At 38.6% G+C, this 144,179-nt stretch overlaps 1 protein-coding gene across 1 annotated transcript; it reads right to left on the bottom strand.

Moving 5' to 3' along the window:
- Window positions 1–50,557: 50,557 nt before the first annotated feature.
- On the bottom strand, window positions 50,558–131,109 carry LOC149158094 (uncharacterized). The gene is made up of 4 exons (XM_089436116.1): window positions 130,483–131,109; window positions 129,737–130,364; window positions 51,555–51,682; window positions 50,558–51,377 (listed from the first exon to the last, which is right to left on the bottom strand). The coding sequence occupies exons 1-4, from the start codon at window positions 130,654–130,656 to the stop codon at window positions 50,886–50,888; spliced, it is 1,422 nt and encodes a 473-aa protein (XP_089292242.1). The 5' UTR covers window positions 130,657–131,109; the 3' UTR covers window positions 50,558–50,885.
- Window positions 131,110–144,179: the final 13,070 nt, after the last annotated feature.

Here is a 144,179-nt window from a genome sequence, read left to right as displayed (position 1 = left end):
ACTTGCTTTTTCACCTTTTAAGAGTCGAGAAAAAGCTAAAGATGACTCTAGTCTCCTTCGATGTATTAACGAGCCTGAAGTGACAAATGCTCGGATGGACTTTTTCAGTTATAGAGTTTGAAAAAGGCCAAAAGAAACTACTCTGGAGTTCTAGGCAGAGGGTGTGCCAAACCTTTCGCGAAACCACAGAATACGTTTTACGGTACGAGTGGTCGATCTTTGTGAATGCTGTGTTCACTGCATTGCGATCAGTAGGGCGGCCGACACGGCTTCCTATGGATAAAGGCTTTGTTCCTATAGGGGTCTCCCAATATACGCGACGGTACGCGGGAGCACAAGCCCGTATTAGTGCTATCGTCCCTCAGGAGGAATCACCCACCTTCGTAGAGATCGACAGTCACTATGTTTAACGACGCCGGAACACGTCTCTACCTAGACCTCTACTGTGTTTCCTTATGTTTCAAAGCGTTGTTATGTAAATTCAGTTCGTTTTAGGTTGATCTTGCTTAGCAGTTTGCCTTTATGGATCACCACGTGATGTATGATACAACTCCTAAATGCAGTCTAAGAATTATAAGCAAGCTTTTTCAATTCTTTCAACTTATGAAAATCTTAACTACTGAGGGAAAAGAAAGACATCATCTTTTCAAACAGATCATAGAGCACACACTGATGCACTTTCCTAAATCGACATGCAAACTGTCAAAATGCACATGCACAATGCAAGTATTTATTTTCTTCTTCCTTAATGTTGATGTATTACAAAAAGAAAGTTGTTGTATAATTTTGAATTCAATTTCAAGTGAAAGCAAACAAGTTTTTGTCCAATAATCAAAAGAACACCTTAAGATTCACTCGTTTCGACACAAGAAATACTGAAATTCGAACCATATAACGAAAGCAAATGCTCAAGCAGCTATGAACAGCAATAAACTAGCTCTTAGAATCACAACGACACTTTATCACAGGTCTAGATCCAAGAGGCCACAGCAAGACTAGTTCACTTTCGCTACGGGAAACTATGAATGAAAGTAAGAAATACAATAAGAACAATCACAGTTTCTTCACACAACTGAGGCGGAATGATGGCAAAGAAAGATAGTTTCAGATGGGTATACAGGTTGACAACAGGCTGCAAAAACAATACTGAAAACTGGGCAACAGAAAGCAGGGAACCCCAGTTGCACAATGCAAAACTGGTTCAGCGCAGGTAAGACACTGTCAGTTTGACATTCAGCGCAGGTAGCCCTTTCGGGACCTGCGTTGCAGCGCAGGTAGCCTTCACTGCAGCTGCACTGAAGAGAAAACTCTCGTCTCTCTTTGGTTCTGGGTCACAGATTGCTCAAAAATCAACTGTTTTTGGCCAAATCAGAGGCTATCAATCAAGTATACTCTAGAGGATGATTAAAGGAAGATGAACACTATCACAAAGAGCTAATAAGAGTCCTTTTGGATCAGCTCTTCAAATCATAAACATGCCCAGCACTGAGCTAGAGTAGCTGCCCTCTACTTTGCCTTCGAAGGATTCGAATGCAGTTTGATTCGGTACTCCCTTTGTTTAGGAAATGAATAGCAAGAAACACAAGCTACCAACAAGACACGATCTCCAGCGGAGTCGCCAGTCTGTTGTGGGGAAAAGTATCCAACGCGGAATGACCCTATCCCACTCTAAGGGTGATAGTTCCTTAGCAACAGTCAAAGCAAAGCTATCTAAGATTACTTCTTTATGACATGCAAAAGAGGAAAGGAAGAGATCCACTTACCGATGTCTTGCGCAAATGGTCGATCCAATCTTCTCTCTTTGCTGCTTGCTCCCAGCTCCTTGTCTTCTCACGGGCCCAGCTACACAAGATCCTGTAAACAAGACGAGAAAGGGAAACTACAAGAAGCATGCCTTCATAATTGATTCAAGGATTAGCATAAATCAAATACGCAAGTAAGACAATACATCATTGAAACACGTGCGAATAGAAGAACCTCAAATGCTTTATTAATGGAAGAAAGTAAGGTTCAGGCGGTGATACAACCATAAGAGGCCCAATCCAGCATCACCTTCCCGACGGAAAGAAATCTCCTTTTCACCTCCCTCAAGCAATCACCCAATACTCTCAACTGTAAACCAACAGCAATTCTTTGCACAAAATTCCGGCTTATAGATCCCATGGGATGAGATCCTTATATAGAGTTTTGGAGTGAAGATAAGTCAGCTTGATGTGTGACTGTTGTCCTCTTCAACCCCAGTTGTTCTTTAGTTCTTGAGTCCACTCAGAGATTCTACCTTCCACTTGGAGTTTTAGAACCTCTTTACTCATCATTAGGCGAATCTTCTGATCCAAGTGTCAATTTGGAAGCTTCCTGGGCACTGACACATTGAGGAAAGATTCCTCCACATGTCAAAACTCGCTCAGCGCAGGTAGCCTTTGATGGAGTTGACATTCAGCGCAGGTACACCATGGAGCAGTTGACATTCAGCGCAGAGGCTCAGTGGAGCAGCTGCTTTGATCCAAAATTGACCTGTTTTTGAGTGTTTTTCAGTGGAGAACTGATCTGAAGTGCTGTGGTTTGCTGACCTTGTTCCTCTAGGGGTAGGAACAACAATGTTTAGGGACTTTGGATCCCTCAGATTATTGACATTTCATGCTCTATGCTGTAAGGCACAAAAATGTCTATAACAACATACTCTACCTAGGATACCCAGAGCATATCTATCAAATCATTTCCCTCAAGGAAATTTCTGTCCATTAGACCATTCTTATCCAAGTCCATGTGACTTAGGATCTCCATCCTAATTCATCACATTACATGACTCAAGAATTTATGTATAAGATTCTTATCTAATCCATCATTCTCCTTATCCATGTCCATGTACTTGACCTAGGATATCAGTTCTAATTTGTCACAATACCTAGCACGAGGAGAACCAAGCTAATTTAAATCATCATTCTCCCTATTCATGATGCATGTACTAGACTTATAGTTAGTAGTCCTGACCTAGTACATGACACAAGGAGAACCAATGTCTAACCTTACTCCCTCTCAACCTAAGAGGATAAATCCATGCTCGCTCCCTCTCAACTAGGGAGAATTTATCAACAAGCCTCAACTTGTGTCAAAAGAACTCATACTTATCTTGCATAATCTACTTGTAATTGTATCTCTCCTCTTACTACTTAAGACTACTCATCTTGCAACTTCAAGGGCTCCAACTTTACCTCCTAACAGATCATTATCTTGTACTTGAGGTCTTCCCTTACATCATCTTCAAATGTGATCACTACTACTTCTTGCATTACTTTCTGCCTTGAAGATAGTCCATCACACAATTTCTTAAATAGACTGATTATCATAATGTTAGCCAATCCACAACTTATTTGGCCTTTCCAATCAGTTTCTATTAGTTAATACACCTCCATAGTCTCAAATATTTTTTTCCTCTAGTTGTTATCCAACAACTTCAAGATTTCCAATTCACAAGGTCTTCAACTAGTTGCCACAAATCGTTGATATATTGCTCCAAATCACTGAACTAGGGTTTCTAGTTCTTCCCTCACACAATCCAACAATCTGACTGATCTAAAGGATTCGCCCATTTACATTCAATACTTTGATTGATCTAGGCTCCTTATAATATTGTTGTTCGTTACCTATGAGAAAAATTCCAATTTTTCTCCATCATTCTGTCGTTATACCTTCACTATACAAGTTTGTCTGCTCATTCTTTGAATATCTTTCTTTCCTAGAAGATGTCCTCTAGAATACTTCAGATATGAGCCTGTAATTTCCGCCCTGTATGCACTAAGCCACAAATTTCTCATACTAGTAGACCCTTATTCCTACGTCCTTGATGTAGATGAATGTAGCCTAGTCCTAGAGGTTATATTAGGTACTCTGCCTACAAAACAGGGCTTTCCTTCTACCTCCACTTACACAGAAAATATTGATCTTCTTGATAAAGAGAATTTACCTATTTTATGCCTAAGAACATGCCTACTAGATCACAGCATGTTCTTTCATTGCTCATTCCTAGAATGTGCCTCCTTACATGCCTACATAGTTACAAGAAATAACATACTAGCCAAGTTTATTTTCTCACCTTTGTAAGGTCTCCCAAATTTGTGATTATTATCTTGCTTCTAGGATGTGTGTTGCCATTCTAACACCCTTAAAAGGTTCTTCAAATTTAGTACTAAACTAAGACAAACCATTCATTAACAAAGCATAAATTCAGAGAAGGTAAACATACCTTCTTTATACATATTACTTTTTCCCTCCTTGTCCTTTTATCGATTCTTTCACCTGAGATATATAGCCCTCAAACTAAGGCTTCTACAATACTTTTCACAACCCCACAAATCAGGTGCCAAACTAAATTTATTGACTGTGGCTATCCTTTTATTTGTATGCTCCCTCCTTTTCTTTACTCCAACACACTTTCCAACCTCCTACTTCTCCTTTTGGTCATTAAGATGACACCTACAACAGCTTGGTCTTGTGGTTGGGTGATCAAAAGATGTTTGGCCTACAAAATCATAGAATTAGCCTTCAAAAATAGCATAGAAACTATCCCCCTGTTCATTGGATGCTTCTGCTCCCTTGTGGCTCAAAACAGAAGAGGAAAACATCTTAAATGTTGCATAAGATTTCCCATATTTCTTCTCCAACTCATTGACCTGCAATCTATCAGACTCAGCCTTCAATTTGTTATAGAAATCATTTTGATCATAAGTACATTCCCCTTTACCATAGAACTTTTGATATTACGATTTTTGGAGAGCTCAGATAGATCTCCATAGAAGATGAAGAACAGAATTAGTGGAATTAGATCTTTGTACAGGTGTAGCATCTTAACTCATATCTCTCAACTTAATTTGCTTCACTGAACCTTGGAGAATATTAGATCAAAAACTAGCATTCCAAGAACTCACGTCATTGTTTGCCTATTATACTTCAGAAATGATGATATCGGATTACTGTTGTTATGGATTCTAAAGCTGGAATTTTTACTTCATAGATATTGATCTCTAAAAAGTGTCATAGATATATGCCACAGTGCTTCGCATGCTTTCCAAATATTTCTATAAGTCTAAATTTCTCATAGGTAGATATGTTCTTTATAGATATATCTTGATGCCTTCAGTCTAGTAGTCCAATTAAGAATATTTCTCATTTTATCATATGGAAAGAAGAGAAAGGTATGCCACAGATCTTAGGATGTAAATCAAAACTTTGTGTTTATGTCCAGAAAGATCGGATCTAAAAACTTGCATCAAAATACTTTTAGAACTCGGATCATTGTATGTAGCATAGTTGTCTTTTTATTGCTTGGATGGCTTTAGACTTGAATTGAATAAATGTTTTAGAACTTTGTATCTTTTCATATTTGGAGTCGATGACTTGAAAATTTTTGTATTAGTTGAGATTACATTCAAGCTAGGTATCTCGCAATATAGTTCAAGGAAGAGTATCTCGCATCAGTGTGTTTTCATCTCTTTTTCATTATGTTGGAACTGTTATCACTCAAGTTTTCCCAAAAGTTGTAAGAAATGGAAAGGAGGCCGAGGTAACCACAGACCAATATTTTAGATACAGAATCTAGCCAATCTGTATCCAAAGAGGGCTCTCTCTTTATGATTTAGCTTTGTTTTTAAAGGTATTAAGCTAGTTATGAAGTTTAGGAGTTTTGTTTGAGTTTGGGTGGTGAGATTCAATAGAATAGAGAGGTAAGACAGAGTAGTTCAGTCCATTGGGCTAATGGATTCAAAGAAGATGGCTTTCTGGATTTGGTTTCTTAACAGAGGATGGTTTCACAAAGCAAGATAATCAAACAGGTAACAAATAAAGACTTGAAACAGATGGAATGGGCTCAAATTGGGTGAAGGGCAGTTAAGGATCCTTCAACCTATTTAAAGAGGGAAATTGGATGATTACTGATAAGGAGCAGTGAAGTATTCTTTAACAAATAATCAACATGAAAGAATTAGGGAAACAAGAGCAATTAAGATTTCACTGCTTATCCTAATTCTGAAGAAAACACAGAGAACAATAATGACTGAAAACAGAGTGCAATCAAGCATATTCTGAAATTAATCCTTTCTTTATCATTCAGATTGTGAAACATAGATGATATAATGAACTAAGAAAACTTTAAAACACAAGATATAGATGACTTATTGATCCAGTGGTTGATTCAAGAAATCTATGACAAGTCCTCTGCTTCAATTCTTCATCCAGTAGGCCATGCAATAGTTGATTCCAATAGCTCTTTGTTCCAAAAAATCAATATTACAGCAAAGTCTAGGAATCCACCCACAATGCTCCAATTTAGGGGGTATTTATGCAACAATTGTACAACAAATATCTCAGTGAGATAATATCTAGGATGACTAATAATAGTCTACAAAAAAAAAATAGAAACAGCTAGTCTCAAAAATAGGCAAAAGATAAACCGATGTTTGTGCTGGCCCTGTTTTTGTTGAATGTGCTGGAGGCAGGCCCTGTGAGTCGGCTTGCAACTGTCTTCTCTAGTAACTATGTGCTGGATGTTTAGTCTTTTACTGATACTCTTTAACCCTTGATCTGATACACTTTGACCATGTTTACCTCTATTCATCTTTGTTTACCTTCCTGTGGTTAATTTCCCAAAATTCTCCTTTTACCAAGGGTAACCACGCAGCTTTGGATAAATACCTATTGTAGGTTGTTCTACGCCTTCCAATTCCTTTCCTTTAGACCTTTTTGTGGCTGGTATGCTAATTCCCTGCGGAGATTGCTGAGAAGTCATGGCAATTGATGCACCAATAACTGATTGTTTGAGATAGCTTGAAAGGTGCCTGTGTTTACAGAGGAAAACTGTATAATGCAAGTTGAATGGCTGGCTCGGAGTTCATTGTTGTAGCTTTTCTGGTCAGGTGGCGTCAAGAAACTAGAACAGTGGTCGTTATTTCTACATGGGAGTTCGGGGCGCAAGGCATTATAGTGGAAAATACCTCCTTGTTCATTTTATTTAGCAAAACACAGGTGGGCAGGAATTTTTTGGATTTCATTGGGCGGATGACGTCAACATAGGGCAGATGACGTGGGTGGATGCGTCAGCAGAGGGCGGTAAGCGGTTTTGCTCGCACCGCTTTTGGGGTCAAGTGGTATTAGGCGGAGGGCGAGCGAGCACGTTGGATGGGCGACGCGTGGCAGAGGTACGGCGGAAAACCGTCGGGTGATCGCAAGTTAACGCATGGTCAAAAGGTGGTCGTGATATCACCGTCGATCGTTGGATGTGAAGGCGGAGATCGGATGGCTGACGGGTGTCGGAGATGGCAGGGAGTAAACTGTCGCGGGCCCGGCACAATAAACAATGTTTTAATCGTTTCGGGCGCGATTTGATTGGTTGGGGAAATGGTTATTAATTAACTTGGGTGGTTAATTAATCCCTTTGTCTCGGCGGGGAAGGATTTTAACAGATTTCAAATGAACTCATTAGTCCCTTTTTTAGAGTATGACTATGGTCGTATTCGACCGGGGCGGGGATATGTAATGATGTGGGGGTTTTTTAATATAGTTCCATAGTACGGGAAGGGTAATATTTATCAGGATTTTTATAATAATAAATGTCAAATTAATATGAATTATGAAAATGAAAACACCATGTTTAAAACAGTTGACTTTTGTGTCAAACTTAGGCTTTGAAGTGGAAAATGGGTTTATATGATGTATTTGCCATTTTCCTAAGTAAAATAGGGTTTTTACTTAGGAAAACTTTATGAAATGGAATGAGTGGTTTATGAGTGATATTAAGAACAGATCTTAATATTTTAGGGGGAATTAATGAATGATTAGGGAAAAATATGAAGGGGAGTTAGTTAGTCAACCTTGCCTCGCCTGAGCTACATCAAGTATAATGTCTGCCTTGCACTTGTGATAGAGATAAGGATTAACACATTTAGAGACATGATCTATCACAAGTATCATTCTGCAACACCATCTACCTACCCTGCCTACTTTGGCCTATCATTTTTTCTTCTTTATTTGGGTGCACTTAGACTAGAAAACCTTTATCAGCTTTCCTTTTCTTTTCATGGTAAGCCTACCTAAGTCTGCACTTATTACATCCAAGGGCTCAGATTTAACTGTTGAGCTCCTTTTTATTTACTCTACCTATCTACTTATCTGCCAAGATTAAATAGTTTGGTCAGATTTTATTCTCTATCTCTAAAACGGGAAATTCAAATATGAACTAGCCAAGATTAAGTTGTTTGGCCATTCATCAATTGTGGCATAAATTAACAAGCTACACACAATGCTTATTACAGAAAATGAAAAAAGTAGTGGCATTTTGGACTTGCACACTTCCCTGGTCTATTTTTGTTTGGGGTTCATTTCTTTCACTTTTTTTACCATTTTATTTATTTTCACCCTTTGATTTTTCTTTTAGGGTATATCCTCTTTAAATTTTTTACATTTTTTTATTTTTTTTATTTTTTGATAATATGGAAAACCTTTGCAACAAGGAAAGGAATGAACATATTACAAAGCTCAACAAGTCAATCATGAAATATGACACCTATTGGTATAGGAGTATAACAGGAACAAAGTTCATCTGAACACAAAACTTCTTATTTGGATCATAAGGGAAGTAATTCAAACTACTACAAAACTTTAGAAGGAGAGTGTGGAATCCAAAAGGTAATCTTCAAAAATATTGCATTATTTCTTCATAATGAATTTCCTTATAAGCATGCAAACAAGAGTGATCTTCACAATTCCTTTTAACGTCCTTAGCTTGGAAACCATGTTGAAAAATCACTTTAGATGAAAATTAGTAATCACTACTTGTGATATTAGTTGGAATTTTATTATATTGTTTCACTTCTTCATCAAGCAATTATCAAAACATGAAGATCGTGAACCACAAAGAACACAAGATATCAGCTTCACACAAGGGAAAAAACCCACAACTTAGGGAAAACCCGAACAATCTCCTTCTTCTAGAATCATATCAAAATGAGATATCAAGACCAAGGCTAAGACACTTTCCTCCTTAAAATCCCCAAGTCATCCCTCCTTTAAATTCACAGTCAAAATCAAGCTTCTTAAAACTCTAGCCTTGTCCCCATTGTAGACTTATTCAGATCTTTAATTCTATAACAAAATTACATGTTGCCTCAAATATTCGGTCTTATCATAAAGCTTCAAAGAACTTCGCACATCTTGATTTCACGATCGTTTAATTATTTTCCGTTGATGAGTAGAATAGATTCAAGTCTATTGTTTTAGCATATTACAATTAGTAGTTGAATCTGCAAGGAATTTCTACATGGTATCAGAGCTAAAATCACTATAAAAGAGGAGAAAATGAGTTTGTCTTTTGCAGGTGAAATCAAATTTACAGTATCATACTTCAGAGCCAGTGGGATTTCGTTCTATGGATTAAGACTCGAATATGCCCTTGAGGGTAGTTCGAAATATATTTCTTAGAAGGACAGGATGGAGGTAGTGTTGGAAGACAACAGGCTTAAGGAATTCATAGACAAAGATATTCCTAAGCCTCCAGCAGTTGATGCTCAAGATCTGGCAGAGTGGAGAAAATGTGTGGCAAAGGCGAGAGGGATTATCCTAGAAGGAGTTCGATATCATATTATCTCGAACCTCCATGGTAAGGACACGCCATATGCGATGTGGAAGGCCTTGACATACCTATTTCAAAACAGAAGTGATCACATGAAGTTGGCACTAAAGGATAAGCTCAGAAAAATCAAGAAGGAGAAGGGCGACACAATACTGAAGTACTTGACCAAGTTCACCCAATGTCAAAATGAGCTTGAAAGTGTCGATGTTACAGTTTCTAAAGATGATCTGGTGAGCCTAGCACTTCTAGGCCTTCCCAAGAGCTAGCACAACTATCAGGACTCCGTAAATGGGAGGGAGAAGCTACTAGAGGGGACGCGTTTGTGGTCCGACTTGGTGCTAAAAAAGATTTGATGGAACACTAGAGATGGATCCTCATCCAAGCATGATGATGAGGACAATTTTTCCTTAGATGGAAAGGCAAAGAAAGGGAAGGGGAAGTCATCCCATTCCAAATCATATTCCAGTCAGAGTGGTAAGAAAAATGAAATGTTGAAGATTAAATGTTTTCACTATCACGAGCTGGGACATTATGCCATGAAGTGTCTCCATAAGAAGGCCAACAAGAAGCCCTCAAGAAGAGGAGCAGGTGAAGCTCTTGGTTCACAATTCAAGCTAGATTTGACCCTCATTCTTGCATGGTGACATCAGTGATGGGTAGTGTGTGGTAGCTGGATACTGGAGCCTCATTCCATATGACCAGAAATAAAGAGTTTGTCAGTGACTTGTAGGAGAAGGACCTACAGATGCACATCGAAAAGGGAGATGACGAGAGGTATAGCGCAACCAGCATCGGTATTGTTACCTTTCAGAGAAAGTCTGGTTCTCCTCTCACATTAAAAGATGTCATGTATGTTTCGACTTTGAAGAAGAATTTGGTTTCAATGTTCAATGTGGAGGACCGTGGCTATGATGTGATATTTAGCAAGGGAAAAATTTCCTTTGTCACATAGCCTCAAGACAAGAGAAGCGAATCAGGGTTCGCGTGAAGAACCTCTAAAAATTGAATGTAGAACACTGTGTTGCTTTGAGCACAAAAGCAAAGAAGGTGCAGAGCCAAGACATCGGCGAGTTGTGGCATACAAGATTGTTTCATTTGCATCACGGAGCTTTGAAGATCATGCAGCAAATTTCTACAGGACTTCCCAAGAGTACACTAGAGTAGAGAGGCACATGAAAAGGGTGTACATTGGAGAAGTACACCAAAGCTTCCTTTCATGATAAAGAAAGTCGAGCGAAAGAGATCCTTGAAAGAGTTCACTCATATGTGTGTAGACCGTTCTCGACAACCTCCATGGCCAAACACATGTATCATGTAATATTTGTAGATGATTTTTCTCACAAGTGTTGGATTTTCTTCATGCAAAAGAAAGATCATACATTCGCTAAATTTTTGAATTTAAAGCACTTTTTGAGAAATATATTGGAAGTAAAGTTAAATCTCTCGAGAGCGATAATAGTGGAGAATATGTGTCGAATGAATTCAAGAACTTTTGTGCATCAGAAGGAATTCGAAGGGAGTTAATAGCACCTCATAACCCACAGCAAAATGTGGTGGATGAAAGGAAGAAGAGAAGTATTGAGGGAGTTGCATGGGAGATGTTACATAATCAGGGCATACCATTACACTTGTGGGTTGAAGCATGCAACACAACTGTTTATTTGCAGAACAGAAGTCCTCATCAAATTCTTAGGATGAGTACACCAGAAGAAGATTTTTCAGGTAAGAAACCAGATGTGTCACACTTCAGGATCTTTGGTTCATCAGTCTATTGTCATGTTACCAAGGATGCACGGAAAAAGTTAGAGCCAACAGCTCAGTTGGGTATATTTGTGGGGTACACTGATACACCTCACAATTATTGAGTGTACCTTTCATCTCACAGGATGACAGTGGTTCGTAGAGATGTGAAGTTTCATGAAGAGAAGGCCATGATATGTTCCCTTGAAAGGGAGGTTCAGTTGCATGGAGAAGAGGAGATTCTAGCTCATAAGGAAGAACCTTTGGATGATGTGGAGCAGCCATACGCAAAGGAGCAGAGAGTGGAAGCACCCACTCATGCAGAGACTTCTAGAGATGGAAGGAAGCACACCAGAGGGACTGACAGATTGATGCATCATGCTACAGAGAATGTGGGAGAACCCACGTCACAGTGCAAGCAGAGGAGGTCACCAGATAGGTACACTATCTACATGACTCTAATGAGCGAGAGTGTAGAGGTTGAGCATCCTCATTCGAGGAAGAAGTGCAGCAACCAGTATGGGTTGATGCCATGGTTGAGGAGTATGACTCCATTATCAGAAACAGTGTTTGGGAAGTGGTCCCAAGACTAGCAAGCAAGTCATTGGTGAGTTTCATATGGCTTTACAAGGTAAAACAAGTAGCAGATGGGAGTGTGGAGAAACAAAAGGCTAGATTTCTGGCCAGAGGGTTCTCTCAAGTGGAGGGAATTGATTACGAGGAGACATTTTCTCCAATAGCAAGGTACTCTTCAACTATATCTATTCTATCACTTTCACTGCATACGAGATGGAAGATACATCAAATAGATGTGATTGAGGAAGAGGTGTATATTGAGCAGTTAGAAGGATTTGAGAACTTCAACAAAGAGTCGCATGTGTGAAAACTCAAGCGAGGATTGTATGCACTAAAACAAGCACCCAATGCTTGGTACACTAGGATTGACACTTATTTCACCAGGTTGGGCTTCACCAAAAGTGAAGAAGATGCGAACATTTACCATATTGTGGTTGAATATAAATTTTTGATTATAGTATTATATGTCGATGATTTGATTCTAACAAGTGATGAGAAGCTGATAAAATCTTGCAAAGAAGATCTTGCAAGATAATTTGAGATGAAGGACCTAGGGCTTATGCATTATTTCCTTGGTACGGAAGTATGGCAAGAAGATGGGGAACTTTTCATCTCTTAGGGAAAGTATGCCAACAAGATATTGAAGAAGTTCCATATGGAGAGCAACAAACCCATGGAGACTCCTCTAGCAGGTAATTGGAGGAAGGAAGATGCTACTTTAGGTGAAGTAGTGGAGGCTACTATTTACAGGCAGCTTGTGGGTTCACTTATGTATTTGGTAAACACACGACTAGACATATTTTTTGTAGTTAACCATCTTAGTCAAGCAATAGTTAAGCCAACCAAACTATATTGGAAGGCAGCTAAACATGTGTTGAGATACCTCAAAGGCACCACTCAGTTTGGTCTTTGGTACAGACGGATAGAGGGAGTGAAGCTTCAAGGCTTCACAGATGCAGATTGGGCAGGGAGTCCATCCAACAAGAAGAGAACATCAGGGGGAATCATCAATATTAGGTCAGCAGTATTTTCTTGGTACAACTAGAAGCAAATATCAGTTGCACTTAGTTCAGCAGAAGCAGAGTACATGGTTGCTAGTCAAGTAGCTTGTGAGGTTATCTGGATGAGGAAGATCCTTGTTGGGTTATTTGGTCAGCAGATGGATCCTACAGTGATTTACTGTGACAATAAGAGTTGTATCAAACTCTCTGAGAATCCAATTTTTCATGATCGTTCCAAGCAAATCAACATTTGGTATCACCATCTACGAGATTGTGTGCAAAGGATAATCATGTTATTGGAGTACATTCCTACATAAGAATAAGATGGAGATATTTTGACAAAGGCATTGTCAAGATGCAAATTCGAGTTTCACAAAGATAGGATCAGGGTAGCAAATAATCCCTTTCTTGTTGAGAGGGAGTGTTGAAAATGCAACAAAAAAGTCCTAATTTAATTTTGTCCTTGAATTAAATTGGGAATAAAATTGCAATTCCACATCTCATGACAACTGTATTAGTTAACTAAGGTAATTTGACTAATATGGCTTAGTTAATTCGATTTGAGGGTCTAACTAGAGTCATGTAGAGTGTCTCCTATATTAGGGGCATTGATTGGGTTTATTTTGAGTTGTAATTAATTAATTCAGTCTAACTGAGTTAAAGTCAGTTAAACTAATTCCAACTGTTGGAGGAACTAGTGGGAGATCTAGTAGTGTGGTGTTACCTGTAGTCCAGTGGGGTGTTGCCTGAATTGTTGTGTGGTGCTTCCTGAAGTGCAGTGTGGCTACCTGAAGTACAGTGTGGTGTTTCCTGAAGCGCAGTGTGGTGCTGCCTGCAGTGATCAACCAGTAAACTAAAGATTCACTCATAATTAACTCATGCATGTCAGATCAGAGAAAGACCCAGTTGATATTGGATTTCAAGGACAGTGTACTATCAGTTGTATAATCATATGAATTGTACAAATGGTGCATGCAGTCAAAGGAAGTCCTATGAGGATTGCACACTTCATACTTGAGGAATTTCCCAATTAAATAGGGGCTAATTCCTTTAGGAACAACGCAAGGAAATAGGGACTTGGGAAAGCATAAAATTTGTTAAGTATTGGCCAAGGCTTGTCTAGGAAGTAGTGAGACAGATAGAGATAGTGCAGAGGTTGCTCGGGCTTGAGCAAAGCATTGTAATCTTCTCATATTTTCTTACTAATGCAATATACAGATAGTAGGGGTTTTTAATTGTGGCTTTCCCTAAGAAATCATTGTGTTATGTGTTGATTGAATTCTTTCTCTTGTATGCTTCGTGATTTCACGATCGTTTAATTGTTTCTGCTGATGAGTAGAGTAGATTCAAGTCTATTGTTTTAGCATATTACAATTAGTAGTTTGAATCTACAAAGAATTTCTACATGGGTTTTGAGGATTTCGTTTTGTGAGGTGACCAAGTTTCAAAACTCACCCTAGTTGGGAGTAGACACCAAACAAATCTAGCCATGTTAAGGGGTTGATGTGACCCATGCCAAGTACAATCGCTAGATAATTTTGGTGACTTAGATACCCCTAAATTACAATTTCTTAAACCATAAACTAGTCCCACAAATTGCATATACTTAAATAAACTTAAAAAAAAAAAATTTAAATAAATAAATAAATAAATATAATATATATATATATATATATATATATAATATAATTATTAAAAACTTTAATTTTAAAACAACCTAAAATAATCTTAATTTGAAAAATATTAATAAAAATAAAATGAAAATAAAAATAAAAATTAATAACCTCGAACATATTAGATTTTTTTAAATATATGATAATAAAAGGATGACCATTCCTAACGATTAAGATATTAGATTATAAGATTTATCACAAGGAAAATCTAACTCCAGTGTAAAATATTGTGTAAATTCTTGTTATTACAACATTATTGGCGTAAAGAATATTATATAGCAATTTTATTTAAAGTTTAAGAAATTAATTTATATATTTTTTAATTATTAAAATTAAAATTATAAATATATATATGGAAATTATCAAAAACAAATATATTTTTTAATCATTAAAATTTAAATTTAAATTATACATATATATATAAGGAAATTATCAAAAACAACTGTTTAAAATTAATTCAAACCAATATGAATGAGAATGAATAACAAAAACTACCAAATACTTATATTGAATTTTTAAAAAATAAATCAAATTTTTAGAAAACATTTACACCACTTTATTCTTCTCATTAAATAAATTAACACATCATAAAGCATTCATCTTATAAATACACTTTTATTTACATAACAATAGTTAACACATCATAAGGCATTCATCTTATAAATACATTTTTCTTTACAATCTTTCAAACTGAAATCATAACACCCTGGCAATAACAACAATATTTTACATGTATTGACACTGAATTATGCATTCTTGGACAGCCTTGAAACTCCACTAACTTTACAAAACAGCGTGATTTTTTATCTATGGTTTTCAAGTCATGTAAGCATTTTATACTAATTGGGTAGGCAAAATAAATTATCTAACATCTCCCTTTTTGGATACTATGACTGCTTTGGATTAGTTTGGAGAAATGAAAAATCCAACAGTGGCATAGATTCAATTTCTAAGGACATAACATAATAAAAACTTATTAAGATAAGGTGTAATTTCAATAAAATAATTAAAATTAATTTTAACGAAGATGAAAATATATTTATTTAGAAATTATTTTAAACATGGTTTATTATCAAAAAAATTGCTTCTAAAATATCTAAATTCTATTATTTATTATGAAAGATGATCATTTTCATTTTAGTCAAAAATCATGATCCACACTTACTTGTTAATGTAACAAGATGTACGTGGTGGGAAGCAAAAAAATTAATAGCACAACTAAGTAATATTGAAATAATAAATTTTTATCTCAGTTTTTATTTATTGGGTTTTATATGATTCAAATTTGATTTTATAATTCTTAATGTTAATATATAGTTAATGATTTATGGATATTATTTAGGGTGAGCTTGTTATAATAGATTTAACTATTTTATATAGAGAGATTGTGAGTACATTATGGGATAGATTCATTAGTGAAGGTATTTGCACAATATTAATGGTTATGTTTTTTAGACTTTGGCATATAGTTATATGTCTTTATTTTTTAGGGATAAATGGATATATTATAAGTAGATATGTATCTCATATTTATAGATGCACAATAGTGTTTAAAGTATGGGAGGTTGAAGACTTCAGGGGTGTGATCAAGGTGGGTTTGTAATGTCATTTTTTGTGTGATCTAATCATAGTTTTAGATGTTATTTGAAGAGATATCTTTGAGGTTAAGTTCTTATACAAATTTGAGTTGTTATTTTTAGGAATTTTTTGAGAGTGGCCCAATTGCATATTTGATTTCACATTTTATGATCCAATTTGAGGATTTGCCTATGGTATGAATTTCATGGGATTGTGGGGTAAAATATTTTAGCAGTATCACTTTTAGTAGGAAGTTAAACATTTGGGGACCAGTATGACTCTTAGGATTCAAAATCGACCGGTTTGAATCGTAAACCGGTCAAATCGATTGGTTCATTAGGTTGTGCCTTCAAATCAGTTGAAAATCGGGTCATCTAGGGCTAGGAGGTGTTTTTTGGGTCTGGATGGCCATAAACCAGTTGGTTTATTGATAGGCCATCTGCGAACCCCATAGAAGGTTGTTTCACGATTTTTCAAGTGGTTTTAAGGGAAACTAGGGGTCATTTCCCTTCAAAAATAGCCCTCGAAGCCTTTAAAAATATGTCTCCCCTCTCATTTTCCTCAAACACCTCATTTGGAGTTTTTGTGAGCTTAGAGAGTGTTGAGATTTTGTTGGAGTAGTGGAACAGCAGAGAGTTTGGGTTGAGTGGTAGCCACCATGTCTCCAAAAGCCAAGGATGTTGCATAGGTTTATTGTGATATAATTAATGGCAAAATGATCTATAAATATTGCCAAAAATCTTTTGAAGGAGGGGATATTTACAGGTTCAAATAACAATTAGTTGGGATAGGAGTTCATGTAAAGCCATGTAGAGCACCAAATGAAGTAATACGGCATATTAGGACAGAATACCTTCATAATTTTGAGACTAAAGTCACTTAACTAGCTGAGAAGTTTGTGACTCAAGCAGTTCAAAAGTTTGTGAGTCGAGACTCAACCAACTGAGTTTGATCATGATGAGAATTGATCATGTTGATCATTGATATGTAGACTTCTAGTAGGCCTGTGGCCTCATAGCTTGTAGCATTGTTTTTGAACTCTATAGGCTATTTAGAGTCTCATTGATTATGTATTTTGTTGTTGATATGTATTGCATTTGGTGCCATTTTGATATATTCACCTTTACATGGTATATAGATGAGAAAACTTTGCATATTTTGACTCTATTGGTCTGGAATCATGGTTTTAATCTTAAAAATAGTTGTTTTCCATTAAAATTAATTATTTCATGTATTTTTTAAATACCGGTTAATTGAGATCCGGTCAGTCTCAGTTTGACCGGTTCCGGTTTGAAACTTAGTTTGATGGATGGACTGGTCTAGTCACTAGTTCTAGTTTTGAATACTATGGTATGGCTAGCAAAATTAGTGTCTTATTTCAAGTCATTTAGAAAACTTTGAAGTTTTAGGAACTAATTGCATTTTGGCATGGTCTGTATTTAGCTCAATGAGCCCACATAAATAAATTGGTTATTTTTAGTCAAGTCTTAAGTAATGGAAGGCTTTCACCTTAGGTCGACCTTTAACCTTACATTGGACTAACCTTTATGTTACATGCCTTGCTATTTTTTCCCTTGAAAGAGTTTCCCTTGCTATTTTTGTCCTTAAGGATGTTTTCCTTGCTTAGAGATAAGTGTTATGTAAAAAATTAATAATTTTGTAATTATAGATCAATTGGGCAAAAGGGAACGGTCAGAAGATCATTCCCTTTCCCAAGAGGCACCCGAGGTGGTATATAATCTAGGGGCCCTTCTATGTAACAATCATCATTCAAGTATTAATAAAAAATAAATATGTAATTTTGTCAAATTCTGAGCTATTTCACTCCATCTAGTATCGGATCCAACGGTCCTCGACCTACAACCACATTCTATCCATTGTTTCGTTTTGTTTCGCTACTGACCTGTGTGCTCTAGTTCGTCATATTCCCTCACCATCATCTACGCCATAGCCACCAAGATCTCTCCGTCACTCGACCTACCTTTCCTCCATCGTCCCTTTTTCTCGACCCTTCCTGCATATTCCCCACATATTCCATGTTGTCCTCGTCAGTGTTTCCCTGTCGTCCTATCCCCGTAGTTCATCGATTTGGTCTGTTCATTCCCGATAACGTGCAGCTCATTTCGTCGATATTTACCAACTCTCGAACCGGCACACGCCCTGAGCAACTATTTAAATTCCTTGTCGCAATCGCCATAACCTCTGAGCCACCATTTCATTTACATTTTTTATCATAACTTACCTTTAATGTGTGTGTGTGTGCGCTATATAACTCACTTATAGTTGTTATATAAAATACATATAAATTAATTATATATTTTAGAGTTATAAAATATATTGTATAATTTGCAATTATATAGTTTTATAATTATTTAATTAATAATAAAAAAGTTTTTATTTAAAAAAAAAAATAGGATCAATTAAGGAAGAAGGTTAAGCTGGATAAATATACACCACCACATACTCTATCAATGTTTTCATCAATGACGATGCTTGATTTTTATAAAAAATTGGTAGATCTTAAGAATAAGGTTATCGAATATTCTAATGCAATCAAGGAGCTCCACGACACAACGAAGAGAATAGAGAATCAGCTCAAGCAAAATCATAACGAATTTAAAAAGGATCATGCAATCCTTTCAAATAAGGTGGATCGAAATCATAATGCATCATTAATAGCTCATAATCAAGAAATGGAGATGTTGAACTGTGTTTTTGAAAAGTTGAAAATTACCCCTGATCAACTACCCCAAAATAATGAAGCTACTCAACATCTAGATGCTTTGGAGACATCAAACTCATCACACTCACATCAGACCCCTAAGTCTCCAAAAGCATATTCCATGCCCAATCAACAAAATAGTAACATGAATTTTCAAAATATGCAACACTGGAATCAATACTCAAATATGCATATCTTGAATCAGTACCCTTTCTTCACCCCAGCAGTTGCTACATATCAACGAAGAGAAAAACTTGAGCTCTCCAAATTTGACGGTAATGAGAAATATAGTGTTGCATTGTTTAATAAAGAATAAGAATATTTCAAGATTTACAGTATTGACAATGATGATGGAAAGATCAAGCATGCATCCATGCAAATGGAAGGTGAAGCATATAATTAGTATATGTGGTGGAAGGAAAAAAACACATGCTATCGGTTGGAAGAAATTCAAAAATGCATTCATTAGGAGGTTCCAAGGTGTCACAGAAAAAGAGTTATTATCATCACTTACTAGGTAGCAACAAAAAGGAGATGTGGACAATACACTAGAGAATGGGAAACTCTAGCTACACGAGTACCTGGGCTATCAGAGACTTAAACCATACATCACGGGACTTAAACCACATCTCCAAGATGAGCTTAAGCTTCATGGCATTAATTCTATAGAATAATTCAGACATAAAGCAAAATCTATATAAAAGAAGCTCGAAAGGATACAGTGGCCAAAAGTTGAAAGAGTATATTCGAGATGAATATTTCCCCAAATTGCTAACGCAGATAATAAAAAAGATGTTCCACCACAACTACGTGAAGGAGGAAAAACTAATTGGAAATGCAAAGAATAAAAGAAGGTAAGTGCAAACATTGTGGCGAAAAATGGGATTCTAAACACAAGTGTGTAAGGGGAAAAGAGACCAAGAACCTGTATACATGTGAAGCCACCAATGATTTAGTTAGTGAAGGATCAGACGTAGAAAATTTTGAAGATTCTCAGTAATTTTCTCCAAAGCTAGATAATGAGAACATTTTGCAAGTGTCATTATCAGCCATGACAGGTATATCTCAACCCCGAACATTAAAGTTAAAAGAACATATCAAAAATAGCAATGTAATGGTTCTAAAAGATACCGAAAGCACACACAACTTTTTGGACTCAAATATGGCGAAAAGGCTCAACATTTTCACATATCCCATGCCTGACATGAAAGTGATGGTAGTTGACAGAAAGAAAATTGAAAAAATAGGGAAATGTCATAAATTAAAATTACAGATTCAAGACTACAGTCTAGAATCTTCGTTCTACATTGTACCATTAGGAGGAGTGGATGTGATCCTAGGTATCCAATGGATACAAACCCGAGGCACTTACTCTGTCAACCATCAAAAGCAGTTTATAAAGTTTAGCTGGGAGGGGCAGAAATACAAATTATTTGGGTTTCAACCCACTCAGAATAAAATTATATCATCATACCAGATGATGAAGTTGATTCGGAAGGGAGCACCAGCATATGTAGTGCAGTGTCATCATATGAAGATGTTGACTTCAAGATTGCTTAGCAAAGAACCATATAAATTTCAAGAACTACCACCTGAATTTCAAAAACTGATTCAAAAACACAAAAATGGGTTCCAAGATCTTCCTATGAAGATACCACCTGAAAGAGAAATTGAGCAAATAATTGAACTCAAATCAGGGTCAAACCCTATCAATATCAAGTTGTATAGATATCCACATCATAAAAAAACTGAAATCGAAATATTACTCCAGGATCATCTGAAGTGTGGAATCGTCTCAAAGAGTGGAAGCCCTTATGTTTCTCTAGTGGTTCTAGTTCGCAATAAGGATGGATTTGTTAGACTGTGTGTAGATTATCGAGGAATAAACAAGGTAAATATTAAAAGCAGGTTTATGATCCCCTTTATAGATGAAATTCTAGATGAACTTCACGGAGCCCAATATTTTTCAAAATTGGACTTGAGATCGAGATACTACCAAATCAGAATAAGGCTAGAAAACATATCAAAGACTATTTTTCGAATCCATGAAGGTCATTATGAATTTAATGTAATGCCCTTCACACTAAATAATGCTCAAGAAACCTTCCAAGCCACCATGAATGAGGTATTCCGTCTGTATCTAAGGAAGTTTGTGTTAGTGTTCTTTGATGATATTCTAATCTAGAGTAAAACCTTTTACTCTAGAACGAGCATCTACAACATCTGGATAAAGTTCTCACTATATTAGAAGAACATCAGTTCTAGACAAAGATCTCCAAGTGCACCTTTGGAAAACAAGAGGTAGAGTACCTCGAACACATAATATCCAGGGAAGGAGTAAGAGTAGATCCTAAAAATATCAAGCCTATAAAATAATGGCCCAAACCAATTAAAATTTCCAAATTAAGAGGATTCTTAAGGCTAAGTGGGTACTATTGAAGGTTTATTAAAAACTATGCCCATGTAATTGTGCTGCTAACAAACCTTCTAAAGAAGAACTCATTTTGATGGGATGAAGAAGCAGAAAAGTGTTTTGAAGACTTAAAGGAAATTATGTCTAATGCACCTATATAGGAAACTCCAAACTTTTCAGATCTATTTGTGTAGGTTTTAACCTTGTACAGAAATTACCTGCAAACAAATTCTAAAAACCAGAAAATAAACAATGATGAGAATATAAAACAAATACACAGAGATTTTCCCCTGGATCCCAAAACCGGGACTACTAGATTCATTTTTCATTATGTTCCTTTCAATGTTACATATATATATATATATATATATATATATATATACAGGTCGAAGCATTCATAACCCCAATCCATTAACCCTGGATTAGAACATAATCATAGTTCCCTTGACCGTATCTACAAAATACCATGGGAAAAAAATCATCATGCCCAAAACCATGATAAAAACCCATGCACAAAACCATAAGTAGGTCCACCCACCTAATATAGGGTCCAAAAAACAATTCTTGTGGCGCTGCCCTGAACCCCATATAGGGGGACTACCTCCCCCCTAAAACCCCCTAACAGGGGGGGTTGCGACCCCCCTATGACCCCCCTCTATGCAACTAGTCATGGAAAGAATATAACACACACCCAAAATTCTCCCCCTTGTTTTTTTTTTCCACGCAGGGGGTCATAGGAGAGCTTAGTCATTGGTCCAGCCTTGCAATTCCCATTGTTTCTCTACACCAAGAAAACTTCTCAATGCTCACATACTTTGTCAATGCATCTGCATCATTCTTCAAAGTGTCCACCTTTACCAGCAACACCTTTTTTTCCTCAACCATATCCCTCACAAAGTGATATTGAACTTCAATGTGCTTTGTCTTTGAATGATAAGCAGAGTTCTTTGCCAAGAAAATTGCAGTTTGGTTGTCACTGTCTATCCTTATAGCTTGTTGTACTAATCCCATACTTGAACGCAATCTTTGCAACCAAACTGCTTACTTTCTTGCATTAGTAGCTAACCTGTATTCTTCCTTTGTAGTTGAAAGTGCCACTACAGACAGTCTCTTTCTTATCCAACTAAGTGCACCTCTAAATAGATTAAACACATACCCACTTGTAGATCTTCTATGATCCAGATGTCCAGCCCAGTGTGCATCAACAAATCCATGGATGTCCAAAACTCTGTCCAATCTTGGTCTTCCTTGGTAGCACAAACCATAATCACTAGTGTCATGAAAATACCTAAAAACTCACTTCATTGTTGTCCAATGCTCCTTCCTTGGTTTTGACATAAACCTGCTCAATACTCCCACTACATGTGCAATGTCTAGTCTAGTACAAACCATTTCATACATTAAGCTACCGACTTCACTTGCTTATGGAACACGGGAAATGTCCTCTTCCTCTTCTTACGTCTTCAGACATTGTTCAACAGATAAGTTTACACCTATAGGAATTGGAACCTTCATTGGTTTACTATCATGCATATTAAACCTCTGCAGTATTGTCTAGACATACTTCCTTTGGGTTACATGACTAGAGCTTCCTCTTTTCCCCATCTCATTTAATTTCCATGCCCAAAATATAGTTTGCAGCACCAAGATCCCTCATGTTGAATTTAGAGGAAAATTGGGTCTTCAAACTTGGATAATTTCTTTGTCAATTCCAATCATAAACATATCATCCACATACAAGACTAGATAAATAACAAGGTCACCAATTAATTTAAAATACACACGGTGATTCGATTTTCTTCTCGTGAAGCCAAGTCCCCATATAAATGTATCAAATTTATGATACCACATCCTTGGTGACTATTTTAACCCCTTGGTGACTATTTTAACCCATACAAAGACTTGTTTAACCTACATACCAGTTCTTTCTTTCCCTTCACCGCAAAGCCTTCAGGGTGCTTCATGTAGATCTCTTCTTCCAGATCCCCATGAAGAAATGTTGACTTTACATTCATCTGTTCTACCTCAAAATCAAAAGCAACATCAACAAGTTAAAGTAATCTAATAGGATCTACCTTGGCAATAGGAGAAAAATATCACCAAAATCAATTCTCGACACCTAGGAATAACCTTTTTCTACCAATCGAGCTTTGTATTTCTCCACCTTGCATTCAGCATTCATCTTCTTCTTAAACACCCATTTTCTTCCAATGGGTTTCCTTCCAGCCGACAACTCCACTAGATCCAAAGCCTCATTTTTGTCCAAAGAGGCCATTTCATCAAGCATGGCCTCTTTCCAGAGTTTTCCATCCTCTGAATCCACTACCTCCCTGGCAGTTTTGGGATCATCATCAGTAATAGATAAAGCAAAATTTGAACAAAAAGTAGATTTACTATACCTTCTTGGTTACCTTCTTTCTTAAATTGATCTTCTCACAGCTGGAGTTTCTGGTTTATCATCTTCAGATTCCTGTTATGTTGTAGAGTCTAGTTCTTCCTCCTTTAGCTCAAACTCTATCTTCTCAGGTTCCTTTGGTAGGAATTCATGTTTAATAATATATTTCACCTCTCTAAACACCACATCTTGGTTGTACACAACCTTCCTTTTTTCTGGGTTCCAAATCTTATAACCTTTTAAACCATCCTTATACTCAATAAAGATGCACCTTTCATATTTATTATCCAACTTGGTTCTTTTCTCCTTTGGAACATGTACATATACATCACAGCCAAATACCCTCATATGTGAAAGAGAGGGTTTCTTACTAGTCCATACCTCATGTGGAGTCTTATCCTTCAACGCTGATGAAGGTGATCTATTAACCAGGTAACATGCAGTCTCCACCACCTCTACCCAAAATTCTTGTCCTAACCCAACACCACTAAGCATGCTTCTTGTCTTTTCCATCAACGTCATGTTCATTCTTTCTACGACTCCATTTTGCAGAGGTGTGTATGGAGTAGTATTATGTCGTTATATACCACACTTCTTATAGAACTCTTCAAATTTCTGCTTGCAAAAATCTCCACCATTATCTGTCCTCAACACCTTTACCTGGTTTTCCACCAAATATTTAAATTATTTAAACCTGTAAAAAACTTCAAATTTCTTCATGAGTAAATATATCCATGTATTCCTTGAGAATTCATCTATAAATGATGCATAGTACACATACTTGCCCAATGATAGAACTGATGCAATTCCAAGCACATCGTTGTGCATAAGCTCCAATATCCCTTTCGCCCTCTTAGCATCAGAGGGGAAACTCACCCGATTATGCTTCCCATATACACAATGTTCACATAAATCAAAATCCAAAGAGAAACTATACCTACCTTCTACCATACCATTACCATGAAGTATTCAGAGGCCCTTATCTCCAATATGTCCAACACTGTTTTTACACTTGCATCATCCATCTTGCTCAAGAAATCAAATTTTTGGCCAATGTGGGAATATGCAGAACACCCATAAGTGTTATAATCATTCCACCTTCCAACTTTAGCTTGACTTTTCCATGTCCGATGATTCTATAATTCTCATCATCCCCTAAGAAGACATCATAGCCATCATATTTCTCATACTCATAGAACCACTCCCTATGGGGAGTGAATTGAAATGATGCACCTGAGTCAATCAACCATGCCTCATGATCTACATGTGTACTTGAAGAAGAAGCCAAGTACATATCCCCACCTACATCTGTGGTGGTTTTCGCCTCTGCAGAAGGAGCTTCATTAGATCCATTTCCTTTCTCAGGAGCTTTATATATACAGTCCTTTTTGAAGTGCCCTACCTTTCCGCATTTCCAACATACCTTTATAGCTTTTCCTGGAGATTTAGATCTCCCTCTAGATTTAGATCTTACGCTCGAGGATTAATTTTTATTTATGTTCTGGAACCGTCCTCATACAGGCAAGGCATCTCCATTCTGGCTCTCCATATTTTTCCGTCTCATCTCCTCCGACAACAAGGATGAGAATATTTCATCAAAATTCAAGGTAGTTGTATTGATACCTATTGCAACAATCAAACTATCCCATGAATCTAGTAGAGAACACAGCAAACTGATGCACTCATCTTCATCTGAAATTTTAATATCAACAGATAACAATTAGCTTACCACAGTATTAAAGGAGTTCAGATGCTCTGTCACTAAGTCTCAATCCTTCATCCTCAAGGTATACATATTTTTCCACAGGAACAATTTGTTCACCAGAGACTTAGATTATTACAAAGTCCCTAACTTGACCCACAAATCCTTCACCATAGCTTCCCATGATAAAGTCAACAATACTGAATCTAAGATACACAATCGTATTGTGCTCTTTGCCTTCCAATCCAACTTCTCTGAGTCTTTTGTCAGCATTGTCGTTGGTTTAGTACCCGGATCTACCATGATCCACTAATCTTTATCTACCAGCAGATCCTCCATCTTGAGCTTCCACAACTCAAAAATTTTACCATTAAATTTCTCTATCTCTATATTTCCATTGCTCGCCATCTTCTTTCACCACAAGAATCGATCCTACATATCTTCCACTGAATAGAGTCTACCACAAGCCCGAGAAAAACCCCTCAGCAACAAAGGCGTCCCCTTGAAGTCAAATCATATATGATACCAAATGTAGGTTTTAACCCTGTACATAAATTACCTGCAGATGAATTCTAAAAAATAGAAAATAAACAATGACGAAAATATAAAACAAATACACAGATATTTTCCCCTGGATCCCAAAATCGGGACTACCAGATTCATTTTTCATTATGTTCCTTTCAATGTTACAATACATATGTATACATGCTGAAGCATTCATAAATCTCAATCCATTAACCCTAGATTAGAATATAATCGTAGTTCCCTTGACCGGATCTACAAAATATCATGGGCAGAAAACCATCGTGCCCAAAACCATGAGAAAAACCCATGCACAAAACCATAGTTAGGCATGCCCACCTAATATAGGGTCCAAAAAAAAATTCTTGGGGTGTTTCCCTAGACCTCGTACAGGGGGGCTACTGCCCCCCTTATGATTGCCCTGCATGTGACTAGTCGTGGAAATAATATAATACACACCCAACAATTTGTGATTGAATGTGATGCTTCAGGATTTGGCATGGGAGCAATATTAATGTAGGATGGTCACCCAATCGCGTTTGAAAGCAAGAAGCTCAACAAGTGAGAACATCTCAAGTCTACATACAACAAGGAAATGCTTGCCATTATGCACGCATTAGTTAAGTGGAGACAATATCTATTGGGAAGTAAATTATTAATACGAACAGACCATAATAATCTTCAACACCTCCTCCAGCAGAAAACACTCTCTACAGAACAACAAAAATGGATTGAAAAAATGGTTGCCTTCAACATGGATATATTACATAAGAAAGGGAAAGACAATGTAGTAGTTGATGTTCTGTCCAGGAAAGACAAAGGATCATCACTACTTGCAATTTCAGTTGTTGTCTCAGAATGGATTACTGAAATTCGAAGTGAGTATGCAAAAGATCCAGAAACAAGTGTTATAATCAATAACCCTCCTCAGAATTCAAAATTTGAATGGAAAAACGATATTTTGTGGTACAAGGGGAGAATTTACCTAAGTTCAAATTCTAAATTTAAAGCCAAAGTTCTCAAAGAATCCCACAATTCACTCTTATTCAGACATGTAGGCTTCTTTAAAACCTACTATAATGCACGCCAATCATTTTTTTGGAAGGGAATGAATAATGATATTTAGGAATATGTAGCATAATGTGATAAATGCCAGAGAAATAAATATGAGAACATTATGACCCCCACTGATCCATCCTTTAAATATTCCAAATCAGAAGTGGGAGGAAATATCAATGGACTTTATCAAAGAATTACCTGTGTATGATGGCAAGGAAAAAATTCTTGTAGTAGTCGAAAAATGCACCAAGCATGCACACTTCATTGGAATGAGGAAATCAAACTTAGAAAAACAAATTGTTGAGATATTTTGCAAGAATGTCTACAAATTACATGGGTTTACCAAGGCCATTATTAGCGATAGAGACGCCAAATTCAAGGGTAATTTTTGTAAGGAATTTTTCAAACATATAGGAACCTACCTCAGCATGAGTTCAGCATACCGTCCTCAAATAGATGGTCAAACAGAAGTTGTCAATAAATGTTTAAAATCCTACCTATGTTGTTATGCAACAGAAAAACAAAATAAGTGGGCTCAATGGTTACATCTCATCTAATGGTGGTACAATTATACTTACCACACTACAGCGAAAATGAATCCATCTCAAGCTTTGTGCGGTTACGAAACCTGTTAAATGGAAGGACTTTTCCATTATCGAGACAAAACTTCTAGCAGTTAAATATTGGTTAGAAGAAACCTAAAAGGTCATCCAAGCACTAAAGGAAAATCTAAATATTGTAAGAAATTGTATGAAGCAGCACGCTGACCGAAACAGAATAGAGAGAGAATTTGAAGTTGTAGAATGGGTATTTGTTAAACTTTAGCCTTACAAGCAGTTATCCTTAAAACAAAAAGGAAAAAAAAAATTGACACCAAAATTCTATGGACCATACCAGATTAACAAAAAGATCATCCAAGTAGCATACATCTTAAGCCTTCCTGATAAAAGTCATGTTCACAACGCTTTCCATGTATCTTTCCTTAAAAAGGAACTTGGCAAACACCAATCAGCACAGACAACACTTTTGAATTTAGATGACGAAGGGAGGATCATTTTAGAACCAGAAGGTATCATCTCCACCAGGGAAAAGAAGTTGTGATCATGAGTAATCAAAGAATACATTATTAATTCGAAAGACCTACCAGAAGGAGAACCTTCATGGGAGACAGAAGTGTTTCATCAACAACACCTTCATTACATATGCTTTGAGGACAAAGCATCTTTGCAAGAGGAAGCCAATGTTATGTAAAAAATAATAGTTTTGTAATTATATATTAATTAGGCAAAATGGCATGATCATAAGATCGTGCCCTTTCACCAAGAGGCACCCAAGGCAGTATATAAGTCAGGGGCCCTTCTATGTAACAATCATCATTCAAGTATTAATAAAAAATATATATGTGTTTCTGTCAAATTCTGAGCTATTTTCCTCCAATAAGTTTGTTAATATTATCTTTTCCTAGAAATTAGCTTATATGTTTTGTTATTTATATGTGATATGATAAGCCTAACCATTTTTTTGTTTTCAAAACCCTAAGCCATCATTTTAAATTATACTTATTAACTTATTTGGGAATGCATTTTGTCCTTAAAATCCATGTGCCTTAGTGAGAAATATTCCTTGCTATTTTTGAATTCTTATTTCCTGTAATTAAAGGCTTATCTATTAGTCTATTTTGAGGGAGTTATATGAAACATTGATTAGAGTTATTTTTGGAAATGACTCCCCTTAGACAATTTTTGTCAACCTTTTTATGATCTGAGGATTTTTGCACACCACATTTTAAACCATGCACCTTATCCTTAACTTTAGTGTGTAGTCTCAAAGAGATTCAACATAATCTATGGTGAAAATACTTTTGAGTTCTTACTGCAAGCAATAATTACTCGAAATCAAGTTCACTATCCTTGGAGAGGATTATTTTTATACTTTTTCTCCCTCTTTTTTTTTATTCTAGATCTATATTGTATCAAGCAACAAGAAGAGGGGTTTGATTTTCAAATGTGATATTTTGTGCTTCTTCTCTTGTGCTTCCCCCATTCTCATTTTATTCTTCCCAAAAAGACTAAGATTGATTGCTAGCATGGAGTATATGTGGTGATGAATAGTTATGTTGGATCATGGTTGTTACTATCCCATTTACTAGAGTTAAATTGTTCCTTGAGATTATTGTTGTCCAAAATCATCAAAACTTTGTTCATTCTGTAACTTTTGGTAGTAAAGACATTTTTTCTTGGTGACTACTATAGGTTCTTGTGTGTGAAACTTTTATTTTCTTAGGATTTCCTATGTTATTAATCTTGACCTTGATAGGGTTTGAGTGATAGGTTTCATATTATCCTCCTCCAATTCACTTTCTATCTTTTCATTTTCGTTTGACTCTGTTAAAGACACCCATTTATTGATTGAAGTTTCACTTTTGATTTCGCATTTAAAACAAACCTTTGTATCATAACATTGAAACTTTGCATATTAGGCATATAATTCATTTTCATTTTGTGTTAGATCTATTATAGCAAGATTAACTTACTAAAATTTTAATTTTGTCACAAAAATGGAGATAAATTTGATGTTTTTCTTCTTTTTTTGCCTTGAAATCTTTAAAAACAATATTAAAAAATGCATTTAACAAACAACATTTAGTTCACTAGGGCAATGATAAATTATTGTTGCAATTAATGTTGTGTGCATTTAAATCAACCAATTTCCATCATATTTGCAATGGGTTGTGTGCCCAACATTAGATAGTTTTTATGTATACGCGATGTTTTCAACCTCTAACGAGAATTTACAGATTGCTATAAATTATGTTATGTTGCATTTTGGGTGCAGTTGTATCATATTCCTCCTCTAAATCACTAGTAAATGTTGAAACATTTTCCATGTGAATTTTCAAGTCATTTAATCACTCATTGTTGTGTCATTTATCTAAATAGATTTATTTGGGATAGCAATTTGGAAATTGATTTTAGTGTTATTGAATATGTGTTGGATCATGGTTTGACTCTTAAAGTCATTTAGGGATGCCCCCATGTGGTTAGAAAGTTCTAACCCAAAGTGTATGGCAAGAATATGTGGTGATAGTGTACTCGTTTTGGTTACCTTAGAACTAAATGGTTTCAAGAGAATTTTTGGCATCGCTGTTGAGAAGTGAACCAAGATTCTCGATACTACCACATTAGTAAGTATTGTGCTTTATTACAAATTTTGTAATCACATAGCGACTACATTGGCTTCAATATCTAACATGTTTGATATCTATTATTATATATAGACCATACATATTATGAAATTGTTCATGACCATCTTTGATTCATGAAATTGTGGGTTGGTTCATTTTGTTGAAAAATCAAAAATATTATATTAGGGTTTGATTCTCCTTTCTTGATAATTACTTGTGAGTGTGTTGGCTTCATTTACTTCTTTATTATCTTATCTGTCATCAAGCAATTATACGTACATGAAGATCACAAAACAAGAGACACAAGATATAGGCACATGCCAGGGAAAAACCCCCATCGAGGGGAAAACCCAGTCAAAGTAATTCTTCCTTTAAATATTATTCTCTGAGACTCTTCACCCTAGACCAAGATCATACTTTCCCTCCTCGCCATGTTAGCCTGCAAGATCTTCGACCCTTTCCAGCAACTTCGACTATGCAGCAGATCCCAGCAACATGCAGCTTCCGACAACAGCAAAACCCTAAGAGACTTCAATCTCCTAAACCAGACCATGAAATAGAGAGAGAGAGAGGCACAAAAAAAATTGATTTTCCTCTTCTCTAGATACTCCCCCAAACTCGTACGTATTTCCTCCTTCTGGCATAAGACTTCACATTCCCAGCACTTCCGAGAAGATATTGAATTGTTTGAGAGAGTGAATGCTTCAAATGGCTTCGACTTCCTTCTATATATAGCCTTCTTATGGGTCTAATGGGGGTCTTTAGGCCGACTTGATCTTCCTTAGGCCGACATGATGTCAAGGACACATAATTCATATTTTGCTTGATACAAAAACTTTTTACATGATTTGAAAGCCCAAGAAGGGTCTCTTCGAATGTACAATGACTCTAAAACTCAATATTAATCCTAGGAGTCCACAATGGGGGCTTTGACTAATATAATGATGACCCAAGCATGAAACCCATGCTTTAATAATTCATTGTTACAATAATAAAAATTATTTTCTTTATTCTTTTGACAAGTACATTACATAATGACTCAAGTACATTATTGAAGACCAAACATAGTTACTTTTTCCAACACTCCCTCTTAACTAGGGAGGTATTCATAATGTACAAACACAATGGAAGATCTCAAAATATATGAAAACATGAAGAACATTTACGCACACAATGCCATGGACTAGATTCCTGACTAGGGAAATCTATCGAGGTGGGACTAAGGTGGAATCAAGCTTTCAGCCCCTCTAGGTACCATCAGGCTTACTTGCTAACCACCAACCCAAACATATAGGTGTGTATTTGTAGGTTTTAACCCCGTACAGAAATTACCTACATACGAATTCTAGAAACAAAAAATAAACAATAGTGAGAGCATAAAACATAAAACACATATACAGAGATTTTCCCCTGGATCCCAAAATTGGGGCTACCGGGTTGATTTTTCATTATGTTCCTTTGAATGTTACAATACATATATATACATGCCAAAGAATCCATAAATACCAATCCATTAACCCTGGAATAGAACATAGCCATAGTTCCCTTGACCGGATCTACAAAATAACATGGACAATAAACCATCGTGCCCAAAACCATGTGTAAAATCCATGCACAAAACCATAGGTAGGTCTACCTACCTAATATAGAGTCTAAAAAAAATTTCCCCAGGCTCTGCCGCAAATACCATTCCCGATAACTCTTGGCGCAACGTACATGGGGGGCTACCATCCCCCCCCCCTGTGCGTGGGGTAGTCGTGGAAAGAATATAACACAACCCAACAATATTCAAAACTAAGCTCAATAAACAACACCACCTTTTTCATTTCTGGGATTCCTGACATCAACACATATTGTCGGTCTAATGTCTCCCCAAGAAATGCTTCACTCGCAAAGCCTCAACAAATATCTTCCTTTCCTTTATCATCAATACAATCACTAATATCTACCAAACCCAATAGGTTTCTTAGATATTCAAACTTCTTATTAGGAATAGCCTTTGTCAAAATGGCTGCTACATGTTCGTTTTTCATAACATATTCTAGCTTCACGATCCCACCCTGCACCAAGTTCCTAATAAAGTGGAACTTATTATTGATATGTTTCGTCCTCGAATGAAACACGGGATCCCTAGATATGTTGATACAACTTTGATTATCACAGTTAATCACAGTAGGACCCAGAGACGTTTCGAACAAGTCTGTCAAAAGCTTCCTTAACCAAACAACCTATTTTCCTACTTCACATGCAGTCACATATTTTGCATCAGCACTACTCAATGCAACAAGATCTTGCTTCCTACTTATCCATGAGATCATAGCAGCTCCTAGACTAAATCATCCTCTCGTAGTGCTCCTTCCATCGGTCTCACTACCACCCAATCAGAGTTTATGAAACCAATTAGCTTGACTTCCTTACTATCATACTTTAGGCAATGATGTATAGTGCCATGAAGATACCTCAATACATGTTTGGCAACTATGTAGTGATCATGATGAGGCTCCAACTTAAACTGACTAAGAATGTTCACTCCAAAACATATATCTGGCATAGTATTTACCAGATACATCAGGGAACCCACCATGTGACAATATGAGGTAGGATCAATGAGACTTGAGTTGGAGCTCCTAAACGAGATTGGTGATCATAGGAGTAACCATTGGCTTGGATTCCATCATCCCAAATTTTCGCAATAACTTGATGATGTACTTTCCTTGCCACAAATATATTTCCCTAGATCTCTGCCATACTTCTAGACCTAGGTAGTAATGCATTAGTCCCATATATTTCATCTCAAATTAAGTTGCCAACATCTTCTTGCATTCTTGAATTCTTCGTTCTACATCGGTGCTGAATAGATCGTCCACATATAGTAGAATAATGATTGGCTCATTATTCACGACCTTGATATATAGATTCGGATCAGCAGTACTCTTCACGAACCCAATCCTCAGAAGATATGCATCCATTCTTGAATACCATTCCCTTGCTGCTTGCTTCTAGCCATATAGATCCTTCTTGAGTGTGCAAACATGAGAGTCCCTACTATTTACTTCAAATCCTTCAGATTGTTCGATGTACACTTCCTCATCAATGGTCCCATTCAGAAATGTGGTCCTAATATCCATTTGATGGATATTCCACCCCATTGTAGCAGCCAGTAAAACCAACGATCTAATGGTAGTGTACCTTGCAGTAGGTGAAAATGTTTCCTCATAGTCAATGCCTTCCTTTTGAGAGAAACCCCTTGCAACGAACCTTGCTTTGTACTTTTCTATACTTCTAACAATAACATGTTTGATCTTATAGATCCACTTCGATGCGACAACCGATTTGTCACTAGGTCTAGGAAAAATTTTCCAAACCCCATTCTTCATGATGGATTGATATTTTTCCTACATATCTTTCTTCCAAACCTCTTCATTCTCAGCTTCCTGGAATGTAGACGGCTCAGCTTCAATCAACTTTATCATATCTGCAGCATAACTAGAATACCTTTTTTGTTTCTTACTTTCCCTAGAGGACCCTTTCATAGCGTCGTGTCCTTCATCATATTCTAATGTAGCTCTCAAACAATATGGCATTTTCCTTGTGGTTGGGATAACTATCGATTGAATAGGCTCACTTGGTCCTTCTTCTTCATCATTTGCAGTAGAGTTCTCATGAACTTTATCTTCTTCAAATACGGGAACTTCTTCATCATTAGAATCAATAGGAATATCATTTGATTTCTTGTAAGCTTGATTCTCATCAAATATGACATCCCTACTTACTTCAATATATCTTCTCTCCTTTATGTAGATTCTATAAGCTTTTGAGGAAAGACTATAACCAACAAATATTTCCTTGATGCTTGTCGAGTCCAACTCTTTCGCTTGTCCTTTGGAACATGGTCATATGCTAGTCTTCAAAATATGCGGAAATGATCCACACTCATCTTCTTTCCTGCTAATACTTCGGGTGTAGTATTATCAAAACTCTTATGAGGACTTCTATTTGAACGTACATGGCAGTCGTCATTGCTTCACCCCATAATAACATCGGTAGATCTTGATCAAGGAGCATAATTCTAATACCTTCTTCAATTGACCCATTATTTCTTTCGTCCAATCCATTTTGTTCGGGATAGTAGAGAACAATGAGCTCCCTCTTAATACCTACATCCTTACAATATGTAATTAACTCTTTAGAGGTGTATTCCCCACCATTGGCAGACCTTAGAGTCTTTATCTTCTTTTCAGTTAGGGTTTCCACCTCAACCCTAAACTCCTTAAACTTATCAAATATTTCATCTTTAGTTTTGAGTAGGTAGAGCCATGTCTTCCTTGAATGGTCATCAATGAATGTTACATAGTAGAGATGACCTCCAAGTGTCTTGTCATACATGGGCTCGCATACATTGGAATGGATGAGATCTTATATTTCTTTAGATCTAGGTTCATTATGATGAAATGGCTTTCTAGTATGCTTCCCCAAAGAACATCCTTGCATACACCTTCATGGTCTAGTTTCATATCAGGAATGCCATTAACCAATTGACTAAGAGTAGGGATGACCCTATAATGAAGATGGCCATACCTTCAATGCCATAGTTCAATGGGACTTATTTCCATATGAACAAGAGCTTGAGGAGATGGAGTGATAACCCGGTAAAGTCTTCCTTCACAAACTCCAATAACCCTAACTTTGTCAATACTAGATTTCTTTCTCCAAACCAATACTTTTCCATCAACAAAAGAAATTATTTCCCCTTTATATTCTAAACAAGAAATAGAAAGTAAATTATTTTTCAAACCTAGAACATAGAGAATGTAGTTGAGATGCAGCGTCGACCCATTGTCCAGCTTTAATGATGTAGATCCCATGCCTCTAACAGTATAGTTTTTGTTGTCACCGAATTCTATTGCATGGGAGGATGACTCCTTTGATAGTGTGTGAAGTTTCCTACTTTCATCTGTCATATGTCTCGATGCTCCATTACAATAATCCATGCATTATCATCAGTAAGAGATCTTGTAAGGGAAATCAAGAATCCATGACTCTTGACTTTGTTGAATAGGTAGTAGATGATCTTCTTAATCCATCTTCCAGCAGATTTGAAACCCAATCTTATGTATTTCACCATAAAGGGAGAATCCATGCCAAAAAAGTGATCTTTGACTTCTCTTGACCTTACCTTTGATACCATGTTGGAAAATCAAAGATATTATATTAGGGTTTGATTTTCCTTTCTTGATAATTACTTGTGAGTGTGTTGGCTTCTTTTACTTATTTATTATCTTATCTTTCATCAAGAAATTATACATACATGAATATTAAAAAACAAGAGACACAAGATATAGGCACATGCCAAGGAAAAACCCCCTCGAGGGGAAAACCCATTCAAAGTAATTCTTCCTTTCAATAGTATACTTTGAAACTCTTCACCCTAGACCAAGACCATACTTTCCCTCCACACCATGTCAGCCTCCAAGATCTCGAACATTTCTAGCAACTTCGACTATGCAATAGATCCCAGCAACATGCAGCTTCTAGCAGCAACAAAACCCTAGGAGACTTCGATCTCCTAAACTAGACCACGAAACAGAGAGAGAGAGGAACCAAAAGTTCGATTTTCCTCTTCTCTAGAGACTCCCCCAAACTCGCACTTCTTTCCTCCTTCCGGCAGCAGACTTTGCATCCCCAAAACTTCACAGAAGATATCGAATTGCTTGAGAGAGTGAATGCTTCAAATGACTTCGACTTCCTTCTATATAGGCTTCTTGTGGGTCGAATGGGGGTCTTTAGGCCGAATTGGTCTTCCTTAGGCTGACATGATGTGGAGGACACATAATTCAAATTTTGATTGATACGAAACCTTTTTACATGATCTGAAAGCCCAAGAAGGGTCTCTTCAAATGTACAATGACTCTATAAACTCAATATTAATCCTAGGAGTCCACAATGGGGAGTTTGACTAATATAATGATGACCCAAGCATGAAATTCATGCTTTAATAAGCATTAATACAATAATAAAAAATATTTTCTTTATTATTTTGACAAGTACATTATTGAAGACTGAACATAGTTACTTTTTCCAACACACTTGTGGTTTATTTCCAATTACTATTAAATATTGGGAAGAGTTGCAAGTAGAAGTTGTACACAGGGTCAATGGCCTTGATGAAAAAGATGATGTTTCTAATATTATTTTCAACTTTTGGTTATTCATGGGAAGATGATTTGGATGGTGAGGTTGTTCCACTACTCCTTTTGTTGAAAGAGAATTGATTGAAGTCCCCAAGGATGAAGTGGTTGATGATATTCCTATTATGAATAAAGGTGACTCTCTTCTCTGTGATGATTTATTTGATGAGGATCGCACTAGTTCCTGAGATAACAATATCCATCAATAGTTGTACTAAAGATTAAAAAGAAGTACCTCTACATCATGGCATCAAGCTTCCAATTTAAGCGAAAGGTGAATATTCCAATGGTGAGGAGGTGATATCAATGGTTGTTATTTTGAAGCCACCGGAAAAATTGTCTAACTTGGTAGTGGTTTATCAACCCAAGTTTATTTCAATAACTATTTTTTAGTTTAATCATTACCGAGATTTAGAAGGATTTGTCGACCACGTTGAATAGTACATAGAAGAGGAACCATGTGATGTAGTCTCTGAAGTTGAGGGCTTAGATTGGAAAGAGGACTTGTTACCTTTTTCTATGTTGTTAAGCGGAACCATATGTAGAGATTTTTGAAAAATAGTCTAATGATTGTGATAAGGATGAAGAGGATTATTAGAAACTTTACACACTTTCTACCTTTGCCCATTGGAAGCACATCTGATATCATATTTATGACACTATGCATGAGAAGGATGACCCAAGTTAGCATCTTGATTTGTTGACTCATCATAGTGTAGATGGAAGATTTCAAGAGAAAGTGTGACAAATTAATCATTAGGATTGTCATCGGCATGAGACTTTTTAATCATCTATATAAATGAATTGGTTCAAGAAGAACACCCCACGGATATATTATTGTTGCTACAATAACACCTTTAAATTCAAAGAGTTTGTGATTTTCCTTGCAACATGGTAATGCTCTTGTAGCCGAGTTTTGTTCTTCAATGTGATCTTCAATTTAGTCATGGCTTGGAAATTAAACTATATCGTGATCTGGTTAAAATGAGGATATTAGAGGTATGTGAAAAGGTAATGCACAAAATTTGTAGCTTTTATATTTTATTTTATTCACTTGTGAGCAATCATGTTTTGGACTTTTGTGAGTAGAGGAACTTGTTTGTTTCACAATCAAGTATGTGAATACTTATTTTTTTCTCGACAGACTTCATGTTTGGATTCATTGGATAACTATGTTGATTAAGTGCATATGATCCATCACTTACATGGTTGTACTAGTGGTTTGAATGATTATTGCATATTTGATGTATTCCCATGAGGGGCACAAATCTATTTATTTTTAAAAATGGAAAAGAAAATAAAAGAAAAAGAGGAAGGTTCCTTCATAAGGAATAGTTCAACTCAATTGTTCAATTTTTGATATATCTTATGGAGGTTGAGTTTTGTTTTCTGCTTCTCCTTTCCCTAAGGACAAAGTGCATTTTTTTATGAAATTTAGGTTCATTTCATAGTATCTGCTTTGCTATTGGTTAAGCTGATTTTGGGGGTGTTTGTAGGTCAATGGTTTTCCAGTTGGAATGATGGTTTTTTAAATTTATTAAGTCATGTCTTTGCTTATTGTCGTTAAAAAAAAACAAGTCATTATAAAAAAATCTAGTCTTTTGTTCTAACATATTTTCACTCGGTTATTTCATATCAAAAAAGCATAGTTTATGATCCAAACTTTCATCCTTAATCCCTTGTCTTGTTGATAATGCACTAACTTGAGTCTAAAAAATTCAAGGCATGTTGAGAGTATGTACTTTGAAGTACCATTACATTAGTTACTTGTTTGTATCATCCATATTTTTGCTTCATGTTGGTTGGATATATTTTTCATCACTTTCTTTCTAGCAAATCTTCTTCCATCTGCTACAACACATCTTTCTCAGGGGGTTTATCTAGATGCTAAGTACCTTGGTGACCAAGAGTGTTATTAGTAATTTATCTCACATTTAGAAAGTATTTTATCATTGGGTTTTCACTAGATGGTTCCTATTGATGTACAAAATCAGGGCATTCATGCACAGTTATAGGATTATACTCGTACCTTGGGGCCAACATGCATTATTGTTGCTTTGCCTCATCTCTAGAAAAGATTGACCTTAGTGGTCCTTAACTAGATTAGATGGTCCTCATCTAGATCAACTTATTATCCCATTGGAAGAATTTGTACATGGTAGAGTCGCAAGTTGCAGTGTTTTGGGGAGTGATTTTTTAAAATAAGGGTACCAAATAGGTATTCTTAGTGAATTTATCCTTTTAGCCTAAGAAGACACAATGACTCTTTTGGCTAGTGACATTATGTGCTTTAAGAAATTCATGGAGCAAAATACTTTTTATGCATGTGTTATTAAGGTGACTATGAGAAAAGTACTAAGTACATTTTATAATATTAAAGCAACTTTTATGTTTTAAAAGTGACTTTATGAGAGAAAAAGTGCCCATGGTACAAAATATTAAAAAATACTAGGAGGGTCATTAATTGAGGGGGACCACATGAGGGAGGGGGTAAAGAGATGGAATGATTTCCACCCTTGATCTAAGGCGCTAAGATTTAATCTCAGCCATTAGATCTAAATGTTAGGGTTCTCCTCACTTTAGGAAGATTTTTACTCTCATTTTATTCTCATGAGACTTGAGGAGAGGAGATCAAGGAGAGAAAGGAGGAAGATATGATTACAGAGGAGGACATCATACACCAAAAGGCGGACATCGTATAGCCCTAGCACAGAACCCGATATTTCTGGCACGAATCTCGAGAAATTTCAAGCTAGCAAATTGGACCAAGTTTCTTGGTATTTCTGGCCGAGTTTCAAGCCAGGAGTCTACATTGGATTGTGGAGAAGTTTGGAGGGAGTCTTAGGAAGTTTCCAGGGATGATTATTTGTTGTTTTAACTTTTAAATTCTACCATAGTTCAAACCTGGGCCAAGAATCAAGGAAAAGACCAGACAACATAAAATTCAGGCCTCTTCTAACACGTGTTTTGAGGCACCTGTAGTGATTTTCTTAAGGAAGATTAGAGGTAGGAATCTCTACTATATTTCTACTCTATCCAACACTTATTTAAAACGACTTTCATTTTTTCATGTGCACATAATTCAAACAAATATTTTTCAGGGTTTATGACTGTGTGGAGGCTCAAATCTCTGTGTAACTTGACAGTGCCTTCTTAAAGATAAAAGGGAGATAAGTTTGAATTTTCTCTATTGTGTATAAATTTCCTTAAGAGAAATCAAAATACTCCTTAAAGACTAGTTTCCCCTTGTGGGTTTTTCCAAGGTTATCAAACCAAAAATATTGTGTAAATTTCTAAATGTGCTCGCTTGCATTTATTTCTTATATCAACTATGAAAAGAAAAGAGTAGAGTATCCATTGTTGTTTCATGTTAAATGCATGCTAACATACATATCAGTTCATATGTTATGATGGGGTTTGGGCATTAAACCTATGCAAAAACTTGAAACTAGGAAGGGTTACAGCATAAACAATTTTTCTACATGGTATCAAAACTTGAGGGAGTTCATACCTGAGATTTTGCATCAACTGAGAGGAGGACCAACAAGAAAAAATATGCCATATCAGTGAACAAAAATCATTAAACTTCAGCCAGAAACCCAAATATTTGTTGGTTTATAGGGAGGATATTCCCTAGTAAAAGATTTGCTCCTATTTGTTGGTTGTGAGGGTCATGGCGACTGGTTTGAGGGTAGAGGACAGATTGAGTGGGGTTGATAATTTTGGCCCTTGGAAGGAGAGGATGATGCTTTTACTTGAGGAAGTTGAAGTGTGGGATATAGTGGAGAATCATGTGCAACCTCCTACTAATCCAACTCAGTTGGTGGACTTCAACAAGAGGAATGTGAAGGCAAGGAGAATCATCCTTGATGCCATCAAAGACCACCTATTCCCTCATGTGACAGGAATGAAGTTTTCCTACGAGATGTGGGATTCACTTGTCACATTACACCAGAGTTCCAATGAGAATAGGAAGATGGTGTTGAGGCAGAAGCTAAGAAACACCAAGATGACCAAGACTGACAATGTGACCTCATACCTCACCAAAATATCACATGTGAAGGATGAGTTGGCTATCGTGGGAGAGTTTATCCCTGAGGACCAGTTGGGCATGATTGCACTATATGGTTTCACACAGAAATGGGATGGATTCATACATGGCATTGTCGCCCCAGAGCACTTTCCAGAGTGGGGATGTGGGATAATTTCATTGAGGAGGAGTGTCAAGGTTTCCAGTTAGAGTAGTGGGGGAGATGAGGAAGATAAAGTATCCCTTGAAGCAAAGGGCATGAAGAAGGCCAAGAAGGGGTCTTCTAGTGGAGAAAATAAGAAGAAGGGGAAGTAGAAGGCGAAGGAGAAGGACATGAGAAAAGTGAAATGCTTTGCTTGTGGGAAGATGGGTCACTATGTTGTTCAGTGTTCCAACAAGAAGGGAAAGAAGAAGGGGGTTGCAACTTCAACCAAGGTGGACTAGTTCACTTCTAGATTTAACACATATTTTTCCTTATCAAAAGAGGTGGATGAGTTTACCTTAGTGATGAGTTTATCCACTCATGTCACATGTTCCTGCATGTGGTTTGTAGACAATGGAGTATCCTGCATATGACTGGAGTGAGAGATCACTTCAAGAGCCTCTCATAGGATGATACTGACTTGGAGGTTGTGCTTGGAGATAACTCCAAGGTCAGAGTAGTAGGAGTGGGGACAGTATCATTTCAAAGGGATTCATTACCTCCTCTGAACGTGACATATGTTCTTTATGTTCCAAGGTTGAAGAACTTGATATCAGTCTCCAGTTTGGAGTGCAAGAGGTATGAGGTGGTGTTCTGAGGAGGATAGATATTGATATATCCTAGAGGATCTAATATTGAGTCTGCTAGAGTGATTGGAGTCTGCAACAGGAGGCTATACAGGTTTATGTTTCATCCTATTAGAGCTTTGGTGGCGCAGACCAACAACAACGAGTTGTGCGAGATTTGGCACAGGAGGATGGCCCACTTGTACCATGGAGCTTTCAAGATGCTAAGGAGATAGTTACTTGTTTACCTAAGTTCATCACAGAGCACCATGATGTGTGCAGGGGATGTGCTTTGGGAAAGTACACCAAGACATCTTTCTAGAGCAATGACAACAGAGTTGCAAGTATCCTAGACTTGGTATACTCTGATGTTTGTGTTATTATGTCTCATGTATCACTGAGTGGATGAGTACTATGTGACCTTCATTGATGACCACTCCAAGAAGACATGGATTATCTTTTTGAAGACCAAGGATGGCGTCTTTAAGAGGTTCCGAGAGTTTAAGGCTCTTGTGGAGAACCAGACAGGGAAGAAGATCAAGGTGTTGAGATCAGCTAATGGGGGTGAGTATACCTTGGACAAGGAGATGAAGGAGTTTTGTAGGAGTGCGAGCATCAAGAGGGAGTATATAGTGCCTTATAACCCCCAGCAAAATGGGCTAGCATAGAGGAAGAATAGGGCCATAGTGGGTGTCGTGAGAGCCATGTTGCATGATCAGAGATTACCTTTCTTCTTGTGGACCGAGGCGTGTAACACTGCAATGTATTTGCAGGATAGGATCCCACACAGAGTCTTGGGGAGTAAGACTCCCAAGGAGGCTTTTTCTGGGAAGAAGCCTGAGATTGGGCACATCAAGATTTTTGGGTATCTTACATATTCACACGTCCCTTAGGAGAAGAATATGAATTTGTAACCCACTACAAAGAAGGGTATCCTTGTGGGTTACAATGAGACCAACATGGCATGTCGTGTATATATTCCTGCACTGAGGAAAGTTGTTTAGAGGTGGGATGTGAGATTTGAGGACGAGAGGGACTTGAGGGGGTCTCGGGGGGTTGATCAGGTAGAGCAGCCGGGAGCCACACCACAGGTATCAGGATCTTTAGTTGGTACACGAGGATCACCTTCTTCAAGGGTGACAAGTTCACACAGTTTGATATCACCGAGTGCAGGATCACCAGGTGCGGGATCTCAAAGTCTAGGATCACCACTGATCATAAGAGGGCCTTCCTCGTCAAGATGAGAGGCTCGAGTTAAGTATTTTTCCATTTTAGCAGAGGAGGATACTATAAGGAAGAGGGAGCCAAGATGGCTTCGTGACACCCTGAAGGAACCTCAGGAGGCAATTGGTAAACCCAAATGGTCGGTGAGGGAGAGCAGACCACTAGAGAGGTTGGGTGGCTTTGTGGCAGATGTTGTGGAGACAGAGCCAACTAGTTATGAGGAGGTCGCCAGTCAGTAAATCTATAAGGATTCCATGGTGGAGTATGCCTCTATAATGAAGAATGATATATAGGAGGTAGTGTTGAGACCTGAGGGGAAGTCGGTGGTGACTTCCAAGTGGCTCTACGAGATTAAACATGTTGTAGATGGCAGCAGGGAGAAGTTCAAAGCTCGTTTTGTGGTGTAGGGGTTCTCATAGGTAGAGGGAGTTGACTATGATGAGACCTTTGCACCAGTTGCTCATTATACTTCCATTGGAGTAGTGATATCTATAGCAGTTGAGATGGATTGGAGGATTCACCAGATGGATGTGAAGACCGCATTTCTTAATGGTGTTATACAGGAGGAGGTGTACATTGAGCAGCCATAGGGTTTTGAGGTGCATGGGAGGGAGTCTCATGTGTGTAAGCGTAAGAAATCCTTATCTGGATTGAGTTAGGCGTCGAGGGCATGGTACGAGAGGATAGATGCCTACATGCATCAGATGGGCTTCCAAAAGAGTGATGCAGATCTAAACCTATATTTCATTATGGTTGGTGGTGATCCACTCATTTTGGTTTTGTATGTGGATGACTTGTCTATTACAGGAGAAAAAAAACTCATCTAGCATTGCAAGATAGATCTTGCTTCAAAGTTTGACATGACCGACATGGGACTAATGCATTACTTTTTGGGGTTGGAGGTTTGGCAGGAGGATGGGCATATCTTCATTGGCTAGAGCGAGTATGCAAATGATATTCTGAGGATATTTTGTAAGGAGGTTTGTCGGTCTATGGCTACTCTTGTGATAACCAACTGGAAGAAGTTGCATGCTTCAGATTTCGAGTTGATGAACCCCACCTTGTATCGTCAACTAATCAGTTCTTTGATGTATTTTGTCAACACTAGATCGGATATTTGTTTCACAGTCAACACATTGATTCAATTTATGATGGAACCCAGGAGAGTGTACTAGGTGGCTATGAAACATGCGTTGAGGTACCTACAAGGCACATTGGACTATGTTCTAGACTATGTTAGGGGTGATGGAGTTAGGTTGATTGGTTGCACAGACTCAGTGATTGGGTTGGAAATGCTAGTGACAGGAAGAGTACTTCTAAGTGTTGTTTCTCGTTGGGCTCAGTAGTTGTGTCATGGTTCAGTTAGAAACAGAGGTCAATGGCATTAAGCAGCGTAGAGGTAGAGTATATGGCAGCTAGTCAAGTTGGTTGCAAGGCACTTTGGCTTCGTAAGATGCTACATGGGTTATTTGGTCAGAGACTGAGACCAACTACAATACACTGTGATAATTAGAGTTGTATCAAAATCTCTAAGAAACCAGTATTTCATGATCAACCAAAGTATTTTGAGATCAGATACCACTTCATCAGAGACTATGTTCAGAGGGGAACTGTGAAGCTTGAGTATATATCCATTGATGAACATTCTCACCAAGTCATTGCGAAGAGGAAAGTGTGTATATTTCAAAGATAGGATGGGAGAGGTGAGAAACACCTTCCTCGGTAAGAGGGAGTGTTGAGAATAATGGTACCAAGGAGGTGTTTCCTAGTGCATTTATCCTATTGGCCTAGGAAGACACATTAATGACTCTTTTGTTTAGTGATATTATGTGTTTTATTAATGTCATGGAGCAAAGTACTTTTTATGATATGTACTATGTAGTTTAATTTATTAAAGTCACGTGTTATAAAAGTGACTTTATGAGAAAAGTACTAAGTACACTTTATAATATTAAAGTGACTTTTATTTTTTTAAATAACTTTATGAAAGAAAAAGTGCACATGGTACAAAACATTAAAAAGTACTAGGAGGCTCATTAATTGAGGAGAACCATATGAGGGAGGGGGGTCAAGAGAGGGAATGATCTCCACCCTTGATCTAATGAGCTAAGATTTAATCTTAGCCATTAGATCTAAGGGTTAGGGTTCTCCTCACTTTAGGAAGACAAAAAGGGAAAAGGAAGATTTTTACTCGTATTTTATTCTCATGAGACTTGAGGAGAGGAGAGGAGAGCAAAGAGAGCAAGGATGAAGTTATAATTGCAGAGGAGCACACCATACACCAAAAGGAGGACAATGTACAACCCTATCGTAGAACCCAAAATTTATGGCATGAATCCCGATAATTTTGAGCTAGCAGTTTGGGTCGAGTTTCAAGCCACGAGTCTGCGTTGAATTGTAAAGCAGTCGGGAGGGAGTCTCAGCAAGTTTCCAGTGGTGATTAATAGTAGTTCGAACTATTAAAGTCTTCCATAGTTCAGAGCTTGGCCAAGAATCAAGAAAGAGACCAGACAGCGTAAATTTTCGGCCTCTTCCAACACGCGTTTTGAGGCACTTGTAGTGAGTTTCTTGAGGAAGGTTAGAGGAAGGAACCTTTATTATATTTATGCTCTATCCATCACTTATTTCAAACCACTGTCATTGCTTCATGTGCACATAATTCAAGCAAATATCAGTCATAGTTTATGATTGTGTGGAGGGTTAGATTTCTATGTAACTTGGTAGTGCCTTCTTCAAGCTATAAGGAGATAAGTTTGATTTTTCTCTGTTGTGTATAAATTTCCTTAAGAGAAATCAAAATACTTGAAGATTGGTTTTGCCCTTTGGGTTTTTCCAAGGTCATTAAACCAAAATATTGTGTATATTTCTAAGTATGTTGCATTTATTTTCTTATATCAGTTGTGAAAACAGAAGAGTAGAGCAATCCTTGTTTCATGTTAAATGCATGCTAACATACATATCAGTTCATGTGTTATGATGGGGTTTGGGGATTAAAATTATGCAAAAACTTGAAACTGGGAAGGGCTATAGCATAAAAGAAAATTCTACAATGATTATCTACCCTTCTACAAATATTTGAAGCTAATGTGTGCAACGTCTCCTTACAAAGATTTATCTTACAACTCTACTTCGTTTAATGTTGTGGGACTCTTAACATCTCACAAGGGGAGACTATCCCCTAGATGGATCTAGTATTAACATCAAACTTGGCCTTATAAATCTAGGTGTTAATCTACAGTTCATGGTTCGTGGATATCATCCGAGATGAACTCATTGTTACAAATTTCACCATTTCAATATCGGGAATTCCTAAGTACATTGTGGAGTGGATTAGTTATTCAATCCACAAACATAGTATTAACAATTCGTTGTGTGTCTTTCAAACTTGGCATATAAATGTGTGTTTTTATGTTCAAGGATAGATGGTTGGACAAAGTTCAAACAATTTTTTATTATACAAGTACATGCAAAGGCCAAATTAGAGGTACATGTGGATACGTGACACAATTACAACAAGTGTCTCATACTTGCAAATGTGTCTTAAGTGTTTAAAATATGGAAGGTTGAAGAACCCTAAGGGGTGTGATGAAGGTGGGTTTGTAGTGTCATCTTTTGCATGATCCAGTCACAGTTTTGGACATCCTATTGGGAGAGTTATGTTTTAACCAAATGTAAGAAGCTATTTTTAGTAATTTCTATTTTGAACAAGAAACTTTGTTTTTGTATTTTAAGACCAACTTGGAGGATTGCCTATGGTGTGAAATTAATGAGATTTTGAGGGAAGGTTATTTTTAACATTTCTATTTTGAACATTTGAGGGCCCAATACGGGTAAGAGCATCAGTGTCCGATTTTAGAGTAATGTGAGCGTATTAATTTTCAAGGACCAGTTGCATTTTTGGATTGTGTATATTTACCTCGATTGACCCAAATGGAGATATTAGTTATTTTTAAACAAGTGTTAAACGCTACTAGGCATGCATGTGGCCTTTCTGGGTGTGCCCTCCTTAGTGATCCCTTATTTGACCTTTGATTGACCTTGGACCTTGTGCGAAAGTAACTTAGAAGCCTAAGTCCTTTAGAGGCTTCACCTTCCTCGGAGAAAAGATTTTTTATTTTAAATATCTTATATTTTTCCCTAAAAAATAGCTTATCCACCTTGAGATTTTGGAAATCATAAGCCATCATTCTAAATTATCCTTGTTGACTTACTTTGGAGTGCATCTTATTCTTTAAAGTCATGCACCTTACAGAGGAATATTCTCATTTTTTAAGTTTTATCTCCTATCATTAAAGACACAGTGTACTCACCTATTATTTATAGAGAGCAATTGATTTAAGTTATTTTTCGTGTCGACTCTCCTTAGACAATTCACCTTAGCTTTGAATGATTGGAGAATTTTTCCACACCAAATATTTCCACCCATGCATCTTGTCCTTCACTTTAGTATGTGGTCTCAAAGCTCAACATAGTTTATGTGGAGTCTTTAAAGATATTACTACAAACAACTATTATTAATAAGCTTATTATACTCAGTGGAGAGGCTTGTTCTTATCCTTTCTTTCACTGATTATTTTCTCATTCTAGTTCTATATAAGAGTTCAATTGGGTCCAATTTTATTGTATGACAGCTTGAGTTTTTCTCTCGTGTTTTCCCACTTCTTCTTTTCTACTTTTCCCCATAGAGATCAAGATTAATTGCAAGTGTGGAGAATTTGTGATAGTGATTGATTATATTGGATTATCATTGTCATTGTCCCATTTTATCATCATCATTGTCCCATTTGGCAGTGCTGATTTCTACCATGAAAATATTGTTGTCTATACTCATCATAACTTTGTTTATTTAACAACTTTTCATAATAAAGACAATTTTTCTTGACAGCTACTACAAGTTCTTTATATGTGAAACTACAATTTTCTTAAAACTTTCATGTGATGTTGATCTTGACAAGGTTTTAAGCAATGGGTCTTAAATTATATTCATCTTAATTCACTTTTTATATTTTCCTTTTCTTTTGACTCCATAAAAAAACATTATTTTATTCAAGTTTAACTATTGATTTTGCATTTACAACAAATGTTAATGTCTTGAACACTCTACATTTTAGGCATACAAGTCATTTTTTTCTGTTTTAAGTCAGTCATATAAAAATTAGCCTGCATTTTATGTGTTTTTCATTTAAATCAACATTTATCTATTATATAGTTGCATTGAGTTATGTGCTCAACATTTAATTAGTTTTTTGGATAGGTATCCATGACATTTTCAGTTTTTAAAGAGTTCGCAGTTGCTGTAAATTCCACCTACACGATTCAATTCCTGCACGTAACATGTTTAGCTCATAATGAGTTTCTCTCATAATGACTTTGAGCATTGTTGTCTAAATAGTTCCTTAATGACTGAAACATGTATATCCACATTTGGAATATAAAAATTATTTATCGTGGAAATAATATATAACATGTAATGCATCCTTCGTATCCTGTTTCCAAGGTCAATGTGTCCTATGATGAACAAAGTTATTGTTGTGTCCTCCCTGTCACGTGTCTTCATGTCATGTGGCTTGGGATTTAGGGTTTACTAATTGTTAGCATTCCCCCTTATGGTTAACAAGCACTAACCTGAAGTGCAAAACACAAGAAGCACGTAATAGCATTGTACTATTTTCAATTACCTTGAAACCATGATATCAAGCGATAACAAGATTCATCCTAAAAGCTATGTGAATGCGCTACATATTAAGATGGCTCATCTATGATATCGCTATGACCAGCAAAGCATATTGAACAATATTCTAGTCGTTGAAAACTGGAGTTTTGGATAAATTCTTGTGCTTTTTGGGTGTTAGAATATGCATTATTAGTTGCACATGGTTTATGGAATAAATTGAAAGACAAAATACAACACTTTCCAATTTCTCTGTTTTATTTCATAAACTTGTCCAGATTCATTTGTCACTTCCACGGTTTCATCGATTCATTTTGATCAACTCAATCACAGTTGTCCACATATAGCTTTTGTTGTTAGCTTTACTCAAACAAACAATTTCAATCTTTACATTTATGAACAGCCTCTGACATACAAATCCATCAAGGACCTTAAAAAATCAAGTCATTGTCACTGAGATACACTTTGTTTTATTCATTCCTGAACAGTGGAAGTGATCAGAAACAATACTTCCAAGTCACAGATAACAGGTTCAGCCCAATCAGATCTAAAAATGCAACTATTTCTAATGAGGCCAAATTATGCAGGCCAAATCAGATTTTGTTCGGCAGAATAGCATTTCAAGCTGCCAAATAACCCCAACTCACTTCATTTCTCATTCTCTCGGTTCTGGAACATGCCAACACATGCCCAAATCTCTCACAACTCCTGCCAGCACAACATAAAACACCCTTCATTCCTCCTATATCAAATGCCAAAAACCCACCCCCATACCAAAAAAAAAAAAACAAATGCCCTTCAGTCATGTCATATCATCTATCAAGGTTTCCCTTTGGTTGTGATTCTGTGAGAGTTCAAAGTATGATGAAAGTGAAGATATTATTCCCCCAGTGCAAAAAAACAAATGCCCTTCAGTCATGTCATATCATCTATCAAGGTTTCCCTTGGTTGTGATTCTGTGAGAGTTCAAAGTATGATGAAAGTGAAGATATTATTCCCCCAGTGCTGTTGTGTTTAAGACCTTATAAGGAGACCGTCAGACCTGTCCCTGGTGAACAAATCAATGCTTACATTTTTTTACTTTATAAAAAATTGAAAAGATGCAATTTTTGTAATAGTGAGACGTATATTGCCAATTTTTTTGGGTGCTGTATATTTTTCATCCCAATAGTTGTTGTCCTCCAATTTTGGGATTATCTAGAGACCCATAACTTTCTAAAATACCTTTACTTCTAATATACTTAACACTTCGAAAGGACAAAACCAAATTAACATATTTTTCTTACGTCTTACATTGTAATAATTTGAATGCTAAACACACTACAGTTTGAGAAAGTAATTCCCTTGTAGGGATGGGATCGTTGACCAGAATTTTTCATTTGAACAGACAAACGAATAGTAAATACTTGGAAAGGTTGCCACATCAAATACAGGCACGCTCTTTTCAACAAAAAGTGTCACCCCTTTTGAACTTCTGCGACTATTGAAGAATGGGAAAATAACAAACACTTGAAAACAGCCACACCATGAAGTCAATAGTGGCATGAAAAGAATTCCCTTTGCTTAAATTAGCAGAGTCCTTGGTGTGACAAACCATATCCATCACTAGAAAAACAAACCAAACTAGCATCATAGATTAGTCCCACCGAATTCTTTTTCAATGATGTTTATGTTTTAGCCTCACGATCAGTTATGCAAATTCAGTCCCATGCACAAGTAGATTTGTCCTTGCCTGTCCCATGCCCACATATCTGCAAAGATTCCTGAGCCCTTGGTTTTTAGTTACTTATCGGTTATATATTTTCTATGGCATTATTGATATCAGGTTAAGCAATATGAATATCATTAGCTTTATTTCATTCATGAACACCGCTCTCATCTAACTATAACAAAATAAGCATCTTACAGTTAGATTGAAGACTGATCATCAAAGTTCCAAGAGCCAGCCTGAACAACCAGTCCCAACCTGTATGTCTCCAATACAGCGGAACAGCAGTGCACTGGCTCCCAAATCCAAGAACTGGATGTTACTATCTTCTCCAACTGCAAAAATGACGTCCGGAAACTAGGTACTGATAGGATACAGCATTATTTGGGTGCTGACAACAGTGCTTATTCAAAATGACATCAGCGATGGTGGCACTGCATACAGCAGGTGACACGTCCCAATTTTCATGCCCTTTACCTCCATGCCTTTGGGAGGAGAGCAACTGATTTACATAATACCAAGCACTAAACTAAGCCTCCATTGTAACCTGACATCTATAAGTTATCTTTTCTGCACATACGACAGCCACAACATGTTCTAAATGTAGGAAGTTCTGAGTATCATAACAGCAGTAAAACAATTGCAAAATGACTCGTGTCAAAATTTCCTTCAAAGTAAATTTTTATTACCTTTTACAAGTGAGTTGAAATTTGAAACGGGTTGTAAACTGTATAGCCTCCATTTCCAACGAGTTTAAACATTCACTTTAATAGGAAGCTCTAAATTTTAGGTGAATTCTCGTCACTGTAAATAATTCTCAGACAACTCTGCCTTGAGACTTTTTAATCATATCCATGGCAGCAAGTGTGTTAATGTGCATATACAGACCAACAAAAACATGGCATGCTTAATATGCACTTCGGGCCTGCATTTCAACTATAAACAGCGCACACAAAAAATACAATTTGAGATGGACCCATTAGAGGATCATCTACATTAAATAACAGCTAACCATGAAGACTAATGACAATGCATGCCTATTAAAAAGAAATTCAGAGTCAAGAAAATGAAGGACTTCAGACTAGACCCCAAGGAGTATTAATTTTTCAGGACTACTCATCCCATGCATTATCCCAACCATCTTTGTTTGATCGCCTAACAGCAAGACCCTGTGATGACAAACTTTGGATTGTCCTTGAGGATGATCTTGCAGCCTCGGCATCTTCCCAGTTATCATCCCATACTTCATCCCACCCGTCAGTATCTACCTCAGGCTTTCCTCCAACAGAAACTGGCAAATTTGTCTCAGGAAGACTCATTTCAAGTTCCTGGTATCTAATGCTATCACCATGTCGTCTCCTTCCACGGAACTTACAACACATCCAGGTTCCACCAATAGCCAGAACAGTGAATATTAATAAATAGACACCAAATATTGGTGTTATCATAGCTGAATATGAAAAACTGTCAAAGAAACTTCGCTTGTCTGGTGAACGAAGTGGCTGATTAGGCACATCAAGTGTACACTTACCGTTACCCGCATCAATAACTATTTTAGGAAGGTCCATATTTTCCATATTGTGGTCAACAAACGAAACCTTTACCTGTAAAAACAATTTCCATTAGATGCCCTTTTTTGCTAGAATTTCTAAGGCTCTCGTGTAACTGTACAAAAGGATTCACACATAAATTGTCATACACCAGGCAAATAATTACTCAAAGGCAGAAGATTGACTACTCTAAAGAATGCAACAGTATCTAACAAAGGAGAAAGAATATACCGTTTTTCTTGTTTCTTTCTCCAAGGTTAATTCTAAAGGATCAACCTTGAGAGAAGCTGAAGCTTTAATGTTCACATGCAAAACATTGTCTCCTTTATTTTGGATGAGCAGTGATAGCTCCTGCATTTCTGCACATCACAAACACACCAGTTTTAGACGGATTCAAATTACATAAATATTTAGACATCAACTACTTAGGAAAACAGATATGCCATAACGCAATGTTCCACCAAGTTTCCAAGACAGGGGAGTACAGGAGCAGGAAGACACAAACGGGGAATGTGTGGAAGCACCCCCAAATTTTGGGGAAATTCAGGGGGGACAGGAGGGCGTCAGGGTCCCTAGCATAGGAGTCCCCAGCTCTAAAAATATCAAAATAATAATGACAATGATAAACTCCCAACAATAACAATTCATCCCATGCAAATTCATCATTGTGCAATTTGAATACTAAACAGTAAACAGTAAAATAGTGCTAAATTAAAAAATTTTAATGATATAAACATGACTCATTCAAATTTGGAAATGAAATACACTGGTTCTAAACCAGGAATGAAACAGAAATACTAAAATATAGAGATATTGATTTAATTTCATCATTATAGAATCTAATTAGTACTAAGAAAAATAGTACATACTGAAATCTGAAATAGTAAATTGAAATTACTCAAACTTAAAAACACTGAAAATTCTAGAGTGACAAGTCAAAGACTCAGTTTGAGGTCAAGTATCTAGAGTCAAGACACAAAATTTACAACTGAAAATTAACAATGGGCAATGAACATTGAAAATAAAATGAGCACCGAGTGAAAGTGAGTAAAAGGTAAATAGAAGTGAAAGTATTTAGTCTACTCAAGTGTCGATATGTTATTTCTCGCTAGAAATCCATCATTTATCATTAAATTGCCCCATAGCTTCTAGATTTCTAAACAGAAAAAATTTGATAAAATAGGTGATGCTAGTTTTAGGGGGGTACCCGCCCGCCAAAACAAACCAATTTGAGTCACCATGAATGTGTTTGATCAATGACCATTTAGTGGTTGATGGGTTGACTAATTTGATCATGGACCCTATTACCCACCAGAATTGGGTAACCCCATGGGAGAAAAATTTATCCTATCTTGGACAGCCAGCCACCTCGCAACCTTACACATTGCTCATGTATAATGATATGCCACATTCCTCTGCCATTTGCACGAGTCATTTACCTCTCTCACCATCTGGCATTCATCTTGACTAAAGGTGGGCTACCACTCAACAGATACTTTAGCCATTTTGCAATCAACTGCTTTTACATAATGTTTTGGGCATTCTAACATGGATAAAGCGGTGATCTGGATGATTGACCGATCTTGATTGTAAACTTGTTCTCCCACATTTACCAGTGGGGTTAGTTTAACCCTGGTCCAGTGGGACCTCCCTAGGGTTATAGGATGGGCACTACTTAGGAAACTTGGATTGAAGTAGCATGTCCATAACCATTCCATACTTACCACTTTTCACCTTTCCCTTGATATCACATCCATCCTTTGGGTTAACTGTCATTAGTTCATGGGATTTGGCACTCATACATCCACAACTTTGGGTTAGCGACGAAAAACTTTTCCTTGTAGGTTGGTCTACAAGAAAGATAAAAGTATAGGATTGCCACAACAAAAGAAAAGAAAGTTAAAATGCAAAAGTTGGTTGGGACATAATTAGCATGTGGGCAAAATCCTAGCATGAGCTCTACCACCATCATTATCGGGGTGGAAAAAGCAGGTTGAGGAAACAGGTAATTCACGTCTCCACAATTGCTCCCTCCATACATCTGTACACTCAAGATTTGGACCTCCACCAGCTGGTCCCATGGCCATGGCACTTAGCCCTGAAGTCTTCCCCCCTTCATTACCATTATCATCACTAGTACCTATGAATTGAAGGGTTGACCTTGGAAATGCCACCTCCCCTTAAGGGCTAGAAGAACCTAATAAGGATGATGACCCAGGTCACACTACACTTCCAAAGAGCAATGATGACCTTCCAAATGCAGTGTTGCGCTTCCAAACCAAAGCGTTGGGCACTTTGATGATCCTCACAGTTCACTGACACCTCTGAGCACCCCTAGATGATGAAACGTTGAGCACACTTAGCTTAGTGTTGGAGATTCTAAATGATGTGCCCAAAGGACTCAATATACCCGAAGGTTGGCCTTGACACTATTTTATGGGCATGCCTTGATCCAGAGTCCCAATGACGGTGATCATCCCAAGGATGATTATAAAGGGCTTGTACCACCTCATGGATCCCCAAAGCTAGAGAGAGATTGCTCCACATTGTCTTGACGGCACCTATAGAGATGACGCAGAGCACCCAGAGCTAGCTTTTGGACACATGGAGATGTTTTCAGGCTTGATTTGAGGACTCTCCCTCAATTCATAGTTGATTATGATGGTTGGAGATGCATCTATCCATCATCTTCCACTTTTGGAACCTTATTAGACCTAAAACTTAAAAGGGCATGATGTCATGCTTGGAAAGGATTTTCAGCTCATAAGTGTGGTCAATTAGTGGCTTAATTTATTGTATTGAGCTATTGGGTTGGCTTGTAACCCATTTACTTCATGCTTACTCAAAATCAAACGTGTTATAGTGTTTTTAAACAAATTAATGGATGTGATTGAGCTCATATAAATACAGTGTCACTCCATTTGGTTTCTCATATTCACTTGTGGATTTTGGCCTCCTTTAGAGAGCTTCGACTTGTGGAGAAGTGATATTTTGGGTGCTATTGTTATTGGAGAATTATTTGTCTTGGAGACGTCTTTTTGGGATTGAAAGAAGGTTATTTCTTGGACAAAAGTGTAATTGTGGATTTTTATTGTTTTTCATGTGATAAAATTATGTTAGGGTTTTTCTTAGTCCATGTCTAAATGCATGTCTTTTATGGAAAATCTTGCTTGATTATTGCATGTTAAGCTTATCTTCCTTGAATACCATAAAGGACCTCCAAGAGAGATTTCTTTTATTTAATTTCTCCCCTCATAAAAAGATATTTAGGGTTTATCAAGTGAAATCTAGGGTTTTCTCCATTAATCTAAGCATAAATTTAATTTCTCTCAAAGTTAGCCCTAAAGACTCCATCACCCAAGTAGGGAAAGGCACTGAGAATCCTTAAGGTGGTCAAAAATCATAAAGAAACTTAAGGCAAGCCGCTAGGGCAAGGGACTAAGACCGAATTCAACTACAAAATTATTGGATAGGAGGCTTTTGTACCTTGAATTCACCTTGATTGATCCTTGGCACTCAAAATCTAGATATTTTCATGGATTGAATTTGCCCTAATAGGGCTGACATCAACTCTACCCTAGGCAATTTGTGCCCTATCAAAACCCTAACCTTACTCAGGGTTTCAACTTAGGGCTTAAATGGAAGGTTTGTCGTCACCTTTTGCCGATCATATCATTTGAAAACCCTTTCTCAGTGCTTATATGCCTAGGAACTCCTTTGTTGATCTACATCTTGAAACCCTAGGTGTCAAGCAATGTTTTAAAACTCCAACTCCAACTCCGACTCCGCCGAGGGTCGACTCCGACTCCGACTCTGACTTTGTATCGACTCAGCCGGCTCGATTTCAATGACTCATTCATTGAAAAAAATACATTAAATATTTATTTATTTTTATAGAAAAACATACTTTTAAAGATTTTCATTCATGTTTCCAAACACGCAGCATTAGAATATAGATAGAAGACAACATATGATCAAAGTAGGCTCACGAATATATCCATTATATCAAAATGGCACCCAGTGCACTATCCAATACATACATGATGATGATATAGAGATCAAAAAAAAACACATAACCAAGGAGGCTAGAAATGGCCTCTGCAACAAAAGTAAACTATGAACAATACTACTAGCTACTACTAGAGGAGCCAAGATCATCTGGCTCAGCCTCTGGATCAGAGTCAGACAAGCTAGCCCATGGCTCCTCCTCGTCATCATCTCCAACTGCAACTGTAGAAGTGGTAGCACTAGCAAGCTGTGCAGCAGCAGCAAGCTAAGATAGATGAGATATGTGCTTTTGTCGTTGCTGAGCAGAGGAAGCGCCTGCAACTAGAGGACTTGGGGTTGTCCCTAAGGCTGGTACAAGTGGATCTGCATTCAACTGAACATTATGTTCGAGTGATGCCTCCACCTGTAAATCCAAATCAAGATCCTCATCAGAACCAAACTCTGTTGGATGACTCTCCACTACTCAATCTAATGTTGGATCAATGTCTTCCAACACAATGGGATCTGAATCAGGTCTTTTGTTCAGCAATTGGTTGCATCTGAGGCGGAGGTTGTATTGGACATAGACTAGATCATTTAATCGTTTTTGATCCAAACGGATTCTCTTCTTCATGTGAATCCTCTCAAAGATAGACCAATTGCGCTCACACCCAATAGCACTGCAAGTTTGACTCAAAATACGAATAGAATACTCTTGCAATTCGGGACAATGGCTACCAAAAGCCTCCCACCATTGTGCTGCAAAAACATAGGAATGTAATGAGTTAGCTTAACAAAATTACAAATTTCAAATTATAAACGATTTAACAAAATAAGTATTAAGAATTTGAAAATTGAAATTTTTGTTTACCTGGCTCATCTACTTCCCTTGCAATCTTTGCTAGGTTCTTCCCAAAGGTACATGTGGCTTCGCTGAAGGTTGTGACCTGTCGGTGTATCTCCAGCTGATCACACTCCAATGGGATCATGTGATCAATGCAGTCAATCAATCCATCTCTAACCTCCCACTTCAAAGCTCCTGCTGCCAGAGTTTTATAATGATACCGTGGGTTCAAAAAATACCCGGCTACATGTATAGGGCAATGGAGTTGATTGTTCCATCTTTCATCAATGATTGCCCAAGTGGGCCCATACTTAGCCACTTTATCCTTGTATTCCCTCTTTATTTCCTCCTTTGCTTGATCCATAGTCTCATAAATGAAGCCCATAGCCAATCTTTCCCCATCCACCAACCGCAACACCTTAACCAGTGGCTCAACAACCTTCACAATCTTTGTTGCCTTTCTCCAAAATATTTCTTCATTAAGTTTCTTTTTCAATTCTCTGCCATCCTGTTTGTGAGACCATTGCCTTTGATTCCATTCTTCACTGGAAAATATCTTTTGCAAGTTTCTATGTTGTGAAAGCATAGATTGCAATGTCAAAAAATGAGTAGCAAATCTAGTGATGGCAGGGCTAATAATATCCCTGCCCCCTGTGTGTCTCCTCATAAGGCTCAAAATCCATAAATGATTGTAGATCAATTTTGTTATGTTTTCGGCATGATCTACAGTGTTTTTGACCCAATCTAATTTGCCAATATCCTCAAGCATGAGGTCTATGCAATGTGCAACGCATGGTCCAAAAGATGGTTTTGTGTTTTTCCTCTATCTGTGATGACTTGAACAACATTAGCCACCCCCACCTCCTTAACAACCTCATCCAATAGTTGAAACAACAATTGTCCATATTTTACCTTATCAGATGCATCAACTGATTTTAGAAACATGGTTCCCTGTGGGCAGAAGATAAGAAAGTTTATGATGGTACGATTCCTTTGATCAGTCCATCCAGCTGACATGATGGTACATCTTGTTCTTGCCCATGAGTCCTTGAAATCTTTCAAATACTCATTAATGGAGGCAATTTCTTTTTGCAAACGATACCCCCTTATCTCATGCATAGTAGGGCCTTTGAAGCCTTTTCCAACAGCATATATGGCATCAAACATAGGCTCATAATATGGTGAATGGGAAGCATTGAAGGGGATATTAGCATCATACCACCATCTACATATGTAATCACAAGCAGTCTCCCTCAATTCTTTCTTCCAATGGTCATCTAAAGTGGGCTACAAAGTTCTACTAGCTTGAGGACCATGTGCATTTGATGGAGAAGAGGGTGCGACAGTGAAATAACTTTTGATATTCATATCACCCTTCTTCATTTTACCCTTGCCCTTTTCTTGAATAGATTCCAAAGAGGGAGGAACATATCGGAAGGGGTTGGATCCATCAGTACAAGGGATAGAAGAAGAACCCTCAAAATCAAAATGGCGGTTGGTAGCCATCATTTTTTGTATACTCTACTTCCTCCCAATTTCAGCCTCTAATTCTTTTTGCCTAGCCTTTTCTTCTTTAAACTTCTCAAAGTTAGCTAACAAATCCTTCCTAATCTCCCCAATTTCTGGTGATTCACATGGAGTAATTTGACCTCTAATCCCTGCCAAGAGTTGTTTCAGCCTATTAATGCCCCCAAGACCTTCCTTAATTTTTCTATGGAAAAATTTGCAATGCATTTGACTATCAACCATTTCAACATATGCCCAAGCAGCATCTTTCACTCTAGGTGCCATTTTTTCACTTGGAAATCAAAGGAAAAAAAAATTGAAAATGAAAATAAAAAAATAGCATTGCTTCAATTTTCATTTCTTTCACGAAAAACACTCTTTTCAATTTCCAGATTTGCACAAAAAATAAATAAGCAAAAAAAGATTTTTACAAGTGAAAAAAAATACCTCTAGGCACAAACTGCCTCCTCAAGGTTGCTCCAACAAACCAACTCCTCAATGTTGCTCCAATGGCTACCCAAGAAGCTCCTCACTCCTGCTACAATGCTTGCCCAAGACTCCTCACTGCTGCTCCAAAAACAAACTCCACAACTCCTCACAAACTCTCACTCAAATTCTCACTCAAATGCAATGAGATGGTTGTGAGGAAATGAGAGGGGTTGGGTGGGTTTTATAGGGTTTAGGAGAGGGGAATGGACCCCAAAGAACCTAAAGGCAGATTAGAAATGGCTTTGGGGTCCCAAAAAAACAAATTCCAAAAAAAAATGCGTTGTTTTGACTTTTGCGGGCGGCTGTCACCGAGCCAGCCGAGTCGTTAGCCAACTCGGCCAGCATAGTAACAACCCAGCCGACCGTTCCGGTTCAAAGGTCGAGTTGACCCGGTGGGGGTATGACTCGGACCAACTCGGCCGAGTCGGTTTCGAACCGGCCATTTTTATAAACAGAGGTGTCAAGTGCCTCTCTAGGGCTTTCTATAAGGTACGTTGCTCCTAAACAATGAAAATTGTGCCCTTGTCCATTAAAGAAGTACCTAAGCCTTTTGATTCAAATCACCTTGAGCCACTTAACTTAGAATATCCTTTAGGTGAAACTGGGAAGCCTCCCGTGTGGTGAAATTCCAGTAAATAGTAGGAGGATTATTGAGATGACAGTGGCAATCCACCTCATTATTGCATCTAAGTTTGGCCCTTCCCTTGTGAGGCATCTCACAAGTCCTGCTAGATTTTGATGCAACATTTATGGCACCATTGTCGAGGAGGATTTAGTCTACCTCCTCATTATCTAAAGAATAAGCTTCATTAAATTTTGGAGAGAATAACATATAAACGACAACATAGATTCTCTCCTAGCAACTCCTAAAGTTGATCCTCATGTTTCCCCTAGTAGTTCATCTGATGATACCACTCCAACAAAGAAAACTACTCATAAGACAACTACCAATACTTCCACATCTCCCTTAGTTAAAAAGAATCGTGTGCTTAGAAGTATCTTTACTAATACATCTGCCTCTAGCAACATGGCCAAACTATGGCTCATTGTTGCATTCAACCCGTTGGATGTGAGTGTCTTCCCTAATGCTCCTCACAAATTGCTAGTAAAATATGAAGTGGTTGCCCAAATTCAATGGCACTAATGTAGTCACAACTAAAAAACACAAGCATGAGCTCTATTGGGCTATGGGTGCTAGGTTGATCTCCGCAAAGGATGTGGTTACGATGTTGTTGTTTGCCTTGAATTTAGAAGTGCTAGGGATTGATACCTAGATTTTACCCAAGGTAGCCTTAAGAACTAACCAAGCCTTTGATAAAAGATGGGCCACAGTCAAAGAAGGCATACAACTCCTAGATAAATACTAGGAAGCCAAAAAAACCATTAATGAAAATGTTAGATAATTTACACAATGGTTTAATAAGTTGCTCAAGGAAGTCCCTTACTTATATAAGCCAAATACACAAATTATCCTTGAAAGATACATAGAAGCATTTCCTGGACATTTATCACATGCTCTCAAAGTTAAGAAGCCTAAGTCTTTGGATAAGGCTACAATCCTAGCTATTGAAATACAGCGTAATCTAAGAACATCCAAAATTGATTTGCTTGATTACTCGAGGGCTAGAATTGAACCCAAAGCTAAGCGTAATGCCCAAGTCGACCATACATTGCAAGCAGTTACCCAAAAACAAGGTTACTACTGAGTTAATGCAAGGACAAATGGCTACGATGAAAAAGCTATCAATTTTGGAAAGGGAAAGGGGAGCCCGTTAGAATTCCCCTCCTAAACCACAATTCAACAAAGAGACACCTCCTAAGAAGAATCCTTTCAATGGATGCAATGTTTCACAACAAAGTGTGTCCAACACTCTTGCCCCAGCCAATATGGTGGGCCAAGAAAGGACCTCTTGGTGTAAAACATGCAATGAATTTCATACTCCAAATGAGTGTCCTTACAATCAAGTGGAAGAGGAGGAAACCTTGGAGCACCTTAACATTGTTAATGACAAGATTCCTTTTAACACCTTGTTTGGAGAATCCTACTTCTATCAACAACAACATGAAGGAAACAACAAAGAACACACTAGTGATTGTGATGAGCCAATCACGGTTGCTAAAAAGGGAGGAAGCTTCAAAAGGTTGCATTATTCTAGGAGAAACAATGACCACAACCAACCCCAAACAAGTACTAGTAGCAATAGTTCCCTTCAAAAGAGTGCTTGGCCACCCTCACCTCCTAAGAACACTCCAAAACCCAATGCACATGGTCCTAATATCAATGTCCTTGAATGTTGACTTAGGAAGTGTTTTGGCAAAGATGAATGTGCAAGTGCCTCTTTTGGAGTTGGCCAAGCTTGAATCCCAAAGAAGGCAAGCAAGGAAAACATTCAACCTTGAAAAAAAGCATGAAGACCCTCCAGTAATTATCCAAAACATGTATAATGATTGAAGGAATGGAGGGCATGCACCCTTCTTACTATCCCTAGTGATGAAAATTTCATTCTACACAATTGTATGCTTGACTTTCGTGCCTCTGCAAATGTGATGCCTTTGAGAGTCATGAATCAATTGGAGATGGAAATCACTAGGCCATATAAGAATGTGTGTGGCTTTGACTTAAAGTCTATCCTAGTGTATGGCTTGATAAAAGTATCTTTCGCTGCTAACAAAGTATCTCAATGTTAATAGATATTGTAGTCATAGATGTGTCGGATGCTTGGGGGATGCTCTTGTCTAGGAAATGGTTTGCCTCTATTAGTGGGCATCTACAATAGATTTATGATATGCTACTATACCTACCGTGGATGGGAAACCATTCATTCTATATAGAGAGCCACACATGCGTGAGCATGTGGAAGACATGGAACCATTTCCCTTCCCTCAACCTGTTGGAAAAGCCAAAGTTAACATGCCTTCAAAAGAATTACACCTAAAGCAAAAGCACTTTGAGCCAAAGGTTCATGAAAGGCCTAAAGAGGTTGAATCATCATCGAAGAATGTCAAGTCAATAACACTAGTGGAAGCAAGACTAAGAAGTCAACATTCCAAAATAAAAATAAAAAACAACAGGTTCAAAGACAAGGTAAAGATTTAAGTTGGTGATTTGCTCCTTTTTGACAACAACCATCTTCCATTTAGGGTCCCAAGCAAAGTAGGAATTGGATACTTCTAAATTGCTAAACCTGATGGTGAAAACTTACCTTCCTCGCTCGGAGGTAATCACCTTACTTTGTTCAATGGAACCTAATGCATTTTAGTTTAGTTCCAATGCATTTCTGTGTAGGATTATTGTGTGTGCATCCTAATTACTCAATTTTCATGTTATTATGTTACATTTTCAATCATATTGCATGTAGCTAATTTTTTTCTTTTCAGTATGGATTTATTATATAAATGCAAGGGTGACAATCAAAACCCCATGCACATGCTAGCAAACAAGTTGACTTGAATGTACAGGTAAAAGGATTGCGAGCCTAGGGATTGTTGGGGTTTTCATGAACTCCTCATTCGAGCATATATATCATGTGCTCTACGATGAGCACATGTCAAGAAGTTGGAGGCCAAATGTTACCCACCAAAAGTGGGTAACAGAATAGGAGAAAAAATTTCTCTTGGGCAATCAACCGACCAATCAACAACCCTACATGTTGCTCAATTATGATGATATGCCACATTCCTCCACCATTTGCATAGGTCATTTACCTCTTATTGTCTAGCATTCCTCTTGAATAAAGGTGGGCTACGACTCGGCAACTACTTTAACCATTTTGTAATCAAGTGCTTTTACTTAATGTTTTGGGCATTTTAACATAGATAACAAGGTGATCTAGATGATTGACCGATCTTGCCTGTAAACTTGTTCTCTCACCTTACCAGTGGGGTTAGTCTTTAGCCCTAGTCTAGTGGGACCTCCCCTATGGCCTTAATGTTATAGGAGGGGCGTTACTAGTATTTGGGAAACTTAAATAGAAGTGGTGTGTCCAAAACCATTCCATACTTACCACTTTTCACCTTTCTCTTGACATCACATCCATCCTTGGAGTTGACTGTCATTGGTTCATTGGGATTTGGCAGTGATGCATCCACATCATTGAGTTAGGGCCAGAAAACTCTGCCCTATAAGTTGATGCAACTACTAGAAAGATAAAAGCATAAGATTGCCATAACAAAAGAAAAAGGAAGTTAAAATGCAAAAGATGGTTGGGACATAATTAGCACGTGGGCAAAAGCCTAACATGAGCTCGACACCCCTCATTAGCCATCATCTAATTACTAAGCACTAGATGCTCCATCTCACCATAAGAAACCCTTGCATGTCCCAACTCTGATGAGCAAGAAACCAAATCATCCTAAAGGGGTAAATAAATTCTATATCATAAAAAGCGAGCTTGGACACCTAAGTTATGATCCATAGCAAAGAATTATCAAAATGAAGTAAAATATGCACCATCAGTGTTATCAGAACTGGACCAGAACTGGTGGAACCGCCCAGTCCGACCGTTTTTGGCCGAAAACCGACGGAATAGGCCGGTCTAGTTAGCACATCTCAACCTGGAACCACATTAGGGAACACATCTCGACACGGAATCTCATGGGGGAGCTATACATCTACAACCCCATATCTAGTAATACGATATTCAAAAACACATGGGAACATATCTCGACCCTCGGATCTCATCAGGGAGCTTACCCGCAACCCAAAATCTCAACAAGGGAGTAACTCTCAACCCAATCCTATTGCCTACCGATCTTCCCAACAATGGCTCTCAGTAGTCATGTGGTAGAACACCTGCATCATAATCGCCTTGGGTTGTAAACCCCCAAGTACACTCTCAACTCGTTGGCCAAACGAGGAGCAGTATTCCCAACAAGCCCTACTTGTGGGTATGATGCCAACTGGGGTATACTCTTGAAAGACCAGACATGGGAGCAGCATCCTCAACCCTATGGGTAACAGATAGGAGTAACATCCTATTGTCCAAAGTTCCCTCAACCCCAGGAGCCCTCGATCTCAATTCTTCACCCTGGGAGCTCAAATAGGGAGGAAGAGTTAGCTCAGTGTCCTCGATCACAGTTGCTCTCATCATACTCAAATTTGATATCAGCTTGTGTCCATAGCAGTTGTTTCTTGTTCATATAGAACATCAAATCAAATATCATGTCAGATCATATATAATCATATAAATCACAAAAGGATACCATAATCATCCTCCCTCTCAAAGAGGTGCCAACCACAAGCCTGAGCTTGTTTCAAACAACTGCATTGTCTCAATATATGAGAGTATCTCGGTGTCAACTATAAATATGGGATTTTCTGCTAATCGGATCACAATGTATCCATGTCATATCCAGATCATGCTCTGAAAGCTCTCTAAGGAGCTTCTTCATCTTGCCTCACAACTAGCCATGCTATCAACATCATATTCAACCTCTGTCATGCTATGGACCTCTCATACAAGATATCATGGCAGATCTCATACCAAAGCAACATCCAAATGTGCTTATCAACAATAATCTCAAATATTAGTAATACATCCATGCAAACACATACCATAGGAGAAATATCTCATTCTCAAAAATAGAACACCTCATGCAGATATTTCAAAGCATGCTCAATGGCTACTCTATGTGAATGAAGCAACTCAATCATGAATTTATTCAGGTTCTATGCACATCATATATATACAGATGGATGTTCAAGACGGAACATCAATGCTTCAAACAACTGTTGGATGCCATGTCAAGTTCAAAAACATCTTCGAACTTCAAATCAGAGTATCCAAGGATTTGTATTTTTCATCATACAAAAACATTTTCCTATAGATTTGCAATATTGAATTTCTTTCCCAAATTCTAGAAATCGATTCATCATGCCATGATACATCATTTCGGGCTTCAGAAGCCATCTCCCTCTAATTTAGATCATCAGAGGCTCATCACCTGTCACAAGTAGATCATCATGATATAAAATCAAAGCCATAATCAATATCAAAGCCAGACCTTGGAACTCATCATCCTGACTTCGTCAGATAACTGTCAAATATAAACATATATGAATTGCAATGCTCTAGGCATAATGCCTTTCTAAGCCAACATAATCAACCTTACATAAATCAATGTTGTACCATTACAACAACAAAGTTCATCGCAGCTTAGAAGCTAGATCACGACCATTATCAAAGTCATCAATATCATAGTATCAATTCTTTCAACCTTGAGACAGGTGGAGCTCATATCAAATCATGACTTCATCATGTCAACAAGTTGTCATCAACCATGCATTATCAAACTAAACTTGATCAAGTCATTTTCATAATCATAATACAAGTCATTTTTGTCACTAGGTGCAAATGCATATGGTGAGCTCCAGTATTGCAGCAATAATGCTACAACTCCTGGGACTCCCTTCTTTACTTTTATCAACCCAGTAGTTCGTAACAAATTTGGAAGCGACGGTGCTGTATGCACAAGTACTAGCTCTTGCTGCAGCTGTCACTTGGTCAGCTGGCAAAAATCTGCTAGGGGCTCAAGCCAACTTCTATGAGCTCTGAGAAGAATCTTTTTAACCAATGGACAAAAGCTACTTTGAAGAAGGCTGACCTACTTGCAGAAAGACAGTGAAAAGCTAAAAGGAAACGCAAACCCTAGCAAACCCTAATTCTACCAGCTAACCCTACTGATGCAAGGAAGAGGATGCAAGCTACTGAAAGAAATGTCATTGACTTCTAGGAAGGTAAATACATGTATCTAAGCTACTTCTATAGCAACATCTGAAAGAAACATCTTTTTGTATTTTTGAATAAGTTACCAGAGTTATTATACATATGATTTGACTGTTTTTGGGCTGTGCAGAGGTGGATGGGCAAGAGGAAATGTTTGGAGGAGGTCAAGAAGGTTCAGAGAGGGCCTAAGGGGTCCCTAACACCCTTCCCTAGAGTTTCACCGAGTTTGGCTATCAAGAAACCTCATTCGTGAGCCTCTACAGGAAGTCTGCAGGGGTTCTACAGGATGTCTGCGATTTTCTACAGGATGTCTGGAATTTTCTACAGGATGTTCAGTAATGAGGTTTTTGGTGGATGAATGGAGAGGGAAAGGTGAAGGAGTGAGTGTGGAGGTAGGGTGAGGGTTGGAGATGGTCTAGGACTCGGTGGATGGAGTTGTGGACAGGTGTGGATGGCTGTATTTGGTTCAAAGAAGACTAAAGCGATGTTACACACAAAACTAGGGTTATGGGAGCAAATGGCGAACAAGAGGCAAGGATTCTAAGCAGAGGGTGGAGTGGATGGTGCTGATGGAGAATGAATAGATGAAGGAGTGGTACAGGTGCTCTGCAAGGCGCTTCTTCCAACCGATCAAACGAAGACTTGGAATTTCAAAAACCTAATTACGATGACCTAATCTGCTAGCTGCCAGCAAAGAGAATGAATCAGAAGTGTGACCTGCAATGAAACCATGTATTTTAGCTCATGCAACTAAGCAAATGAAAGTCTGAACTTGTAACCAACTTCTACACATGGAAACCAAACACTAGCGATTGCATGGCAAAGCAAAATCAGTGTTTTTGTGGGTAGCAAAGTTATCCTAATCCCAACTCCAGATCCTACTGAAGGAGAGGTGAAACCAGAGATGTTTGATGGCCCTTTTCTTGAAACCTTTTCCTATTAACAACCTATCAACAAAATCTGAGCATTCAAAAGTCTATCTAACCATTTACAGTGACCTAGTTAATCAGCAAACTTTAACCTACTTAACAGAAATGTTTTTGCAAATGCATAAAGAACAACTAACAATACATAGAGGAGGCCTTAGCACTCGGGTTGGGCCCAACCCCAAGAGCTGCAGGCTCCTATAAAGGACTCAGATCTGATACCAAGTAAAGCTGCTTATCATTATTCAAAAATAACCATCATGAGAAAGTTGTACAGCAGTAGCTACAATAAAACAGGCTGAGCAAAATGACAGCACTATAGTGCAAAAATAACAATAGTTCCAAAAGTAAACTACGAAGGCTTAGGCCTTCCTATTTGTACAATACGAGGGGGCTAGCAGCCCTCCTAGATTCAAGGGACTCGGCTATCCCAACTGCTAGTGAACAGTCACTCCTCCAAAATCTGCTTGGTTGTCTTTAAAACACATTTTGGTGGCCTGTGGAGCTCGGTGTTCAGGGTGGAGATTTCGAGGAAGGCCATTTAATGCAAGAGACAACCTCCCTACGAATTGTCACCTCAAGCTTGGCTGTCAGCTGCCCCATGATTGCTTGGTTTTGCTCCAAAATTTGTCCAAAAATCCTGAAATAACCACATAGTAGCCTCCTATGTAGAGTGACCACCCTTATTCTTTCAAATAACATAAACATACTAGAAAAACATGCATAATCTATGAAAAATGGAGGATTGAACAAGGATAATTAGGCAAAATGAGCCCAATAGGTTACCCAATTTGGGGGCTCATCAGCATACGCCAAGGATGAGTCATGCAGGTTCCAATTTTATGTTGAATCACAACTATCATTACCTCAACCATTGTGCTAGGAACGAAACCAATTTCCGAATACCCACATAAGTCATTATGTCAAATCAGATCATTAGACATCAAATCAAGTCCAAATTCGCTATCGTAGAGAGATCTATAGTCAAAGCATATCTCAATCATCAATTCAAAGTTTTTTCAAGTATCACGACAAAACAATAAACACTGCTCATCTATATCAATCAACCAAATCATGCCAACCTCTTGTAGCACAAACATAGTGACATATCTATATGTAAGTCCCGGTCCCCTACAAACACAAGTTCAGTCTCCATGTTATGGCAAACATTCAAGCTTTTCCTGCTTGCAGATCTTGCTGTTATCTGCAACACATCTGTGGTACTGACATCTTCCAGGTGAACATTTGATTTCATGCAAGATACTTCATTCTTATGTGATCAACAATTTTAACCCAACAACTTTAGAAATCAGATTAAAGTGGCAGAATATGTCAGATACACCTTGATTTAGAGTTCATACAGCTTCAGAAAGCTTCAGATGACGGTCAACTATAGTCAAACCCCTGGACGCTCCCTTCAGGTTAGCATGAGAGCGTATTTAGCTTCCTGGATGCTCTCTAGACCTTAGCATACGTGCGTCCAGGGATGAGATCTCCCAAACCTATGACTGCGTCCGGAGCAGAGATCTTAATTTCTGTACAAGCTTCAGATCTGAGACTCTGTTGCAGATCAATACTGTCAGATGCACATAAATCATATTTCAGCAACACAGAATGCAAATAGTAATATGAGTATGAGTCTTGAGAAGAGATTCTCCCTCTGACTAGGGATCTACTTCATTCATCTTTATTCATGTCATCAGCCTGTCTCTACTAGAGTCATGCAACAACAAATCTGTTAGATCATAAAAATATATTTATCATGGTTAATCATGACATCAATCTTTCATCAAAGGTTAGACTCAAAGCAGCAGATAGATGCAGCATCATATCTCAATGATTATGAACACAATAGCACTTTCTATCAAGTCACACCATCAAGTTAGGACATCCAGTTTAACCATATGCTGTCAAGACATGATCTTAGTTAGTAAGAGATCTACTTATCAATCTTACACTTATACTTCTCACATCAACGTTACCATGCTCTCCATGACCAATAAGATCAAGTTAGGTCATTCAATAAAGCTTTATCAAAACAACAAGAGTGTCAAACTCTCTTTCCATATGCTTTCACCATGATTATCGCAAGCATTACAAGCAGACTCATGTATAGGAGTCAATGAGCTATCCTTCTATATGAAATCCATCATGACAAGTATCAAGAGTATCATTTACTAGAGTCAAGGAGCTTGCCTTCTTTATAGGATCAAGATGTCCAACAGATAGATCATAGATGTTAGCCAAAACATCAAGTGTATCAATGTATCAACATTAGATAGCTTCATCGAATTCAAGATCAAAATGTTCAACACCAGGTGCATTATTTCATCATAGGAAACATAGATCCAATTCTCTTTCATATGCATGTATGAGCCATCAAATAAAGATACATTCTCATCATACCTTAGGGCTTACCGAGCCAATAGCTGAAACACAACATACCATGCATACCTTGTGGTATTCAAATACATGTGCACCTTCTCATTAGACATAGGTCACTTGAAGCACTTTGTCATCTTTTCATCAAGTACCTCTTTATCTCTTTCCAGATCTGCATCTCAAAATGATCCTCAAGAAGGATCTACTCATCACATCTCATCAAGGAGGTTAGAAACATCCATATACTCAAATACATATGCAGGAAGTACAAGCAATAAACATAATCATCATATCTATAAGTCTAACAAGTAAGAAGCATCATAAGTCAAGAAATACTTATCTTCAATGAGAGGTGATCCTCTCCCTCTTGAACCAATCTTCAAGAGCCATCAATGTCCATGGTCCATATACCAATGTTGCCTTCAAGTATCCAACCAGGTCTGCTAGGGATTATCCCATCTAGGGCTTCATCAAATCTCCCACAAGTGCTTGAGCATCTTCACATTAACCAACTAGGTTCCATATCTCATATAGTTTCCATAAACTAGGGTTTTCTCTCCAACCCTAACATCATAGAATCCATCAAACCCTAATAACCGAGTTGCCTAGGGTTTTCTTCAAACCCTAGAATTCTTTTAGGTCTCCACCATCCTCTAAGGTGTCATCATCAGGGCGATCTCCATGGATTTTCTTCAACCCAACTCTAATACCATGTTAATTTTCCATAGGGCTACATTGTTCTTTGCTTTGATAATTGCATTTTATCATTAATGGTAAATACATAAAATTCACATATCATCATTACATTATTCAGATCTACACCATTATTCGTCATCATATACAATTATATAGAAAGAACAACATCATCATCATCATCATCAATGCAGCAGAACATAAAGGAACAAGAAAAGAAAAGCATGCACACAAATAGAGACACCAGGATTGGTCTGAGACAAGGGCAAAACCCACTATGGGGAAAACCGTTGCAAATCTTCTTCTTCTTAGATTGTCATCAAATGATTCAGCAAAAGAGAGTACAATGATCCATAACTTTATCTATGCAACAAAACAACTATGATATCCATGAAACAGATCTAATCATGCTTGAAAACAAAACCCTGATTTTGATGACTATAATATGTTGTCACTGACTGTAGACAACTACTGGGAACTATTGTCACTATGTCGAATATTGCTGAACACTAAGCAGAAACTTCGGAATACAAAAATCTCATCCATGAGTCCCGAATGCAAGGAGGAGTTGTGCAAGCGTCTATAGCAAATCTGGACACTCTCTGCTTAACTAGATGACAGCATCCGAAACAGATTTGGGCGCTCTCAAGTGAACTGGATGAGGGCGTCCAGGGTCAAACATACCCAGACCTGCTTCAAGCCCTGGACTCTCTCATAAGACTGTTGTGTGAGCGTCTATGGCATCCTGAACGCTCTCAGGACCACTCTGTGCGAGTGTCCGGGGACTAGTATAGCCCGATTTGACCCTCAAGCCCTGGACGCTCCCATAACTCACTATGCCAACATCCAAGGCTCCCTGGACGCTCCCATAAGAGTGTGCCAACGTCCAGGGACTAAAATGTCTAGTTCTGTGCCAACATCCAGGGACTAAAATGTCCAGTTCTGTGCCAATGTCCAAGGACTAAAATGTCCAGTTTTGTGCCAACGTCCTGGGATCAGAAAACCCTAAGTCAGAGTGAACCTTACGCCTATGATTTCGGACCCTTGAGCGAACTCCTTCTGTCGAACTTGTGCGAACCAAGACAATAAGAGAAGAGAAGATAGCTTGATCGAATGTGTCCAAATGAGCTTGAGGTCTCTTCTATTTATAGGCTTTCATGAGGGTCCACTTGGGGTTAAGGCCAACCTAAGCAGTTACACATGTGGTTAGGGTCGACCCATTCCATAATACATGTATGAATAAAATAATTCATAACTCAACTTCCTCTTGACCAAATTGGTGATCTTTTGGTCGATTTTGATCCTCTCGAAAAGAGGAATCTAATGCAATCATCATCTCAGTTATTTGAGCTGTCTAAGGTGGAATTTGACCGTCGTTGCAAAAATTAACAAGTGACTCTCCGACACTCTGGAAGACTTTCCCGGCCTCTCGAAACTTAATCAACCTCCTACTCAGCTAAATCGAATTGCTCTGCTTCAGCTACTACGCAGTCCTTGCGCTGCTTCAATGTGGATCACTTTTGTCACTTGTTGTTGTCTCTCAGGATCTAGAAAATTTCCTCCGAATAACTGTCCCTACCCCTCACTATCTCTGATGCCTCACTAGAGCTCGAACTCTTCAGCAACCTACTGCTGCTATTCTGGAAAATTGAAATCTTCAAGTGACTCTGGTGCATTCTACATTATCACATCGATTCCTGTTGGGCCTCCAACGGCCAAGATTAAATCTTAATCGATTGCTCAAATCATTTCTGGATCGATCCGTGTGAGTTTCTAGACTATTCTCACCTTCTCTCAATTAATATTGATTAATTAACCATATTCCCTAAGTTTAGTCTTAGGAAATATTTAAAAAACAACTAATAATCTAATTGATACACTTCTAAGTGGAATTTACATAAACGATTTCTGGGTTTTGGAGAGCCAATGTATTCCAGCCTCTCCGCCAAATTTCATGGCTAGAACACATCCGATGCTATAAAAACTAACAGATTCCTGGAAATCTAGAACTGCACAGGCCTAATCTGTAGTTCTTTCGAATTTTCGATCCACGGATCCACCTCGAATCCATGGAAGATTGAGCACGGATCCAGGGGGATCTCAAGTGGATCCGGAAGTCGACAAGGAATTCTGCAGCGGCCCAATTTTTTTTATTTTTTTGTGATTTTACTTGGGTTGGGAGTGGGTATTTGTTGAGTTAGGGAAAGGATAGATGGGGTTAAAAGGAATTTCCTCCTCTCTTTTCCTCATTCTTTCATCTTTGGAGAACTTGGAGAAGAGAGAAGAAGAGAGGCTTGAGGAGAGTTTGGAGTGAAGGAGGAGTAAAGAAGGGTTGCCATCTACAAGAGCTAAAGAGATAAGTGCACACCCCATTGTTTCTTCTTGTTCATATCATTGCAGGTTGTGTCCATCTATATTAATATTCCAAAATGGTGTTCTTTTGGCTTATATGTACCATTCCACTTTTGGTTTTCATGATGGTGTTGCGGAGTAGGAATAGAATGGAACAAGAAGAGGATAGTGGTCCACATATGAGTGATCCAATGTATGATGAGGAGGAAGGGTTTGAAGAGGAAGGTGATGAAGAGGACACTGAAATGCAAGAGAGAAAAGCTACATTGACACCCTTATGGAATTATGTGACAAACTTGATGGGGGACTAGGTGGTAGAAGCTACAAGTTTGTGTGCCCTCATGGTTGTCATGGAGGAAAACCATATAGTGGTTCATATACCCATGTAAGGAGGCATCTTTATGGGGTGATGGGCAGTGATGAGAAAAAGGGTCCCGTGGGTATAACAATTTGCCCCAAGGTTTCAATGGAACAAATTAGAAAATGTGTCCAAATAGAGGAGGATGCACAAAAGAAAAACAAGAAACAAGAAACAAAAAACTAATTCTAAATCATGTAAACTAATTTTAATATAAATGCAAAAATTCATATATATATATATATATATAGTAAACGCTTCTGAGACGCTTTGCTTCCTATATATTGTAAAATGATGCTCATGATGCTTCGCTTCCAAAAAACATCCCCACTTCATGCAACATTGGGTCCAAGTTCAACTTTGGCAATAATTAAATTTAATTCTACATCAAAATTGTCAATGAGATTCAGATAAGATTTTGTTAAGTTTTGTAGATGTTCTATGCTAAGAGCAATTTCACTTTTCTCACAGCAATCATACAAGTAGATAAGCAAAATGCAGATAGAACATATAAGCAGATCTTACAGAAGACAAATCAGAAACAAGAAAAATGTATGTGATCGTTTCGGCGGTCAACAGGATGCTTCAACCAGCAAAGTCTCCTTTGGTCAGCCAGCCCAGCATGTGTCACAACAACCCTAAGATGTGAGTTTTGTTGTGATGAAATTCTCTCCAACTTTTCCTGTATATATATCCATCAATGAGGGTGTGTGACACATCTGTTGGGCATGTGAGCCTACATTACAAAACTGGCTGACTTTGCACATATAATTTATTAAGAATAATAAATTCAAAATATAAGTTCTGCTCATCGGATTAAGACTATTTTTATATGGATTTTACACCTCTCAGAAAGAGGAATCCAACAAAAATATTAGCCTCTTAATCTGAGCATCAGAACATGGAGTTTGGACCTAGTTGTCCAAATTTAACACTCCCTCTCAACTAGGGAGAACTCCATCTATTAGTGCAATTAACATCGTGAGTCATCCCGCCGAAACTTGCTTTGCTGGCTTCTTTATTTCAGAACAGAAGTGGGTCAGTCACAAAGACATCATTCCCCGACTGACATAATCAGTCCAGAGGTCCCAGACCTCACAAATCTTGATCCCAGATCAAGTGGTTGGACCATGCCATCCTAGATAGAGAGTACGGCAATCTCTGATGCGTCCATCAGTCTTTGCTAATAGTCTCTAGCTTTTCCACACCTCATTGGCCAAATGAGAGGTACTTCCCATGAGCCCTGAACTCAATGGGTAGGATGCATACGGGGCACAGATTAAATGAGTGGCGAACCAGCTCAATAATCACAAGGGTGGGGCAGAAGCATTATGAGTGCTTATAGCTCTGAGAAGCTATCCCCAAAGCCCCCCAGAGCTCCCAGAGCTCATCGTCCAACAGGACCCACATCATAGGGTCTTTCCACGACACCAAGACTCTCACGGAAGGTTAGGAACTTGACCTTCCCCAGGGGCTTAGTGAGAATATCCGCGACCTGCTCATCAGTTCCTATATGATCGAGCCTTACGGCGTCTCGCTGTACCATATCCCGGATAAAGTGGTCCCTGATATCAATATGCTTGGATCGGTCGTGGAACACAGGATTCTCAGTCATACGAATCCCACTCTGATTATCACAGAGTATTACAGTGGTATCTAGCACATGTTGGAACAGCTCACTAAAGAGCTTCCTCAACCAAACTGCTTCACAACAGGCCATACTAGCAGCAATGTATTCGGCCTCCGCGGTGCTCAAAGCCACCGACTTCTGCTTCCTGCTCATCCATGAGATCGAAGCAGAACCAAGATTGAAACAGCATCCAGATGTGCTCTTACGATCCACCACACTGCCAGCCCAATCGGCATCAGTATATCCCCGGAGTATCACACTCCCGGCAGTGTATCTCAGCCCATGGTTTATCGTGCCCCGAAGATATCTCAAAAGATTCTTGGCACCAACCCAGTGAAAATGATGAGGCTCAACCATCTGTTGACTCAAAGTATTCACTGCAAAACATATGTCCGGACGGGTGTTCACTAAGAACATCAAAGCTCCTATGAGTTGACGATACTCAGTAGGATTGGCCAAGATAGGCCCTGCAGCGCTGCCACTCAACTTCTTAAAGTTGAGTTCCATTGGTGTCGACACGGACTTACAGTCCACCATCCCAAATCTTTCCAGAAGCTTCACAATATACTTTCCTTGAGAAAGGAAAATCTCTCCAGGTCTCTGCCAGACCTCCAGGCCTAGGAAATAGTGCATCAGTCCTAGGTCTTTCATCTCGAACTCAACAGCAAGCTCCCTCTTACATTGATGAATGAGAGGGTCATCACCTGTCAGGAAGAGGTCGTCCACATACAGCACTAGAATGAGAGGCTTTCCTTCCACAACCTTAAAGTAAAGGTTTGGATCAGCATTGCTTCGAGTGAAGCCCAGCTTCATCAAGTAACTATCCATCCTCTCATACCAAGCTCTGGGTGCTTGCTTTAACCCATAGAAGGCTTTCTTCAACCTGCAGACATAAGTGTCTCGATCTTGAACTTCAAATCCCAAAGGTTGTTCTACATACACCTCTTCCTTTATTGCATCATGCAGAAAAGCGGTCTTGACATCCATCTGATGAAGACTCCATCCTTGCGTAGCAGCAAGGGCTATGATGGATCGGATGGTGGTATATCGAGCCACAGGTGCAAATATATCGTCATAGTCAATTTCTTCCTTTTGAGGGAAGCCACGGGCAACAAATCTTGCCTTAAACTTTTCAGCACTCCCATCAGATCCATGTTTAATCTTGTAGAGCCATTTAGCGGTGACAACAGATTTGTCCTTCGGTCTCAGGACCACATCCCAGACATCATTCTTCATAATAGCCTCATATTCTTCATGCATAGCATCCTTCCAGACTTGATGCTTGATGGCTTCCTCAAAAGATCCAGGTTCAGATTGTATAATAGTACTCATGGCAGCTAGATACCCTTGGTATCTACACGGCTTCTTGCTTTCTCGGAATGTTCCCCTTGGGGCAGCATGACCCTCAGCATCTTCGAGGGTGACCCTGAGCCATGATGGCCTCTTTCCTAGAGAAGGGGAAGGATCAATAGGATCCATTGGCCCTTCAACATCAGGCATAGTCTCATCCTGGGGTTCTTCCAGATTTCCAGGTCTTTCTTCATGGTTTTCTTCAGATCTAGGAAGATCTACTACTTTCTTCAGGGAAGCATCTTCGTCAAAAGTGACATCATATATATCGAGACCCTGTCATATAACGCTGATGCCATACATCTTGTATCAATTTTCACACCAGAGCAATATCACATATCATCACAGTATCGCGATCATATCATTTGCCATTATAACCAGGGATATTATGCGAATGTCATACCACATCAAAGAGACGAATGTGAGACCATATACCAATGCAATTGTATGAAACCTCCGCAGCCTCGGCGAATATACATAAGGGACATTTGCATACTCTGTTTGTATATATAAGTCTTTGGCATCTTCTGCGTGTATATATAACCTCAGCGATGTGTACAGGAACATTGTATAAAACCTCCGCAGCTAATATCACTCCCCTGCGATGCATACAAGACTTCTGCGACGTGTACAGGACCTCTGTGACCTATATAATATTGTATAAAACTTCTGCGGCTGATATAACTCCTCTGCAATGCGTACAAGACTTCTGCGACGTGTACAGGATCTCTGCGTGCATATATATATCCTCATGTGATGTGTACAGGACTGTCCAGCGAATGTATATAACCATAACTGCAATGTATGACATGACTGCCCAGCGTATAATTGCACAGCGTATACATAACTCCAGCTACACCTCAGGACTGTGGAATTTAGATTGCGGTTGACTGTGTCCTTTTATTACTGCGTCCACTATATCATGTCACTAGGGAGACTACCCTGTCATGGATACTATGTTTGCCATGTCATATATATATATATATATATATATATATATTGTTAGCCATACCAAAATCCTGTCAGCCATACCGTGTATATATATGTTGTTCACTGTCTGCCATGTCAAAGCACTGTTTGCCATATCATGTTTCAACATGATGTTTGCCATACCATGAAAGAACTGTCTGCCATATCATGTTTCAGCATGATGTTTGCCATACCATGAAAGAACTGTCTGCCATATCATGTTTCAGCATGATGTTTTCCATACCATGACATTGTCTGCCATGTCAAAGAACTGTTTGCCATATCATGTTTCAACATGATGTTTTCCATACCATGACATTGTCTGCCATGTCAAAGAACTGTTTGCCATATCATGTTTCAACATGATGTTTTCCATACCATGACATTGTCTGCCATGTCAAGGAAACATTGTCTGCCATATGTTGTTTGCCATACCCTGCCATACACAATGTGGTGATAATATATAATGCAATTTGATAACGTGACTGTGTTTTTCAGCGAGTCATCGGTTATTCCATATGCGGGCCAGAGATTGTGACATACACGGGTATACCTTATGCGAAAAGGGATTGCGATCATATCATATGTGAGACAGTCTTGCGAACTTATATATTCCACGAACAAGTAGATATGCAAACCAATCAACGGAACATTAGACCTGTGTTTAGGTCACTCCCTTGCTGCGCTATGAAACCTTCCTCCCTGACCGCGTATTAGTTAGGGCATCCTTTAGGATAGCGTATCCCTTTTGATCTCTCACACCACCAAAACCCAAAGACAAGTGGAGAGAGATCACAAGAGATGATTGTTATAGATAGAGTTTGTCTTCAACTTGGCTCTGATACCATGTTAAGTTTTGTAGATGTTCTATGCTAAGAGCAATTTCACTTTTCTCACAGCAATCATACAAGTAGATAAGCAAAATGCAGATAGAACATATAAGCAGATCTTACAGAAGACAAATCAGAAACAAGAAAAATGTATGTGATCGTTTCGGCGGTCAACAGGATGCTTCAACCAGCAAAGTCTCCTTTGGTCAGCCAGCCCAGCATGTGTCACAACAACCCTAAGATGTGAGTTTTGTTGTGATGAAATTCTCTCCAACTTTTCCTGTATATATATCCATCAATGAGGGTGTGTGACACATCTGTTGGGCATGTGAGCCTACATTACAAAACTGGCTGACTTTGCACATATAATTTATTAAGAATAATAAATTCAAAATATAAGTTCTGCTCATCGGATTAAGACTATTTTTATATGGATTTTACACCTCTCAGAAAGAGGAATCCAACAAAAATATTAGCCTCTTAATCTGAGCATCAGAACATGGAGTTTGGACCTAGTTGTCCAAATTTAACAGATTTGCCATTAGGTCCCAATGTCCCATCCATATACATACTTCAAAACATTTCAAAATATAAAAATAAATAAATTATGTTAAAAAAATTAAAAATTTTACTTCTCCCATTAGAAAAAAGTAGTTATGATTAAAATTACCACTTTTCTTTAAATTGACCTTAGAGTTTGAATTTGCCTTGAGATTCACATGGCATTGACCTTTACACTTTGCCTTTGAAACTCAGTGAACCCCAACAAATTGCAAATTTGTTTTGAGAATCGATAAGTTGCAAACATCATCAACATAATAAGCCAAACCATCTGACATAGGAATGGATGATGCACGCATTCTTGTTAATTTTGAGTTACATGTTCTTTGCTTAACTCAGTGACTTCATAAGCCCATAATTAATTCCATTAATTCATTAGCAATCACATTAACCATTGTCTTATAACAGTAACTGATGAAAGAACATCCAACATAAATGCAGAAGACAAGCCAAGACAAGAGAACACAGGAATTGGCTCAACCCAGGGAAAAACCCCAAGATGGGGAAATTATTCTTATTATTATTATCAAATGTTCAGCAGAGAAAGAGAGTACAATAAAAATGACTTGCCAATTGAAGATCTAATAACATTGCCCTTAGTCAAGAAGATGGCCCAACCAATCTACAGTTTTGGCATTATTTGCATGCTCCAAGAACTGATGTCTTCTTCTCTGCAATTCTGGTCACTGGTTTGGGCTTAGCAGCCTGCTACAGCCCTCTTTCTCCACTTCCTCGATTACTGCGGTTTTCCATTTGTAGGCACCCAAAAACTGATCTAGGGCTTGAGGCTCCTCCTCAACTCATCCTACCACAACCCTGAATCAAAGGCAAGATAAAACAGTCCCAAACACATGGAAGAATCCTTGACCTAGCTGCGCTCTAGCCTGGGCATATGCGGCCTACAGAGAAGGGCTTATTCATGCCTTCACACCCTCCAAACAGCTTACCAACTAGCTATTGTAGCAACCCTCTTTCCATGTCCTGTAGCAGAGATACACCATAGGAAATAGCACAGAAAAACACCCAACAAGCATACCTCTGACTACGGCTCTATTCAGCAAAAAACTCACACCCAAAATCAAGAGATAAACTGCCCAGACAGTCCTCCTCGCCTCCATGCATGGTGCCTCAGACCTGCCGCTCTCTCTCTTAAGGAAACTGCACCCTAAACAGAGACAAACCTCTTCTTAAACTCGACTCCTTGCTTCAGATGCTGTCCTATTTCAGAGGTGTGGATGATGCACTTATATGTGTCAAAATGAAGTGGGAGGACACCTCTATATATACAAATTGGTGAGGGTCAAGAGACATGATGTTTGGGCTTTATGAGCCTACATAGAGGTGAGGACGACCTTGATAATTTACATATGAATGGGCATAAATTCAAAAACCCATTTCCCCTTATCCAAATTTGATGGTCTTTAAGTCAATTTTGGTCCTCTCAAAAAGAGGAATTTAATGTCATAATTATCTTCTTCAAAAGACCTGCACAAAGTGGAATTTGGCCCTAGTTGCAATTTTAACAGTTCTAAATCATACAAAATTGGTCAACTGTGACTAATACTCATGGATATGGGTCATATAGATTAACGACTCAGTCAATGCAGATAATCTCAAAAATAGTATCTCAGCAGTAAACTTATTTTCAGTGAACATGGCAAAACTAGAAATATTCTAAGAGTGGTGCTACTCGCCTACATAACTGTGCTTCCCACACACTCTGCTGCAGACAGTAACCAAGGCAAACCACTGCCATACTGCTGTTGTATGGACCTACAATAAAGTTTAAACAGTCCCTTACTGCTGCTGTATGGACCTGCTACTGTACAGCCTTGCTGACTGTGTTCTGGTACCATGGAGAAGACCGTTGGAGCTAAAGAAGGTAAAGATATAACAAGTATCGCTTCTATTGAACATGTTTATCAATCTCTTCATATTGAAACACAGTGAAAAACAGCATCAGCATGGCACTGCTGAGTTACCAGCAGTGTTTTGCACTCCTGCTGCAGCAGTCTGTTCTGCAACAACATTCTGTTGTGCAGCTGCAGTCTATTCATCTTTTGCAACGTTTGTCAGACCCCCATGGCACACTCAGCAGAACAGTGGGGACACAGCAGTGGTTATAGACTAGTGGTGCATTTACAGATGAGTTAGTGGGTGTTTGCATCCCTTCAGCATGCATGCACCAGCCTTATCTATTTCCAGTTTTCGTACTATTGTTCCAGATTTAGTAATTCAGTTTTTAGAATAGATGCCTGCCTATTTTGAGTTTGTTTTTTCAAATTTAGCTTCAAGTTATTTTCAGTCATAGTTCTGTTTGTAGCTAGAGCTTGTGAGCTTGAGTAATTTCCTCTTTTTAGAAAAGGGCACACAGTTGGACATCTGCTTGCAAACAACAATAGCCTTTCCTAGTGGGCAGTGGGCACACTTCTCTAGGTTGTTGGCTCATGCTTGGAAGTGCATTGTCGTGGGCAGATTTAGGATAAAAGTTCAACTCCTAACCTAGGTAAGGTGTTAGCAATTTAATTCTGTTTAAGTGAGTGAGTTAATGAGACAGAAATTTGTCTTCGAGTGCTGCAGATTCTACTGTTCACTGTTCATATCTTCACTTGGTAATTTGTTTGTAGATCTAGCATTCCTTCCAGCAGTTTTCTATGATACTTCATGATGTGACAGGAAAATATCAGCCTTAAAACAAGCATGTGCATGTGAATGTTGCAGAGCATGAGGTGAACTAAGGTGAGGAAGAATTTGCGTTTGTTGCTTCTGAGTGTGGTAAGTCACTGGATATATGGTACTTTTCTTTGCTTTGAAGCATATGATAAATATAAGATATTGGTTCATTTATCTTGAAGATAAATCCAAATTTGAATCTATAATTCTAGGTGATGGAAGGACTCAGAGTGTTTAAAACCACAGTGATGTTCAAGTGAAGTTATCAGATGGTAAAATAAATTATTTTGCAAAATGTACTTAATATTCCAGGCTTGAACAAAAATCTGCTCTCAATTAATCACATGACAAAACATAATCCACATTTTGAGGCAGACATATGCTTGGCAACGAACAAATAGAATGGAAGGATTATTGTATCAAGTATGAAAAAGAATTATTTGCACAGGTTAAAGTATTGGTACTGGCAAAGACAAAAGCTTTGAGAGTTCAGGAGAAGGGTAATTGTGCAGCATGTTTGGCAATAAAAAGAACACAAAGGAAAGCCTTTGGTAAAGGGAAACTATTGGAGCTTGTGCATGGTGCCTTGAGTGGGCCCATGAAGAAGCCATCATCCACTGGTGCAAGGTATTTCCTTCTTGTTGAAGATTCTCTAGGAAATGTGGGAGTATTTCTTTAAAAGGAAATCTGATGCCTTTGAGGAATTTAAGGCACAGCTTAAGATGAAACAAGAAAGAACATTCAAAGACCTTTAAACTGATAATGGAGGAGAACTCACATTTAATAACTTTTCAGACTTTTGTAAAAGTGAGGATATTCCAATTTTCGAAGCAGACAACTGCTCCATTTACACCCCAACAAAATGGGGTAGATAGAGGAAGAGGATAGTTATGGAAATGGTGATGTGCATGTTTCAGGCAAAGGCACTTTCAAAAAATATTGCATTCAACCCATCCATACTACTGTTCAGTTTTTATTTGTTGAACAAGAATCCTGCAAAAGGTTGAAAGGTACACTTGAAGAAGCTTGGTCCAAAAGAAAACCTCAAGTGGGTCAACTAAGAGTTTTTGTTTGTGCTGCATATGCTTTGAACTTGGATGAGAAAAGAGGAAAGTTGAATGCAAAATGCAAAATATTCGTATTTGTTGGTTATAGTGATCAATCTAAGGCATATAAACCTTTTCAACCTGTCACTAACTACTTAACCACCAGCAAACAAAGATGTGGTAGATGAAAAATCAGATTTGAGCCATGTTGTTTCAGGTGGAAATTCTAATGATAGTTACTAAATTAAGGCTGAAAATCAGTTGATTTGCAGGAAGAACAGTCGCAGTTTGAAATGCAAGCATCTAAAGATGGTGCACATGATGCACGGGAATATGTTAACACTGTGAATGCTTTTGTAATGTCCCAAAATAGGAAAAACAGTGATATGCAAGCAAATAACAATTTTTCACCACAGAAATTTCAAAACAATTAGAATACACCCATAACAATCAGAAATATGGAAGCAGCTGAGCCATTTTATTATAAACTGGTGCAAGAGTACAAAATATGGAAGGAATGCACCTGGGCTTGCCTCAAAGGCAAGCGGAGCAAAGCCCAGGTGAAGCAATGACAATCCGGAGCTACAATCAACTGTCCAACTGCTGCATTGCACAGTCCCCAGCAATTCTACACTGTCTGCTGCAAAGATATGGCTGAAAACCCCACCACCGGCACTCATACAATTCTGCAAAATTATATTTAGGCTCCTCGAGCAAAACCCACAAAACCCGACAAATGGTTTGCTCTGGTTTTGACCTTCCAAAATCGACCCCCAAAAAGCCCTACGCCCTCCAGAACTGCTGAAGCACACTGACTGTCAATACACCAGCAAAATCCTCCTCAAACACTCCGGAAAGGTAGCAATCATCTCCACTAATACTTCCCTTATTTCTCCCGGCAAGGAACAGCTCCAATCGCTGAGTCTCCACCTCCAACATCTGCCCAGTCTCTTCCTTCTGCGCTGGCCCAAAAACTGCGAAATCCTCACTGAAGGAAGCTATCACCTTCAGCCCAAAAACTCACCCAAATGAACAACAAATCACCAAAGCTTCTTTCCCGGAATTTCTCCCAACAATAGCTCCTCTGAAGAATGCAAAGGACCTCAACTCGATTTCCCCACTGCATCCTCCAGGAATACGCACCACTGGAAAAACTCTGAATACGAATGCTAGAAATCACACTGAAAATCACCTCCGGAAGATTATGGATGAACCTCTCTAGGGTGGCACTCAAAGTCCCCCGAAGAAAGGGTGAGTTCTCCGCCCGGAAAACTCATGCTAAATAGCAAGTGACCCGGCTAAGCAGCTCGAGCAACTAAGAAGAAATTTGATATGCCAAAGATGTCAAATGAAGAGTGCTGCCTCCCTTTTATAGATTTCGTGGAGCCTTTTTCCTTCATTTTTCCCTCCTTCGTGGGTCCCTCACTAAGCCTTCGATTTTCCCTCTCATGCATTTGAACCATTGGCTTAGGGAGTGTGTATTTCTGTGCGTGGGTGGCCCCCACATGCTACTAACAAAATTCCAAAGTAACTTACTTCTAACTCCTAAGTCTTCTAAATAAAAATCAAATGGGTCCTCCAAAATTGGCCCCAAAATGTAGAAATTAATCTTGTTCCAAAATAATTTAGGAAGGGATATTTCATATTACAGCTTCAAAAGTAGCAAAAGGTGTTGTTGGTTTCGCAGGTAGGACAGCAGGAAAAGGGCCAAAATGGTAGGATGAACTTCAAATGGTAGAGAAAAAAGACCTAAAGATTGAACAATGCAGAAAGATAGGCATGCAGTTCAACAGGTAAATCATGTTTTGATGTCTAATGTTTTGAATTATTTTAGATGACTGAGAGAATGCGCTATGAACAATAATGAAGAAATTTCCTCTACAGCAAAGTTGGATACTTTCAAACTGGTTTCAACCTTGACAGTACAAACTGGCTGGAAAAATTACAAAAAAGGGCACAAAGAGTTTTCCTTAACAGTGACTTGGAAGAGGAAGTTTGCATATACCAGACACAAGGATTTCTGGTTACACATAAGAAGCTTGTTGTGAGAAGTTTGAAAATGGGTTAAAGCAGGCTTCAACGACCTACAATATAAAATGTGACAAACATTACAGCCTAATTGTAGAGTTCTTGCAGGCTGATAGTTGTGCTGCTACTCCTATGACAAAGTAAGCCAATATTGTCTGAAAAGTTTTCATATGACAAGTGTGAATCGGCATTTACAATTATGGATGTTGGGCTGATATTTTCAGCCAACATTGACTCAAAACAAAGAAATACGTCAATGTCCAAAATAGCTTGTTGATGGTTCAACTTATCATATATCAGCCGAGTCAGACTTTTGCTATACAATCATCTATATTTTTTTTAAATTTTTACTTAAAATAGCTCCAAAAGCTGGTCATTAGAGTGCAATCACTAGACCACTGCAATCCATACAAGGTATGGCATATGGAATTCACACTTCCGCACTCACATAACAATTACAGAGGCCATGCTGTGACCCTCTTCTATTGCATGTCCATAGATGACCCACCTATTTATGTGTCAGAAGAACTTCACTAGGTTCCCCCTAACTTAGCCTAGATGTATGACCTCTAGTGCTTGGGCAGGGTTTTTCGCTGCCTCCCCTCTCTTGGTCTTTGCCATTTGGCCCTTGGCTGCTGTTTTGGTTCAATTTAACCCTTTGGGGCATTCGTTTGAACTTTGGGATAATTCCTTACCCTACAGGTTCAGTCTGGGGTAATTCTGATTTTAGGAGAAAAACCCATGGTCAGATCTCAAAATCCAATGATATGCTGTTAAACCTTGGGTTTGACTTATCCCATACAGGGCTTTCTCTATAAAAGTCATTTTGTCACTCTTACAGCGTAAGGTCATTCCTGCCTACTAATACCTTCCAATTCCTCTTTGTAAAGTCTCATGGAACAACCTTTTCAAAAAACCCTATATTGTAGGTACAAACTCAATTTGGCATCGAATCTTGATTTAGCTTCTCTGTCCTCTTACTAGGGACTTTTGCTACTTGCAATGTCTTCTCCAGCACCTCAACAACGATCTCTTGCTATTAATTTTGGCTCCAACCTTGCAGGCTTATTGTCTCATCCTAGGGCATCCCAAAAGATTTACTCCTCTCACAAGGGAGGTTCCAACACAACTAAAGCATGGGAGGTATCAAACCCTTCTAAGGGCATGGGAGGTATCAAACCCTTCTAAGGGCACTTGATAAAGCATTATATGTTGAAGATCTAATGTTTTATTAATTGTGTCAAAGATCAGTGCAATTATGTTTCGAAAGAAGATTGAAGTTTGAACTACATATGGAGAATTGTTTACGAGGTGAAACACTCTCTTAGAGTCCTTGCGAGACTCAAGAAGCTTAAGCACTTATAGTAGCACTCATCTAGGTGAGTTCTTTCCTTTTTTCTCTCTTTCATTTCTAGAACTTAGCTTCATTAGATCACCAAAGGATATTGGGAATTAACAATAGGTTAGCTTGTATTTCCTTTTTAATTTGTCATTAATTACTTGCTAGAGACCCTAACTAAAGTACCCTCATTTAAGGTTAAACACTAATTAATCTAGGGACCTTTCTCCCATCTCTTTTATTCATGTCTTTTTCTCCCATAGGGTTTCTTGGTCTTTCCCTATGTTTCACAGGTTTTCAGAACAGGGAACAATGAGGATGGGGGAAGGGTCTCTTAGACAACTAGAGCACACCCCTAAATTTTTCAAGGGACAATAGGTTAGGGATGGCAATAATAATAATAATAAATAATAAATCATTTGAATTCGGCATAACAAGCTATATTATATAGCATTATGCACAACCCTTACAGTTGCCAATTCTAAAATGCTCAAGCAATTTAAAAAGGGGTTGAGTGACCCTAGATGTAACATACCCGACACCCTAATTCATCGTTAGGAATATGGGGTAATAAAATAAATTCCCTTAATTGTCTTTCTTAACATAACTCTATAGCCACTTTTGGGACCATGAATGCAATCTATTTATCAAGAGCTTTCCAACGATTATACTCTTGCTCAATTCCGAGCTCCAACAAGAAGTTATGGCTTTTTATGGTTCTTGGCCTCCTTCATTGGATGATGTCAACATGCCTACCTGGCACTCAATCCCATGTGGTATTGTACAATGACACATTAACAAGTGTATGAATGTTTTTCTCTCTCACGCTTTTTGAGGCAATTCTCCTATTTTGGCTTATCACACTAAGAAACTTCACCCATGAATAGCTCATCACACCTAGAAAATTTTGCCCATGCGAGATATCGCATCTCCAAAAATTATCTCATCACGCAAAACAAATTTTCATGCAGTGTATGCCACATCCCAAAGTTTTTTCCTCATGGACACTTTTATTGCACCTCAAAAATTTTGCTCACAACAAGGCTTATCACATGCTAGAAGATTTTCCTCATTGTGAAATATTACACTTGAGAAAGTTTTCCTCGTGATAAAAGAAGTTATTTCTCTTCTTGATAACTGCTTGTGATGTGTTTCTGCTTCACTTATTTAGCTTCTTCTTTCATGTATTATTATTAATGTTCTCTATCATCAAACAACTACCAAAGCATAAAGAACAATGAGACAATAGGACACGGCATGTAGGTTATCATCCAGGGCCAAAACCTCTCCAACTAAGAGGAAAACCCACAAGAATTCTTCTCCTTATAAAATCTTCAATTGACCAATTCCAAGACCTAGACCCTTGACCAAGACCAAGTCAAACCTTTGCTTCAAGCAACTTGGACCTGTCCAACAAATTCTTTTGCAACTTCGACCTTCCCAGAAAAATCTTCTACAACTTCGACCTTCATAGAAACATCTTCTGCAAAAACACTAGATCTTGTTCCTTTCTCCTTCACTTGGTTAGATTCTCCTAGAGAATTTGGCTTCCAAAGTAGCTCTTTTTGATGACCTAACTTCACTTCTGCAACTCATATTTTCTACAGTAGCAAGAACCCTAATTCCTTCGCACTTGTGGAGAGAATTAGCCCAGAAACAATCACAAAAACTCGACTTTCTCTTCCTCCTCTGTCCTCTTCTTCTTCGCACTCTGATCGAACTTGAGTATGTGTAGTGTGTCTTCCAAGTGAAGTCGATGTCACCTTAATATAGGCTTCTCCTTAGGTTGAATTGCTCCTCCTAGGCCGACTTGTCCATGTGTGTAGGCCGACTCGATCTTTGCATTATGACTAGGTCTTGGAGGATCTTTTGTGAGTCGTGACTCAACTTTGACTCAATAAATTTTTCTTTTCAATATGTAACATGCCCAAATGGGCCATTCATACATGACAATGACTTATAAGCCCTAGAAGCTCTCAAAGGGAGCTTGACCTATAAAATAAATGCCTCTTGAGCATGAAACCCATGCCTCAAGAAAAACAATCATAAATTATTTTTCTCATTATATTAAATCATGATTACATATGTCATTATGAAGACTGAACCTAGTTACATGTTTCAACACTCCCTCTTAACTAGGGAGGTATTCATAAGCCATACAAGGTACTTGGACATTCTCAATCTAAAGAATTATCATAAGAAGAGTCGGATTGGTAACCCATTTGTTTAGTATCATATCATCCAACATTGTCACATAGCAAGGCCTTGACTAACAACTCTCTCTCCACAAGATTAGGGCACAATACTGGCGAGATTGATGATTTATAGACACCATCATCATTGTCTCTCAATGAACATACCCCACTCGGGTGTTCACAAGGTATGTCCTTCCAGGACTATTCTTATCTCGGATTCCCAATCCTCAAAGAATATTGGTCCTCTACAACTACTCTTATCTTGGATGCCCTACTACACCCTCAAAGAGTATCGGATGTCAGATGCTTACCCAATCCTCCATCCTTTCCTCCCAAGTGAAGACAAGAATGACATGTCTATCTCTCCATCTCATTTAGGGAGGATACACCCATTCCTATGAAGGAATGTACCTATTCCTATAAAATGAATGTACCCAAGCGCCCTCTCAACCAGGGACTTTTCCAGATTCCCTCTTAGCTAGGGACTTGCTTTCCAAGTTTTAACCAGAAACTTGCTTTCAGGCTCCCTCTTAACTAGGGACCTATTTCCAGCAACAACTATTTCTTCTTTGGTGGAGATCATGGGGCCTTCACCTGCTTGTAGAGCTCCTCCATTTGTTGTCATGAATTTCTTCTTCTTCGTCTTGTAGGACATCGGTCATCCATCACTTTCCTTCATGAACCATGTCAGTCATGTCACCCTTCCCTTCATCGGGAAGTGATCTGCTAGTCCATATCTGGCTTTTTTTCATACAACTATCGTTTCCACATCATGTATGCTTTAGGATCTTCCATCCTTCCATATGAGCACTTAGTTGCATATGACATCCACAACTCTCTTTTGGTAGCCCTGTATCAACCCATCCAAATGTTGTTGAAAAATCAAAGATGAACATCAAATCATGATTACCTTTTGTGATGGCCCTTCATCATGACATTTGCTTGTTGTAAAATCAACAACCTGCATACATATTGACCTATGTTGCATGAAACTTCAAAGAACCCGGTGTTTCGGGTCGTACCCGTACCCGAAACTCCGAAACTTGGCAGAAACTCGACCATCATGTAATCATCTATTAGAGTTAATATAGACTTGTTTTTCCTTTTAAATTGTCATCTATGGGTCTTATTCCCTTTTTTCTTACAAGATAATGTGTTATTCACTTATTTATTTATATATATATTTTTAAATATACATATATGACGTTTCGGTCAACGTTTCCATTTTTGGGAGGTGACGTTTCTAAACGTCCCCATTTCGGAAACTCCGAAACGTTTCGGCGTTTCGTGCAACTTAGATATTGACACATCTGCAAGATATTCAATTGTCAAGGGTCTTCTTTCTTTCCAGAGTTTTCCAAAGTCTTCATATCTTTCCCATGGAAATATCATGGCCAATTTCTTCTAGTCATCGGATGTTGATTTCCTGTGACCATAGTTGCATCTTTCATGATCTCTTCATTCTTTCTTCACATATTGCTTCCCAGGAATTTCCATTCATAGTTCCTTCATTTTTGTCAACCACCTCATATTCCATCCATATGAGGACATATTATGTTGATTTCATCTAGTCAATATGTGAACCATGCCTTCAATGCATCTTTCCAACAGAGAAGAGAAGCCTTTCTTTTGATCATACTCATGAGGTAGAGTATCTATCCTAGTTATCTGCAACTATATGATGAAATGACCTTTAGCAACTTCCTTTCCTTGATTGAGAGTATTTCAACCATCTCAACATGTTGCATTCCTTTGTCATCATACCATCATTCTTCCAAATAGTGAATCCCATCCAAGGTGGTATTCTTAGCGAGACACTTGCTTCTTCCAAGAGATGAACCTTCTAATGAAGAGTCCAATGGAGGATCTTAATTATACTCATCCTACAAATGCTCCTTTCCAATGATGTATGGTTAGCTCTGCACTAAATGACTTCCTTCTATCCATAAGTACTACTTATGCTTCTAATGTGGTTACTAAGAGCTACTTCCTTCTAGTGATGACTACCACAGTCGTCTACTTCAGCTATCTATCAAGCTTATTTTGATGTCATAAGCTCCTTCCATCATATACTATGATGCCATCTCCTAAAATGATGCATCCTATCATGCTTCTAATGCTTACAACCATTATATTTTACGAGAACTAAAAAGAACTTGAAGTGGAATATCTCAATCATAGTAGAGATCTTTTAATTCCTCCTCCTTTGATTTCTTCTTTTCAGCTTCTTCCATTTCTTCAGTGATATGGGCTTCCTCCCTTCCTCTTTTGTTGTTGTCCTTCTTGAGCTTGGGACAATCTCTCTTGTAGTGCCCATATTCTTGATAGTCATAGCATTGAACTTTTGCAATATTCTTCTTCCTTTTCTGAGGACCAAATTTTCCAAACTTTCCTTTTCTCTTCACCATGGCAGCAAATGCTTGTGTTTGCTCGTTTGATCCTACATCAATTTTTGCCTTTAGCCTGGTTTCTTCAATTTTGCATAGTGACCACAATTCATTGAATGGGGTAGCCTCTTTCTTTCCATAGATGCTTGATGTAAAGTTGCCCCATTCCTCTGGTAGTGCATTGAGTACTATAGTTGTCATTTCCTTATCAAACATTATTTCTCCCAACTCTTGTAGTTGGTCTCTAATTTCTGACACCCTCATAAAGTATGAGGTTATTCCTTCTTCTTTTGATATCTTCATCTTGTAGAGTTCTTGTCTTAACGAGATCACTTCTCCTACAGTGCTTACGGAGAATAATTCTACAAGTTTGTCATATATTTCTTTTGATGTTTCTAATTTTGATACATAGGGTATGAGGGGATCTTTAATGGATTCTATGAGAATCCTTTGAGCCCTTACTTCCCCTTTCATGTACTTTGCAAGAGCTTGAGCTTCTTCTTCTGGAGTTTTAGTGATTGAGCCCTTATCATGATTCACGACTTCATTTTCTATGAGGATCATATATATCCTCTTCTTCCATGCAAGAAAGTTTGATGCCCTAACCAACTTGTTGCTTTCCTTGCAAAAAAGACATTTTGATATATTCAGATGTGGACCGAAAGATATGTACTTGTGAAGATACTCCTTGATGATAATATCTTCAACTCGTTGCCTTCTTGATTTTGATGATGATATTGATAGTGGAAGATGACTTCTTGGTGGAGATGGCTTCCTTCAAAAGGTGATCCTTCAAAGAGGGGCAAATTACCCTGGTTTCTTGATGATGATGACAACGCCTTTTCCTGCTTCCCTTGGATGTGTAAACTTCAATATGCTTCAAAGTACTTCTTTTAGTGGAGGTAGGGTTTTTAAGATCCTCCCCTTCTTGAGCGAGGTTCCCAAGAATGCTTTTAAGTGTAGAATCCTTCCTTGAACGAACTAGTGTTTGTAGCTATTCTTCTAGTACTTTCTTCAAGATGATGATTTAATCCTTGTTCTTGTAGTGCCTTTGAGATGAGAGGTCCCTTTTGATGGTTGATGCTCTTGATGATCTTCTAGTGCTTTGGTACTAAGTGTCCTTCTTTGAGTTGCCCTTCCTTGGTTTGTCAACTTAGCTCTAATACCATGTTGAGAAATCTAGGTGCAACAAAGTAGGTGATTTCTCTTCTTAATAATTGTTTGTGATGTGTTTTTACTTCACTTAGTTAGCTTCTTCTTTCATGTATTATTATTAATGTTCTCTACCATCAAACAGCTACCAAAACATAAAGAACGATGAGACAATAGGACACAACATGTCGGCTATCAACTAGGGCCAAAACCTCTACAACTGAGAGGAAAACCCACAAGAATTCTTCTTCTTATAGAATCTTTAATTGACCAATTCCATGACCTAAACCCTTGACCAAGACCCTCCAAGACCAAGTCAAACCTTGCTTCTAGCAACTTCTGCAAATTCTGATTTCCAACAGCTTCTTTTGCAATTTTGACATCCCCAACAGATTCTTATACAACTTCGACCTGCCCAACAAATTCTTCTGCAACTTCGACCTGCCCAGAAAAATCTTCTACAACTTTGACCCACCCATAAAAATCTTTTGCAACTTCAACCTGCCCCAAAAAATCTTCTGCAGAAACACTAGATCTTGTTCCTTTCTCCTTCACTTGGGTAGATTCTCTCTCCTAGAGAATTCGGTTTCCAAAATAGCTCCTTTTGATGACCTAACTCACTTCTACAACTTTTTCTACAGCATCAAGAACCCTAATTCCTTCACATCTGTGGAGAGAATTAGCCAAGAAACAATCCCAAAAACTCGACTCTCTCTTCCTCCTTCATCCTCTTCTTCTTTGCACTCCTTTTTCTTTCTTGTGATTGAACTTGAGTGTGTGTAGAGTGTCTTCCAAGTGAAGTGACGTCACCTTTATATAGGCTTCTCCTTAGGTCGAATTGCTCCTCCTAGGCCGACTTGTTCATGTGTGTAGGCCAACTTGATCTTTGCATTATGACTAGACCTTGGAGGGTATTTTGATTCAACTATGACTCAATAATTTTTTCTTTTCAATATGTAAATGCCCAAATGGGTCATTCATGCATGATAATGACTTATAAGCCTTAAAAGCTCTCAATGGGAGCTTGACCTATAAAATAAATTCCTCTTAAGCATGAAACCTATGCCTCAAGAAAACAATAATAAATTTATTTTTCGCATTACATTAAATACATAAAATCATGATTACATATGTCAATATGAAGACCGAACCTAGTTACATATTTCAACACTCCATTCATGTCGTGTCATGCCTAAAATATTTATGGCCATTGTATCACACTGCACTAATTTTCTTTCAACCCCATAACTTAACCTTCCCTGACTTTTTGATATGTACTATATTGCATGAAGTTTTCACTATTTTTTTCTTCATGCGATACACAAACTTTCTCTATGTTTGCTTTGGAAAAAAAAAATCAAGTTTTTGGTTTTGAAAAAGATTAAGTGTTTTACCCCCGAGTTAGACATGAGGATAAACACCTCATAAACCTCCTTTAATTTTTATCAAGGCAAAAGAAAAGGTCCTAAGCCTTAGCTTGAAAAATTTGTTCACGCTTTTTAGGCAATGACAACCATGATACCACCAAGGCAAAATCATGCAACTCTCAGCATTTGTGGGAAATGACAACCTCTCAAGGGATAATTTTGCAAGGAAAACTCCTCATTGGATCATAAGAACCTCACAAATTCTAAGGGCCCCTTTTGTTAGATCTACACAGCACAACAACAAGCTCTCTTTGTTGCTACACAATCCCTCAAGCAATTCCTCCTTACAGTTCATTCTCATGTGCCCTGTTGACCACATTTTGTCAACAATCCAAGGAAGCAAAATGTGAAGACATGAAGAAATTTTTTCAAAGTTCAAATGTCATCAGCCAGCACATTGTATCATTGTAAACCTATGTTGCACGAAACTTCTAGGAACCTGACGTTTCGGGTCGTACCCGTACCTGAAACTCCGAAACTTGGCTGAAACTCGGCCAAAACTTGACCATCATGTAACATCTATGCTAGTTAATATAGACTTGTTTTTCCTTCTAAATTGTCATCTATGCATCTTATTCCCTTTTTCTTGCAAGATAATGTGTTATTCACTTATATATATATATATATATATATATGATGTTTCGGCCAACGTTTCCATTTTTGGGAGGTGATGTTTCTAAACATACCCGTTTCGAAATATTATGCTCTTAACTTGCAAGACGATACCAGAATACCAAATATGCAAAGAAATATACCCAGAACAAAGAAAAATGAGCGATAACAGCAAATATTTTATTATTCGGAAAGCAAAGTTCACTTGCCTCTTCAAGGGGGCAACCTCCAATAGAGCTGAGCTCAATTACAAAATAAGACACGATGCTCCTTGAAGGGAGTCTCTATCCTTTATATAGGATTCATACATGCAATACCATGGTTCTTATTAATACCATCTATCTAATACCATGACCCATTTGCAACTAACTGTGGTCCCGTCATTAAATGCGGGTTAACCACTTACAATTATTAATATGGGCTTTATTGACTCTTTACTTAACTATAACTATGACTCGATCCTATTACATAAATAAGGGGGTTAGGGTGGGATCCTAACATGCCCTCCTCCATAAGAATAGCCTTGTCCTCAAGGCTGAAGCTGCAGAAACTGCTGAAGAATAGTGGTTGGTTCCCAGGTTGCATCTTCCGGAGAGGTGTCTTTCCACTTAACGAGGACTTCCTTGATCATGCGGCCACGCAGGTGCCGTTCTCGTGTGTCCAGGACCTGTTCAGGTTGGAGCCAGATTGACCCTTCTTCAACCAGTTTAGGTAGACTGGTTTGAATTCTGCAATTGTTCCCAATCACTTTCTTGAGGCGTGAGACATGGAAAACTGGATGGATTTTTGCAGTGGCCGGCAAAGCTAGCTTGTAGGCAACTTCTCCAATGCACTGAAGTACTTGATACGGTCCGTAGAATTTTGGAGATAGTTTCTGACAACCCTTGTCTTTGAGTGATGTTTGCTTATATGGTTGCAACCTCAAAAATACCTGATCCCCTTCTTGAAATTGGCGTTCTGAGCGATGTTGATCTACCTGTTGCTTCATGCAGTTTTGAGCTTGATGAAGATTCTCTCTAAGATGGGCCAGCATGGTTGTGTGGTTTTATAGAAGTTGATCCACTGCTTGTACCTTCGAGCACCCCTTGAGATAAGAAGTAGGGGAAGGAGGGAGTTGACCATAAACTGCTTCATATGGAGTCATTTTGGTGGTGGCACGATAGTTGGTGTTATAGCACCATTCAGCTAGAAGTAACCACTGTACCCAGAGATGTTGCTTTTCTAAAGTGAAACACCCAAGGTAGGTTTCCAGACATTTGTTGACTGCTTCAGTTTGACCATCAGTTTGTGGATGATAGGAAGTATTGAGTTGTAGTTGGGTACCTTGTAGCCGGAAGAGTTCTTGCCAAAAGTTACTGGTGAAGACCGGGTCACGATCAGACACAATGGAAGTGGGCATGCCATGCAATTTGAAGATCTAATCCATGAAAGATTGAGCGACAAAAGTCGGTGTAAAAGGGTGGGGTAGAGTGCAAAAATGAGCATACTTAGAAAGTCTGTCCACAACCACCATGATGACTGACTTATTTCCTAACTTTGGAAGACCTGTAATGAAATCCATAGAAACCTCCTTCCATATTGATGTTGGGATGGGCAATGGCTGTAATGTGCCTGGTGCTTTAACTGTTTCTCCTTTGTGGCGCTGACAGACATCGCATTCAGCTACAAAAGTAAGAATGTCCTTTTTCATGCGTGTCCAAAAAAAAGATCTTCGAGTGCGAGAATAGGTCTTCTGAAAGCCTAAATGTCCTGCAGTGGGAGATGAGTGCAACTCCGCCAAAATGCGGCTTTTGAGGGTGGATGTTGGTGATATTATGACTTTGTCCTTGTAGCGAAGAATCTCATCCTGCCACGAGTAGCCCTCTGTGGAATTTGGATCCGCCTGCAATTGAGTAATGAGTTGGGAGAGCCAAGGATGTGAAAAACATTCCTTGCGAGCCTCTTCAATCCATTCTGGAATGGGAAGGGAAATTGCGAGTAGGGTACTTTCCTCCTCAAATTGGCGGGATAATGCATCTGCTACAATATTTTCGCGCCCTTTCTTGTAAATCATCTCATAATCATATCCCAGCATTTTGGCGAGCCATTTATTTTGTTGTGGTGAGGATAGGTGTTGCTCCAAAAAATATTTAAGGCTTTGATGATCTGTGCGGATTTGGAAACGTCACCCCAATAAGTATGGTCGCCAGGTATCTATTGCATGTAAGATGGCCATCATCTCCTTCTCATAGGTAGATTGTCCCAAATTCTTCCCACTTAGTTGTTGGCTTGTGAAGGCCAAAGGTCCACCTTCCTGCATTAAGACCGCCCCAATACCTGTACCTGAAGCATCACATTCAATGACAAAAGATTGGTTAAGTCGAGTAGTGCTAAGACTAGGGTGGAACACATGGCATTTTTGAGAGCTGTAAAGGCCTGTTGTGCTTCATCATTCCAGAGGAATGAATTTTTCTTGAGGAGTTGAGTGAGGGGCCTCGCAATGCGACCATAATTGCGGACAAATTTGCGATAGTAGCCTGTGAGACCCAAAAATCCTCTCAGGCTCTTCAAGGTCTTAGGTTGAGGCCAATCCTGCATTGCCTGGATCTTTTTAGGGTCCACCCTGACGCCTTCACACCCCACAATGTGGCCCAAATACTCAACTTCCTCCATGCCAAAAGAACACTTGGACATCTTGACAAATAATTTATGCTTGCGGAGTAGTTGCAATAGCAGATCTACATGCTGAAGATGTGCGGCCCAAGTGTGACTGTAGATGAGGATGTCATCAAAGAAAACAAGGGCAAATTTTCTGAGATATGGTTTGAGCAAGTGGTTCATAAGGCTCTGGAAAGTGGATGGGGCATCACAAAGACCGAATGGCATGACCAGGAACTCATAATGGCCTTCATGAGTTTGGAAAGCAGTCTTTGGAATGTCGACTTCTTTCATGCGAATTTGGTGGTAGCCTGAGCGAAGATCAAGCTTAGTGAAGAATTGAGCCCCATTTAGTTCATCCAGCAAATCATCGACAACCGGGATGGGAAATTTATCTTTGACTGTCAACTTATTAAGGGCCCTGAAGTCTGGACACATACGCCATTCCCCATCTTTCTTGAGCACCATGACCACTGGTGATGAATAAGGACTAATGTTGGGACGAATGACGCCTGCTTCCAAAAGTTCCTTGATTATTTTTTCTATTTCATTCTTTTGGGTGAACGGATATCTATATGGGTGCACATTTGGTGGTTGGGCCCTTGGGACCAAAGTGATGCTATGATCATGTTCCCCTCTCGAGGGTGGAAGCTCATGAGGCTTGTCAAAGACTGGCAGATGGTTATTTAAGATCTGTTGCATCTCAGGATGAATCGGAAGAGAATTGGGTTCGAAGGCCTGGATGGCATTAAATTGAGCTATAACTCCATGGTGGCCCTTTTTTAACAATTTTTCCATCCGATGTGAGCTGATGATAGAGGGAGCTCCCGCCTGGAGTCCGCGGAGGGTATGTGTGTGGTTGTTCTGCTTAAAGCTCATATATAACTCCTGGAAATCCATTGTGATTGGGCCAAGTGTGCGAAGCCATTCAACACCTAGGACAATGTCGCACCCTCCCATGTGTATGGCAAACATGTGGGTCTTTAACTGATAATCCCCCATTTGAAGTTTGACATTTTCACAGCGGCCTTCACATTTCATTGTTCCCCCATCAGCAATTTGGACCTGGAAGTTAGAAACTGCTTGTACAAAACAATGCACTGCTTCCGCGACTCTTTGATGGATAAAATTATGTGTACTTCCACTATCAATCAAGACTACTACTGGGCGATGCTTAATAAAACCTCTGATTTTGAGAGTTTGAGGCGAAGAAATCCCTGCCAAAGCATGCAGCAAAATAACAGGTTCTTCAGGTACATTATCCTGCTGGTTATCCTCTTCTTCCTCCTCTGGTTCCTCGAGTGGTGGGGCTTCCTCCGATGAACTATGATCAGTAGCATCAATTTGAAAGAATTTGGGCTCGTTGCATTTATGCCCTGGGGAGTATTTTTCATCACAGTAGCAAAATAATCCTTGCTTTCTTCTTTCCGCCATTTCTGCAGGTGACACCTTTTGAACCTTGAGTGTTTGGGTAGTGCTTTGAGCCTGTGGGGGCCAACCCTTAGCGGTGAAATTTGGGCAATTGGACTGGGCTGCTAACGCACGTTCTACTTCACGAGCTATCCTGCAAGCCTGTAGCCATGAGGGAGGGTGGTGCAGTCAGACGTGGGCTTGTATGGCTTCTTTAAGACCACTGACAAAACATTCCGTGTAGAACTCATCTTGTAGACCTCCAGTGCGGAAAGCTAAGGCTTCAAAGGCTGTAATATATTCATCCACTGTTCCTGTCTGTCGGAGCTTAGTGAGACGACCCAAAAAGGCAGATTCATGGTCAAAGCGATCCATAAGAGCTTTTTTGAATGTTTCCCGAGTCAAGGGCCTTCCATAGCAACGTTGATGCCATTGCCACCATTGCCATCTTTCATTGTCCAAGTACATGATACCCACACTAAGCTGAGTGGCATTATCCAGGATGTAATTCAGATTGAAATATTGCTCCATTTGTGCTATCCATGCTACCGGGTGAGAGCCATCAAATTTATACATGTCCAGCTTGGGTGGTCGCGGATGGGATTGTTGGTGGGTGCCAAAGAGGTGAAGAGACTGGCTAGACTCGCCCTCACTCTGTTCAGTGCCAATATATGCCTCTTCGCGTGCCTCCACCTTGCCCTTAGAGAGTGTTGCATTTAATTCCTTCAGCGGCGACACTACAGCTGTCAAGGCTGTTTCAAGGCTTTCCATCCTCTCATTCACCATTGTTTGAGCTCTAGTTTGTACCATGCACCGAGGCGATGTGCTTGAAATTTGGGACCGCCCGAATTTTTTTGGCACTAACAATTGAATGGTACCACCTTGCTCAGCTCGTCGTCCTGATTCTTATGGGCTAAGTCACCAATAAGCGCCCCAGGGGGTCTCAGACTTTTTTTTAACTTCGAACGGAGTTTTACTCCTTCCTTAGGAATACTGCAGTAGCCGAATCCCAGAAATGTCAATGCTGCCAAAAGTCCTGCGAAAATCACGCCCAAGTATAGGAACCCACACAACTACTCAGATTTGGATGGTGGATCTGATGGATGTGAACGGCGGAACTAATTGTTGCTGCGGATCCGATGGATCTGAGAGATCTGAATGGCTGATCTGATAGATCTGAACTACGGAACTAATTGTTGCTGCGGCAACAAAAACCCCACTTGCGAGATCTGATCTAGCAAAGATTATGTGTGATCCAGAGATAGATCAGGGAACTATGGTCTCCAGGAGTGTCAAGTGCTACAAATCGCAATATACATAAGGGTCTGACAGTAGTACTCGAACCAATTTTTCAGGGCACTAACCAAGGAGGATCAACCGTACCCTTAGCCGTACAACCCAACTACCCTATCGTACACGCGAGTAATCTCTCCGAGTGCGTTGATCTCAGTGTAATGTAGCAACAAGACGGCCGACGGTTTATTTATGGAGAGGTTATCAAGGGAGCTAAGGGGCTTCTGATATACCCAGAGGGTACTTGGAAGACAGTCCATGCGCAGTTCTGTCTAATGCGCTACTACTCGAAGGGGTACCCACATGGATTACAAGGGAGTCCAACAAGCGTGACCACCTCTTGTATTTCCTGCATGCATGCCTCCCCAAATCCGCAGGTTTATGTGCTCAATGACAGATCCCGTGGTTTAAAGACGCCGGAACATGTCTCTAGCCAAAAAAAAAATTGTTAAAAATTGGAGATCCCACTAGCCCTGGAAAGCGCTCTGATACCACTGGTTATGCTTTTAACCTGCAAGACGATACTAGAATACCAAATATGCGAAGAAATATACCCAGAACATAGAACAATGAGCAATAACAGCAAATATTTTATTATTCAAAATGCAAAGTGCACTTGCCTCTTCGAGGGGGCAACCTCCAATAGAGTTGAGCTCGATTACAAAATAAGACATGATGCTCCTCGAAGGGAATCTCTATCCTTTATATAGGATTCATACATGCAATACCATGCGGCGATACCATGGTTCTTATTAATACCATCTATCTAATACCATGGCCCATTTGCAACTAACTGTGGTCCCGTCATTAAATGCGGGCTAACCACTTACAATTATTAATATGGACTTTATTGACTCTTTACTTAACTATAACTATGACTCGATCCTATTACATAAATTAGGGGGTTAGGGTGGAACCCTAACACAGAAACTTTGAAACGTTTCGGCATTTCGTGCAACTTAGTTGTAAACCTTACTCTGCAAGTTGTATTGTAAATGATGCTAGTATGACCATTTAATTATGTAACAACATCTAGGTAAGCCTCTAATTTTGGCGACGAATTTCATCCTAGGAGGTTTTTTAACCTCACCGAATATGTGTTTCTAAACAGGGATAATTGACATAGTTTTTCCTCTAGCTTAAACCCCAAAGCTAGGGTGGAATTCATTGAAAAGGTCTTAGGTGAGTCCTAGTGTTATATCGAGTTTTTGTAAAAGTGGTTTGGGAATAATTTAAGCTATTTGACTAAATTATTTTATTACAAATAACTTGGTCTATACCAGATCATATTGAGTTGTAGAATTGGGTAATATCATGAAGGTCTATATGTAAAGATGTATTCCCCCTTTGAGGATTGAATTAATTGTAACATCTGATGTAAAAAATATTTTAGTGCATGCTCCGTCATACTTAGACACCATGGCTAAAATATTCAAGGGTAGAAAAAATATTAATCCCCTCTAGTGTCAATTAATTAATTTTTCTAACTAAATTAAATTTAAATCCTAAGCGAAAAAAATAATTAACTTTGAGTCAAAATAATTATAGAGAAATTAATCTCTCTCCAAGTGGAAAATAATCAAAATTTCGTGGGTCAAGGAAAAGTCAAATTTTGGAGGTCCCCCACCAAGGCAAAATTGGATATTTTAAAAAAAATTGAGCCCTTAGACCTTGGTGGTTAAGTCAAAGTCAAATTTTTGATAAAATTATTCCAAAATATTAATTTTTGAATTAATTAAAGATGAATTTTAAGAAAAAATCGAATTTTTCCTCAAAATTAAACGTTGGAGATTAAAAGATCAAGCTATTTTCAACGGTCAAGATTATTTTGACGGGGATCAAGCCAACTAGCCATTTTTTGCCACTTAGAGGGATTTCTCTATAAATAGAAGTGATTTTTGCTTCTATTGCATATCTTTGGATGGGTGATTTTTTTTGTACTGAGCTACAACTCTGCTTGAAACATTTTTTATCATAATAGAAAGATCTTGGGGTTCAGTTCAAGTTGTTCTTCTATTTGTTGATTTGGGGTATGTGTTAGCTATGTGTTTATCCTATATTGTGCTAAATGAATTTTAACTATTATTTCATTTATCGGTGATAAGAACATTCTATTGGTACGAGTTATCTTAGGTGATCTGATTCACTATATGAATTAACAGTTTATCTTGAGAAATTTTTATAGAGATTTATGTTGATTTTTAATGTACGTTGGACAAGTGGTTTCCCATGGGTTAGTCTCTACCTAGGGAAAAGTGTCCAAAATCATTATTTTCCTAAGTGTGACTTTATAAAGTGAAAGTGACTTTATAAGTGGTAAAGTCAATGTTAAATTATAACGTGAAAAGTGACTGTAGACATAAAGTACAATGTGGGTTCTTTATTTAATGGTTGAGTTAAAAATTAAAAAGTGAGAATTAAATGCACATTTATTCTCATCCCTTGATCTAAATGAATCTAAGCCATTAGATCTTAGGGTTGCCCAAAAGTCATTTAGGGAAACAAAAGGGGGAAAAGAAAAAAGAGACTACATTCATTCTTCATGAGCAGATTGGAGAAAGGAGGGTGAGAGCTAGAGAAAAGTTCTGAAGGAGAAATTTATTGCAGTAAGTTGAAAGAGTGATTTCTGGGCAAAGCTGGGCATGGAAATCAAGACATAGAAGACAACGAAAGGTACAATACGAACAGCATTGAATGTTGTGAATTGCACGCCATTCAAGAGAAGTTTTTGAAAAAAATTGGGAAAAAATATTCGTACAACGGTAAAGAAATCCATACAATCCGTACAGAAATCCATACAATCATATCCGTACAATACGTATTTTCATCTACAAGTGGGCACAGAAATCGAAGCAAATTGGGCACGGTTTTCAAGGAGTTTTGGGCTAAAGAGATAAGTTGTATTTTGTTGTTTTGTTTTGTCTGCAAATGTATTTTTCTTGAACCTGAAAGATAAATAAATTTGAAGAGCTCTCTAACAGGGTTTCCCCAGAGAAGATTGAAGGGGTTTTGCCTGGGTCTAAGTCGACCAAAAATCTGTGTGTCTTTTTATGTGTGTTGTTGGTTTGGTTATGTCCAAATTTATTTTCAGCGTGTGTTGACAGTCCCATGTGTTTTAATCTGAAAATTTCATTTCCAGAATTCTATATGTTGAATGTATGTTTATGGAAAAGGGCATTTAACTGAATGGGAGTGATAAGGTGACATTAAAACAAGGTTGGGATGCAAGAAACTTTTTTTTAGTCATCAAATTTCAACAATTTACAAGTACACTAACCCTTGGGCTCCAAGTTCACAGACTATGGAGAAGAGTTGACCTTGTTTGGGCTCTAAGCTTTCATTTTGACTAATTATTTTGTAGGGGGTTTTGGTTTGGCTATCTTACGAAATTATTCATCCATAAATTTTATTTTAAAGTTCTCAAAAATAATTTTTATTTTAATCTTGGGCTAAAAAAGAATTAATTTGTTAACGAGAGCTTGTAATTTTATTTTGTGAATATTGTACATTAGTAAATATTTTGTAAATTATTTTTCTAACCTTTGTATTTTAATATTAACTCATTTTTAATTTTGTAAATATTTATCAAGGGTTTTGGGGTTTATTTAAAAAAATATTAAGTATTTGGGTTTTTATTCTAAATTTGTTTCAAGAACGAGGAATAAATTGGCATTGGAAACCTCAAAAACCCTAGACTTCTAGGGTTTTTGAACCCATTTTTGCAGGTTGCTTATCTTTAAATCGAGAAGAAACTCATTTTCTAAAGGCCCTAGCCCTTACCCAACCTAAAGGGGGCTAGTGTTTGGGACCTATTTTGCAAGCATTAAAAAGGCCATAAGCCCTATAAGGGCTAGATCTCATTGCAAACAAAGGTTTCTTCAAGGGATTGGCATTTTATCTCTAACAACTAGTTTTGCAACGACTTTGGAGATAACTTGGTGTTTGCGGGTAGCCAAGTTCATTGGGAGCCTCACTAGCCATCTACAAGGCCTGAAGGCCTCTTGGTTTGCTCTCTAACCCTCTAATTTCATCTTTGTCCTAATTTCCAATTCTAAAGTATTTTATGACAACAACGTATTTAAGGCCTAAAACATATTTTTAATAAGCCTAAATTCATCAATAATTCACTTAAGGCATTGGGAATTAAGCCTAAGTCAATTTGAGTACATATAAGTGAATTTTTGTGGATTGTTGGGTAAATTTCAGATCTGATATGTTTGCTACAACCATATAAAATCACCTACAACAATGATAAATTCATCTAACAGTGGCATAAAAATCAATTGATAGTCATATTTTGTCATTGGCATATCACTTGCATTGGTTGGGCTTGCATTTTATGGCATATTTGATCATTTGTTGAGGGCTGTCATAATAATTCAAGGTCTGATATACACTGCATAAAGGTCTGATATAGAATTTACAGCAGTGATAAAAGGTGTTGGATATCATCAAATTTCATTTGGCATCTCTCTCTTGCCCCTTGTGCATCTTGGATAAGTGTTCTTCTAAGTGAAATTGGGCATTTTCTTACTGTTGCACTCATTCATTTATTTGCTGCCCCATCTTGCATTTCATTGCACTTCTGCATCATTGGCATCCATTTGCACTCTTGCATTAACAAACACAAGTGCTCTAATTGGATTGATAAGTGTTTAATTGTGGATTAATGCTCTAATATATCATTGCTATCATTGGTTATTTGATATTTCTCTTCATTGATATTGTGAGATAGATAGCTCTTGTGATCATAGTCACTCTTAAAGTGATTAATCAAGTCTAATCATAATTGTGATAAGAGATCTAATTGTGTCCATAAGGAACCCAAACTCTCTCTTATATATCTAATTGGCATATTGAAGGCTTCATTGTTCTAATCTTGAAGTTGATAATTATTGTTCTAATCTTGAAGTTGATAATTGTGTTTATCTTGTCAATTTGATCTTGTTTATCTCTTACGCAATTGTCTATTGATATATTGGCAACATTTTCTGGCACTGTTCAATTTGAGCACTTTCTCTTGAGGTGAAGATTATCATTGTTTTATTGTTTAAGTTGCAAATCATTGTATTTTGTCTTTAAGCACTTGGGAAATTAATAATCTCACCTTAAGAGTCCTCATCCATCTCTTTCACTTGCATACTAGGATTAGTATTTTGCATTAATTAATTTACTTACAAGCTTAAGCTTGGCCGATAGAGAGTAGGACCACCTTTCTCATCTAGCTTGAGGAGCCTAGCACATCTTTAGTGGTTAACACAATAACCTTGCAATCATCAGATCCACAGTGTTTGCAGCGTCGGAGGCATCGGGTGGTTAGATCCTAAGAGGAGGTATCGTTAACCAAGCTTTTGCTTGATTCCCCTTGGCTTCTCTCTCGCAACCTACTCTAGAGACTAGCTTCGAAACAGTTAAGAGCAAGGATACATTTAGAGTAGGCATCTAACTAAAATAAACCAAGATTTTGCAACTCACCTAGATTGTAAGATTTGCATTTCATATAGGATAGTGGAGCATCCCCAAGCAACAGTTGTTCATCCAATAACATGGTAATAAATTTTTTAAGCAAGTGGTGACTCCATTCAAGGCACTAATCTTCATAATAAATCTAATCAAATCACTTAACTTGCTAATTCAACCAAGTTGGTATGCCATTCAATTGTGTCTCCCGGACTTGTTGGTTGCCAACAAGTCCCCTATCTTCACATTTCATAGGGACTACCCCCCATAGCTTGTTGTAGGGAGACAGCTAGAATGGAAAGGGTGGGGATCAAAGTGACGGCCCACGCCCCAAGCATTGTCGTTTTCCTACCTGTACAATTTGGGCAACAACATGCCCAACAAGGCTCTTATCTTGTTGTCCCGCATTTTAGCATTTTGAGAGTAGCCCACGCCATTTTAGGGTGTTGATACAAGAAATTTAGACAGGTTTTACCCATACATTGGCTCAACTCGCAGTTGGCACCCTTCTAATTTCTTTATCCGCATGCAACTCGGCTTTCCTCCACTCGTGCACACAGCAAACTTCCTGATTTGCAATTTTCATATTCCCATGCAGCTAGGGTCTCCCATAATTTCCCATGGACGTATTCAACCCATATCTTGCATTTTTTGTTGAGAGGACTCTCTCAACCACCATCACATGCTCTCATACTTTTGGGAGGTGACAACTTCCACCAACCTCCTCATACCCATTCAATGATTGGCTTGGATTTATTAAAAAAAGGAGAAATAAAGGGTTGTTAACAAAATTGGTCTAGCAAGCTAGTTGGAGATTTGATATACATGTATAACCCCCTTCTTAACCCCACTATTTCCCACTTATGGTATCATGGTCTCTATAGGTGTTAGTGCTCAATCTGCTATCGACATTTTCTTATTAATTGAAAATGAAATACATATAATGTTTTCATATGTCTAGATCACCATGGCATGGTGATAAAGTATCCATGCCAAAATAAAAGCAACATAATCATAATTAGTTACAATTTAAACAAGGGATCAAAAGTGAGAGTGTTACAATCTCCCCCCCCTTGAATGAACACCTTCTTCAATGTTCTGCTAGTTACAACAATGCCCTAAAGATGAAAACAAAAATGGACATGCCACTCTCATTGCATCCTCCAACTCCATCTAGCTTCTCTTGGTACAAAGTGCTTCCATTGCACCTTTACCTAGACAATGGCTCAGTTATGGAGCAACATTTCCTTCTTATCTAGTATACACAAGGGTTCCGGTTGGAATTCTTGTTCTGGTTCCACATGGTTCATAGTGCAATCAATGATATGGTCGGAATTGTGTACATATTTTCTAAGCCGGGAGATATGGAAAAAATTATGTTATTTAGCATTAGGAGGTAACATAAGCCAATGTGCTATTGGTCCCACTCTTTCCAAGTTTTCGAAAGGTCTAAAATATCAGGGTGCCAATTTAGCAAAAGTTCTTATTCCCAAAGAATTCCGTCAAGGTCTAACTTTAAGATACACATGATCTCTCGAGTCCCACTTGGAATTCTTTTTGTGGTTTGTTATTATTTGCATTGTTTTTATGCCTATCATGGGATGCCTTCAGTTTCTATTTAATTTTGGTAACTTCCTATTCATTTCTCTCAACATCTCAAGCCCAAACACAAATCTGCCTATCAAAGTATCCCAACAAACCAAGGTATTACACTTCCCACCATAGAGTGTGTAGTAGATCTGACCTGCAAAAATATTAAAAATGGAAATATACCCAATAACTACAAATAACCCCAAGAGAAATACAAGGACAAAGTATAAAAACGTCGGATCTTTATTAATCAAAACCCTTGAGGTAGGGTAACACCATACAATTACTCCTTAAGGAAGGAGATCACTCCACAAGCCATCGCTTGTCAATACAAAACAATACTTGACCTCCTCAATGGGGAGTCTCTAGCCTCTATATAGGCTTCATATATATAATACCATGGGTAATAACCATGGGTCTCTCAATACCATATATCCAATACTATGGGCTTATCACATTATTTCCTAACTACTTGTGGTCCCTTACATTATGCGGGTTAACCACTTTATTTATTAACTATGGCCCATTTATTTATTATCCTTACATCTCATTATTACCTTGGGTACCTCCCTCTGTACCCCATATTGTCCCCCCTAGGTATACTACAGAGTGCTTCCAAATGGCTCATCTTTAATGACTCTTAATAGCCATTATTGTAAGTGAATTCTACCAAGTGTAGGTAGTCCTTCCATTTGGTTGATTTATTCATGAGATACATGCAAAGCATGTGCTCTAATATTCGGTTTAACTTTTGTCTGCCCATCCATTTGGGGTTAATAGGCAATGCTATAATCTAACCATGTTCTCAAACCTTCAAACAGTGCTTTCCAAAATTTTGATGTAAACTTTTCATCTCTATCAAATATGATTAGTTTCAGCATACCACCCAACCTAAAAAATTCCTTCATAAAAATTTCAATAATATCGATTGCATTGTAAGTTGACTTTACAAGGATAAAGTGAGCAGCATTGCTCAACTTATCAACCATGACTATAATTACTAATTACATTGTGTTACTTGGTATTCTGGTATTCCCATTATAAAATTATTGATATAATTTCCCATTTCCACTTGGGAATCAACAAGGGTTGTAGTAAACTTACAAGATGTTTGTGTTTAGAACTGACCTGCTAACACTCGATACATCTATCAATATATTCTGCAATTTCCTTTTTCATCCCAAGCTAGTAGTATTGCTTCCTTGTTGTCGTGATATCTTTTCATAAAAAAGGTGTTCTAAATAAGGCCTTTTATGTTGTTCATCCATGATGAGTCTCTTTAATTCTATTGAACTCAAGAAGTACAATATGTCCTTATAGATCAACATCTTGTCTTCAGTCATTTGGTAACCACAACAACCTTATCCCAATGACGCTTGTTACAAGTGATCTCTGAGTTGAATGAAAATGCTCATCGATATGTAAGACATCCTTCAACTTATTCTTCAGACCTAACTCAAAAGCGTTATTGGCCGCCATGTGAATCACTTGCATGCTCATAATGAGCATATATGCTACCCTATTTTCTTTACTCTTTATATGTTTCATTTCAAAATCGCATTCACTAATAAGGGCAAACCATCTAGCTCGTTTGGCATTTAAATAAGGCTAGTCACAAAAATACTTCAGCCCATTAATTTGTTAATATTACAGTGACACCACATCTTCAATGCATGAATTATGGCCACTAGCTCTAGATCATGGATAACATAATTCTTCTCATTCTCCTTTAGTTTGTTGGACTTGTAACTCACCTCATGACCATCTTGCATAAGAACTCCACTGAATCCTTTACATGCATCTGTACACACTACAAAGTCCCTATCTTGATCTACAATCTTTAGAGTTGGTGCATGTTGCCACAAAATCTAGCAGGACTTGGAGAGGGGTACCCTACAAGGCTATCACTAGACCACGTGACATCAATGAGATAGTAGCCCATTGTCAACACAGCGACTACCCCTTGCTCTTCATGGACATTCACCAATGCAAGGAGTCCTAGTATAAAGGTCACCTAATAGATATTCTAGGTTTTAAAGGTACGAGGTGACTCAAAGGCTTCTACGAGAAAGACACAATTTAGGTACTAAGGCCCAACAATGAAGAGGAGGAAATTTGCTTTCCTTGTAGAGGCCAAAGATAGTCAAAATAAGACCTAGGGTTTGATTGATAGGTTGATAGTTGGGGTGACCCAAGGTCAAGGTGCCAAGAAAGGGTTACCGACAATGTATTTCAACAAGGTTATGGCATATGAAACCTTCAAAAAGCCCTCTAGTTGAAGCTATTACCAAACTAGGGTTTTATCCTAGGGCAAGAGAGAATATGGATAAAATTGGAGTGAATGCCCACCGAGGATAATAATTTTGAAGCAACCACTCTAATCCTCGATGTTTAGACTTTCCAAGACCACAAATCTTCTCTCCTAGTCAATTCGCACTAAGCCCTAGATGGTCGCTCAACCTTAAGAGGGCCAAGTTGGGTAAGAGAGAGAGAGTAAAAGTTTATGGATAGAATTCACTTAATTACCAACAATCTATGGCCAGTATCTAGTCCTAGGGTTGATGGAGCCTATGGATTCTTTAGGTTGGCTAAAATTTTCAAAGGAGTAAGGATATTTTGATGCCCTAGCATCAAAACCCTAACCTTTTTTTTCCTCGTAACACCCCAAGGCGGGCCCACCCAAACGAGCCTCATGCCCAATTGACCCAACTATCCAACCAAACAGTGAAGGCCTGACCCTGATGGACCCAAGGAGAATTGAACCCACACCTCATGACAGAGGGATAAAGACTTAGCAGGGGAGATTCAACCAACTGGGCTACCCATCAATGCTATCAAAACCCTAACTATTACATGTGTGAGAGATCAAAATTCACTTGGGAGAGCTAACGAAAGATCACAAAGGGGATTGTCATTCGCATATCATACAATGAGTAATGCATGCAATAATATGACCTAGCTTCCATAAAATTGATATTCAACAAAATTAGGGCACAATATTTAACCTAGATCACCAATTTATTCCATACATTAGACATGAAATCAGAAATTTCCAATAAAAAGGCACTTACAAGACAATATGCATGTACAATCCAATCATTGATCCAAAGCAACTATTACAAAGACAAGAATATCGCTCCAAGACAAAATATGCTCCATAGATCAAATCTCTCTAATGGGTACAAGAGGTTGAAATTCTCAAGTAGAGAGGCTGAATTCACAAGTGATGATGATGACAAATGAAAAGATCCTCTCCTCTATTTATATGAGGAGGACAAGTCTAATTTTTAGTCTAAAAACCCCTAAAAGACAAGTAAAATCATAATGATGCATTGGGTTACAAGCCAACCCATCTAACTTAGGCAATAAATCAAATGAGAGCCCACACTTGTGAGTCGTGAGGCCTCAAAAGGCTTATGTCATCCAATAAATTAGCTCCATGTGGCACGCGTTGAGGATTTTGGGTGCCAAGGGTGGTGTATAAGCCTCTAAAAGCTGTCATTTGTGTTGAGAAATCTAGGGCATTCAAAGTTAACAATTTATCTACTTGATAATTGCTTGTGATGCACTTTTACTTATAGTCTTTTGTTTGTTAGCTTATTAATGTGTTCTTTCATCAAGACAATTACCAATATGCATAATAAAAGATAAGTGACACAATATGTAGGCTTCTCTAGCCAGGGCCAAAACCTCTCACCTCTTGAAAGTAAAACTCCATCAAAATTCTTCTTCTAGATCTTCAATTGATAAGTACCAAGACCATGACACAGACCTTTGACTCTAGTATCCTCCCAAGAATCTTATCACTAACCTTGATGCTCTTGCCTCTTCCTTCCTTTGCCTTTCTTCTTGATCTAGAACTGCTCTCCTTGGCTCCTTCTAGAGAAACTCGGTCTCTATCCTTCTTACTACTCCTTCTCGGCTTTCCCTAGAGAATCTTGGTCTCTAGGTCTTCACTGGTTTCCTCTAGAGAAACTCGGTCTCTAGATCTTTACTTCGACCTCTCAGAAGAATCCTTCTCTTGTTGCCCCAGAAGAAACCTCTCCTTTGCTTGCCCAAAAGAAACTTTGTTGTCCCAGAAGAAACTTCGTTGCCCTAACTTCGCATTGCCCAAAAGAAAGTCCTTTTCACTAATCCAAAAGAAACCCTAACTTCGCATTACCCAGAAGAATCTTCTTTCTCTTCTTCGCACTTTTGTTTTCCTCCTCCTTCGCACTTCTGCTTCTTCCCTTTCTTCACACTTCTTGCAAGTCGAGTTACTTGTCCAAGGTGTGTCTTCAAATGAGGTCGAGTTGGGCTATTTATACACTTCTTCATATGACCTTTAGGCCGACATGATTGTTGGAGTTAGGCCGACTTCATCTAGAGAGTTCTTCCATCTTTGTAGGCCGACTTGAAGAGGATAGATGACAAGTTCTTGGAGGATACTTTACATAGACAAGATAGACCTTTTACAAAGTGTAACATGACTTCATTTACATGACAATGACTCTAGTATTTTATGACTAGATGACAAATAAATCCTAAAGACTCTCAATGGGAGTCTTGACTCAAAAACAAAATCCCTTGCTCATGAAACCCATGAAGCAAGTCAATATAATAATTTTATTTTTCTTATTTACATCTCATTACATAAAATCATAATTACATGTCATTATGAAGACCGAACCTAGTTACACTTTTCAACAATTTGAGGGTTGTCCCTCAAATTTCCATCAATATCCCTCTGTGGTCCCTAAAATCCACTAGGGTACCAAAAGGTGGTCTCCTAGGTCTCATACTACTCAAAATGTCCATCTTTACTCCAACATTGAGGGCTTTGCACGTGCTACTAGCCCTCCCATGTCTCAGAAGGTGAAACCATCCTCATCTAGGTCTTGAATCAACTGCAATCCCTCATATGGTGCTAGGTTGGCCTGGGGACATGTTGGGTCCAGGTGTGTCATCCTGAAGAATCATCAAATGTAGTGCAAAGTGGCAGAATGCTCTTGGTGCAGGAGGTCCCCAAGGGTTGGTATGATATGTTGCCACTGCTCGAAGACCCAAGGCTCTCAACGCTTATCCTATCAATGCCAATATATTTCTCTGGGGCCTAGGTACCTGTGGGTAAGGTGCCTAGGTCATGGGTTGTTGAACCACCTGACTATCATAACATAAAGTCTAGTGAAAGCAACCAGTCATCAGGGAAAATAATAATTTTTGCATCTAATTGAACCAACCTTGAATGTAAAGGGCTATTTAATACCTCAAACAAGGGTTCCCTTCCAAACAAGGGTTCCCTTCCAAAATTAGGGCCTTGAACCCGCAATGGTGTTTCCTCCCTAGGTAGGAGTGGCCAAAGGACAACCCTGTTAGGTGTTTCTAGCCCCCAAGGGTAAGTAACATTTCCACAGTCCACCCTCCAACTGGTAGGTGTTAGTGAATAATGATGGTACAGAAAGGAGAAGATTTCATGGCCAAGTGCCATGGTCAAAGGGACCAGCGTGATGGGGATCCACATCTTGTGTAAAGATGTGAGGAGGGAGCAATCGTGGACGCATGAGTTACCAACTCAACCTTTGTTTTTCCATCTCTCTTGTGCGCCTTTTACTTTTGCTTGATTTTTCTTTGTATTACTGCTCTTAGCTCAAAGAATTAGGGCTTGCTTTGTTTGATGTGTAGCAATTGTATTACCCCTTAATGATGAGGCAACACATTGCCCAACATCGTTGGGACATGCAAGGGCTCCTTTTTATGATGAAATGGAGCAACAAGTGCTCAAGAATCGACTGATGGCCATAACGAGTGGGGTAGAGCTCATGTTAGGCTTTTGCACACGTGCTAATGTGTATGTCCAGGCCATTGTTGCATCAACCTCCTAGGGAAAAGTTTCGGGCCCTACCCAAGTATGTGGATGTATGGGTGCCAAATCCCAGAGAACTAATGGTCAATTGAACCCGAAGAATGGAGGTGGAATGTAGGCTTGTAATGTAAGATGGAAAGTGGCAAGTATGGAATAAGGATAGAGGGAACACGTTACCTCAATCAAGGCTTCCCGAGTAGTGCCACTCCTATATTCATTGGGGCATCAGGGGAGGTCCCACTGGACTAGGATTGAAGATTAAAACCCCATTTAAGGTGAGGTGACAAGATCACGGTCAAAACCCCTCCTTCTTCCAAGACACCCCATAATCCATATCAAAAGTCCAAATACAAACAAGCATAAGAACCCAATTGAAAAATGAATAAAGTAACTTTTGATCAGAAGCCCACCTTCGTCTATGTGCTCTTACGGGATGGGTGAGAAAGTATATGGTTGATGCAAGTGGCGAAGATAAAATGGCACGTCATAAGCTAGTGGTGGTTATTAGAGGTTGCATGGCTAGACAGTTGGATGTGAAGAATGGGAGAAAAAATTATCCTATAGGGTCACCCACTTTGGTGGGTAACAATGCACTAGTAAGCCGATGTTTCAGTTGTTGAAAACTTTCCTCACATTTTTCCAACCATACATGATACTACAAACCTTACTACCTTCCTCTACAATGAAGTTATCGGATGGCCAATCTTAGAGAATCCCTTAAAGAATCTCTGATAATATCCTACTAGCCCTGTAAATGATCTTACATCAATCACATTCTTTGGTGTGGGAAAATTTATGCTGGCCTTGATAATAGCATTTGCTAAATTCAGCATATAATTGATGTTCTCTCAACACTTGTACCATTGTCCTCAAATGCTCTTCATGCTCCTCCTTCGACTTGGGAGTAGATGAGAATGTCATCAATAAAAATCAAAACAAATTTGTTCAAATGTTTACTAAGGATGATATTCATCAAACACATGAAGGTGGTTGGTGCATTGGATGACATTCTAATCTACTCATCTAAGCTAAAAGGTGCTTGATTTTCACCTAGTATTGGTGGTTGGTGCATTAGCTGACATCAGCATGCCTATGTGGAACTCAACCCCACGTGGCATCATACCATGACACATCAGCAAGTGTATGGATGTTTACCCACTCTTACGCTTTTCAAGGCAATTCTCTTTTTATGGCTTTTCGCACCAAGAAATTTCACCCATGAACAACTCATCACAACTGGAAAATTTAGCACATGCAACATATCACATCTCCAAAGATTATTTAATTGCAGCAAACAAATTTTCATGCAACAATACATCACATCCTGAAGTTATTTTCTCATGCAATGTTTTTATTGCACTTCGCAAATTTTGCTCACAACAGAGCTTATCACATCCTTGAAGATTTTCTCTAATGCAATGTGTGGCACCACCTAAGAATCTCTTCCTTTCTTACCTTCTTTTTCTATGTTTCTTTCTTTCTTTCTTTCCTACAGCTGTGCTACTTCCTCCTCCTTCGTCTTCTTCTTCTTTCTTTCCTTCCTCTTTTTCTTTCTTTCTTTCTTCTTTCTTTCCTCTAAAATATTGAGGTGTGGTGTATTGCACCAAAATAACTTTGGTGTGAAACATCACACAGGGCCAAATTTTTTTCAACCTAATGACTTAGCCTTTCCCCACCTTTTCTATATCACACACTAAAGTTTTTCTTCATGCCATACATGTTGCATCACACAAAGTTTTTCTTTGTGTGATACACAAAATTTCCCTAAATTTTCCTAAGTACTTTACCCCAAGTTAGACATGAGGATAAACACCCTCCTCATGAGCCTCCTTTAAGTTTTATGAAGGCAAACAAAAGGTTCTAAGCCTTAAGTTCAGAAATTCACTCACACTTGGTGCACAAATTCTTACCAAATCCATATAAGGATTATTAGGGATTCCTTCAATAGACAAGGGATATACTTCCATGATTTAAACCTATACTATATTCACAGGCACGCCTATGCGCCAAGGGTCCCAAGACCCTAAGATATACTTGACCCTTATCTTTTATTAACAAAGTCATGTCTACTTATGTTATTTAAGTTTGTAGGAACCTCATAATGACAAGAGAGCTCCATTATTACTTCTAGACGCCAGAGATCGATTAGATTGTATTAAAGTCAATTATTTAGGGAATCTCACCTTTTCCCCAAGTCAGGGTCCACCTAGAATTCCCTCACTTATTTAAAAGAAAAGTTAAGAGCAAGATCTCTATCTTAGAACAAAGGATCCTCTCAAACTTACTCAACCAAACACTCAACAGATATCCATTAAAAGCATTTAATAAACTTCCATCTCTAATAGAGAATTAACTATCTTATTCCATAACATCCAAATTATCATTATAGTAGTAATTACACCACCATGATTCTACTTAAGGCATCCTCCCCACTTAATACATTTAGATTCAATGCCACAGCAACTAAGCTTAGGTCATTCCTATTCTAGACTATAGCATCAACTACACTTAGGTCATCCCTATTCTAGACTATAGCATCAACTAAGCTTAGGTCATCCCTATTCTAGACTATAGCAACAACTACGCTCATAACATTCAATAATGAATCATAACAACAATTTTAACTTATGACAATCAGAAATTCATATTATAACAATGTTGCAAAGCAAGAACTCCATGCATACTAAGGAAACTCCACTTAATTCCTAAATGTAGCAAACATAAATTTCATTCCTTTCTATGATTTCTTTCAAAAACTTTCCCATAATTACTCTTTCATTTCAAATTCACGCTAGCATCCATTTATGTTCACCAAGTAAGAAATACAAACACAAGAAAACTCAAACTTGAAATACTTATCTGAATCTGACAAATGGCCAACCAACTAACTAAAAGTGAGCAATTTTTCACCCAATTGTAGGCGCAGTTACACACTATCTCTCTACACCTAGCCAACCCCTAGCCAAACCACGATACCACTAGGTGAAAATCAACACCTTTCAGCATTTGTGGGCAAAGACAACCTCTCAAGGATAATTTCACAAGGAAAACTCCTTACTAGCTCTTAAGAACCCCATGAAATCTATGCATCCCTTCTATTAGCTTTGTATGGCACAATAACGAGCTCTCTTCATTACTACAATCTCTCAAGTTCTCGTGTGCCCAATAAGGCCCTAATTTTGTTGTCCCATACTTCAACATTTGTAGAGAGATTCCCACGCAATTTCAGGGAATCAATCCATAGGTTTTAGATTGGTTTTACATGAGCATTGGTTCAGCTCGTTGTTGCATCCCTTCTCTTCTCTCTATCTACATGCAACTCAGCTCTCCTCCACTCATGTACACACAACCTTCCTCATTCACAATTTTCTTCTTCCCATGCAATTGGGTTCCATCCATGATTCCCCCATGGACGTACTTGATCCATATCTTAGTACTTACATTTGTTGTTGAGAGGATTCTCTCAACCACCATCCCATGCTCTCATAATTTTTGGAGGTGACAAATTCCACCAACCTCCTTACACCCATTCAATAATTGTCTTAGATTTATTAATAAAAGGAGAAATAAAGGGTAGTTCACAAAATTGAACTAGCAAGGTGGATTGGGATTTAATAGACTTGTAGAACCCCCTTCTCAACCCCCTCACTATTCTCCACTCATGGTATCATGGTCTCTATAGACACGCGGTCAATCAGTTGTTGGCATTTTTTCATTAGCTAAAAATGAAATACACGCGATGTTTTCATATGTCCAAATCACCATGGTATGGTGTTAAAGTATCCATACAAAAATAAAAGCAACATAAATGTAATTAGTTACAATTTAAACAAGAAGTCAAAATGGGGCTGTTTCACTAAGCATGAGCAAAATGCAATTTGGATTTATAAAATTAAGTGTAACTATCTGCAATTTGCAAAGCATTGTCTCTATAGCAACTTTTGTTCCTCAAATTTCTTCTTAATGATGACTACATAAAACTTCAAAAGCATTCCCTTCTCAATAGGTTCTGCAGATTTCTACAAATATGTTGAAAACCAGTACAAAACACTTTGGCTCTATAAAGAGATTAGATTCATCTTTCAGATTAAGAAAGTGATCAAATAGGAATTTGTTCATAGATCTGGTACCCAACCCTAAGTCACTACTATTTGATTGTTTTCAAAATGATTGAAATTGGGATGTTGAAAGAACTGGACTTGAATGACTCCTAGAAACACATGTACATTATGTCAAAGCTAAGATGACCCCAAAAATGAGAAGAACAAAAGAAATAACCATAATGATCAGCCCTTCGAAATGTTGGATTTCCTAGTTTTTTGACATGGGAGCTTTGCTTGTTGTAATGTTGTTGCTTAAAAGACAGTGGTTAAATCACCAAAAACCAATCATACAAAACCCATGATTTGCACTACAACTTGTACAACAAATTTATATTCAGTGTAATAAAGAAATAAATGGATGGGGAAAATGATCATATTGTTTAATTATCAATGTCAATTGTCAAAACTAAATATATATGCCTAGAGTATCCCCAAAATATGCCCTAAGAAATCCCTAAATCTGCCCAAAACATCCCTGAAATATGTTTAGAATGCCCCTGAAATCTACTCGGATCATCTTAGGGATGACCAACAAGTCCTCGAGGCTCAGATGAAGTCCCCATTAGTTTGGAGAAAAGTTTCCTAGGGTTCCCCAAGTTCCCAAAATGTCTAATGGTGAGTACAAGAGTTTTTTTTGGAGGATTAGGTCCCCATGTAGCATAGGTTTTTCCCTAAAACCCAATGGTGTTTGTGAAAGGGAGTTTTCCCACCCCTACTCTTACGATACATATGGTAGTGTGAATATGTTCACTCACTACATAGGGGGCATTGAATTACAAGAATATGTGTTACAAAACATACTTACCGCCATGTGAAGATTTGTCATCTCATTTAATCACTAATTGAAAACAATAAGATTAAGCTATGATTTTGTGCAATATAGAAGAAAACTATATATATCTTCAACAAAGTTATTGGGCTAGATAAGTTTGTAACATCTAGGGACAAGCATTTATATCCAATATGAAAAATAGGATATTCAAATATATATTTACACTTAATGTCCATATTGTACTTTTGTACTCGAGTGTAAACACTCTTTTAGAGTTTAAGCTAATAAAATTCACAAAGATGTACATAAGTTAGCTATCAAAGTCAATAATTGACTTTTAATAAAGTTCAAAAGGCATTAACGATGTCTTAATGTAACTAAAGTAGTTTTGGAGGGTGGTTATCTCCTTCATGAAACAATTTCATTGTACTTCATTTATTTTTAATAAGAATGCACTATCACACACTTCTCTGAAAAATATGTTGTGTAATAATTTCTGTGAATTATTTCAACAAATGGAATGCAATAAACAACCTTTTGAACAAATATCATGTTATTTGGATAAAAGATTGTTTGCATTAAAGAATTGCAATGGAAAGGAAGTCATGCACCACCTCCATTCATAATTTCCGACATTAGCAATCTATTTTGACATTTAGCTTGTTGAGCTCAAACTCAAATCCTAACATGTTTATTTAGATGTGGTTGCTCAATATCATGAGATAATTTCCAAGGATAGCCAAATCATTACTTTTAAAAGTCAAAACCAAAGGAATGACGATAATTGTAAGGCCCTCCATAACCAAATTCAGTTTTCCTTTACTCGTGATCACTCTTTGTATCAATGTCACAAGAATTCCTATGATCATCTCCACCAATATTAGAAATGCCTCTTCATCCACAAAGGAGACGTGATTTGTGTGTCTTTCTTCCCCATCCTCCCAAAACCTTTTACACACCATTTGCCATGTCACCCCCCTCCCCCTTGACCTCAATCCCAATTCATATGCTCCAATACTTTTGCTCTCTGTGATATCGTCGAGCAACCTTTATATAGGTTACTTCCCCTCCCATCCCCTACTACTTGTTCTCATATTGTTAGAGTGATAAATACTAGCATAAAAGCAAATGAGAAAAAGTTTCAAGCAAAGTTATTCAAACATGGTATCCACATCCGCGATGATCACATTGTCAACTTATTTGCTTGAGGAGCTTGAGTGGAGACATCTTAATGATAGAGGATGGGATGATTTCCAACATATTTATCAAACCATTGATCACATCCTTGCAATTTGAGCCATAATTAAGAAGGTGAGACACCACTTTTTGAGATTCTATCATTGCTTTATAGACTTTCAGCCAACATTTTAACTAGGTCCCATAAGAGGCCCTATTTCCAAAGGCTTAGAGACATTGCCCTTTCCAAGACTCTCCTAGTCGCCATCATGCACTTATACAAGTTATCTCCCCTAGTCGCCATCAACCTAGGTAAACCCAGGGTTTTGATCTTCAATAGGTCAAGAAAGTTCTTCTCAAAATTGCCATCATGCGCTTATACAAGTTATCTCCCCTAGTCGCCATCAACCTAGGTAAACCCAAGGTTTTGATCTTCAATAGGTCAAGAAAGGTCTTCTCAAAATTACAATTTCTACTCCAAAGAGGAGGATATCAAGATCACTACACCTATTCTTACTTGGGGGTTTCTCAAGCCCCGTTTCAATTTAAGGCATGTTCTCCAATGTCACGTCAACAAGGTCTACGTATCGTTAGCTTTGCTCAAGAGGTAGTGGTTTTTACACCATTTCTAGGGCATCTTGTCCAAGATGTCTCTCATGGATTCCATTAATTGACCCACAGTTCTTTACGATTCAAAGGTTTGGGGGGCTTGTTCGCTAGACTTTGAGTGTGCCACAACTAAGATGGTGTAGACCTTTCTTCTTCAACACTTCATTAGATGCAAGCATAAAGTTTCCACACCCATCATCATTATTGAGTTTGGCATTGCCCCCTCACCTCAAAGACAATGTTCAACCTATTTTCACTCCTACATCATGTCTAAGGCTATGTTGAATTAACAACAAATCGAGACCAATACTCATCCCTAGGATATTGTTTGTTAGAATCCATTGCATTGGCTATCCCCCCTGGACAAGCTCATGGTTGCTTAATAGGGTCTCAAATCATTTGGGGTCTGTGGATATTTCAATGGACCATCTCCCTCCATTTAAATATTCGTTGAATGCTCCTAGTCATCTTCTACATACCAGAGAGGAGTTGAATAAGACCACCAAAGACAACATCTACAAGCAATACACCAAGATCACTTGGACAAATCCATCATGCACGTTACACCCAAAGATGGTCCTTCATGCAAAGTAGTTCATTGAACTAAGGGGAAAACTCGTTGTCTAACCTCCATACACAAGTCCTCACTAGATGCATGCTCTCTACATCCCCCAAGGCCATTTCAAATTGGGGTTCACATGGAATTTAGATGGATATAGTGGACCATCTCAACTGATCTAACAAGATTTGCTAGTTGTGCCATCTTCAATAGGTTGAGACTAAGGAGCACTTCATTTATCAATGCCTTATCTACTACAAGGTCCAAAGGTGATTTCACTATTTGTTTAGGGGGTAACGAGCCCTTTCTCATTTTTTGAAATATCCCAACCATTGATTCTTGGCTCCATACATGCAAGATGTCATCAAACTCCAATCCTAGATTCTTTAGCCAGACATAGGCTAGCCTTCACCCAATTCATCAATTCCTTATTTTTGATGCTCCCATCTATCAAAGGTACAAAGAAACAGATAATTAGCAGCGAGGCTCCTGATTCTAGATTAGTGTGGGCTTGGATACCTATTCCTACTCCCCTAAAACTCCAATTATGTTGTCCCAAATCCGATGCCAACGATTAAACAAGACCACCTAAGCCTTAACAACGAGTGACCCTGTCCAAGCAATAGCATAATGCATTGTGTAGATTATTGTCCAACTCCTCTTCTAGACAATGTTCTATTAAGAGCTTCCTACATTCAACTTTGGATGTTAGGGAAGCAACTACTAGTGGATCATGACATTCTTGCATTTTCTTGTAGTTGTATTTAGAATTCTCAACCCATTTCTTCCAAAATAGTTTTTCACTATCACTGCTCAATTTTTAGACCTTAGTTTCAAACAACACTTTACTCTTTATTACTTTATGCATTTTGCTTTAATTAGGAGCCCCTTTCCACGTGCCCCCACTATGTATCAACACTATTGTACTCAAAAGTCCAATTGACCTACTTTTGTGGTCCTTTGTTGGACATTAATAAGATGAGTTTAGTAATGTCCAACAAATGAACAAGGGTGGATCAAAGGGATTGTATAGCGATACAAAGTGGGGGTGGAAAGGTTGCTTCCATAAACGCTAGAATCATTGCTACCCTAAAAGATCTAAGAGGATTATTTATTTTATCTTTCTAGCTTCTTAGGAATCCTCCTTGCATTAAAAAGACATCCCTAATGTGGTCTTTAATTGTAATTGTTGTAAACATAGTATTTTTGTTTAGAGTCTCGACACTTTTACTTTTCATCTGGGAAGCTTCTTTATTCGTGTTACGATGTCGCTTTCTCTTATAATTTATAAAGATATATTTTCTTCTTGTTGTCACACTCCCTTGTTTTTATTTTTTTCTTCCCTTTGTTTTGTTTCTTTAAATAATCCATGTTCATTTCCTTCACCACTTGTTATTCTAACTATTGTTTGCAATTTTTTGTTTTCCAATGTCATACCATTGGTTACAAATGGCCTCTTCTCCATGTAATAAATTATTACACATGAGCAACTCAACATACTTTTGTATAGTTTTTAGCAAAGATGGTTGGATTCCTTGGCAAATAATTAATTCATAGTGTTTGTTCATCCTAACTCTCTGTTCTACACTTTTACTAATTATTTGCCAAAAGGGGTGTACTTGAGGGTCTTGGGATTATCTTTGTATTGTTAATTCTCCTAATAAATGAAGCCATCTTATCAACAAGAAAAAAGCTTAATAATGTCTTCAAGGAAACCCATCTCATCTCAAAATGTTGTTTCTAACCTCATAGAAGGTCCAACAACCTTCTCTTACCAAAGGCAGGTCGATAACAATTTTATACAAAAACCCAGCTATTATGAGAATCCTAACAAGCAATGAGAAAATTTTAGGTGCCAGTATTAGTGAACTGGGAACCAACCATGTTTAAATAAGGTACCCCTCAAAAACAAAGTTTTTCCCCTATTACATCATCCCTCATTATCTTATAATTAGCTTTCCAAAGGCTTAAGCAAGTTGGACGATTCCTGAAGTTTCCCTTTCCAATAGTCAAATTAAGAGCTTTCTTCCTATTAACGATGCTTGAAATTCGTCAACCAAGGGGGTCTCCCCGATGTGAAATCCTAATTAGATCTCACACCGTTTGGAATAGAAGCCCCATCCGAAGTATCGGCCCGATTGCCATATATTCTTATATATTTGCCTTGGCTTTAGCTGTCAGCAAGAGAGAGAAGCATGTATGTGCCTTTGCAAAAAGAAAGTAAGTGTGCCTGGTGAATGTTCGGTTGTAGGTGTATCAAGGTTCTTCTACTGCAAAGGGAGGAAAGGCGAACTTCTAAGAGAAAGGTAACAGTACCACCCTAGTAGAGGCGCACACAAGCGAAAAGTGAATCGTCGAACATCAAGCAGAATAGTCCACATAGATGCGACGATTGTTACAACCATTACAACATATTTTCAATTAGATAAGCAATAAAATAACCAAATAGTTCAACTACTTTAGTACAGGTGAAAGCAAACATGAATCATAAACATTCACAGAACAGTCTTACAAATATTCACAATCCATGCATGAAAACATGTTGGCCATCAGGCTTCAAGTATTAAGTAAAAGTCCCAAGATACATGAATACAACGAACATCACTAGCTCCAATAGTGGAGCATTGGAGCCACGACTTGCTCCCCAAAAGTACTGACTTTGTCTCTTTGATGCCTTATGGGAGAAGCCAAGGTGAAAAGTCTTTTGCATGAACAATGAGGGTGTATATATAACAAATGGGGTGATCCTTCACCTCCCTTATGACTCTTGGACTACCCTCATGATTGTTTGACTTCTCATGACTTTTCGACTTCCTACATGACTCTTCACATTACATAGATGACTCTTGGACTTCCACTTTACATTACATTTTCCAATATAGAATTACATAATCCACGAATGATGTGGCACATGATGGCTCATGACACGACATGACATGACACTGATGACATGGCAATGTCAAGTCACTTTTTGTTGTTGCTTTCTTTGTGTCTTCTTGAAAAGATGGTGCATGTTCTTCTTCTTCCTCCTCCTTATGACTTGAAGATAAGGAGTCTTCAATGTGGTCTTGATCTTCCATCTTCTGTTATAATCCAGTGTTCCTTTGTCTTCTTGCCTAATGATCATCTTATCTCCTTAGCTCCTTAGGTGTCTTCTAGCATGGTCTCCTTCTCCATCTCCTTCATCATCATCTTGTCATGACATAATAGAATACCTGCGACTGCAATCCACCCATGACAAGATAACATCAGCCCGATAAACCCATAACCTAAGATGCTTCATGAAATCACTTGTTAGGGCTGGAACTGGTGACTGGTTGAGTGACTGGCTCAGGGATTGCGCAGATCCAAAGCCCAAGGTCCGGGACTGAGGCTTGAGAATATGCAATGTGCAGTTCAAGATGGTCAGGCTCAAAGGACTGCGCAGTTGAGGGACTCCAGGACTTAGGTTGGAGGCTTGAGCCTTGAGACTGCACAATGCGCAGTTTTAGAGGCCTGGTAGAGGGACTGCACAGTTGAGGGACTTAAGGGCTCAAGTTGGAGGCTTGAGGTTTGAGACTGTCTAGTGCGTAGAGTTCTGAAGGCCTAGGCTGAGTGACTGCACAATTGAGGGATTCAAGGAACCAGGCTAAGGGCTTGAGCACTGAGTTTGCCCACTGCGCAGTGCTAGAAGGACAGGGAGGCCAGGTGATTGCGCAGTTCAAGAGCTCAAGGCTAAGGCTTGAGGACTGAGACTGTGCAACGCACAATTCAGGCCTGGCTGGAGGGAAAGATTGCGCAGTTTTGGAGCTCAAGGACTAGGCTTTAGCACTGAGATTGCACAGTGTGCAGTTCTAAGAGGCAGAAACTGCGCAGTGCCAAGAGACAAGGTTGTTGCTTTAGGGCTGAGACTGCCCAATTCAAGCTGGCTAAAGGACGCTGAATGGTCTAGTCGGAGAGTTTTCCCCATTTGACTAAGTGTTGGATCAGTGAGAGGAAGATAGGCAAAAGCATTACTTTGAACATGACCACACACTTAGATCACTTGACGACACCACATGGAACACTCAGAACACATGAACAACATCATTTCCTTAATGCAACAACTTTGCAATGACCTACACCAACTGTGACACCAAAGATACACTTTGCGACGAACGTGACGACACTTGTGCGACAATGCTTGAAACTTTGGAAATGAGTGCGATAAATGTTTACATGGTAAGACCAACTCATTTACACAAAAGTTGCCCCTTGAAACCACCAAAACTAGCTTCTGTGCATTGTGCGACACTCCACATGCTAAAAGACAACATTTACTATATGAAGAGAAAAGTGTGAATAACACTTGCGATACGCGAACGACAGTGAAAGCGAAACATGCCAGAGAGAAGATAACATGAAAATAACACTAATTAAAGTGAAAGAAAGCGAAAGCAATAGTCGAAAGCATGAAAACGACACTCGCAAAAGCGAAGGCACACTAAAGTGACAATTTGAAAAACTCACCAAAATAGAAGTACAAATGCATCCAAAAGTGGAACACTGTCAATGGAAGCGTGCACTGACTGTTGACATAGGTTGATTATTGCACAAGCACTATCTTGATTGACCATGCTATGATTGTTCAAGCTTGCACAAACGAATGCACTCGTGAACTTGTTGCAGACTGAGCATGTGTGAGTAGGTGACTTCAACACTTACAATTCAAAAAAGAGCTCAAGAACTTAACAAAACATCAACCGACCAAGAAGTGACTACGGAACGACCAATCATAAGATCCACAATAGGCTACAAAATTCAAGTGTAAGCAAAATTTTGGAGGGTGTTTGTCACAGCGACAACACTTAGCGACACACTAGTAGAACTCCAGCTTCTCTGCCTTGGTCAATTATTTCGTGCAAGGTCTAGTTCTTCAAGGAGTGTTGATTCATCATTCAGATAACCATGGCTTCCCACTTACCCCGTGCATAAACATAGTCCCTTTCATTCCTTTACTCGGTCAAACACAAACATAAGGTCAGCGATCACACAACGTTTCGAATCAAAAAAGGTAATGAAGTTTGCCAGCTTTAGTTTTTCAGAGTGTAATTTTTCATCTCTGGTGTTGCTCTGCTGCCAACAAACCTGGACAATACCTCGACAGAGTCACTTCAGGGACACAAACATGGCTCCGCTGCCATTAGCCCTGGACAATACCCCAACAGAGTTGCTTGCTTCACCTCTCTGCGCAAGAAGCCTTTCTCTTCTTTGGCCTTTATTTATTTATTTTATATAGGATTATGCATCGGCACTTATTTACTTCATGGGCGAGAGAGGGATCCTGACTTATTGAGAGCAAAAGTGGTTGTGCCTTCAAAGAAGCATATATAAGAACTCTGATATTGGTTTGCTCGTTTAGATTTTTCCCTTGTCCTTCTCTACTTGATTGGATCAGCTTGAAAACACCGAAACATAAAGGCCCAAGTGTAGGCATGAGGTTTCCATAATAGACATGGAGATCATGGTTCGACACAAGGCTTTCCTTACGCAAGGATCGTATTTTCTGTCAAAACATCATCAACCAAAAGGTGTAACCAAGACAAGGAGGAAGGACAGAGAGTTAGCCAAATGTTGCAGTGTTACAAAGTCCTTTTCTATTTTGCCACATTGTCTTTCGAGCCCAAAAAGGACACCTTTCATGCAAAGTCTTCATTAGACAAAACACAACAAGGAAACAAAACAAGGAGGACAAAAACAAAAGGAGGCTAAACGAAAAGAGGATGCAAGACAAAAGTTAGAAAACAAAAGTGAAACTACAGAAAACGAGTGCCGTATGAATGTGCAAAGGAAACTAACATGCAGCTAAACCTACTCCTAACCTAACCAGTTAGAAGGTTGGGGTCACGTATAATGAAATTTCCAATGTAGCCACTATAGTTGTTCCCGACCTGCAATCACAAAGATATGATCGATTAAAACTGAGATAAAACAATGTGCAACAAAAAAGATAAGAGCTTGAATATTTTGCACAACAAATTGAAGGTCTTGCCTATCAATAGAAAGATATGTCATAACCACTACTTCTAACCATTTCGCACTCTTACCTTTTTTTTTCCTGAAAACTGTAAGAAGACAAACCTCAAGGGCTTCTTGCAGATGTATCTTCATCTGCATTGCACTCCTTAGCATGCATGAGAAAAGGCTGAAACCTGTTATTTGTGATGGAGATTGCCAAGTAAGATTGCTCCAACCATTCGGCGATTGGATCGTGAAATTCAAAACAATCCTTTTGAAAACCCTGAGAATTTTGAAACATGAATTTTCAATTAAAAGCACGAGATCAGGATAAGAACCTTGTAAGGGAAAATGGATTCGATCATATTCAGTAGACATGCCAAGACAATGTGGACCTCACATAATCATCAGCGAAGGCTGAAGTGTCTCAACTGCTTGACAAGTATTCGAATAGAGAGATAAACCATACAGATTAATCTATGTGAAACAATTGTCATCAGATATACTGGTGCAAAAATGATAAAAGGAATGACAGTTAATATTATGATCAAATGGACCATTTGTGGCATGAGATTCTCGGTTAGAAGATAACAAAGACAGATGAGTTTGAACATCCTTGCATGCCTTGAACAAATGAATCATCTTCCTTACCATAAAAAAGAATTTGATTCGCACAATAACTCATGCATTCATTAACACTCAAGAGGATTTCAAGTGCGATGAAGAACAAGATTTGCGATATAACATTCACAAGAAAAACCAGGAGCTGACTATTCTGAAATGAATTTGATAGACATGATTGCTTCGACCAAAGATGATTTTTGAAATGATCAACTTCACAGTTCCATGATTCTATGAGAGATACACATTCCAAACCTGAGTTTGATACAAGAGATTTGCATGAAGATGAATCAACTGAAGAAGATTCATGAATCCGATCAGAAATAAAATCTTGAAAGCTCAAAAGACTACATGCAATACCAAACATCTTTCAAGAAGAAATTTACATCTAGTGAAACCATGCAAAGAGAAAGATTTCACGAGAGAAACCAGATCTGACTTAGTTCGGGGACCTTACCAGAGTCACGAGATCCTGTCATAACCATCAACAAAAGTTGAAGTGCCTCGACTCCCTGACAAGTCCCAGAACTTTCAAGGATTGTAAAATCGCATTTTGAAGATTGAACCAGATCGTGCACGATGTGAGGATAGCTACTATCACTGCTTTCAATAAGACCAAGTCCCGAAACTTTCAAGGATTGTAAAATCGCATTTTGATGATTCAACCAAATCATGCACGGTGTGAGGATAACTACTATCACTGATTTCAATAAGACCACTACTAACCGGATGGCAACCATCTTTGTCACTGATTTGATCGGATTTTACAACTTCAACAACCAGATTACTCAAGTCGAAAGATTCTTCTGATCACAAATTCGAAGATGAATGAATCGGGGAAATTTCCTAAGCAAGTTGATTTGAAGAATTGTCTTTATGAAAAACAAGAGATGATGAGGGATGGAAAGGATACTCGATGATTTGATTGTTTTCTCTTTCATCATGGATATCCTCACCACCTTGTGCTAATTGAGAAGTTAACTCATCAGATGAAGAACTTGAAGAGCGTAGAGTATCTTCATCGCATGTAGATGCATCGCAAACGAGAGAGCACAAGGGATAGTGAGATGTAGAGGAAGTTTTGATAAGAACATTTTACTTGACTGAATCAAATTATGGATGAGACACCAAAAGATCAACTAGTACACTCGGGCATTCATCATCGCATACGTCAATAAAGTCATCATCGTTAGGATTATTGTTTTTCAAGATTTCAAATTGATTAAGCGAACATATTTCATTTGATTCACTGCCAGGATTAGTGGATTGAAAATCAACCAAGAATGAAGTATCATCTTCGCACAGAGGATTTTGCAAAAGAGAAGAAAGATAGAAAGAATCTTTACCTTCCTGCTCCTCTACCTGCGAAATGTGACTACCTTGCACCTATTCACTGCTTGGATTTGGAATAGGTTGATCAAGCAAACCATGGAGCAAGGGATCATGAGAAAAAGATGATAAAGGAAGAAAAGAATCCAAATCATATTCAAAATTAGTCTTCACCATAGGCTTCATGAGCCATTCTGGGATTTCCTCCATTAGCTCTAAATGATGAAAAGCGGAAGGGGAATGAGAAGATGGACTAGGAATTTGATGTGCGGATTTCCCAACTTCATTATCATTGCGAGGAGGCACCCTCATCAGAACTGGAAATGGAGGGCAAGGAACAAAAAGAGTAGTAGGTTCCTCCTCTGACATTCAAGGTGTCTCATGATTTACAAGAGTTGGGGAAGTAAAAACATGAGGGGGTTCATATTCATCGTGCAAATAGATATGAACCAAACGCAAAAACTTTTGTTTAAAAAAATCTCAATCTGTGTCTTCCCCGTGAAATTCATAACAAAGGTGAAAGAATCAAATAAAAAAATCCTCAATTGATTCATTAAGCTTCATTCTCAGTTGATTAATTCTTTTAAGAACATCCCAGTAATCATACCTATTAAATGCTTTATGAAGCTCCTTCGCGAGTTCTTCGAATGAATGGATAGAAGCAATAGGTAATGTATGATACCATCTCTTAACACAACCTTCAAATGTGAGGGTGAGCAATCTAGGCATGACATCCTTCCAATGTATTCCATTAGAAAGGCAAAAACGGACAACTTGAAACAAATGTTCACAAAGAGTTAATTCACCCTCGCCATCAAACTTAAATTGGGACAGGTTATGGAAAACTTCCACAGGGATGGTAAGATTAAGCTCTTTAGAAAAACATACTGGGATTATGATTTGGGGAAGAGCCATTTTGGATAAGAAATTCAAAGCATACTCAACGGGCACAGTGTGTCATCTAGCCCTCCTTCTAGCACCATTTATTGACGGCATTAGAAATCCGTCAACCAAGGGGGTCCCCTCAATGTGAAGTCCCAATTAGACCTCACACCGTTTGGAATAGGAGCCCCATCCGGAGTATCGACTCAGTTGCCATATATTCTTATAGACTTGCCTTGGCTTTAGTTGTCAACAAGAGAGAAAAGCGTGTATGTGCCTTTGCAAAAAGCAAGTGTGCTTGGTGAATGTTCGGTTGCAGGTGTATCAAGGTTCTTCTACTGCAAAGGGAGGAAAGGTGAGCCTCTAAGAGAGAGGTAATAGTACCACCCTAGTAGAGGCACACACAAGCAAAAAGTGAATCGCTTAACATCAAGCAACATAGTCCACATAGATGCAATGATTGTTACAACCATTACAACAAATTTTCAATTAGATAAGCACTAAAATAACCAAAATAGTTCAACTACTTTAGTACAAGTGAAAGCAAACATGAATCATAAACATTCACAGAACAGTGTTACAAATATTCACAATCCATGCATGAAAATGTGTTGCCATCAAGCTTCAAGTATTAAGTAAAAGTCCCAAGATACATGAATACAAAGACCATCACTAGCTCCAACAATGGAGCGTTGGAGCCATGAGAAGCCAAGGTGAAAAGTCTTTTGCATGAACAATGAGGGTGTATATATAACAAATGGGGTGATCCTTCACCTCCCTTACGACTCTTCGACTACCCTCATGACTATTTGACTTCTCATACTTTTCGACTTCCTACATGACTCTTCACATTACATAGATGACTCTTGGACTTCCACTTTACATTACATTTTCCAATATAGAATTATATAATCCACAAATGATCTGGCACATGATAGCTCATGACACTGATGATATGGACTGCATGATGACATGGCAATGTCAAGTCACCTTTTGTTGTTGCTTTCTTTGTGTCTTCTTGAAAAGATGGTATGTGGTCTTGAGCTTCCATCTTTTGTTATAATGTAGTGTTCCTTCGTCTTCTTGCCTGATGAGCATCTTATATTCTCAGCTCCTTAGGTGTCTTCTAGCATGGTCTCTTTCTCCATCTCCTTCATCATCATCCTGTCATGACATAATATAATACCTGCGACTGCAATCCACCCATGACAAGACGACATCAATCCAATAAACCCCTAGCCTAAGATGCTTCATGAAATCACTTGTTAGGGTTGGAACTGGTGACTGGTTGAGTGATTGACTCAGGGATTGCGCAGTTCCAAAGGCCAAGGTCCAGGACTAAGGCTTGAGACTGTGCAATGCACAGTTCAGGATGGCCAAGGTCAAAGGATTGCGCAGTTGAGGGACTCAAGGACTCAAGATGGAGGCTTGAGCCTTGAGACTATGCAATGCACATTTTTGGAGGCCTGGGCAGAGGGACTGCGCAATTGAAGGACTTAAGGGCTAAAGTTGGAGGCTTGAGGCTTGAGACTGCGCAGTGCACAGTTCTGCGTTGAGTGACTGTGCAATTGATGGATTCAAAGAACCAAGTTGAGGGCTTGAGCACTGAGTTTGTCCATTGCGCAGAGTCGGAAGGACAGGGAGGCCAGGTGATGCGCAACTGCGCAATTCAGGAGCTCAAGGCTAAGGCTTGAGGACTGAGACTGCGCAATGCGCAGTTTAGGCCTGAATTGATGGAAAGATTGTGCAGTTCTGGAGCTCAAGGGTTGGTCTTGAGGACTGAGATTGTGCAGTGCGCAGTTCTAAGAGGCAGAAATTGCATTACGCAGTGCCAATTGACAAGGTTGTTGCTTGAGGGCTAAGACTGCGCAATGCACAGTTCAGGCTAGCTTAAGGAGGCTGAGTGGTCCAATCGGAGAGTTTTCCCCATTTGACTATGTGTCGGATTAGTGAGAGCTACGCAATGCACAGTTCAAGCTGGCTTAAGGAGGCTGAGTGGTCTGATCGGAGAGTTTTCCCCATTTGACTAAGTGTCGGATTAGTGAGAGGAATATAGGCAAAAGCATGACTATGAACATGACCACACACTTAGATCACTTGACAACACAACATGGAACACTCAGAACACATGAACAACATCCTTTCCTTAATGCAACAACTTTGCGACGACCTACACCAAGTGCAACACCAAAGATACACTGCAACGACCGTGACGACACTTGTGCGACAGTGCTTGAAACTTTGAAAATGAGTGTGATACATGTTTACATGGTAAGACCAACTCATTTACATAAAGGTTACCCCTTAAAACCACTAAAACTAGCTTTCGTGCATTGTGCGACACTCCACATGCTAAAAGATGACATTTATTATATGAAGAGAAAAGTGCAAACGACACTTGCGATATGCGAACGACAGTGAAAGCAACACATGCCAAAGCGAAGATAACATGAAAACGACACTAATTAAAGTGAAATCAAGCGAAAGCGACAGTCGAAAGCATGAAAATGACACACGTGAAAGCGAAGATGCGCAAAAGCGACAATTTGAAAAACTCACCAAAAGTACAAATGCAGCCAAAAGTGGAAGATTGTCAATGAAAGCACGCACTAACTATCGACATAGGTTGACTATTGCACAGGCACTGTTTTGATGGACCGTGCTATGCTTGTTCAAGCTTGTAAAAAGGAATGTGCTTGTGAACTTGTTGCGGACTAAGCAAGTGACTTTGACAATTACAATTCAAAAGGGAGCTCAAGAACTTAACAAAACATCAACCGATCAAGAAGTGACTATAGAACGATTGATCATAAGATCCACAGTAGGCTCCAAAATTCAAGTGTAAGCAAAATTTTGCAAGGTATTTGTCACAGCGACAACACTTCCATGTTAGTGTCGATGTATTTCCTTCCTCTTAAAACCATTTTATCTTGATTTTCTCATTCTATAAAATTCCTTGAGTTCAATTCATCATGGTGAGCACCTTGTTCAAAACCTATACAAGTTTTGGAGCTAGCATATTGTAATTTTTTTCTTTCAGATTAATAAAAGACAGATGTCATTGTGATCTACAAGTTTTTTTTACTGCTGCAATAATTTTGAGAATAGTGTTTTATGCAACATTTGTATATTGTTTGTTGTTCTGATTTTTCAAAGTATGCAGGGTTTGCACTTATTTTTTCCTGGGAAACACTCCCAGGCATAATGTACTCCAATTTTACCATGTAGCACACTCAAATCTGACCCAACACTCATCTAATATGATGCATACACTCATATTGATTGTTAAAACCTTCAATTATGATGTTCATTTTCTTTAGAAAGACCCGAGTCATATCAACCTCCCACAGTGAAGGTGAAAGCTGCAATTCGTATTCAATTACATATAAGAAGCATATTACATCAAGCAAATCATGTTAGAGTGCATCCATTTTTAGATATAGTAATTTTTTTAGATATAGTAAAAGAAAAACCCCTATGTCATGATTTTGCTTCCTAAGACTCAGAATTGAATGACATAGACCCTTAATAGGCTGAAAACCCAATAAGTACAATTTTGGATTAATCCATGGATTCTGCAGAAGACAAAGGGTTCAACAAATACATGATCGATTTTTCGGAAGAAAATTAAATTCAAGTGCAAAACAAATGGCTATCACAATTACAAATGGGGAAAATAAAAAAGCTACTAACCATTTCCAGCAGCTCGCAGACAAGCATGCATGTTCTTGTCTTGACAACTATGATCTTTATCGCAGATCTCATTTTGTCCAGAGCCACTGCCCTTATCCTTGTCAATATTCGTTGAGGGTGGGGGCTCTTCTTCTCCTTCTGCGCTTAACTTACCTTTCGTCGGGGTATTGGGACCTTCATCTTTCTTCCCTGGACCCTTGGATCCCTCAAGTGTACCTGGAGGTGTTGGATCCCCATTTGTGACAGTCGCGTTCTCGTTTTTTTTTTGGTCCCCTGCTGAATCCGAATCGTCCTTTGGCCTTTCAATGGGAGTCCTGCCACTACTGTCATTCTCTGATTCATTAGGCTTAGGCTCATTTGACTTGTCTTTTTTTGAATTCCCATCAGGTGGACTGTTGTTTTGTACTTTTGAAGGCTGATCAGGTGCTTTGCTCCCATCTATTTTAGTTCCGTTTTCAGTTGTATCGTTATCAGGAGCAGTTGGAGGAGTCAAGGTTGTATTGTTCTTTGTGTCTGTGGAGCTCTTGTCATCTCCCTTTGTTGAAATTGGGTTTCCCTTGTCTGTTTTAGGAGGAATATGTTGGATTGGCTCAACTGGGGTGTGGCTTTTATTTGCATCTGCATCACCCTGCCCAGCTACAATATGAGGTCAAAAATATAGAGGTGCAAAAATAACACCATGTGTATAAAACCCACGGAAAAATACACGACGCACAGAAAAAACAAAATTGAAAAGAAGCATGTACCTTGTTTACTGTGGAGTTTCCAGTAGTACCGGATTGATTGTTTTTTGTTTGCAAAAGGCCCCGGAAGCTCCTTGTTTGAGGTGTTACGAATTCAGAATGAGAGGGTCGAATCATCGATCCAACAGCTACAGTGATAAATAGAAAAAACAATGCCAGATGCGTGATTTGCCACATGGTTTCTATCAATATTGAAACCCTTCAGAATTGCTCACTACCCACTTGGAGATATTCTGTTATAAACCCTTTCTCTTGCCCTAAGAAATATCTTGTAACATCGCATTTTGGCGGGGACTCGATCCTTCCTGGTTTCTGCTGTTGCCACAGGAATTCAAAACTGATGAATTGACACCAAATGAAAAGAGTGGTTTTTGAACAAGTTATCAGAGGAGGAGATGAGATTGATCTCTTCTATGGGAGCCCACTTTTGTTTTCTTCGCTGCAATATCCGTGCGGGAAATGAAAAGCCCGGATACCTTGTGTGCTAGATCTTAAATCATAAACGAATGAATGAGCCCATGGACGGGCTATCGTCCTGCGGGAGAAAAGGTAAAAGGAAGCAAACAGTACCTGATGCGATGACGCTGAACAGTTCCGCGGGGTCGCGTTTCAGATTCCTTCTATAATAGTTATTTAGAATGTATATATTCTCTTGCGCATTTGCACTGAAAAAATCACATTTTTGGTAAAATGACTTTTTTTCAAACGATTACAATGTTTAATTGTGTGGTAAAATGACTTTTTTTCAAACGATTACAATGTTTGATTGTGTATATAGTGGGATAAAGTAGCAAGAACTTGAAGGAGTTTTCTCTAATCATTTTTGGATGAAGCTATTGCGATATTTAAATTATTTTTGGATCATGCTACTCATTAATCGTTAATCTCTGATCATGGGATGGGAGTGTGATCACATGGGATTCGCTGTGCACAGAAAAAAAACAAAAAACAAAACAAAAAAAAAAAAAAAGTTTTTCAGTAGAAATTATATAAGATAAATTTTTCGTTGACGATTTCAAACCAACAAGTTTGGTTTTTTATTTCTCTTTATTTCATTTTAGTTTTGTTTTTTAATAAATATATATAGATAATGATTTTTTTCATTTTCTTTTCTTTTCTTTTTTTCGGATTTCTTCCTATTTCCATCCTCATAAATATGAGTCGTTGGAAAAAAGTATAAAAAAATGAGAAACGATGTGAGGGAATATAGAATAAAACAAAAATATTGTTCATACTCTCTTAAATTTCCCCACTCTCATCTTCGTGGAATTGAGATAATCTAACTTGAAGCATCACAAGATCAAGTAAGTGGTGGGTATGGATGAAAGCCACATCAGTGAAAAAAAACAAGATCCTCATCTTAGTGGAATTGAGATAATCTAATTTACAAGATCAAATAAGTGGTGGGTATGGATGAAAAAAACAAGATTTTGCTAGATTGGATTAGAGAATTAGAAGTTAGTCAAAAAAAAAAAAAGATTGTGCTAGATTTGATTAGAGAATTAGAAGTTAGTAAATAAAAAGATAAACAAAATATTTTATAAATACTATATTTTAATTTAATTATATAACATTTTTAATTAAATCTAAAAGAAAAAAATTTATATTTTTAAGATATATCTAAACCTTCTACCCTCACTACAACTAAAAATAATGTGTGGATATTCCATAAAGATTAAATCAAAGTATTAATAAAATTAAAAATGAGAATACTTTTTATATAGAGATGTGAAATTTATACTAGCCTAGATCCATGTTAACTCTAAATCTACCAAGCCTAGAGAAAAACCTCATTCTCAAAAGATTTATTAATTTATTTATTTTATTAATTTTATTTTATGTTGACCAAGTGAAAATATTTTCATGTAAAGTTACTTTTATTTAGTTTTCATCGATTTAAAAAAATGAATAATTATATATATATATATATATATTAACAAATATTATAATATTTTTTAAAATGAAAATACTACATTTTAAAATATCATATTCAAAATCTAGAGTCCAAAAAGTCTCAATAGTAAATTCACTATTTTACTTTAATCTTATTTTCATTTAGAATTTTATTTTTATTTTTTAAATTTTTATTTTTATGTAATTTTACTATGTCAAAATGTTAAATGGGATACGATAGGACATTACAACATCTCTACCGTACTAGGTTGGTCATCTTAACTCCGAATCTACCAAAGTGTTGAGAAGGATTCAAATCTTTTTTCACTCCAAAAGTGGTTTGCACCTCAAGAGATTTAATCCTCTAGGACCTTGGTAGATCGAGCGTTAAGATGGATTTAGGTTGGTATATATGTTAATTGGGTTTTTCTTAGGTGGTTGGCCAAATAGTTGTTATCCTACCTACCAAAATTCAAATCTTGTAAAATGACTTGTTGAGTTCTGTTGTTCTGTTGACTGTGTTGGACCGCCAACATTCAGGGGATCAGCCCGGTATGAAGTCCCAACTAGACCTCACACCATTTGATGTGGAAGTCCCATCCGGTATGATGGCCTAGTTTCCATTATCTTAAATATTTGCCTCAACTCTTACTTGTCAACATAGGAGAGTGATATGCTTTGTCTTTCGAGAAGTGAGATTCGCGTGCTTGGTGATTGTAAATGTCAGTTTCAATGGTTCTTTCATTGTAGAGGGAGAGGGTGGGAGTGAGTCCTAAGTCGGTTGGGAGTAGTCCCAACTCTACTAGGAACACACAACACAACACGACATGCACAACTTCCGACAGAATAGTCCACATGGATGTGGCAGTCACAACTCAAAAGGGCTCAACGGATTAGTCTGTGCGAGTGTGACGGTTGTTATAGCAAGTTTTCTATAAAAGGTCTGTCTAATGTCCGGGAGATTAGTCAACACGAGCGAGACAATGTTAACAACATATACAACACATCTTCATTAACATATATGTATTACAACAAGTGAAATAGTTCAAGTGTTAAACACAGGTTAAAGAAACATGCATTACAAGTGTTTAAGATTAGTCTTACAACATTTACAATACATGTGTGAAAACGTGTTGGCCTGATAGCAGGCTTCTAAATTAAGCAAAAGTTCCAAGACACATCATTACACCATACATCACTAAACCCGTGAGCGGGGCATTGGAGCCACTACTTACTCCTCAAAGAAAAGATTACAGACTCTCAAGGCTATGTGGGAGGAGCTGAGGTGAAAAATTCCTTTCCATGTATAAATGAGGGGGCATTTATAACCAAGGGTGAAACTAACCCTTGTGGTTGTTTGACTACCCTCATGACTGTTTGACTTCCATGACTTTTCGATTTTACATGACTCTTAATACAACAAGTGGGTCTCTTGGACTTCCACCTTACATTACATTGTTTGACAGTATGGCCCACAATGGAGATGTGGACAACATGACCCATGACAAGACTCAACATGACAATGCTGGTACATTCATGATGTTGCTGGTGTGCATGTCGAGCTACAGTGTTGCTGGTGATGGATGTCCTCATGGTGTGTCATAGCTTCACCTCTGCATGGCAACATGCGTGGAGTCTTCTATGGTCGTTGGGTTCGCTTGATGTTGCATTTGCACGTTGCTCCTTACTTGTATGTTGGAAATCTTGACAGGTTCATATGTTCACAAAAGTGCATGTTAATCCGTCCATTCGTCCGTGAACACATTTTGCATGTTTGCTCATGCATCTGTCTGTGAACACATCTTTGCATGATCATCTGTTCGTGAGAACATCTCCTTGCATGCATCTTTTGTTTGCCCATTAGCACACATGTCCTTCTGCATGTGCTCCCTTCGTTCATCCCATCTATCGTTGCGCCATGTTTGTTTGTGTACCTATATTTGCAGTCACTCATGAAGAGACGACATCAAATCCAAAAACCTCCTAGCCTACCATGATGCATTATCATTTCAGATGTAGGTGACTGGGAGAGGAGACAAGATTGTGAGCTGGGATGGAGGCTCCGGGCACTGCTGATGAAAACTGCGCAGGAGTCACTAGGTGACGAAGGTGGGCAATTCAGATCGACAGTGACTATCCGCGGGGTCTCGCTCAGCTGGAGGACAAAACTGTGCAGTTTGTAAGAGGAATAGTCTGGGCTGTGGGAAGGTTGGGCATGCAAAATCTGCGCAGTTTCCGGAACGAGCGGGCAGTGGGAGCCTGGCGGTCAAAACTACACAATTCGTGAGGGGAACTGGCAGTTAGCTACTGGGTCACTGGCAGTAAAAACTGCGCAATTCCTGAGGGGAACTGGTAGTCAGCTACTGGGTCACTGGCAACAAAAACTACGCAATTCCTGAGGGGAACTGGCAGTCAGCTGCTGGGTCACTGGCAGTTAAAACTGCGCAATTCCCTGAGGAGAACTGGCAATCAGCTACTGGGTCACTAGCAGCAAAAACTACGCAATTCTTGGAGGGAACTGGCAGTGAGTTACTGGAGCTTGGCAATGAAAAATGCGCAATTCCTTAGGGGAACTAACAGTTGACTGTCGGGAGGTGCTCGCGGGAAAAATTGCACTGATGTTGGGAGGTTGGCCTGCTGATCACATATGCACAGTTTCTGAGTTGAGCGGACTGATGGGCCAGAGGGCTTGCTCATGAAAACTTTCAATCCCGTGGTAGATGTCGAGTCAAACCCTTCGGTTGACCAGCATGAAGGCTGGTTGATCTGCTTATGAGCAATGCAACTTGAAATGGCTTACTTGGTGCTTTTGCGCAGTTATGGGTGGCAATTGATCGAGTCGTTGGGAAGGTGATGGTCCAGATGTTAGAGGGGAATCCAGTTGTCATAACTTCAGCAAAGTGACTAAGAGTGTGAACGAGTGAAGGATGCATACGTGATATTGCAAACACACACTTACATTACTAAACGACGAGACAACTCAAACCATCCAGACACACATGCTCAACATGACTGACCGATGGTGTGAGCGACAAGCGCGACACTTGTGATTGATCGTTGGTCGACCGTGACGACGCTTGCGCAACAGTGTATGTGACTTCGTGTGTAAGTGCGACAAGCACGACACTTGTGATTGATCGTTGGTCGACCGTGACGATGCTTGCGCAACAGTGTATGTGACTTCGTGTGTAAGTGCAACAAATGTTTACATAGCGAACACAACATGTACACAGGAAGCGAAGACCTTGAGTATGACCAGAACTCGGTCACAGGCATGACAGTGACATCAATATGCAAAAACTTGGGTGGAAAGATCAAGCAAGGTGGGTGCGAGGACTCACATGAGCTCACAGAGTGAATCTAAGTGCGTGTAGTCATCAAGTAAAACTCTCAAAAGAGGCTCCGAAATTGGATGTTGGCCAAAATTTTGGAGGGTGGTTGTAGCCATTACAACACTTGGCGACACACTGGTAAAACTCTAGCTTCTCTGTTTTGGTTCACTAATAGCACAGGGCCTTGGTCTTTCAGGGAGAATTGAATCATTGTGTGGGTTAAGTCAGGTTAATTCGACTTCCCCACTTACGCCATGGACATACATGGTTCACCTTTTGCCAACTTAGTCAAACACAATCAAAATTTTAGCTTGATCACAATGTTTCGAAATCGAGAAGGGTAGTTTAGCTCGCGAGTTGAAGATTTTCAAAGTATCAGTTTTCATCTCTGGTGTTGCTCCGCTGCCAGCAAACCTAGATAGTACCCCGGTGGAGTCACGCCGGAACACACGCATTGCTCCACTGCCAACGAGCCTGGTCAGTACCCCGATGGAGTTGCATGCTTCACCTATCTGCGCAGGAAGCCTTTCTCTTCTTTCGCCTTTGTATTTTTTCAAGAGGATTGTGCATATGCACTTATTTATTTTTGGGGCGGAAAAGGGATCTCGACTTATTGAGAGCAAACGAGGTTGTTCCTTTAGAGAAGCATGTAAGACCTCTGACATAGGTTTGCTCGTTTAGATTTTCCCCTTCTTCGTTCCTACTAGTTGGATGGGCTCGAACACAGAGCAGAAAGCTGAGTACAGGCATGAGGCTTCCGAGTGTGGATACAGGTTCATGGTTGGACCAAAACTTCCCTCACAGACGGCTCGTATTTTCTGTCGAGACTTCATCGGCCGAAGGTTATAACCAAGCACAGAGAAGACGAACACAAGACTGGTCAAGTGCTACAATGTCACAAGTCTCTTCATATCTCAGCCACATACTCATTCAAAAGCCAGAACGCAGTAGATGGCAGCACTTATTTCCGGAAAACAAAAATAGAAGTTATCAATCAAACAAAACAAAACGAAACAAAAATAGTAAGAAAAGCCTACACAACAAAATCAAGCAAACAAACTAAACCAAGTCAGCAAGCAAACAAACATGCAAACCAAAAAGCAAAGACAAGCGAGAAAGCAAACACTACTCCTACTCCTACGCTAAACGGTCGGGGTTATGTGAAATGAAATTTCCAGTGAAGCCACCGTAGGCGTAGCTGACCCACAATCATGAAGATACAAGCGATTAAAATAGATAAAAAATAGTGTGCAACAGAAAATGCAAAAACTTGACAAACTTGCACACGAGAGAGAAGGTTCCGCCTGTGGGCAGAAGAATGTGTCACAACCATCCAACAAACATACTTACCTCTTCCGTGACTACCATTTTTCAACAAACCTCAGAGGTCTCTTGCGAGTGTGTGTTGTTCTGCACCAAATTTTTTAGCGAGTGTGAGGAAGGACTGAAACTTGTTACTTGCAAAATGACTTGCCAAGTAAGATTGTTCCAACCATTCAGTGATTGGATCCAAAAATTCGTGATGTCTGTTTTGAAATATTTGTGATCTTTGAGAAGATGGATTCCTAATTCGAGATAGGGGACCACGATGGGAATCTGATATAGATAGGTAGATTTGGTCATTCTCGTCAGTCATGGCAAGACAGTGAGGGCCCACCATAACCATTAGCGCAGGGCGAAGCGCCTCACTTGCTTGATAGAAGTCCAAGAATAAAGATGTTACACAGTGAAGATCATAGTGTGTGAAGCGACTGTCATTGGATGAAATGTTGGGAAAATGATAAGCTGCATGAAAGCCACGCAAGGTAGAAGAAAAATCAGACCAGTCGGTTGCGATGCCAGATTCCCAGTTTGACATGAACAAAGAAAATTTTTGAACAATCATGCAAACGCTTTGAATGAGGGAACCAAGTTCATTGTCTGCTAGACATGATAGAACACCCACCTACAACTGGTGAAAAAGTGCGCAGGCATCATGGTCATCACAGAAATGTAGAAAGGATGCCAACATTATGAATGTGTGAAACCAGTCGGGTGTGGTGAAATGAGAGTAACTTGATTCGCGCGATAGGTTGTGCACTCGTCATCACACAGGGAGATTGTTGGTGTGATGAGTGGGCAGATTTGATGTGTGAAATTTGAAAAAAGACCAAGGAGTTGATTATGAGAAAGAACATCCGATAAGCATGATTATCGATAAAGATAGTCTTTGAGATGATCAACTTCGTTGTCTCATGATCGAATGAGGGACGGACACTCCCAACCCGAATTGGATGTAAGAGAGGTGCATGAAGACGGACATGCTGTAACAGACTAGTGGATTCAATCATTAGCGAAAAATCTAAAATTTTGAAATATCACACCCAAAATAGTAAATATTCTTTACACGGGGATCCATGTCAAGTGCAACCATGCAGATAGACGGATTGTGCATGCAAAATGAGATCTGATTTGGTTTGGCGGGCTTATCAGAGTCGTGAGGTCCTGACATAACCATTAACAGATGTTAAAGTGCCTCAACTCCCTAGCACATCCCGAAATTTTCCAGAATTGAAAAATTTTATTTTGAGATGTGAACCAGATCATGCATGGCCTGAGGATGGTTGTTGTTACTGATTTCAAAACTGCTCTTAAGATGACAACCATCTCTGTCACAGGCTTCATCAAATTTTTTCAGCAAGCTGACTTGACGAGTTGTCTTCATGCAACACACAAGATGATGACAGGTGGCAAGAGTCTTGTGTGTTGAGACTATTTTCATTGTGGATAACCTCATTGCCTTGTGTCGATCAAGGAGATAACTCATAACATGAAGAAGCAAGAGAACATGGAATATCTCTAACGCATGTTGATGAGTTGTGAATGATAGGACACACGGGCAAGTGAGGTGCAAAGGAAGCTTCGATATGGACGTCTTCTTTTACCAGTGTACATTCCAGATCTGAGTTAGAGTGTGCATGAGATGAAAATAGATCATATGATGTGCTTGGGCATTCATCACAACATACAGAAGCATGGGAATGATGACAACCCAAGACTAGAGGTTGATCAAAAGAATTGATTATGCATGATGTTTCACCAAGATTCGCAGATCGAGAATCGATCAAGAATGGAAGCTCAATGTTTTGAGAGGAATTGATCGTGTCTTTACCATCCTCCTCCTTCACTTGTATGATGAGACTGCCTTGTACATGACTGCAACTCGAGCTAGCAGCTTGAGAATCAAAAGAGTGCACACAGCTAGATTGTGAAGCAGATCACTCAAGCGAGTCATGGTGCAAGGAGTCATGGCTTGCAGGTGATGGAGGATGGCAGAGATGCAGATTAGACTTAAGACTTGGGTTATGAATGGTGATGTCCTCTTACGGAATGGAGGGATGAGTTTTCAACATAGGCTTTCTTAACCATTTTGGAATTTCTTCCGTTGGGGCGGGAGATAGCCGAGCAAATGGATTGGGAGCATGCTGCACAAATTTCTTAGCTTTTCAACCGCTGCAAGGGGGAACTCACTACACAGATTTCTTAGTTTTGTGGTTGCTATGAGGGGGCACCCTCTTCAAGACATGAGGTATCTCGTGATCTGCAAGAGTTGAGAAAGAAGGGAAATGAATAGGTTCAACGTTTCGGGAGACATGAACCAAGCGTTTCAACTCTTAGCTCATGAATTCAAGGTCCACAAACTGCGCAGGAATTTTGTGACATAGGTGAAGGAAGCGGGTAGCAAAGTCCTCGACTGATTCACCAGGCTTCATTCTTAAACGAGAGATTCTTTCATAGACATCTTGGTGGTCACACTCATCGAAGGCTTAATGGAGCTTCTTAAGGAAAGTGAGAAGGGAATGGACGGAAGCAGGTGGCAGGGTATGACACCATCGATTAGCACGACCTTTAAGGGTGAGGAATAAGAGTACGCAAACAAGCTCATCACTATTGATTTCATGAGATTCGCATAAATTAAGAAAATCAGAAATGTGCTCGGTTACGGACGTTTTGTCCTCATCGTCAAACTTTAATCGGGACAAGTGATCGAGAAGCTCATCGGGGATTGATAACTGATTAAGGGAGAAATGAGAGAAACACCCCCAGGAGCACGAATTGTGTATGATTCATTGGGTAAGAGATTCAACCCAGGTGTATGGGATCAACTTGTCATATGGCCATCCTTCTAGCACCAAAATGTTGATGCTGTTGGACCCGACAACATTCAGGGGATCACCCTGGTATGAAGTCCCAACTAGACCTCACACCATTTGGTGTGGGAGTCCCATCCGGCATGATGGCCTGGTTGCCATTATTTTAAATATTTTCCTCAACTCTTACTTGTCAGCATAGGAGAGTGGTCTGCTTTGTCTTTCGAGAAGTGAGGTTTGCGTGCTTGGTGATTGTAAATGTCACTTGTGTCAATGGTTCTTTCACCGTAGAGGGAGAGGTTGGGAGTGGGTCCCAAGTCGGTTGAGAGTAGTCCCAACTCTGCTAGGAACACACAACACAACAAGACATGCACAGCTTCTGACGAAACAGTCCACATTGATGTGACAATCATGACACACAAGGGAAGATAACATGTATAACACTAAGTGGATTAGTCTGCACGAGTGTGATGGTTGTTATAACAAGTTTTCTGTGAAAGGCATGTCTGATGTCCGGGAGAGTAGTCAACACAGGCGAGACAACGTTAACAACATATACAACACATATTCATTAACATATATGTATTCCAACAAGTGAATTATTTAAAGTGTTAAGCACAGGTTAAAGCAACATGCATTACAAGTGTTTAAGAGTAGTCTTACAACAGTTACAATACATGTGTGAAAACGTGTTGGCTTGATAACAGGCTTTTGAATTAAGCGAAAGTTCCAAGACACATCATTACTCCTCAAATAAAATATTACAGAATCTCAAGGATATGTGGGAGGAGCCGAGGTGAAAAGGTCCTTTCCATGTACAAATGAGGGGGAATTTATAGCCAAGGGTGAAACTGACCCTTGTCACTGTTTGACTACCCTCATGATTATTTGACTTCCATGACTATTCGACTTTACATGACTCTTCATACAACAAGTGGGTCTCTTGGACTTCCACGTTACATTACATTGTTTGACAGTATGGCCCACGGTAGAGATGTGGACAACATGACTCATGACAAGACTCGACATGACAGTGTTGGTACATTTGTGTTGCTAGTGTGCATGTCGAGCTGCAGTGTTGCTAGTGATGGATGTCCTCATGGTGTGTCACAACTTCACCTCCGCATGGAAACATGCGCGAAGTCTTCGATGGTCGTTGGGTTCGCTTGATGTTGCATTTGCACATTGCTCCTTACTTGTATGTTGGAAAGCTTGACAGGTTCGTCTGTTTGCGAAAAGTGCATGTTCGTCCATCCTTCAACACATTTTGCATGTTTTTTCGTGCGTTCGTCTGCAAACACATCTTTGCATGATCATCCGTTTGTGAGCACATCTCCTTGCATGCATTGTTTGTTCGTCCGTTGGCGAACATGTCCTTTTGCATGTGCTCCCTTCGTTCATCCCATCTGTCGTCGCGTCATGTTTGTTTGTGTACTTGTATCTGCAGTCACTCATGACGAAATGACATCAAATCCAAAAACCTCCTAGCCTACCATGATGCATGATTGTTTCGGATGTAGGTGACCAGGAGAGGAGACAAGGTTTTGCTTTGGGATGGAGGCTCTGGGAACTGTTGATGAAAACTGCGCAAGAGTCATTGGGCAATGAAGGCGGGCAATCTGGATCGACAGTGACTGTTCGCGGGGTTTGGCTCAGGTGGAGGACAAAACTGCACAGTTTTTGGGAGGAACAGTCCGGGCTGCGGGAAGGCTCGGCAGGCAAAATCTGTGCAATTTTCAGAACGAGCAGGCAGCGGGAGCCTGATAGTCAAAACGGTGCAATTCCTGAGGGGAACTGACAATCAGCTCCTGGGTCACTGGCAACAAAAACTACACAATTCCTAAGGGGAACTGACAGTCAACTACTCGGTCACTGGCAGCAAAAACTGCGCAATTCCTGAGGGGAACTGGTAGTTAGCTGCTAGGTCACTGGCAGCAAAAACTGTGCAATTCCTAGAGGGAACTGGTAGTCAGCTGCTGGAGCTTGGCAGCAAAAACTACGCAATTCCTGAGGGGAATTGGAAATCGGCTGTCGGGAGCTGCTGGCTGGAAAAACTGCGCTGATGCTGGGAGGTTGGCTTGATGATCACCTTTGCGCAGTTTCTGAGTTGAGCTGACCGCTGGGCAGTAGAAGGCTTGCTCATGAAAACTGTGCAATTTTCCGGTGAGCAGCTGGTCGACTGACTGGAAAAACTACACAATTTCTGAGGGATACAGGGACGGGCACTTGGTGTTTGTCTGGCCTGTATGCGCAGTTTTCTTAGTGAGCAGAGCATGCAATTTCTGCAACCTCTGCTCAATTTTTGAGGCAAGTCAGTCTCGGGGTGGTTGCTGGGTCAAACCCTCTGGTTGACCAGCATGAAAACTGATTGATTTGCTTGCGAGAAATGCACCTTGAAATGGCTTACTTGGTGCTTATGCGTTGTTCTGAGTGACAATCGATCGAGTCGTTGGCGGGTTGATGGTCTGGCTGTCAAAGGGGTATCTGGTCATCAGAACTTCAGCAAAGTGACTAAGTGTGTGAAAGAGTGAAGGATGCATACGTGATCTTGCAAACACACACTTACATGACTAAACGACAAGACGACTCAAACCATCAAGACACACATGCTCAACATGGCTGACCGATGATGTGAGTGACAAGTGCGATACTTGCGATTGATCATTGGTCGACCGTGACGACGCTTGCGCAACAATGTATGTGACTTTGTGTGTGAGTGTGACAAATGTTTACATAGCGAACACAACATGTACACACGAAGCGAAGACATCGAGTATGACCAGAACTCGATCGCAAGCATGACAATGACATCAATATGCAAAAGCTTAGGTGGAATGATCAAACAAGGTGGGTGCGAGAACTCACACGATCTCACAAAGTGAACCCCAATGCGTGCAGTCATCAAGTAAAACTCTCAAAAGAGGCTCCCAAATTGGATGTTGGTCAAACTTTTGGAGGGTGGTTGTAGCCGCTACAACAAATTCTTAAAAAAAAGTAATTTATGTAGCAGTCTTAGATGAGTATATAATGTGGAGTTGGCATAGTACCAACAACTTCACTCTTACTTTAGCGATGAGATAGAGAGATATTTGTTTTCTTAAACAATCTTCAATACCCAAAAAATTTCATGGAAAAAATTATTAATAATATATAATATAAAAATAAATGAAATAAAATGTTATTAATATCTAATAAAAATTATTTATAGATTATCATTATAGAATAACATGGAATATAGAATATAATCCTAATATACTATTAATTAATAAATATAATATAGTAATATAATATAATAATATTAAATATATAATATAGTCTTAAAAAGATAATAAATGTATTTTTAATAACTTAGTATATAATATGACAATAGCTAGGGTGGTAGCTAACATCTTTAATTCCCATTCCATTACGTTTTTGGTTAGAATATTCCTTGGAAGCTAGGAATTTACCTAATCCTTCACTCGTTACCATTAAAAAATAAATGAATTTATTATATAATAAATTAAATCACCAATAAAAGTCAAGCTTATTTAAAATAAAAATTAATTATAAAAATGTATATGGGTGGAAATTTGAAAAAATACAAATAAATATTATAATATAATTAATTAATATATAAAAACTATATAATGTTATAAATTAATAAATATGGGATGGTTTTATGATATCGATCAAATTCATAATTTTATAATTTAATATTATAATATAATAATATTTATTATTATCTAACTTGAAGGTCATAGTCAAGGCAAACACCAAATTGGTGTATGAGACCCCCTTGTTTGTGGGACAAGGGACCCACCTTCATGCAACCATTTTCACTGTTAAGTCTACGAAGGCATACATACTCTACCCCCCTCCGGTTTTAAACTTGTGATCTTTTAGGAGGAAACACATGCCCTTAACCATTAGGCCCACTCAAGGTACATTATTAATAAATAATGGAAATATACATTACTATGTCGTATAGTCTACTTGCTCTATATTTTGGAGGGTTTTCTAACATGTTTTTCTATCTAATTTGCCTAAAATCCAGTAGGGATTTCTTGGAATCACTCGTTGTGTTGAATCTATATATGCAGTTAAAAGCTCATTTTAAACAACAAAAATTGTTTAGACAAATAATAATGGAAATATGATAAATAAATGTCAATAGATGTCATATAATAAATAACTAAATTACTAAAAATATAAATATTCCATATTGAGATGTTAAACATATTTAGAGACATCTTACTTAGATATTAATTAAATTGATGTGTACATATGGTTAAATATTTTCAAATAGAGGCAGGCGCATAATCATTATTGACTTATTGACTTTTATATGTCCAACTCAACAATT

This window comes from Pinus tabuliformis, chromosome 5_2 (genome assembly GCF_031772625.1).
Source record: "Pinus tabuliformis cultivar Carrire ecotype Pingquan chromosome 5_2, CPIR1, whole genome shotgun sequence".
In the NCBI taxonomy this organism is placed as follows: Eukaryota; Viridiplantae; Streptophyta; class Pinopsida; order Pinales; family Pinaceae; genus Pinus; species Pinus tabuliformis.
This window is presented reverse-complemented; position numbering and strand designations above follow the sequence as displayed.

Excerpts from the sequence above, each read along its gene's own strand:
- LOC149158094 (XM_089436116.1), bottom strand. The coding sequence starts at position 130,656 with ATGTGGCAAATCACGCATCTGGCATTGTTTTTTCTATTTATCACTGTA. Across the intron at positions 51,683-129,736 it reads TCTGCGAGCTGCTGGAAATG|AAATGCAGGAGCTATCACTG; the intron begins GTTAGTAGCTTT and ends TGTGATGTGCAG. Across the intron at positions 51,378-51,554 it reads AGAAAGAAACAAGAAAAACG|GTAAAGGTTTCGTTTGTTGA; the intron begins GTATATTCTTTC and ends TTGTTTTTACAG.